General features: G+C 41.8%; 1 protein-coding gene, 1 non-coding gene and 2 pseudogenes across 2 annotated transcripts; 2 read left to right on the plus strand and 2 right to left on the minus strand.

Annotated features, from left to right (window-relative positions):
* Window positions 1-5,037: 5,037 nt before the first annotated feature.
* LOC112311798 (eukaryotic translation initiation factor 3 subunit E-like) lies at window positions 5,038-9,237 on the plus strand (annotated as a pseudogene).
* A 17,852-nt stretch (window positions 9,238-27,089) lies between these two features.
* On the minus strand, window positions 27,090-94,819 carry CATSPERB (cation channel sperm associated auxiliary subunit beta). The gene is made up of 27 exons (XM_053928231.1): window positions 94,738-94,819; window positions 90,101-90,189; window positions 88,044-88,184; window positions 84,377-84,437; window positions 81,625-81,720; window positions 77,321-77,470; window positions 73,745-73,840; window positions 73,529-73,647; window positions 72,014-72,046; window positions 69,525-69,591; window positions 69,205-69,251; window positions 68,624-68,809; window positions 66,916-67,068; window positions 63,936-64,080; window positions 55,686-55,840; window positions 52,709-52,863; window positions 48,291-48,478; window positions 46,006-46,338; window positions 42,135-42,274; window positions 39,853-40,050; window positions 38,951-39,061; window positions 35,698-35,808; window positions 34,307-34,442; window positions 32,795-32,895; window positions 31,323-31,397; window positions 27,464-27,678; window positions 27,090-27,170 (listed from the first exon to the last, which is right to left on the minus strand). Exons 1-26 carry the CDS (start codon window positions 94,817-94,819, stop codon window positions 27,475-27,477), a joined length of 3,372 nt encoding a protein of 1,123 aa, XP_053784206.1. The 3' UTR covers window positions 27,090-27,170; window positions 27,464-27,474.
* On the plus strand, window positions 82,161-83,493 carry LOC112311213 (pyruvate dehydrogenase (acetyl-transferring) kinase isozyme 3, mitochondrial pseudogene; annotated as a pseudogene).
* Window positions 94,820-109,942: 15,123 nt separating the features above from the next.
* LOC112312085 (Z30 small nucleolar RNA) lies at window positions 109,943-110,038 on the minus strand. The gene has a single exon (XR_002975532.2). It is a non-coding gene; the product is annotated as a Z30 small nucleolar RNA (small nucleolar RNA).
* Between the last annotated feature and the right edge of the window lie 9,937 nt (window positions 110,039-119,975).

The following is a 119,975-nucleotide window of genomic DNA, read 5'->3' on the forward strand; positions in this document are numbered from 1 at the left end:
CATAATCACTTAATCATATGGCAAGCAAAACTGCTGAGACAATTTAAGGAAATTCCTAATGGAGTTCTATAAGGGGGATTGCTAGTCACAAAAGATTGAGATACATCATCTTTTGGGTGTTGTATTTTGAGTCCAGGTCCTGCCTCTTAGTTGCTGTGTGACATTCGCAAGTTTCTTGACCTCTCTGTGCCTCAGTTTCCTCACCTATAAGATAGGAATAATAATATCTTCTAAGATTGTAAGAATTAAAAAAGATACAATGCTTTAAACACAAAGCTTTTCCCTAGAACTCTTGTACCTTCACCTCCATGTATAACATAGACTTGGAAAGTATGCAGTAGGGTCCATTCATCATGTAATATTCATACCTACTCTATGTTACTTACCTTTACCCATTTGCATTTATCCGTTTGTAGCATCGCCTGCTTTAGACTAAAAACCCCGGAAAGAACAGACGAGTCTGCTGGGTTGTGCACTTTCCAACTCCAGAATGCGCCAGCCAACACAGATGACCTCCATGTTTGACCGAGAAGACAATGAATGGTATCTGTGTGGTAGGAAGGGCATGGCACCAAAGATCTGAGCCCCACTGTGGTTCAGCCACTAAGTTGGTGGTCTAGAATGAGGCACTTAACCTCTTTGGGCCTTGGTTCTCTAATCCTAGAAAAATGGGCTGTTTCTAACAGCCATCAGATGGCCGTTAAGGACACTCCCAGCTTTTAAATTCCATAGGTGTGCAGCAATGTTGCTATCTCCATAAAGGCAGGTGCCAACATGACCATACATTAGCATTTTTATGATGTTTACAAGTGTTTTATTATCAAAGTTGAAAATCATTAAAAAAACAGAAAAATGTGCCAACAACCATCCATTTTTGTTTTAAACTATTTTTATAAGTTAATGTAAATAATTAATTTGGTGTGTCATACCTGGGGAAAAATTACATTTTCCACCCTTAATAATGTTATCATGAACAAATCAGAAAAATGAAGATAATTTTAGGTAAAAGCTGGAACAACAAACTTTTACCAGCTTAAAACTCACTACCATGCACAATTCATATTTTAAATATAAAAACATCCTCACGAAATGCTGACTAGCAACTCTTCGTGTGTTAACAATAAGCAAAAGAGGTGGCAAATACATTTACAAAGAACAAATTGAATTGAAAGGAAATTCCATAAGTATGCATTTCAGTTAGCATGCTTGGAAATTAAGATACTTCTAGGGAATGGAAATCACAATTGGAACTACAATGATTAGTTCTCTGTTCTGTTCATTGTGCAGATTGTTATCCAAAAAACTATTTTTAAAGAAAGAGAAAGGTAGTTCTTTTTCTCAAATAGCTTTTTACATGGATTCCATATGTGTTTGTCATTCCTTTTCATCAAAAATTTGATAAATACAAGCCATCCTAAAAGTACGGTGTTGTAGTAATGATAAGCATTCCTGCTGGAAACCCAATTGGTACCTCATTGATGTAGATCGCTAATAAAAGGAGCAAAAGTCTGTGATATTGATTAATTTGTATTAACTAACCAGGAGCTTCATTCATGTTGTGCTGTCATAATACATATGTAACCCTAGTCTCAGGAATAGTCATTTATGTGTGTGACCCAGTGAATAATAACATAGATGAGCAGGATAAATAGCAGTCACTATTTTACTAAATGTATATTAAAAAGAACAGGTGGGTAGCTTAAATATTAGGGTAATTACTTATTTAAATGCTTCTCCTTCACTCCAAACCATGGACTGCCCTGTTAGAATTATGTATTTTTAAAATATGTGTCCCTACGTACAGTGATATGCAGCACATCCTAGAAACTCTTCAACAATAGCACCCATTTATGATAAAAACACTCAGCAAAGTGGGAATAGAGGGAGCATACCTCAATGTAGTAATGGTCATATACGAGGAACCTACAGCCAATATCATACTCAATGGACAAAAACTAAAAGTTTTCCCACTAAGATCAGGAACAAGACAAGGATGACTGCTTTCACCACTTCTATTCAATATAGTATTGGGAGTCCTAGCCACAGCTATTAGATAAGAAAAAGAAATAAAAGGCATCCAAATTATAAAACTATCACTGTTTGCAGATGATATGATAGTGTACATAGAAAACCCTATAGACTCCACCCAAAAACTACTCGATCCAAAAGTGAATTTGGCAAAACTGCAGGATTCAAAGTTAATATTCAGAAATCGAAGGCATTTTTATAGATCAACAACAAAATACCAGAATCAGAAATCAGGAAAAAAGTGTCATTTGCTATAGCAACAAGAAAAATAAAAGTTCCTAGTAATAAACCTTACCAAGGAGGTAAAGACTTGTAATCAGAAAACTACACAAAACTAAAGAAAGAAATTAAGGAAGACACAAATAAATGGAAGCAGATACCATATTCATGGATTGGAAGAATTTACATCATCAAAATGTCCATACTACGCAAAGCAATTTATAGATTCAACCCAATCCTTATTAAAATACCAATGACATATTTCACAGTATAGAGCAAACATTTCAAAAATTTGTATGGAACCATAAACAACCCCGAAAGATGCAGCAATTTTGAGAAAGAAGAACAAAGTAGGAGGGATCACAATACCTGATATAAAACTATATTACAAGGCCACTGTAATCAAAACAGCCTGGTACTTGCATAAGAACAGACATAGAACAATGGAACAGAATAGAGAGTCCAGAAATAAACCCAAGTCTCTATGGTCAATTAATATTCGACAAAGGGGGCAGAAGCATAAAATGGAGCAAAAATAGCCTCTTCAGCAAATGGTGTTGGGAGATCTGGACAGCTACATGCAAAAAAAATGAAACTCGATCACCAACTTACACCAAACACAAAGATAAAGTCAAGGTGGATAAAAGACTTAAATATAAGTTACAACACCATAAAAGTCCTAGAGGAGAAAGAACATAGGCAGGAAAGTCTCAGATATTCCACGCAGCAATATTTTCAATGATATGTCCCCTAGAGCAAGGGACATAAAGGAAAGAATAAACAAATGGGACGTCATTTAAAAAAAAACAAACACAAAACTTGTGCATGGCTGAAGAAAACAGCAGTAAAATGAAAAGGGAACCAACTATACGGGAAAATATATTTGCAAATGATACCTTGGACAAAGGTTTGATCTCCAAAATATATAAAGAACTCACACAACTCCACTCCAGGAAGACAAACAACCCAATTAAAAAACGGGCAAAGGACCTGAACAGACACTTCTCCAAGGAGGACATGCAGAGGACCCAGAGACATGTAAAAGGATGTTCAGCATCACTAGCCATCAGAGAGATGCAAATTAAAACCACAATGAGATATCACCTCACCCTGGTCAGAATGGCCATCATAAACAAATCAACAAACAAGTGCTGGAGAGGTTGTGGAAAAAAGGGAACCCTAGTACACTGTTGGTGGGAATGCAGACTGGTGCAGCCACTGTGGAAAACAGTATGGAATTTCCTCAGAAAACTAAAAATGGAATTGTCTTTTGACCCAGCAATTCCACTGCTGGGATTATACCCTAAGAATCCTGAAACACTAATTCAAAAGAACTTATGCACCCCAATGTTCATAGCAGCACAATTTACAATAGCTAAGTGCTGGAAGCAACCGAAGGGCCCACCAGTAAATCAGTGGCTAAAAAAATCATGGTGCATTTACACAATGGAATACTACACAGCAGAGAGAAAGAAGGAGCTCCTACCCTTCACAACAGCATGGATGGAACTGGAGAGCATCTTGCTAAGTGAAATAAGCCAGATGGTGAAAGATAAATACTATATGATCTCACCTATAAGTGGAACCTAATCAACAAAACAAACAAGCAAGCAAATTATAACCAGAGACATTGAAATAAAGAACAAACTGACAGTAACCAGAGGGGAGGAGGGTGAGGGATAATGGGGGAAAAGAGGAAGGGCCAACAAGGAACATGTATAAAGGACATGTAGACAAAGCCACAGTGGGTAGGTTTGAGGGTGGGAGGCAGGGATGGGTGGGTTTGGGGGGGGTGAAAATGGAGACAACTGTACTTGAACAACAAAAATAAATAAATGAAAATTAAAAAAAAAGAAACTTCAACAAATTCCCATTTTACCCAAGGTCACAGTCAGCATTTGCTTTCAAGATTTATTACTTGCCCCTTGAATTTTACACTGCAGGCGTGTTGACTGCCTCTAGTTCCCCACACTTCAGTCTGTGCTTCATGCCTCCAAGCCTTGTGCCTCTGTCTAGACAGAACATCCTTTCCATCTTGTTTCCTTTAAAATCCTCCGAAGGCATCATCTACTCTGTTAAGACTTCTCAGATGGCTCCCAGCCCAGACATTGGAGTCATCCCCTCTTTTGTAACACTCCTGTGTCCTTTCACTACTTATATTATCACCTGTATACTCGGTTTATTTATATGCCTAATTCTTCTACTAGCTGTGAAGCTCCTTGAAGGCAGGACTTTCTCTTATTTTTCTGTATAGTCAAAATCAAGTACGCTGCCTGGAATTTGGTTAGTGTTTAGTAGATATTTGTTGAACTGAATGCTACACTGCCTAATAAAGAACTTGACTTAGGCCTAGCCATTGTGGCTCCGTTGGTTGGAGCATCGTCTCATACACCAAAAGGTTGGGGGTTCAACTCCCAGTCAGGGCACATAACCTAGGCTGCAGGTTCAATCCCTGGTCCAGGCGGAGACAACCAATCAATGTCTCTCTATCTCTCTGTCTCCCCCTTTCTTCCTCTCTCTGTCTCTAAAACCAATAAACACATTTTAAAATTTGTAAAAAAGAAGTTGGCCTACTAACCGATCACAGACTAGCTACAACAAAGCACGTGTTAAACAAAAGTCATGCACTGAATGAACACAGAAGTTGTGATAAAAGTGACGTTTGTAGGGATCGGAGAAGAGTTTTGTAGAAGAGGCAGCATTGGGTGAGACTTGAAGAGTTTGATGTTAAGGGAAATGGGGACAGAGCATCCGAGACTGCAGGATTATGAGAAAAAATAGCAAGCAGATATGGACATGTATGTCAATGTAGGAAACTAAGCAGATTAGCATAGCTAGAGAGTACAAGCTGGGAAAAGTAGTAAATTAGTCAGAAAAAAAGCATGCAGCACAGTTGTGAAACCCTGAATGTCATTCTGAAGTGTCTGGATATTATTCTGAAGATTAATGAGAGATGGTCAGGTGACCCCTAAAACCTGAATTGTATTCATCTTAATATCTTTGGTGTCCGGATGACAAGGGCCTCTTCTTTTCAGAGAGTGCTTTATGGTGGATAATTTTTTCAGATAAGTGACAAAGAGGAAATAATATAAGTATATTCTGCATGGGAAAATGCATCGAGGCATTCATTATTCTCAATTTCTTTTTCCACCTGTTAATAACTAAAGAACATAGGATGGGTGGTCAGGGATGGTGATGTCAACCTGAAAGTATCCAATTTATTTATTTAGCTATATTTAAACCAGAAATAAAATGTGTGGTGGTGACTTAGTTTTTGTCATTCCAAATATTCTAATTCTGTATTTGAGAATTATATGTGTATACTTGAATGATGCAGAAATTCTGTTCCTTACCCCCAACCACAGTGGTTATGTGGTACTTGACAGGAGTCAGGACAATCCAAACATTGCCTGGATTTCTCAGACTATCACTGGGCGAGAAATAGCCTTACTCCTAAACAACAACACAGTTAGAAGGGTGCGGTATAGGGCTCCCTATAGTGCAGGGGTGTCATGTGAACAGCCCTATGCCCATGAATGCATAACTCAGAAGTGCAGGGGAATTAACACTCCATGGGGTCAATTTTGAGTATAAGACATGGAAGCCAGTGGACAAATGCTTCCCTGTTATCCCTCAGACTAATGGCCCTGTAGGATCAACCTATGGCAGTAGCCATGTTTGCTAACACCTCCCTATATTGGCTTCTCTTCCTTGTCTGCCTAGTACCCCTCCTCCTTTCTTTTCCCCATAGAATTACACTCCCCAACAAAATACTCTTTCTCAAGTCTCTTTGCAAATGATCTCAAGTCTCAGGTTTTGCTTTCTTTGATACCTCAGCTAAGATGCCTCAACTTCAACGATGCTTCAGTTCTCTCCTGTCCCACACTCATCCTGCAAGCCCAGGCTCTCAGCTCCAATCGACCCTGCAGATAGTCTGAGGAGGGACGCTGACCTTTAATTCCCTCTCGGAGAAAACTGTTCCCATTCAGACACAGATACAAGCAAGGGCCTATGCTCATGCTTAATCATCATCTCTCCATTTTTTCTGTGATCCAACTTCAGTTCAAAATAATTTCATAAATAAAAGTCAAGTTTAACTATACAAAAATTTCAAGGCCACCTTTGTAAAACGTACACACACACACAGAAGTCTGATACTACAAAATATCCATACAGCCCCTGTAAGACTTGTGTAATAGATCTGACGTATAGTTCCCAAATCAGATCTTAGAGCCTGAGCCAGACATTTGAGGTCTAGGTTGTGCTTGCTCAAAAACTCATTTCATACACTCATTGCATCTACTTCAAAAAGGAGTTCTATCAAACGTAAGGAGCATATCAGAAGAAAAGTTTTCTCTTAATACAGAACTATTTAAATCCTATTTATTCCACTCTTAAAAATGTCATACATTCTACATTCTAAGAAACGGCTCTTGTAAATGGGATGAAAAGATGTTTTGGTCAGTAAGACAGTTGGGCATGTATTTAACCACCTGTATGAGAGCAGCGAGATTTTGAGTATGGGTGTAATTATCTCATTCCTTTTTGAGCTCTGAAGAGATTTGAAACCATAGAGAGCAAAATAATGGTACTATCCATCAAAAAATGGAATTTTGTATAGCACATTTAATATTATTTGGATTGAGACCTGGGATGCTGGAATTCACACACTGATGAGCTATGTCAGAAAAAAATTCATGATCTTGGGGGATAAGAATGGTGTTTGGCAAGAAAAGACTTTTGGTTCATAGCTGCTCTAGGACTTAGGTTGGCTTGAAGTTCAATGTGCTGGTTATTCCCCAGTTGGCTGCCTCTCCCTGGGCACATGCAGATTTTGCCCTCCCTGCCCTGCTTTTGGCCCGAGGACTGATCCCCAGGCAGTGCACTCAGGCTCTCTTGTCCTGTGGCTTCTGCTTCTGGTTGGGCTCAGTCAGTGGGAGGAATGGCATGAGATTGTTGAGGGGGAGGAAATGGAAGGGAAAAGTTATTGTGGTATTTTTCCCTTGTTTTCTTTTTGACTCAGGGCCTCAGATCTGTCAGGGTCTGCATTCTAGAATAAACAGTTTTCTGTGGCTGGAGTGAGGTGTCTAGAGTGGAGTGAGATGGTGCTGGAATTCTGTATGGACCAAATCCTGAGGCCTTTCATTGCTTTGGATTCCAGAGTGGACAGGGATTCATGAAAGGATTTTAAGTTGGAGAATGTAATAACTGGATTTGTTTTTAAAAAATAACTCTGGAAGCATTGTGAGGAAGGATTGGAGAGAGGTAGTATCAAAGTGGGTGAGTCCAGTTATAAAGTGTCCCAGACTATGCAAGATATGACAAATTCTTGAATTAAAGTAGTTCCAGTGAGTACAGAGGAGGAGGAATGGATTCTAAGTACCCCTACCCTCCCACCCTCCCAGACAGAAGCAGATCAGGGGATGCCTTCTGGGCTGCTGGAATGCTGATCTCCACCTGGCAGTAATGAGGGGCATCCCAGCTTGGATGCCAAAGGAGGAAGCTGAGTATGAACCCCAACTTTTCCTTCCACCTGGCAATAATGAGGCAGTGCTCCCTTCCCCTGGTGGAAAGGTATCAGAAAAAGTCAGACAAAAAGAAAGTTTAGTTAAGATCTAGAGTCTCTTGTCTCTTGACAAGAGGGTTGAGTACATCTTCACTACTCATATTGCACACTTTTTGGATCTGCATCTAGTTTTTCCGTGGCTTGAGTTTCACTCCATAAAGGAGCTATAAAATGGAAAAGAATTTTTGCAAGGAAAATTGGATCTTCTTAGTGATACCAACATGGTAGGCTTGGCTGTGGATATATACAAAAATCTTTATTTGGATGATATTCCTCAAGCTTTGAGAGCAAAAAAACACAGTTGTTCCAAAAATAAAACAGCTCTGGGCAGAAAAGGAACCAATTGTGAAGATGTTTGAAGATCCAGAAACTATAAGACAAATTCAGTCAATCAGAGGTGGTCAGATGCCATTTGACTACCTAGCAGGCAAGCACAGTTTTAGGCTAGAATATTCATTCATTCATTCATTCATTCATTCTAGAATATTTAGATACACTCTACAGGTATGCCATGTTCCAACACGAATACGGGAATTACTCTGGAGTGGCAGATTATTTTTATTTCTTTAGAGTGTTGGTTCCAGCAACAGATAGAAATGAGTTGAGTTCACTCTGGGGAAAACTGGCCTCTGAAACTTAAGGCAGAATTGGGATGCAGCCATGGAACACCTTACACGGTTAAAAGAGACCACAGAAAATAACTCTGTGAGTCCTCCACTCCAATCTCTTAAGCAGTGAACATGCTCATTCACTGGTTTTCTTCAACCACCCCAAAGGTGGTGACAACATTATTAATCTCTTCCTTTACCAGTCACAGTATTATTTTAATGTAATTTGAATGATGTGTCCACATATTCTTTGCTATTTAACTGAAGCAGTCACAACAAACAGGGATGTTCGAAAACACCAGCAGGCGCTAAAAGATCTAGTCAAAGTTGTTCATCAGGAGTCTTACATATAAAGAATCAGTTACAGAATTTGTTGAATGTTTATATGGTTAACTTTGACTTTGATGAGGCTCAGAATAAGCTGAGGGAATGTGAACCTGTGCTTGTGAATGACTTCTTCTTGGTGGCTTGTCTTGAAGACTTCATTAACAATGCCTGTCTCTTCATATTTGAGACTTTTTGTCGCATCCACCAGTGTATCAGCATTAACATGTGGGCAGATGAACTGAATGTGACTCTAGAAGAAGCCAAAAGGTGGATTGAAATTTGGTTGGAAATGCAAGACTGGGCGCCAAGATTGGTTCTAAATTAGGTCGTGTGGTTATGAGTACCAGTGCAGTCTCACCCTATCAACGAGTGCTTGAAAATACCAAAGCCTTTCATTTAGAAGCCAGATGTTGGTCGTGAATATTGAGAAGAAACTTAAATAGTAGATAAGAGGCTCCTAACTGGGCAACTCAGGACTCTGGCTTCTAATGAAAAACTGTAAACAAAAGATTTTTAAAAAACTATAAAGGAAAGACAAAATAATAAAACATTATATAAAGGATGACATACATTTTAAAAACAACACATTGAGTATAAATTTTGGGAATTTGAATAAAATTGGCTGTGTCCAAAAAAAAAAGATCCAGTCTCATAACATATTACCCAAAATGTCCCACATTCAATAGAAAAATCCTTGTCATTTCAAGAACTAGGAAGAGTTCAAATTTAAAGAAAAATACAGTAAGTAGATGCCAACACTGAGATGACAGAGATGTTAGAATTACCTGACAAACAGTGAAAACAATCATCATAAAAATGCTTCAACTGCCAATTACAAACACACTTGAAACCAGTGAAAAAATAGAACGCTCCAGCAAAGAAATAGAAGTTATAGAGAAGAAACAAATAGAAATGTTTAGAAATGAAAAAAAAAATACAGTAACTGAAATTTTAAAAAAACTTAATGGAGGAACTTGATAGTAAAATGTAGGAGACAGAGGAGAGCATCAGTGAACTTGAAAATAAAACAATAGGAATTACCCAATCTGAACGGCAGAGAAAAATAGGCTGAAAAATAATTCCCAGAGCCTCAGAGTCTCGTGGGTCTACAACCAAAGATCTGACACCTCACATTACTGGAGACCCAAAAGGAGGGTAGAAAGAAGGGAGGACTAACAATAGCCAGAGGGGAGTGGGGAGGGCATAGTGGGGAGAGGGGTTTTCAGGAATAAAGGACACATGGACAAAACCGAGGGGGAGGGTGGTGGCAGGGGAGGGAGGTGGGTTTGGCTGGGGTGGGGTGGAGGGGTGGGGAGAAAATGCAGACAACTGTAATTGAACAACAATAAAAAAATTTTTTTTCATTAAAAAATAAAAAAGGGAGGACACGGATAATAGGTTTCTCTTCACTATTGGCTTTATATTTTCTTACGGTATTATCATCTTTAATGCAACAATTAAAAAAAATTTCACCCACAATGTTAGTTGTTTTCACCATCCATATTAGTCTTCCAGGATGGAATGATGCATTGTGTTGTCTTTTATTAGTAGCTAGAAAGCGCTGCATAGTTAATGCCATATGAAGAAATAATACACAATAAAAACCTCATTTGATAATAACTGGAAATATTCTAACTTGTCATCACAGTTTAAGATATATTTTGAATCCAAAATATAATAGTCCTTTCTTACGTATTCTTTTAAGTTCCTTTTATTAGAAAAAAAAAATAAAAACAACTGTGGAAGACCAGAACACTTGAAGGCAGTTGCCGGTCTAGAAACTCATCAGACCGCAGAGTGACTAGGGTAAGGGATCAGCTTCCTCGAGCTGCAGTGGGTGCAACGGAGACCCATCTCCTGCAGTTCCGGAGGCCGGAAGTCCGAGACCGAGGGGTCAGAGGAGTCGCACTCCCTCCAGAGGCTCCAGGGAGAGGTTCTTTTGTCCTGGCCCCTTTCCACCTTCTAGCGGCTGCAGGCGTCTCTTGGTGGTGGCCACATCACTCCCATCTCTGCCGCTGTGGTCACATTGCTTCCTCCTCTTCTGTGCCTTCTCTTCTGTGTGTCTGTCTGTGATGGGGTTTAAGCCTCATTCAGATAACCCAGAACAATTTCCCCATCTCAAAATCCCTAACTTACTCGCACCTGCAAAGGCCACCCCCCTACCCCACCCCCAAATAAGGTAACATTCATAGGTTCCAGGGATTAGGACAGGGGTCTAAGTTTCTAAGGGCCACCACACCATTGCCCCCAGTACAGGTGACATGATGCACAATAAAATTAAATATAGCAATTCTTATGATGGTATCTTAAGATGAATAATGGTCATTAGAAAATCAATTTGAATATTATCAGTTTTCTGTCTAGTTAAATTAAAAGTTTTCAAAAGTTTAGATCCACTGGTATGGCTGAGCGGATTGAGCACTGGACTGTGAGCCCAAGAGTCACCAGTTCATCATTCTCTATTTTTTAGGAAAAAGAGTATTGAGTACTAAACATTGTCAGATTGTAAGGTCAAAGAGAATATTGAGTAGCTAGAAATTGCATGGGAAGCATTACTTAACTGCTAGGATTGAGTAGGTTCCTGTTTATAAACACCATTTTGCAAATGTTTTGCTGAGCAATATCAACATGCCACTTAGTCGAAATCACATAGCCATAGTAATATGCAGTCATTAATCCACTGATAGTCCTAAGTGAGAACCCCAATAAATACACAGTGAACAAATGTGCTCAGAAGTTGCCATTCTCTTCAGTAGCCTACGAATTATAAAAATGTATGTTCAGCAACTATTTGAATATTTGAAATGTGTCTTATTTAAAATTTTACAGTTCATTTACTTAAGGAAAAACATTCCCTGGAAAGACTCTGTAGCAATACTGTAACTTCTGAAGAGGAATTTAATTTACATGTAAAGTTCATGGGATTCTTTCTAAGATGATCACACTTCACATTCCCTGGGGATAGAATGCTTCAAAGGATAAAGCAGTTTTCACAATTTCATATCCTATAGGCCTTCAGCATAAAAATGATTGATGACAGTTTCCATCAACTAGCCTAACAATATCTAGGAAACACGCTTTTTTTTTTTTTTTTTTTTAAGATTTTATTTTAGACAGAGGGGAAGGGAGGGAGAAAGAGAAACATCAATATGTGGTTGCACTTGTGCGCCCCCTACTGGAGACACGGCCCGCAACTCAGGAATGTGCCCTGACTGGGAATGGAACCAGAGACCCCTTGGTTCTCAGTCTGGCCCTCAATCCACTGAGCCACACCAGCCAGGGCTCAAATCTTTATTTTAAAAGTAAAAGAAAAGATTGTATCATCCTACCATAGTTTAGCAACACATTTACATTTTAACAGAAAGCAGATCCAATATGATGAATTTGCTATCTACCAAGTGTTAAATGTTGGGATTTTACTCATAACTAGTAAATAAAAGCTAAAACCTCACAAATAGTCCAATATAATAATACAATATATTTTCCCCCCAAATCATAGGATTACAGGCATGGAATAGTACTTGGGCACCCTTCACTTTGTCTTCTCTCTCTATGAGAGATTTACAACTAATGGAACATATGCTAAAAGATTAAAGAGATGCTTTGCAGGACATGGTCAGGGCTGCTTTAGGACACATGTAAGGGAGCCAGGTTATTCTTTACACTTTTTCACTCTCCCACCTTCCCTCGTTGTCTCTGAAACCACGACTGTGACATCCTCCTTTCACACCATTATCAAAAAGAGTGACTTCGTGGGGACTATGTTTCCCATACAGTAATAAATAAGGCTGCATGGAAACTGGGCATGTGCTCTCTGAAATGTGAGCGATGCCTGCTCTCGGGAGAACTAGATACCCACTCAGAATACATTGAGGCCTGTCCTGTATTCTAGATCGTCGGGGATTCCACTGTCAGTGTCCATCCTCAGAATTTTTTATGTAAGTAGTTAGTCAAAATGTATACATACTGAAATTGCAATTTGAGTGCTTTGCACCAACCAAGTGGCCGCCTGTGGTGTGTTTTCTGTTGCATTTCCTGTCTGTGCCAGAAGGTGGCGATGTTCCTAACTAAAATGGTCATCCCTCAACATTCTGCCAGCTCCTGACCTAGGAAGTTCAATGTTTTGTTTTTGAATTCTGGAATCAGCTTTTTGAAAATTCATAAAACTTCTTGAGTTTCAAACCATTAGGTAATAGAAAAAACATTGGGGATGGGCACACAATGCAATATACAGATGCCGCATCATAGAATTGTACACTTGAAACCTACCTAATTTTATTAACCAATACCATCCCAGGGAACCTGATTAAAAAGATAAAGAAAAAAATGCTAAAAGAGTGTTGGCTCTTTTGATAAAATACATGTGAAAAGGCCTGGCGGAGAGCTGTATTTTAAAAAGACTGGAAGTTGAGAAAGTCTTTATGTTTCTAAATGAGGAGAAAGGGATTAAGAACGGAGTTTAAGGCCCAAGGAGCCATTGGGCCACTACTGTCACTTAAAATTTGATCATCAACATACTTCTGATTTCTGTGCACCGAGCCTCTTAAGTCCCTTACTAGGAGAATCTTTTCATCGTTGGATTAGAGGCTGCAAACCACTAACCTGAGGATCAAATTCAGCTCACTGACCTATTAAGTTTGCCTGTGTAGTGTACAAATTGGGAAATTTTACATAAAATTCTGGATTTCTGACTTCTCCTGAGGGATTGGGAACCCTGGCGCCCTGGCTCACATCCCCACAGGACAACAGTGGGCTGGTGACACACAGCAGAAACACTTTGGAGAGGGCATGCCATGCCTGTCGTGGTACGTATCACACACAGGTAAAGTGGATCGTTTGCTAGGTTTTGACAAGTGCACACACCAGGAAAACATCACCACAGTCAGGATAATGAGAACGTCCATCGCCTTTCTGCTTGGGTCCACTACCCAGGAAACCTTCTGGGAAGATGTGTACTTCTCGATTGGAATTTCAGTGTTCGTTGCTCTCCTGAGGGCCTCAACCTCAAGGTCCTTACTCTGTGCCTTGTACCTTTGCCTTTTAATGACTCTTGTTGGCCTTATTTGTGCTGAAACTTCCTTAGGTCCCTTAAGTACCGCTGGAGAACGAATGTTTCTGTTCCTTCAAAATTTGTATGTTGAGAATTAGCCCACAATGTGATGGTGTTAGAAGGTGGGGTCTTAGGGAGGTGATTATTGGCCATAAATGAAATTAGTGTCCTTATAAAAGGGACCCCAGAGGACTCCCTCATTCCTTCCACGATGTGAGGATACAGCTAAAAGATGGCTGTCTGTGAATCAGGAAGCAGGCTCCTACTGACACTAAATCTGCCAGCACCTTGACCTTGGCCTTCTCAGCCTCTAGAACTGTGAGAAATAAGCCACCCATCTTTGGTCTTCTGTTACAGCAGCCAAAATAGACTAAGACAGGTACCAATTACACTGACTAAGATACTTGACTCCCTTTGGACTTGGTCACCCCATATACAGGCCAAATCCAGGAGACTGGGTCCCTCTCGAGAGAAAATAAAGCCTTCCAAGTTTACCACAACACCCTCTAAAAGTAGAAATAAGCCCTCCAAGGTTTTCAAGCCTCCGTGACAAGGGGCTGTTAGTCCCCATATCCAGTCCTGTAACACCCCACACTCCCAGTAAAGAGGCCACTGCCAAGGGGTATTGGCCAGTGCGAGGCTTGTGTGCAGGAAACAGAACAGGTTTCCTCTGGCCCCTAACCCCATGCCCTTCTGGCCTCTGTCCCACACACCACTCGTGTTATAGTCATTGACTTACATTGTGCTTTTATCAGCCTCAACTCACAATAGCTTTCTGCCTTCCACGTACAAATCAACAACATGCACGGACTGTCGTGCCTCAGGGGTTAACTGCGGCCCTGGCTTATTTCTCTAGGGCCCAAATGAAAACTCATTATCCTTTCCCTTTATAAACACGAAAGGGAAGGACATGCTTTAGGCACCCTTAACAACATGACAAGCCATCGGCCTTTTGGTACTTCATCCTCATTTTCTACCCAGTGGGTCAGGCACTTCCTATTCACAGGGAGAAGTTACCAAATTGGTCCACAGCCTCCATAAGATCACACATCATGATAGAGCAAATCTTATAAGTCTGACCTTCACAAATGTTGGTCAGGATGCTCAGGCAGTCACATTTAACAGGTAACCTCAATATGTCCCATCGGCCAGAAACATTATCCTGGTAAAAATGTAAAAGTGGAGCAAGGATGACAGCCAGCTCCTTCAGGTCCCTTTCTCTGCTAGCAAATGGATTTGATTAAACTCCCAAAGTGTCATGGGCACAAATATGTTCTCACCATAATCTGCATTCTAAAAAGAAGGCTTGGAAGCTCTTCCCTGCACATAGGCAGCCGCCACAACTCTAGCTAAGTTGCTGCTGGAAGGAATGTTTCCCACTCGGGGAATCTGCTTCGTTCCTCTCTGGTGATGGAGGAGCTCAGTTTCTTGCTAAGGTTATTCAGGACAGTCAGTGCACACTTCCACTCTCACAAAAACTGTGTCGTCCTCACCATCTCCGGTTCTCAAAGAGTAGAATGGGTCAATGGTGCTCTTAGAAGCCACACTCTGCGGAACTCAACCTGACTTGGCGCGAAGTCTTGCCCTTGGCCCTGATGGTCCCTCGACCCTCACTCTCCTCTTAACATTGATTATCTCTTTATAAAAATATTGCTGTCAGGCCAATGAGGATGTCTCACACCTGCTGGAGTACGGGAGATTCAAATCTGATCCAGTCTGTATTTCAAAGGCCTGCCAAGGTCTTACTCAATACATTCTTATTACCAAGAGTTAGCAAAGCTGCCTCTCCCCCAGACATCCCCTCAGCCCTTATCTTCAGGTGGAAGAGCTAGTCTTCTGGAAAAGATACCACCAGAAGACCGATCTTGATTCCAACTGGGAGGAACCTTGTACTGTCTTCCTAAACATTCACACTGTTACACAACATCAGGCCTCAACCTTGATTCATGTTTCTCAATTTTAAAAATACAAGTGTTATTTTGAATTTGGGGGAGTTCTCCCCAACAGGAGACTTTAAATGGAGGCTTTTTGGAGAGCTCTCCGAAGCAGATAATGATGTGAGACAGACTGCTTTCTCACAGATTTGGGAAGAGGTAGGGAACATCACAAGGGAGTCAGCTTCCTCCTGTGATGCCGGAACGTGATTCCCTAGGATTCTCCTCTCCAGTCCCCTCCTTAGTTCTCCTTCACATCCGTCTCATCATTATTTTATTTTCTGCTGTTCATTCATTTCAGGACTTTCTTGAGCCATGCCTTCTCTTTACCTTTTTATTTCTGCCCCTCCTTATCATGTTCTTCCCTGTTCTTCATTTCTATACAAACATTCAGGGCCCCCTGAATGCCCTGTTTTTGCATATTTGTTCCCCTGAACCTCTCTGGCTCTACATCATAAGCAAGGGCATTTGAGATGCTAACTGAGAAGTTCACTGTATTGCCACCGCAGCCCTACCCCACCACTGAAGGACCTCTCCACACCAGTTTCCTGGGACCCACTAGACCTGTTCCCGCTGGTCTGGAGTCTTGCTTTTTACTCCTGAATACATCCTCTAATTACCAGTTTTCTGCTGTCTCTTATAACTGTCCTCCTAATGAAACGCCCTGGCTCCAGCGCCCTTTCTCAGCTTCAGACCCCCACCAGAGAGCAACAGATGGCTCAGCTGTTGCTCCAGGGACAATGTCAACAAGCAGCTGCTGACCCTATGGACCGTTTCACTGACTCTTGACCAAAGCCCCACAGAAATCACTCTAATTCCTAAGAATGCTCCAAGACAGATGATATTTGTCCTAAACACGAGGGGCACTGACAAGGCCAATCACAGACCTTTGCCCTTTTGCCGGAACCGGCTGACAAGGCCAGACACTGACCCTCCACGGTCCCAGTCTTTGTCTCATGATTGATTTGCTAAGATTAAAACTGTTTGTCCCCTGACACTAACCACAGAGAAAAACATTTCCTGTTCACATAACTGATGGAGACTTCTCCTGCTTGAAAAACAAGCCCAACTACAAATCATCCCCCCTGCAACTTGTTTACTCCTCCCCAAAAGTCTAAGGCAAAAGCACCCCCCCAAAAAAACCACTCTGATCTTTGGATCTTGGATGCTGCCCAGATTGCATGAAATAAAATCAATCTCTTTACTTGTCCGATTTTTATCTTTGACATATAGCACATGAAAAAGTGATCGAACAATAGAGTACTAAGGCAAAACCAACAATTGGACCAAGAAAGAGAAATAAACCCGTGTTTTGTGGTAATTTGATATAAGATACTACAAAGAAATGGTTAAGAAGATCAATTGATGGTACTGGGCAACAAAGTTGAATTGCCACCTTATATTAAATTAAGAAGGTGGGTCTCAGACTGAATTTACCTAAATTTAAAAGGTAAAATTTAAAACTGAATCAAAGAAAATGCAGGAGAATATATACGGGAACTAGAAGTGGAGGGAAATTTCCTAACCAAGTCTCAAATAATAGAGATTTCAGTACATGAAAATTAAAGATTTCTGATAAACTATGTACCCATTGGGAAAATTAACCAACACAACAGACTGGGAGATGTTTGCGAACCTCTAACTGATCAGGGATTACACCAAGGACAATTAATTTTTAGACTATCATTTCTAGACCATTGTTGGGTAATAAATTCAACTTAGTGGATCACAATAAGCATTTAAATCATCATTTAAAGCAATAAAGTAGAATAGAATTATGCATAAAAAGTATTAGAGAAATATACTTATCAAACTTTTGTTCGTATTAGATAAATACAAATGTAAATTTAAAAATATACATCTAGTGTATGTTGGTTGGGAATATATATTTACATATGCATACATAGTATATTAACACATAGTAATATATAATTATTCACATACTTAATATATAACTATATATTGATATAATAAATACATACTATAATAATATAGTCATGTATAGTCTGTGCATATTAATATATTATATAAAGTGTATGTGTTGGTTGTGACATAAAATATACTTTCTGTTGTCAATTATGATCAAAACCACCCAATATTTAAGGGGCTCAAGCAAATTACTGAGGAAAGAAGTAATGATATTCAGCAGAAAATTTGGCAGCAGACAATAAACAGCGAAGGAAGTCTCAATAGCTACCAAGTAGGTGAAGAAGGCTCAAACTTACCAGCAATCATTTTGAAACAACAGATACCATGTCAGCCCCCTGAGAAGACAAAAACAAAAAGAACGCATGCTACCGCGGGTTGGATGAGCTGGGTTACATGGGAACTCCGGCAGTTCCGATGCAAGTATAAACGAGGAGGGCATTCTGGAAACAGTCATTCGGAGAACACTAAGAATGTGAGTTCTCTCTGACCCAACAACCTCACTCCTAGGTGTACATGTCAGGGAAATTTCCACTCACGCCCTTCAGGTGATGCGTGCCGGGGTGCTTGTTGAGGTGGCAACATTCACGGTCAGGGACATTGGAGCCAATCTAGGTTTCATCACTAGGGAAGTGGATAAATGTGGTAAGCGTGCATTTCGAATATAAATTCCTATGCACTAGTCAAAAGCAATGGACTAGATGTACACAAAGCAAAATATTGAGTGTTAAAGGAAACGACAAAATTTATGATATAATACCATGTAAGTTAAATATATATATACACATACTGTATATTCGAATAGTTAAAAGTAGTTGTCTTTACAGAGTAGCAATATGAATTTTTTCCTCTTCTTTATTCTTTTCTATATTTTTTAAGTTATCCAAATGTTTACATTGTTCTTTTTATAATGGAGACATATATAATAAATTTTACTATTAAAAATCAACTGTAAAAGAATAGTCTTTTCAACAAATAGAATTCTTCCCATAGAAGATTGTATAAGTGGCTAAACAGCACACGAGGACTCTCAACATCATTGCCATTAGGCAGGTGCCAGCGAAAACCACACTGAGACTCCACTTCACCCCCGTTAGGGCGTCTGTAACACAAAAGACGAGAGAAAGTGTTGGCGAGGATGTGGGCACACTGGAGCCCTTTGCCTTGTGGTTGAGGATGTAAAACCAGAGCAACCACTTTGAAAAGCAATTTGGCAGGTCCTCAAAATGTTGAACCTAGAGTTACTATATGACTCAGCGATTCCACTTCTCGATATCTACTCAAGAGAATTGAAAGCGTATGTTGACACAAAGGCCTGGGCGTAAATGTTTTTAGAAGTATTATTCAGAACAGCCTAAAGGTTGAAACAACCCAAATACCATGAACTGATGAAGGATAAACAAAATGTGATACGTCCATAAGAACACAATGCGATTGGACAACAAAAAGAAATGAAGCACTGATTCATGATCCAGCACAGACGAACTTGAAAGCGATATGCTAAGAGAAAGCAGCACGTCTCAACAGGTCACATCTCGTGTGATTCAGTGTATATGAAAAGTCCGGAAGGAGCGACTGTGTAGAGACAGAAAGTAGATTAGGGCGCGCAGGACAGAGTGGAGACCAACTAATGGGTGCCAGAGGTTTCTTTTGGAGGCGATGACATATTCTAAACTTAGATCATGGGGATGGTTGCCTATGTCTCTAAATATGCTAAAAATAATCAAACCATAGTCTTTAAAAAGGTAAAGTTTATGGTATATAAATTATATTTCAATAAGCTGTTTTAAAAAAGTCACCTATGCATGAAAATAATACTAGCACTTTAATAAGAAAGGTTTTTGAAAATTCAAGAGCATAAGAAAATTGTCCTCTCAGAAGGAATTTTAACTGCTAGAACCAACCGGATTTCATTGTATATCTAGTAAACATAGTAAATGTAATTTTTGAATAAAGTTGGGGGAGGTATGAAAGACAGAGTACAGGTATCAAACTGACCTTTGCCAGCAGGGATGGCTCTAAAGATAACATCCTGGAATGGTCCCAGATCAATGGACTTAGGGCCACTTCATTCTGTAGAACAGCCTTTTGAATCCAATGCTGACATTTGCTGGGATGAACGAACCATTTAATGCCATTTTGACCTCTAAAGTCACATAAGAATCAAGTCTTTGGTGCAAAGATCTTTGCAGTTGGCACTCTTTAGGCATTGGGGCAAGTACCAGAGCCTTCTGCCTCTCCCTAATTTCAGCAACAAAGAAACTCTAGAATCAGGAGTTACTGCACCCAGGAATCACAATTTTTTTGTTATCAGTGTCTCCAAATAAAGCCTGGTTCCCCAGAGGAAACACAAAATATGAAAAATATCTCTTCTCATAATATTGTTAAACACATTTGTCTTTTCTAAAATCAGTACAAGTTTGTTGTAAAAATTTACAAAACTTAAAATATTAGCAACAGCTGTTATTTTGTTACCCACTACGTAACCGCTGGTAATTTTGTGGTCTATTATCTCAGTTTGTATCTTTTAAATAAAACTTGGGTTGTATTGTATATTTGGATCATACGGTATATAGTATTTTACAATTATTTTTTTCTTTAACTCTGCTTTAAGTTGTTTATTGCCATTTTTCCTTAAAAACCTGACTTCATTGCATTCTACCATATAGATGTATCAAAACTAATTCAACCAATTTCCTATTGTTCTACCTTTAAGTGGTTTCTAAGTAATTACAATTACAAGCAATCCCAAGGGAACACCCTCAAGTACAGGCTGGCATTTGGCTCATACGTATGTGTCAGTATAAGAAACACAGTTGTTTATAAACAGCGAGACTTCTGATTAGCTTGGTCTCCATGCTGGTCAGTTCATCCTAGGCCACAGTGGTGGTTTACAGTTTTTAATATCAACCCTGCGTCTCCCCAATGTTCAGTGTTTAGCTAAGGTTGTTCCGTTTGGTTAAATTCATTAAAGTGGAACTGCTAAGGTAAATGGTATGAATACATCCAAAGCTTATAAAATATATCTCCAAATTACCTTCCCATCAGATTCTACCAACATACATTCCAACAGCTGTTCGCATTAATACTAGACATTATGATGTCTTCAATCTTTGCCACTTCTCATGCGATTTTAATGTCAACATCCTATGCATCTTAGAACTTCAATAGCTGCAAATGATTATACTCTCAAATGACAGATTCCATATTACTCTTCTTTGCCACATTCTGAATAAAATTCTGACAAGTTAAATACCTTACATCCAAAGTTGTCTGTTCCCTGTTGCTCCTTTATAACTAAATCAACTTCTAAAACTATCATCATTTCCTTTATCATTTGAAAGATTATTTAATTTTACTTCTCTTGTAAACATTGCAATGTGATAAAAACCAATTATCAACCTTTTTATCAACTTCAAAATTTGGTTCAAAATAGCTTAATCAAAAATAAATTTCAATACACATATTATTAACATTTCACCTATGACCTACTCATAAGAGAAGGAACACAAATCATTTTTACCTGTATCATTATTGACTTTTTTCCTCTTGGAATACCAGTCAATCAGGTAACATCATCAGTTTTCTCTAAGAGAGAACACATCATGGGAAAAAGGGTTCCCAATCTTAGTGAAGAAAATGTTAAAAAATAAATAAATCAGCCCTGGCTGGTGTGGCTCAGTGGATTGAGTGCTGGCCTGTGAACCAAAGGGTCACTGGTTCCATTCCCAGTCAGAGCACATACCTGGGTTGTGGGCCAGGTCCCCAGTAGGGGGCATGTGAGAGGCAGCCACACATTGATGTTTCTCTCCCTCTCTTTCTCCCTCCCTTCTTTTCTCTCTAGAAAATAAATAAATAAAATCTTAAACAAAAGAGAGAAAAGTGTTGTTTTAAAAAAAAAACAGGGGCTCAACTAAGAAATAAAATGTTACCTCCGTCACTGAGGGAAAAAGAGCTATTGGAGGGAAAAAAATCTGCTCTTTATCCCTTGTAAAGGTCTGTACAGATTAGTGGGTGCCCAGAACAGCATCTGACACTTAATAAATATTTGTCAAATAAATGAGTAATATCAAGTCAGGAAACTTAATCTATGGGAATAAATGATCAAATTGATAATGGAAGAAGAAAGCAGTGAGCTAGAAGACCAAGAGAAGAACTGTTTTTAGAAGGAACTGGGGTAGAAAACGAGAATGAAAAATACATTCCTTGGTAAAATTATAAAATCCAGGAGGGTGGATGAACTAGAGAGAAGAGTGAAGCCCGGTGAGGCCTACTATCGATTCTTTTACCAGTGAGTTCATAAAATCGTTCTGGATCAGACAATCCATGCCCTAAGTGAACACTTCCATAAAAGAGGAGAAGGAGAGCTGCCAAACTCATTGTGCGACTGAACTATGCCAAAGCCAGAGACAGACAGTACCAGAAAAGAAAATTATAGGCTCATTTCAGTGACATTCACAGCGTCAAAGTCCAGAATAAACAGTTAATTCGCCAGACTCAACAGAGTATTAGAAAAACAAAACACCATGTCAAGTTGGGTTTATCCTAGGGATGCAAGAATGCCCAAGGAAGGTCACATTGAAAGTCTAGAAGGCAGAAAGACTGTGGTTATTATAGCTTTTCTCTGCCAGAAAAGTACTTTTCCATCAGAAAAGGAAACCTAGCCCCGGCTGGTGTGGCTCAATGGATTGAGTGCTGGCCTGTGAACCAAGGTCACTAGTTTGATTCCCAGGCAGGGCACGTGCCTGGGTTGTGGGCCAGGTTACCAGTTGGGGGGTGTACTAGAGGCAACCTACAGTATCTCTTGCACACTGATGTTTTTCTTCCTCTCTTTCTCCCTCCGTTCCCCTCTCTTTAAAAATCAATAAATAAAATCTTAAAAAAAAAGGAAATGTTTACTTCAACATGTCCAAAAGCCTACAGTCAGCACAACTAATTAATAACCCCTCCAGGGTCAGAGAAGGCCTCCCTCATCATAGACCCTCTAGTAGTATGCAGCACAAAGAGTCCCCGGAGGACCACTAGCTGCTGCTCTGATCCTCGTTAATACGTGAGTGTGTTCGCTGGGTCAGTGTTGAAGAGGGAAAATGTTCGCCATTCCAGAAAGGAGGGTCCTGGTTGCCACAAACAGAATAAAGTTAGCCACCATCAAAATGAAGGGCCTTTCCAGCATTACTGTTATTACAGCAATTCCAGTTATTACCCTAAAGTTTCATCGAAATGCTAAACATGTGTGGCTCTAAATACCAGATAATTTGTATTTCTCATGGTGTTTAAGGTATTTTTATGATGCTAATTATCCTTTTAAATAGAATGATGGTGTGTAACAATGAGAAATTATGCATGAGAATTAGCCCTATTTTGAATATGGAGCTAACCAAAATTTATTCACAAAACTTAACTAAGGAACTCTTCACAAGTAACGACTGTGGTCTGAATTCTTTGGTTTTCCCTACCGATACCAAGTGCTGATAAGCACTTGTCAAAACTGATTTGAGGTTGAGGGCAAATTTGAATGTTTCTTCTAGGACAGCAGCCACTTTATTAGAAGGTTTAAATGCATAGATCCTCCTAAAAATGCTGAAGTCAGAGTCTCTGACCCCAAGTGAACAGAGGAAGAGTTAGGGTCCAGCGAACAGATGTTATAGCATTTCTTTTATTCACATGGAAAAAGTACCTGATCATTGAGAATAGAGCCCGTAACTGTTCATTCCCTCGCTTCCAGAATCAGTCTTTCCATGGCCATTCAGCTGAATTATAATGGCTGGCAGGGCGGACTCTGTATGAACTGAAAGAAAGGTGTAGAAGGATCTTCACAAGGTTGTTTGCTTTTGTATTAGGGGCAGAGAAAGAAAAGAGGCAGGGGAGAGGGAGGCTGGCAGGGAAGAGCTGCTGACTGAACTGTGGGCTGTGGGACCTGCTCCCAACTCCAAGGCAGGCAGAGGTTCTAATGATGCTGGCCAGCATCTACCACCAGCCCAGCTCAGCGCTCATGACATCACACGTCAGTCATTCAACATTTGCTCTTCATCTGAGTGGGGGAGGGGGAGAGGCAGGCATGCCAAAGTGCTGAGCTGAGGTGACTGGGAGGCTCAGCATCCCCCCTCCCAATCCCTCCCGGGCCACAGCTGCCCACCTGGGAGCTACAGGTGAAAAGGCCTGTCGCACTGACAGGCTGCTGCATGAGCACAGTACCTTGTCCAGAGGTGGAAGGAGGGAGGTCCGCCTCCCTTGCAGCCTTGTCCACCAATCCCAACCCTCCCCCTCCTTTCCCTCTGCGGAGCCCTGCAGTGGGCCCAGCGCCTCCACCTTCACAGTCACTCTCAGTCACCCACCTGCTCTCCGCAGGCTGCCTCCAGCTTTGCCCATTCCTCACCAACTGGAGGCCAAGCTGCAAAGAGATTTTTTTCTTCTCTGAGAATGGTCCCAATGAACAGAAGAGCTAGGTGTGAGTTACATGACCCTGTCCCCTGACCATAGCTGATGGGCCAACACATAACCCTCTGATTTAGACTCCTTCAGCCTGTTCTCGCTGAGGATTTTTAACTTGAGTCAGAATTCTAGAGATGGATATTGTGGTGGGTGGAGCTTAGTCACACAGTGGCAGCACGTGAAAATGCCTGGTCAGGAATGCCTGCTGCTGCAGCCCGGAGCTGCCTGGGGTAGTGCAGGGTCATGGGCCCACTGAGTGTGACATGAGATGGGAATGAGCTGGGAGGAGGGGGCTGGAGATTACAGTCATACCTCGGTACTTGTTGGCTTCGCAACTCGTCAAACCCTGTACTCTGTCTTATTTTGACAAGAAAAATATGTTTCAGCACTCAGCGTTTGCTCGGGACTCGTTGCGCTTGCTAGAACTTGTGAGTCACGATGCTTCCCCGCAAGAGAAAGTGTTTCATCGCTTGTCACATTCGGTACTCGCCGGTTTCAGCACTCGTCATGAGTTCCCGAACACACTGACGACAAATACTAAGGTACCACCATAGCTGACAGTTGAAAGAGGAACGTTGATTCCTCAGGTTTGGATGGTTGCTTTGGAGGGTGCTGAGAAACTCAAATTTCAAAATTATTGTTCCAGACAAAACAGTCTTGGTCAGAATCGTTCTGTGACCCTTCTGAATGAAGCTTTCACTACCTGTGGCCGAGAGCTGAGATGATGAAAAGCTGATGCACAGCTGGTATTGTGGGTTCCCGAAGCAGACTGAGACCTGAGTTCCCAGCCCAAGCAGATTTCTTCGATGAACATCAAAGTGACAGATGACATTTCCAAAGATGACCAAAACAAGTCCTCCTGACCCATAGGCTTTTCTGCAGTGTCACCTTGCCACTCAAAAGAGATGGAGTGTGTTTGTCCTCCCTTTGAATCTGGGCTGGCCCTGGGACCACCTTGACCAACAGAATGGAGCAGAAGTGACATTCTGAGGCTTCAGAGTCCAAATATTAAAGAAAACCTGGCAGCTTCCATTTTTGTGTTTTAGAGAAAGCCAACCTCCCTGTAAGAAGTCCAGTTACTATGATATCACAAGTCTGTGAGTTCAGCCTAAGCTACCTTCATGGACAGGCCATGTGGGGAGAGAGATGCCTGGCCAGCCCCCAGCTGTTCCAGCCAAACCAGCTGAGGAGCCAGATACGGGAGTTAGGAAGTCATCTTGGAAATTCCAGCCCCAGCATACAAAGGAGCCTGGGCTTGCTTGCTGAGGAGGGAGCTTTCTGGCAGTCTCTTGCATTGGGCCTTCAATGAACCTTACTTCTCAATATTCGTGACCATGCATGGTCCTCGTCCCTTGAATCCGGGGTAGGCATCCTTTAGCCGAAAGGATGCAGATGACATTGTGCCAGTGCTGGGCCTAATTCACGGCAGCTTCCCCTTTTGCAAGGTTTAGGAGCCCTGAGCTGCCACAGAAGGGGTCCAGCTACCCTGCTAGAGAAGTCATAGACAGAGGCCACGCGGAGAGATCTTTTGAAAAGGGAGAGGCCCTGAGACCACATAAGGAAAGAAGCTCATACAGCGGGTGTTCAGCTGAGTCCAGCCCCCAGCCAACCTGCCCGCTGAAGGCTGTGCACAAATGACCATGAGCAAGACCAGTGGGACCACCCAGCTAAGCTCAGCCAGACTACACCATCTTGAGCAAATAAAGTTGTTGTTGTTTTAAGGCACTAAATTGTGGAGTTGGTCACACAGCAATTGGTAACAAAGCATCCAGGTAAGAGAGGGATACTAAGACTTCGTGGTCAGAATGAGAGTAATGTACATCCCCATCCCACTGGTCTGGGGCCTGGCCATGTGATTTGACTTGGCCAATGGAATATGAGCAGGCGTGACGCGCACGCCCTGCTTTAGACAGTTCAGGTGGTTTGGCTGGGCCTCTGGTGTCTGGTCCTGTGCCACGAGAAGAGTTGCCACGTGACTCCTGCTCTCCAGCCTGTGTCCCAGAGGACACACACACACAGGGCACACCTGCCAGGAGCAGAACCACCACGGCCAATCCACAGACCAGTGAGCAAGAAACACGTGCCTATTGTCACAAGCCGCTGAGAGCTGAGATCTGAGGGTGGCTGCTGCTGCTGTAAAAGCTGACTAAATACTCCGCCAACCAAATGTCATCTCAGCTCTTCCATCAGTGAAAACCTCACTGCTTCCTGATGTGCCGTCCTCGCAGGCTAAACCTCAAAACCCTCCGATGCCCCACTCTTAGTCGAATGGTGGATTCTGATTGAAAATAAATGGGAGGGTATTAAGCATAATCAAAATAGAAGAGAGTGACATCCTAGAATTGCAAGTTATAGAAATGTGTTCATTTTGCCGTCCAATCTCTGGGGAAATGTTTATGGGCCGGCAGTTTTGAGGTGTTTGATCAGGGACTGAGCATGTGCTGCTCAGTTCGCTGTCTTAGTGATGCTGCATGCGGTATGCTGGGGAAGGCTGCCCCTGCGGTTCTAAGGGATGGGGCTGACCGATGTAAATCCTGCCCAATTCCTGGACCGTGCTAGGCGGCAATGGAGTGGCAAACTGGAGATATCCAGCTTGTGAGTCTGATTCTCGCACCCACTTTGCTCCCAGGCCTCTCTAAAGAACTTCCATGATATATGACACAGCCATGGTTCTCAGCTCCCAAAACTGGGCTCTTCGCCCAGGAGAGGGAGGATCTGTGAAGGGACTGGCCATCTTGGGATGACGTGGGGCGGGTGGTCTGACAGCGTGCACAGGTGCGCATCTCTGGGTTCCATGCTCTTTCTGGAGCAACGCCTGGCCTGGATGCCGTGCTCTTCCAACACCCCGTGATGGGGGTCGCATTTCCCTCTCTTTGGGACCACAATTTGCTTGTGAAGTTGCTCTGAGAAACCCAGCTAGCTCCACCTTTAATTCTCATGAAGCTCTGAAAGCATGCCTGTGGGTTAGCCTCCTTCACAGCCGATCTCGCCCTGCGGGACCACAATCTACTCGTACTCCTACTGAAAAGAGCAAGGCCCCGGTGTTCAGATCCCAAAGAGTGGGCTCCAGTCAATAAAAGCTGAAAAACACAGAAAACCCAATTCACACTGAGGCAGTTATTATTTTTATATTATTCTAAGAACCCAATGGAAAAATCCTTTATAGAAGGGTTGACATAAAATTTTAAAACAAAAGAATGGAATAGTAAACATACTATTAGCAAATAGCAATTTGACAAATAGCAATTTGAGTTTTAATGGTAATTCCGTTGTATTTTATATAGATTTTATATAAACATTTAAATACATTGTTCGAGGAATTGTCTAATAAAACTAGGAAATAAAGAGAAAATTGGGATAATCCAGTGTTCACCATTCAGATTTTCACTGATGAGCCTGCTGGCTGACACTGGTATTTGACAGGTTCATTTTGTTTCTTCTGAGGAATTGTTTGAACTTGTCTAATGGGTGGATGTTACGTATTTGAAGCATAAATACTATAAAAATCAATCCCCCCATCACCACGGCGGTCGCGATGGCAATAAGTGTGTGTCCTGGAAATGGCAGTGGTACTTCGTCAACGTAAATCTGCAACAGAAAAAGCAAAGTCTTTAAGCTTTCTGGATCTAATAATTCACGACAGTGAACTTGACCCAATTCCCACACGATGGGGACCCTGCTAATCATTCAGCAAAACTCTGCCCAGACTTACTCAGCATGCACAAAACTGGGAAACAGTCTCTCGATGATTTGGTAAATAACAATTGCCACACAACAGACAGGGAATAAGAATCCTCCTTGTCACCCTCTGCCTTTATCGTGTCTCCTTCCTGGCAGACGTAGGCAGATAGGACAGTTAGGAAGCCATCCTGCACTCATTTACGGAGGGCCAGGCCCAGTGTGGTGGGAACGGGCCAGAGAATGCCTCACTGCCTTGGCGGGAGTTAGGGGAGGCGCTTCCTAGGCAGGAGGTTGAAAAATAAGTGGGTTCACAGAAGAGAAGGAGAAGAAGGGACACCAGGCAGAGGGAGTCAGTGTGTGCTTTCTCAAGCTACCATCTCTTTAGAAAATCCTCTCATTAAGTGCTGATGTAGGAAAATTTTTCTATATTCGAAATGGTCTCTCTGCCTGAATGGGTGCCATGTTTTGCCGTGTATAATGTGCCCTTTTTTGCCCAAAATTTTGAAGCAAAAATAAGGTTGTGCATTATACATGGGTGGTACTAATTTTGTATCTATATAAATGTTTTTAATTCTTTTATTTATGCTTATGCATTAAAAGTATAACTCTAGAAAGTGGTAATGGTATCTGTATGCAAAATAAAACCCTGGAATACAATCATCAGTTTTGTTTCTAAGTAGAAATAAAAAATTGAATTAAAAAGTTAAAATGAAAGACTTTCCTGAAAGTTGGGGCCAAAAATGTGGGTGCACATTGTACACAGCAAAATTTGGTGGATTAGGAAAACAGGTTTCCATAGCAGAGATAGGGTTATTGGCCAAGAGGCACAGAGGTGTCTTTTTCCCTGAGAGTTTGGTTTGGGATGGGTGCCATTCATGTGAAATGTACAAGTAGGGGCATAAGGAGATGAAGGTGGTTCAAGCCCAGTGGCTCGTGTTTCCTCAGTGAAGTAGGAAGCAAGATCATCTTTTGAGGTAGAAGAAAGTGGAGTTGAATGGAAATAGAACAGTGGGGAACGTGGGCAAATGCGAACTGGTAAGGAAAAGGATCGATAAGGGTATAACTCAAGTTAAATGTACCACCATCCTTCCAGTGACCCAAGGAGCTGCTTTCTTAGAAACAGTCCCTATATGCTACCCATTCTTTCACGATTCCTTTCAGATTCAGTATTTCTCTTCCACTCTCAATACGGCTACTGGGAGCTTTATTAGCTCACTTGGTACCTCACTTGGTATAAGCTACTTTACACTCTTTTAAAAAATTATTTAATGATTCTTTTCCTGTATTAACTGTGCAATTACTTCCTTTTTACTTTTATTCATTTTTGTAGTTTTTCCTTCATGCCTGAAAATTCATTTTCTTCTGTTGATACTTGTTTTTAGCCTGAAGAACTTCCTTAAGCATTTTTTTAAAGAGGAATTTTGTCAACAGTGGATTTTCTTAGTTTCCTTTACCTGAAAAAGCCTTTATTTTTCTTTCCTTCCTGAAGGATATTTTCACTGGATATAGAATCCTGGATTGACAGTCTTTTCTCTTCCCTCCCCAGCCCCATCCCAGCACTTTAAAGATGTCACACAACGTTCTTCTAGCTTCTTTGGTTTCTGATGAGAAATCGTTCAAATTGGTGTTCCCTTATAGGCAGTGTTATTTTTCTCTGGATGATTTTGGGACATTTTTCTTTATCTTTGATTTTTAGTAGTTTGACTATGATGTGTTTAAACATGATTTCTTTGAGTTTACCTTGTTTGGGATTCATTAAGCTTCTTGAATATGTAAATATATATCTTTATCAAATGTTCAGCCTTTATTTCTTCAAATATATATTTTTTCTGCACCCATCTCCTCTTCCTCTCCCTCATGGACTCTAGAGACATAAATATTAGAGCTTGTGATATTGTCACAGAGGCCCCTGAGGCTATTCTTCTAAAAATCTTTTTCTTTAGGTTAGATTTCTACTGATTTACCTTCAAGCACAATTATTATTATTTTTGCTATATCCAGTCTGCTATTGAGTCCATCCAGTGACTTAAAAATTCTTCAACATTGTATTTTCAGTTCTAAATTTTCCATTTGAATATTTTTATAGCGCTCCCATTTCTCTGCTTAAACCCCCTCCCTTTCCATTTCTTTGAAAATGGCGCATGGTTAAAGTATCTGTCTGAGAAATCCATGTGTTGTCCTTTGCTCGCTGTCTTTTCAGAATTGAGTCTATTTTCTTAGATCTGGGTGTGTTGAGTCATTTTGGATTGCAATCCGGACATTGAAGAATCATGTTATGAGACTCAGGTTTCTGTTAAGAATTCTCTGGCAAATGCTGATTATCTGTTTGTTTCAGCAGCCAGTGACGCTGGCTGAGCTGTGAGCGCAAGGTAGGCTTTGCCATCCCAGGGGCGGCTCCAATGTCAGTTCCAGGTTCAAAGCCTCTGCTATGCTATTGCGTCTTCTGCGTTCCTGCGCCACTCAGGGCTTATGCTGGAACTTAGGTGGTGTTTACATTATAGTTTTATTTTGAAGCCTTTGCTATGCTTCCTTAGGTATATTCCGATTGTGTGCTGCTTGGTACCCGTGCTAGTTCATATACAGAATTGGTAATCTCCTTCTCTAGCTCTCTTCTCTTAGAGATTCCCCCTCCTCCCGCTTTCTACCCCCAGAAGCCCTTTCCCAAGTCCTCTGGGAAGAATGCTGAGAGTCTATAAGAACTTTGGCTCCCTGCACCATTGTGGTGTTCCCTGAAACTGGGCTGTTTGGGGAACAAGATGGTGAGGAACGAGAGAGGAAAACAATGGGGATTTCCTGTGATGCTCTTCGTAGGTTGGGTGCCCCTTTTCCTAATTCCTCCACCTAGTGGGATGGGTGTTCTCGCAGGTCTTAGGTGTCTGCTCTGCTGCCATGGCTTCGCAGCCCTGCAGTTATGAGATCCATTCTGGGGTTGGCCTTGGGGCCAGGCCAGGATAGCAAAAGGAATGGAGGCCGGGGGAGACTGATTTTACTATTGATAAGGTGGTATCGGTATTTGACAATGAACGAGTCCTCAATCAATTTAAGGAAATCCGCTTTCCTTCCCATTTCCCGTAGGCGGCAGATATCACTATATAAACTCGTAAAAACGAGTCACTGCACATCATTGGGTGGTTTGGGGAGGCTTATTTTGGTTCTGAATTCTTTAGATCTTGTTAGCTTTTGTCGTGTTTAAGGCTCTACTGTTCTCATGCACCTAACCCAAGGTAGGGTAACACCAGAAACGACAGTGTTACAGATGTATGTGTCTGTGGCAAGGTGAGAGGGAGAGGAAGGGCAAGGAAAGTCAGAAAACTGAGCTAACACGGAAGGTGGAGGGTGAACAAAAATAAATACAGGTCCTGCCACCTGTCATACACCCTAACTGCATCATTACTGACAACACCACCACCATTCTTCAGGATCCCCTGTCTCCAAGCCTTGTCCATCACACAAGTTTGGCCGTTTTGAAAACCTCAGTATCTTTTGGACTCATGCCTCCCATGTTATCTCCCCAGCCCTCCCCACAGATGATAGCTGGGCACTCACCGTACCTGAAATTCTTCCACTAGTTTACAAAAAGAGACTCCTGGAATAACGGACACTCTGAAGTGAAAGAGCTCAGAGCCCTGTGGAAAGAACACACCTGGTCCTTAGCAGCACAGACATATATGTGTGCAAACATACATGTCTGTGCTGCTTTAAGTAAAAATGCACACTGGGGCCACCTTCCCACAGATGTTGCATTGAAATCCCAAACACCAGGAGGCTCTGGGCATACACTATATTCTTCAGAATGAAAATGGAAGAAGACAAGAGTTTGAAATGGAGGGATTCGGAAGCTGGTACTGCACTTGGTATTCGGAATGCAGAGACAGAAATATGAAACATGGCCTTGATGCTCATGTTGGGCTAGTCCTCATATGAATGGTTTCGATATGGTCTCTAACTTTCACTGGCTCTCTCTACAAGTACCTAGGCGATATCAACTCCACGTGTTCTTATGGGTGGCTGGGACCAGAAGGCATGTCTGTGTACATACAGGTGAAGACCCCATAGCCCCAAGATTTTGGAAACACCTTTCTGCTCCACCTTGATGGATAATGTATTAGTCTTGCCTATCAGCTCAAAAAATCATTAAGTTAATGCTTAATTCAACTTTCGGATACCTTTAGAAATAATAACATTGAAGGAAATGGAAAAATAAACACTCTCTGTACACAAGGTCTGTCTGGAAATAGTCCAGCCATTATAACGAGAATGGTTTGCACATCATGGATGGAACCTGGCAGCCACGGAGAATGGACTGGAATGTGCATGCGTGAACAATGACAACCTCACTGTACTAGTTAGTAGGGGCGATAGACACCGCTGAGTGAGCATGTGTACTGTGTGGCCATTGTATTCAAAATGCCTGAGTGAGTAGAGCAATGAATCTGCATCAGAATTTGCATTAAGCTTCACCATTCCTCTGTGGAAATTATTCAGATGATTCAGAAGGCTGCAACTATGGGCAACGTGATTGGCAGCTTCATCACAACAATGTGCCTGCTCATGCATCACATCTCATGCAGAGTTTCTTGGCAAAACATCAAATCATCCAGGTGACTCAGCCCTCTTATAGCCCAGATTTGGTGCCCTGCAACTTCCAGCTTTTCCCAAAACTAAAATCATCTTTGAAAGGAAAGAGATTTCATACCATCAATGAGATTCAGGAAAATACGAGAGGGCAGATGATGGCAACTGGGAGAACTGTGTGAGGTCCCAAGGTGTCTACTTTGAAGGGGACTGAGGTGTCATTGTCCTACATATAAATGTTTCTTGTATCTTGCATCTCCTTTAATAAATGTCTCTATTTTTCACATACACGGCTAGATGCCTTCTGGATAGACTTTGTACTTTAAGGGTACTATTTCCACCACTCATGGATACCTACAGTCAGTTTAACACTAAAGCCAATCTTAGTTTAGACATATACATTTTATCTCAACTTAAAACAGGAATAACAAAAATGCTGCCAACTTACCTTTATGCTTAAGTTGAGGCCTGAAGGATTATACACTGGAACATTAAGAATAGATTCTAAGTAAATTTTCAGTTTTCTAACATTTTCTGGTACGGTGTGTCCTAAAAGTACATGAAATATAGTTTAAGTACATGCATGCTTTCTCTCTCATTTTGTATAAAACTTAGTACATACATTAAGGTACAATGAAAGATTCTACTCCATGGCGTGACTAAGCAAGCTATCCTATGTGTTTAGTTCTGCTTGACTTTGTGGAGGATAAGTTTAGGGGAGATTAGGCCTCATATCTCACATGGCTTCTTTTCACAGGCACTGTCAAGACGGACAAGAAGGACAAGGACTCTGACCACCTTAATTCCTTCCAGCTCGATGCTCATGACCAGTCCTGACCTGTACACGCTTTGTGTCTTTGGCAATGAGATATGAATGGACCCCTTTAGTGGTTGTTAAGTGATGTTAAATAAGGTGGCAGAAAAATTTCACAATAGAATCACTAAAACTCTTTCCCAGAAAAGTGCTCAGTGACCCCTGCTTTTCTTATAATTCTTTCTAAAACCACATGTGTAATGTGGGGGTTAGAAATTGCAGTGGTGTAATGATATAAAGGGGGGAAAAAGCTCTGATTGGAGCATTTGCCAATTCCCATGGTGTCAATACTCTCACGATGGATAATTTCAAGCTACCAGTGGCTTAACAACCAGTATGAAAAATGCTTAAAGGTTTAATAGTCAGTGCTCCAAGCTGGTAACAGCAGGCTCCAGCACACCACAGAAAATGGGATGCTAGTTAAAGCAAAATATTTAGCAGTGTTTTTTGATTTTTTTGTTTTTTTTTAACTGATTTTTCATTCCAAAAGTGCACTTTGGGCAGCGTAAGACCCACTGCACATCAAATGTCTAGATATTTGGTGACAAATGACTGATCAAAACTGTATTCAATTCAATCTATCTGTCTGCCTGTCTGTCTGCCTGTGCTTTAAAGTATTCATACAAAAAACCCCTTCAAAACATGCAATAAAAGACTACATAATTGAGGTAAAATGGAATTGTGAAAAATTTCATTTTTCTTATTTAAAAGGATTTGTGCTTTTCATTTATCATAAAATCTTAAAAAAAATTCTTATATGAGTAACAGATAAAATTCGACAGATTGGCGACACCTTGCGTAGCCTCCTGTGCAACGCTGCGGACGCAGTGAGAGGAGACACTTAGGCTGACATGTAGCACAAATCCAATCAATCATTTTTGCTACTAATCTACAAAATAGCTTTCAGGTATTTAACAGTTTAAATTCTTCACAAATGCTTTTATGCCATAGAACCCAGGCCACAGGAAGGGATGAGGAAGTAAGAGGGAGATCATAGAAGTAGAATGAGCAGCAGAGTGCCACCTGATTCAAATCCTTTCCCAAAGCACTCTGGCTGTCTCTTGGGCAGTTGTGGTAAGTGACTTATCTAGGTAATAACGACAGCACTTAGGAGGTAAGATAATTATAGAAAAAAGCAAACCCTACTGAGTTCCCAGTTTTCCCTCTCATTCACTTCCATCACAGTGACCAGATACGGAGTTTCCACTGGGACATGTCCGTCCTCGCTGTGAATTTCCAAAGAAATCGGGTATTGTGTAACTGGAAACTTAAAACGAGGAACCTAAAAGGCAAATTCCAAGAATGGATGTACATTTGGGAAATTCAATTCTAATTTGATTTCCTAGTAAAGAATAGGTAAATAGCTACATTCCCTAGAGTTTGGCTACTCTAAATGAAATGGGCCACTTAAGGTTTCTGACAATAAAAATCTGTCTTACAGCAGAATCAATGCAAACTCCAAAAGGGATAGACAAATTTTGTGGTAACAAAACTTATAACTTTATATGGGCCTCTTTCACAGGACTTTACTACGAGGATTTGCAAACTCCTTTAGCTACCCCATATCCCATAAGTCACTGCGTGACCTGGATCCTGCCCGGTCCCCGCACACCTCTTTCCTTGCTGGTCGTGATTTTTCAGCCACGCTTTTTAAGCTCAGGCTCTGGGGTCAGAGTTCCAGTTTAACTCCATCACATGGGACTGATGTGATCATTGGCAAATTACCTGGCTTTGCTGGGCCTCACATGGAATCATGGAGAAGGCTTAGAGCGGGTTTTAATGTACAGTCAGTACTCAAGAAATATTACTGTGATTCAGCAACTGGGGAGTTTTAGAGGTACGTAATAGCAACCCTCATAACTTATCGATGGTGACTATCCCAATATTGTATTAAGTGATCAAATCTTTACATGTAAAGGTAAAATTACTTAATTTAATGCTATGTATAGTCTTATAAGCATTTGAATTAGTTCTACTTGAAAGTCATACCAAGTACATACCTAACTTGGCTAATGCAAACACGAGCATGATACACCAAAGAATGCTTTGATTTCCTTCGAACAGAAGGAAATATTTGACACAACCTGTTCTCTTCACCAACCTGTTATACTTACTGTCTTGTATTTTGTCACTACCGCCAGACTAAACTTCCTGATTACAAAGACTTCAACTTCTCTTATCCCAGAACCTGATATACATTAGATACTACAATGTTTTTGAATGAATCAATATTCACCATAATGTAGTGGAGTGTTTGACAAGTTACAAATTGTTTTCATGAGGACATGAGCGGGTATCTTTATAAGAAACTGTGGAATGGACAGGCAGAGCAGGTATTATTCTATTTTACAGATGATGTTAATTAACTTCTCTGGGGACATTTAACTCCAGGTCCTTTTAGCTCTGTATCATCTTCAGTTCTATGTCATAATAAGACATCATTTCCATCTTAGTTTTTGTACTTAACCGAAATGTGCATTTCAAAACCTATTTCATATGAAAGCACTCTGTCGTCAGGTCATTAAAAGTTATCTCACCTTTTCTCTGCAATCTGAGAAAGCAACAGCATGCGAAAACTTCTGGTCGTGTGTGCAATTGCACTCCTCCCGAGTGGACACATTAGCACACTGTTTGAATTTACCAGATTTCTGCAAATAGAATGAATATAGGGTGACTTTTCTTCCCTGTGGCAGGATCTCTACAAGCTGAGTAAATCCTCAAAAGAAAATTTGTTCCCTGAGTAAATAAAATCCCCGAGAAAGGGGAACAAATCCATTAACAATAAAGTGAAAGTAAAGTATTTCTGAATTCTGTCTCCTTGCTTGGTGATTTGAACCCAAGTATCTCTGGGCTGCTTGCCAGTTTATTAGTTGTCATAGCTGTCTTAATGCATGTGAAGTGGTATCTCATGGTGATTTTGAGTTGTGTTTCCCTAATAATAAATAACGTGGTTCAGTGTCGCTGAGCCCTTCCCTGTCTCTGCCCTCTGTGTGGGGTGTGCCTTGTCCCAGAGGAATGTCGTTCGTCTCCCCTTCACCCTAGCCTGCGCTTCTCCTTCATCGTCCCCTACTGTTTGGTTAGCCCCTACTCATCTCTCGGTCTGACCCCCTTGGACCCAGCTGGGCATCCCTGATCCATCGTCACCTTGCGTGCTTTGCGTCTGTCTCTACTACGTCCATCTGAAACTTCAGGGCAAGTGGGGGCCCACCGGGAGATTTTTTTAAAACTCGGATTTCAGGACTACACCCCATAGTTTCCGATTCGGCAGCTATGAGGTGAGAATGGGAATGCTGTGTTGTGGAAATATTCCCAGGTAGCTCTGCTTCAGGTTGTGCAGGGCCTTGCTGGTCACAGACACTGCACTGGATAACACTGTTTAGTTTATACGGCTGTCTAGTTTGATGCCTGTTCTCCCCCATTAGAGCGAAGATCCCCGAAGGTGTCGTGTTCACCATGCTCATCGCTGTGTCCTCAGAGAATATCTGTATAGTGCCCGGTGACACTGCTGATGCTGAAGTTAACATTTGTCGAATTTCAAAAGATGCATTAAAAAAACTTTCATCTACTTAGGTGTATATTAGATATATTTCCTATTCAACTCTCCCCCCAAAACCCTGAACTGCCCCCTCTAAAGATTTCCATGTAATGCCCTGGCTGGAGTGGCTCAGTGGGTTGAGTGCTGGCCTGCGAACCAAAGGGTCGCTGGTTTGATTCCCAGTCAGGGCACATGCCTGTGTTGTGGGCCAGGCCCTCAGTAGGGGGCATATGAGAGGCAGCCACACATTGATGTTTCCTTCTCTCTCCCTCCCTTCCCCTCTCTCTAAAAATAAATAAACAAAATATTAAAAAAAGATTTCCATGTAAATACAGTAAAACTGTATTTTAATATAGGAGGCTTAGTTGTGGTGACACACCAGGTTTATCTTTGTGAGAAAATGCAATTGAATAACTTAGTATTATAATTGCTCATTGCCTGGAGCAGAGCTTCTTACCTTGGAATCCAAGTTAAGTCAACCTCCTCATGTTGTGTGTGTAACAATATGTGTAAATGTGTATTATTGCTTTGTTCAATAATTTTTAAGCACTCCCCATGCCTGGCACTGTTGTTGGTACTGAAGATACAGTAGAGAACAAAATAGATTTTTTTTTTAAAAAAAAACAACTCTGCCTTCTGTAGCTTACCTTTTTATGAAATACAATAAATAAAATAAATGAGTAAAATATGTAAACTGTAGGAAGTGCAACGAGGAAAAATAAGGCAGGGAAGGTGGATGGCGGTGGGTTATAATGGAGATGGGAATTACAGTTCTAAACAGAGGGGTTAAGGAAGGCCTCACCATGAACGGAACATTTAAGCAAAAACCTAAGGGCAGTGATGAAGTGTGCTGCATTGTATTGGGCAGAAGAACATTCCAGACAGAGGAATTTTTTGAAATTGCATAGGCCCTGAGGTGGTAACATGTCTGGCGTATTTGAAGAACAGTAAGGAGGCCAGCGTGGCTAGAGCAGGCTGACCTGGGCAACAGCGGGGCAGATGCGGTGTGCCGAGGCCAACCCACGGAGGACCTTGTAAACCACTGGGAGAACCTGGCTTTTACTCTGACTGGGACGGGAAGACAGTGGAGACTTTTGAGCAGGAGAAACAATTTCATGTCGTTGTGTGTGTGCATATGTTCATGGATGGATACGAATGTCCGTTTGCACACACATACATAGGCAGCTAAGTGTGTTTTTCTGGAGAGAGATTCCATAGGCATCTCTGGTTCCATCCCACAATGCACTCTCCCTCTGTTCTCTGCCTAGGTCGCTGCACACTCCAGAGAGGCAGAGTGCTGCTGGGTTATTTTCTAGGAAGAACCTTGGCGGGAGTTTAAATGTACCTGTGTTGAAGCAAACACTCTTCTTTCCTTTTGGGCTGCATTATTTTTTCAGGGCTGGAGGTGTGAGATGGGTCTGGGGGCTCTTTTTATTTGAGAAAAGATGCTTTCAGCCCATTCATCACCCTCAAAATCTAAATGGGACCCAGGGAGAGGCCAGGGGTAAAGGGTCCACTGGACTTCTTGATTCTAAAACAATATCCAGGAATAGTGGTAAATTGAGAGGGACTAAAGTAGTAGTAGGAGGAATTGGTAGCAATAGTAGTAGTAATCATCATCATCATTGCCACCACCATTAGCACCACTGTCTTCACCAACATCATCACCATCACCACCAGCATCATTACCAACATCACCCTCAACCCATCACCACCACCACTAGCATCATCATCACCAACATCACCCTCAACACCATTGCCATCACCACCAGCAGCATCATCACCAACATCACTCTCAACACCATTGCCACCACCACCAGCAGTATCATCACCAACATCACCCTCAACACCATCACCACTACCACCAGCATCATCATCACCAACATCACCCTCAACACCATTGCCATCACCACCAGCAGCATCATCACCAACATCACTCTCAACACCATTGCCACCACCACCAGCAGTATCATCACCAACATCACCCTCAACACCATCACCACTACCACCAGCATCATCATCACCAACATCACCCTCAACACCATCACCACCACCACCAGCAGCAGCATCATCACCAACGTCACCCTCAACACCATCATCACCACCACCAGCAGCATCATCACCAAAAAGGGCAGGTGGAGCATTTTACTAAATGCAGCTTCTCATTTGATCCCTGTAGCTACTTCCAACTGTAATTTTCCTCAGTTATCTTGAATTCAAATAAACGGTAGTTTATTTGTAGAAAAATGACTCACCTTTGACTTGTGAAACAGATTTCTGGGGATGGGCTTGCTAGGATCTGCGTGGTAAAAGTTATCTGTAAGTGGAATGGCAATTCCCATGTTAGATGGAGGCCTGTAGTTTATCTGCAGGTGATTAAACAGAATACGTCATTCATTATTTACTATGGCTTCGAGTTAAATATCTTGACTTTCCAGAAAAGCATTCAAAGCAAATATTTTCTTTTTAGTTCCGGGTATTAAAGTAAATTTCTATTCACCCTATGCTCCCAAACCCATATTTTCTGGAATTTTAACAACTTCAATCCATGGTAATATAAGTTGGACCTTGTAAATAAGTGAAAACCCTTTTATTACCTAAAATAGTGGCCATAAAATCAATGCAAATAAAGGTTAAACACCTTATAAAAAGTTCTAGTAATGTGTTTAGTAAATAACTCTTCAAGTTTTGTTATTTGCTTTTTGCTACAAGGAAATTGATAAGTAATAAGTTAGCAGAGTACTAATTCATATTTTAAAAATAGTCAGATTCTGACAAGGCAAAAATTAAAATAGCGTCTACATTGAAATGGGGCCGGTAATTTTAGCTCAGGACAGATCAACATAAGGACAAGTAACTTTATATATTACAAAAGCCCAAGATTATGCCGCCATTTATATACATCAATGACATTAATAACAATGAAACTAAGTTACCAAAAAAACATTATTCCAGAAACATTTTACATTTCAGAAATAAGTCATTGTCACATCCTTGAAATAACATGAGGACTGAAAAATAACTGGAGTGTTTTGAGCATCTTAGGAAAGGAACGCTAAGACCGAATGGCTAGCCAATCACACAACAGTAGTATACCACTGGTACCCTTAAAACAATCTGCTTAGGTTGTTTTTGTGTGTGTGGTTTTGTTTCTTACCGGCAGAGTTTTGATCATGTTGAACCCCTGGCTGTCTTTGTGAACCCCACTGAGCCAGCCTTCCAGCGGGATCACTTCACTGGGAATGTGGCGCATAGACTTGAGGTAACTGCAGCTGCTCTTCAGTATCGGCACGAACGTTGTAACAAAGCAGTTAGTCGATGCTTCCCAGACAATAAACGACAGGGAAGTGGTTCCCTGGAAATATCCAAATAAACGAAGGTGATTTCAAGTCACTGTGACAGGATGCGCTGTGTCCACACAAAATTCACATGCTGATACCTTAGCCTCCAGCATCTGGGAATGTGGCTGCGTTTGGAGAGAGGACCTTTAAAGAGGTACCTGAGTTAAAATGAGGTCAATAGGGTAGGCCCTAATTTCACATGATGGGTGTCCTTAGAGCAAGAGAAGATCTGAACACGGACACGCACGGCGGGAAGGTGATGTGAAGACACAGGAAAGAGGTGAGGAAAGCGGCCCAGAAACCAAGCCTGCTGACGCCTCGATCTTGAACTTCTAGCCTCCCGAACTGTGAGAGAATAAATTTCTCTTGTTTAAGCCTCCCAGTCTGTCGTATTTTGTGATGGCAGCCTGAGCAAAATAACACAGTAACCAACTAAAGAATATAGAAAAAGAACAGAAATAGAAAAAGAACATTAATAGAAAACAGAAATAGAGTGATAAGTGTGACATAAAGAGCTGTTGGAGAGTAAATCGTAATAGAAAGCACATTCTTCTCCAGGAAGAAATACATTCCTATCTAGTTGGATAAGGGCAACACGTGCAAACGAGCAAGAGTCAGGAAGGACTTATTAAATAAACACCATAGTCACATCCGGCTCACATAGATGGGGCTTCCCCCACTCACGGATGAGCACCCAGACATTTGCTTTGATGATATGAATAGAACAACCTCTACTGGCGCACATTTTGAAAATAAGTTACTCACTTAGCAATCACTGTGTGTCCCAAAGATCTGTCTTTAGTAGGAATTTGTGCACAATAAATGTATTGCAACCTGGAACAGTATTAACCATTCAACAAAACTTGATAAATTGTTTGAAATTTTTAAGTATTTTGGGAATTTTAAGAATGCAGAAATACTAATAACTTTAGTGGTATAGCAAACTCTGGTAGTGGGAGTTTTACTCCTATTCCCATATTCTATAGCCATAAAAAATGAGGTATTTTTAATGAATTTTTGCCCAAACACATTGAACCAGAATCCAAGCAGGGTTATACTTGTAAAGGAAATTTGGGGGCGGAGGGGAAGCACAAGTTCAATAAGACAGAAGGAAGCAGAGAGGAAAAGCTGGAATGTTGGACATTCTAGAACACAACTGACCCCATTTCTACAATTCAACGGCAGGAGAATAAAATGGAATAGTACCTTTCAACTAAAAGAGACTTAAGAGATAAAAATAATCACATACTGTATGAATCTTGTTTGTAGCCCAATTCAAACAAACCAACTATAAAACATTTTGAGAAAACTGGGGAAATTTGATTATAGGCTGAGTTTTACAGGTCTTATATAGGTGTTAAACTAAAAATGTAGTTTAACAAGTTTTAGGGATGACAGTGGCGTTGTGAGTGTGTGAGGGAAAACACACACTTTTAGAGACGTAGATTGAAGCACGCAGGCGTGAAATGACCAGGTGTTTGCTATTCGCTTTAAAATGTCAGAATTAGCAAATTAAACAGGATGATTTAAACAAAATTAGACAAATTAAACAAAAATGACAAAATCTTGACTATTACACACTCTGAGTATAATAGAGGTATGCAAATTCTACTTTTGTCTATATGTTAAAGTCTTCACGATAAAATAAACCTTTAGAATATGTAGAAAAGACTTTATTGACTTGAAAGGATTGAAACAAATGGTTTAAGTGGAAAGAACAAATATTTTTAAGTGTATATACAATGTTCTCCCTGTTTGGGGGGAAAAATAGGAAAATACCGTTAAGTTCTCAGTGACTAAGCATTTTCTATGTTTTAGATGCCCTACTTGAATAATCACATTTAATTCTTAAAACAACCCTATGAGGTAGGTTTTATTATTATCAACTCCATTTTATAGATAAGGAAACTAACCACAGTAAAGTGACTTTCCCAAGTTCACATTGAAAGTACCAGACATGAGATTTAACTCAGTCTTTCTTTAACAGAGCTCACTCTTTTAACCCCTAGCCCTAACCTAACCCTAAAGGCTTTTCCTTAGCTTATATTCTAGCTTTTCCATAATTAGTAGATTTTTTTGTAATTAAAGAAAATCTTACTTGCAGTAAAGCTTTGCTAGCTACAGAAATTTCCATTAGGTAATTATCAGCATCATCAAAAGAGCCTTCAGCTTTAACTTCCAACACAGTTGGGTTTCCAACAATGATTTTCAGTAGTGGTAGATCAAGTTTTCGAGCACCTATAGAAACAAGGCTAACGGTTAATACCGAATCATAAAAATTTTAAACCATTTAATAATGATTGGCTAATCAGGATTCTAGAACATCTACAGATTCTATTATGAAGACTGTGTAATGCCTGTGAATACATAGAAATTTATAGCGTTAACTTTAATAGTTATTAGAAAAATTTAACTTTTCAAATATTTTCTCCAAAATTCTCACAAAAATATTGCTCCACTCCACCCCTTATTTCCCCAGCCACGTTCTCAAGTGCATATAAATGTCATTTGGTTGGTACTGATCACACTGAGTTGGGTAACTCTGTAGAGAAACTGTAGCATAGGCTCTGTTTAAAGGGCTGTCAGTCAATTGTTTCCAAGAGAATACTTGTAGGCAATTAACACAGTATGTCGCCAGGGCAATTCCTGCCTGCAGGTCACCTGTGTGCAATCTTTCCATGCTGAGAAATTTAAAGGAAAAGGAGTTTTGAAACACTGTGTGGTCTAATGGCCATCTTTACTCATGGGAAATCAGGAGTGGAAGTAAGAACTGATTTGCCTGAAGTCACATCTGAAGCTTCCCTTAAATCAAAATCATCTGTCCAGTACTCCCTAAACTATAACTGGGGATTTTGTTAAAATGCACATTCTGATTTAGCAGGTCTGAAGAGGGAGCTGATACTTCACATTCCACCCCCTAGCTTGACTGGGGTAAATTGACCATCAAATTGTATGTTTTGAAAGTGTGTAATGCGATGATTTGTGATATGTGTACATTGCGAAATGATTACCACAATTAAGTTAACACATGTACCACCTGACATGTAGTTTATCTTGTGTATGTGTGTGTGGTGAGAATGCTTAAAATCTACTTTCTTAGCAAATTTCAAATACATAATATGGTATTATTAATTACAATCACCACACCATGCACGACATCCCCAGAACTTACTCGTTTTATAACTAGAAGTTTGTACCCTTTGACCAACAATCTGCCTATTTCCCCCTGCCCCGCAGCCCCTAGCAACCAGCATCTATTCTCTATTTCCATGGATTAGACTTTTGTTTTTTTAAGATTCCACATATGAGTGATAACCGTACAGTGTTTGTCTTTCCCTGTCAGCCTTATTTCACTTAGCATAGTGTCTTCCTGGTTTATCCATGTAGTTGCGAGTGGCAGGACTGCCTTGTTTTCTATGGCTGGACAATATTCCATTGTGCCCATGTGCCACATCTTCTTTATCCGTTCATCTGTCAGTGTTCACATGTTACTTCCACATCTTGGCTACTGTAACACTGCAACGAACATGGGAGTGCAGATAGCTCATCGAGATACTGATTTCACTTCCTTCAGATATGTACCCAGAAGTGAGATTACTGGATCCTATGGCAGTTCTATTGCTAAGTTTTCGAGGATCTTCCATACTGTTTTCCATAGTGGCTGAACCAATTCACATCCCTACTAACAGGGCACGAGGGTTCCCTTTTCTCCACATCCTCCCCGACTTTTGTTATCTCTTGTCTTTTTGATAACAGCCACCCTGACAGATGTGAGGTGATATCTCATCTTGGTTTTCATTTGCATTTCTCTGATGGTAATGAATGTTGAACACCTTTTCAGGTACCTGTTGGCCATTTGTGACTTCTTTGGGAAAATGTCTATTCAGGTCCTTTGCTCAGTTTTTAATTGAATTTTGGGGGCTTTTTTTTTTCTTGCTATTCAGTTGTATGAATTCCTTATATCTTTTAGCTATTAACTCCTTATCAGATACATGGTTTGCAAATATTTTCTCCTATTGCCATTTCATTGTGTTGATTGGTATTTATTTATATATTTTATTTTATTTATTTTTGTTGTTGTTGTGCAGAAGCCTGTCAGGCTGATGTAGTCCCATTTGTTTACTTTTGCTTTTGTTGCCTGTGCTTTGGGTGCCATTTCCAAAAACCAAAAAAAAAATCATTGCCAAGACCAATGTCAAGGAACTTTTCCCTTATGTTTTCTACTAAGAATGTTATAAGTTCCAGAAAAAATACAACTAAGCGAGGAAGAGATAGCCAACCCATCAGATGCACAGTTCAAAACACTGGTAATCAGGATGTTCACAGAATTGGTTGAATTTGCTCACAAATTAGATGAAAAAATGAAGGCTATGCTAAGTGAAATAGAGGAAAATGTACAGGGAACCAACAGTGATGGGAAGGAAACCAGGACTCAAGTCAAAGGTGTGAACTAGAAGTAAGAAAGAAACATTCAAACAGAACAGAATAAAGAAACAGGAATTCAAAAAAAATGAGGAGAGGCTTAGGAACCTCCAGGACATCTTTAAATGCTCCAACATCTGAATCATAGGGGTACCAGAAGGAGAAGAGGAAGAGCAGGAAACTGAAAACTTATTTGAACAAATAATGAAGGAGAACTTCCCCAATCTGGCAAAGGAAATAGACTTTCAGGAAGTCCAGGAGACTCAGAGAGTCCCAAAGAAGTTGGACCCAAGGAGGAACACACCCAGGCACATCATAATTACATTAGCCAAGATTAAAGATAAGGAGAGAATCTTAAAGGCAGCAAGAGGAAAGGAGACAGGTTACCCACAAAGGAGTTCCCCTAAGACTGTCAGATGATTTCTCAAAAGAAACCTTGCAGGCAAGAAGGGGCTGGAAAGAAGTATTCCAAGTCATGAAAGGCAAGGACCTACATCCAAGATTACTCTCTCCAGCAAAGCTTTCATTTAGAATGGAAGGACAGATAAAGTGCTTCCCAGATAAGGTCAAGTTAAAGGAGTTCATCATCACCAAGCTCTTATTATATGAAATGTTAAAGGGACTTATCTAAGAAAAAGAAGATCAAAAATATGAACAGTAAAATGACAACAAACTCACAGCTATTAACAACCAAACCTAAAAAAAAAAAAACCAACCTAAGAAAACAAGTAGAACAGGAATAGAATCACAGAAATGGAGATCACATGGAGGGTTATCAGTAGGGGAATGGAGGGGAGGGAAGAGAGGGAGAAACGGTACAGAGAATAAGTAACATAAATGGTAGGTAGAAAATAGACAGGGCGAGATTAAGCATAGTATAAGAAATGTAGAAGCCAAAGAACTTATAATGTACGACCCATGGACATGAAATGGAAGGGGGGGGAATGTAGGGGGGAATGTTGGTGGGAGGGGGTGTGCAGGGTGGAGAAGAATAAAGGGGGGAAAATGGGACAACTGTAATAGCATAATCAATAAAATATATTTTAAAAAAAAGAAGTACAACTGGTTGGTACAGAATAAACAGGGGATATTAAGAACAGTATAGAAAATGGAGTAGCCAAAGAATTTATCTGCATAATCCATGGACGTGAACTAAGAAGGGGGATTGCTGGAGGGAATGGTGGTACTGGGTGGAGGGGGACAAAAGGGGAACATTTGGACAACTGTAATAGCATAATTAATAAAATATATTAAAAAGCAAAAAAAACCCCAACACTCGAAATAACTATAATAATCCAAACCTTATTTTCCTCACTTGCAAAATGAGGATTATAGTCTAGCCCTTTAGGGTTGTTATAAACATTAAGTCAAAAAATGTATGAAAAATCATTGAATACAGAGCCTCGCACATAGTGAGTGCTCAATAATTAGAAGCTAATACTGTTATAAGTAGAACGCCAGCCGCTGTGGAAATCAAAGAGTGTATTTCACATTCAAGGTAAACAAAAACACCTCCTTTTGATGATTCCCAATAAAAATGAACTTACCTTCTGCATGAGGTATGACCTTCACTTGTAAAGCCTGGGATTTCCCCAGGTCCACGTATTTCAGGACATTGAGGGACAGTGAGTCATCGTGTTGCTGAAACCAGTAATTGCACGGCTTTGCATATATTTCCCATGCCCGTCCGTTCCTTTGCCCGAAGTCATACAGGAACCAGGAGTCTTTTGCGAAAGTCATACCATTGGGTGCCATTCTAGGCATGGTCGCCTTAGCTAAGGCGTTCTGATCGTCCTCAATGCTTATGATAAGGAAGCTGCTGTAACCGGGAATCACCACTGTCTTCTCTATGTCCGAATCTTGAAATGAGGAAACCACACCTGGAGCTAGAATGGGAACGACTCAATATAAAATAAAGCAGCCGACGTTCTCCAAGCAGACTGGTGCACGTCATCCATGAACAGGCTATGGGAGTTTTTAAGCTGTGGTCTTAACCATAAAACACATTGGCCAGACTTCAGGTTATACATCAAATTAACTTATGGAAAGTGTGTCATGAATATGTCAAGCGAAGACCTGTACTTTCCCCTTGACTATGAAATGGATTCTATAAAATTATTAGCAGGAAAAAACCATGTAGGGCTAACTTATTATAAGAAAGCTAGTTTCTTTGCTATAAAACTGCCAAGAGCCTTAATAGCCTAGAATCTTTATCACGATTCTTCAAGAGAAGGGTAATGTAGCAAGTGTTTTCCCAGGGCCTAAAGTCTGCCTGCACCATAGAAGGTGCTCAATAAATATTTGTTGAAGGCATGAATAATGGATTCTTTAAGGCGAGCACGAAGATTTAGGAGAAAAGAGGCCCTAGGGCAGGACCATAAGGAACCCCGTTGTAGAAGGAATGGAAAAACTCCACAAAGCAGACAGAGAGGAAATGAATGGAGAGAAGTCATCAGAGAACATGAGGAAGTCAAAAGAAGCCTGCTTCAAGGGGAGGGCTGCTATCATTAGCAAACGTTTCTTTTCTTTTCTTTTTTATTACCGAATGTTTTTGTTGGGCCATAGAACACAACAATACTTAACTCATTCTGAAAAAAATAAATAGAAGTAGCCAGAAGAGAACCTCATAACTCCCTTTATTATGTACACATGCTTTAATTTCTCCCATTTTAGATCCATCAACAAAATCCTTTCCTACCTACTCCCGAGGGCCACGTAAGTTCTCTCCTTCCCTTTCTAGTGACATTCCCAGAGTTGCCTTATTCCTGGTCTTCACCTCCTCTCCTAAATTTTTGAATTTAATCTGATTCGACTTTGGGCTATACTACTCCACCCAACAGCAGCTTTTGTCCAAGTTACGGAGACTTTCACACAGATCCACTGGCCAGTTTTCTTTCCTCATCTTACCTGACCTACTGGTAGCATCTAAACATCTTCCCTCAGTTCTCCTCTGAGCAGAACTTCCAACCTCCGTTCCAATTCTTCCCCATCTCCTGGACCACTAATTGTTACACCACCAGGGATTGGACCTCAGACCTTTCCCTTTCTATACCTACAGCCAGTTGCCACATGATCTCAGCTGGTCTCATAGTACCAACTGTCCGATATGTGCTGACTGCACAAATTTATCTCTCCAGTCCAGATGCTTTTTACTGAACATCAGACTCCTCTTTCCCAATATGCACCTTATCTCTCCACTTGGATGAGTCACGGCATCTTAAATTGAATGGGATCCCTCACCTGAGCACTATAGTAACCTCCCGACTTCTCTGCTTTCCTTCTTGCCCTTTCTCCATCACTGGCCCCATCCATTCTCAACACAGCAGCCAACATGCTCTTGTTAAGCATAAGTCCAGTGATGTTACTTTCTGCTCAAAACCCTCCAATGGCTTCCTATTTACTCAGAATAAAACCCAAATTCCTACAATACATTATACTAAGGTTTGATACATACATCTATCATATAATCCTTTGAAATAGAAATACCCTACATAATAGTGATTCAAAGTTATTTCATTATGCAGGGCAAAGAGTTCGTGGAATTTCTATTTTCTGTGATTTCTCCTGAATATTGTTTAATACAAAAATAACATCACAGGAATAAATAATAGGTACTACTATTGATGTAATATCAATGAAGTTATAGTTAGCTTTTATTATATTAGAAATATAAAACTCCTCCAGAAACCTAAATGGATGAATACTTCTGTAGATTGCCAATTGGACTAAATTTTAAAACCTACTGTTGTATAAATGAGCATGAACAACCTTCTCAAAAGATAATTCTTCATTTTTATTAGCCGTGAGAGCTATGATGTTTCATCACACTTACTTGGTAGTTGAAGAGTAAGTTTAAAGAGCCCTTGGTCTTGATTGATGGAAAGGGAACTAGACAAACAAGGACTGTCATTCACATCTTCTATTCCAAAAGGTTCTATTACTTCTGCAGTAACCGCAGACAGAAATCCTTCAGAAGGGCTATGTTGCAGTATCTTTCTTATGTAAGCCTTTCCACTATTCCTAAACAAACCAACACACATTAAGGAATTTGGATAAAACTGTGGCTTAAATGAGCAAGTTTATGAACATGCAATTTGCAAACAAAATGTACCACACAAATGGCCAACAAATGAACATTTGATTAGTATTTCTTCAACCTCATTAGTAATTAATAAAATGCCAGTTATAGCAACAGGATACAATTTTTCACCTATCAAATTAGCAAAGATTTTTTTAAATGACAGGGCCTTTTAAACATCAGGAATGGTTAAGAACTGAGTGGAGAAAGGCATTCATCCACTATTGATGGGGATTATTAACTGGAGCAAACTTCCCGGAAAGCAATTCGACAATCCGCAGTAAAAGCTATAGCATTATTTGTTTCCCTTTTGATTCTGTAAGTCTACTGACAAGGCTCTGTCTGAAGGAAGTAACTTGAAACATGGGGGTGCGGGGTGGAGGGATCTCTACAGATAGGTGTCCATCACAGCATTATGCTACAAGTTAGAAATAAGAATTGCCGACAATAGGAAATTTAAGTAGATATTAATACATGATCTCTCAGCCAGAAATGCAACTATTAAAATGGCATTGACAGAGAGTTTTTAATTACATAGAGAAAATGGTCATATTACAACGTCTAAATGAAAGAAGCCAAGTGGGGAAGCAAAGCCAACTCAACCCCGGGACGGAGGCAAAGAAACACTCCAGGTGAGGGAAGGATAAAATACTAACCCTGTAGCCCTGAAGGGGGTCAGGAAGCTGTTGGGAGCTTAAAGTTCTAAGAGGATGAAGTAGCACCATCGTACTACTAGGAGAAGAGCAAGAAATGCCCACCGAAGACCTAACTGCAGATGTAAGGCAGAATTTGGCTACGAGGGGTTATTTCTTTTTTAAAATTTTTTTATTCAAACCTCTTTATCAGTTTTTATTGAGTAGTACATATGCATCAAATTACATTTTAGAAGTTTCCATATTATTTTCATAGAAAACAAAGTTTGAAAACAGCATTTAAATACAGCATGGTATTCCACCTCAACTGAAACTTTTTCTTCTCCTTTACAGGACTCAACGAAATCTAAAAGTGAGCCATGTTGTAGATTTACTTCATGTGAAGACTTTTATGTTATCTCTGAAAATGAAAAGGATGGCTTTTTAAAGCCCATTTTACTGCTTTATACTATTATGGCAACTTGAGGACTGCAACACAGTCTCTTTTGAGGGAAATTTATGATTTTTTCCATGTAAAAATCTGCACCAATTAGTCATTTCTATTAACAGTGGTCATTTTTTTCTTTCATTAATGAACCTGACACACTGAATCTCTCATTTAAATGCAAGAACAAAGGCCAAGAAAAACCAGGAGGGGGCGTTACTAACGTGTTACATAGTTAGAGAAATGCAGTGTGACGTAAGGCAGACAAATACCAGCAATGAAATAGAAGAGAGACCAGAGACAGACCACTTCGCATACGGAACTATGATACATCACATGATAACCATGCAGATCAGTGGGGACCCACAGGGCGATTGATTACCTACCAATATAGAGAGAAATAAATCATATTCTCACTTCACACCACATACATCAATTCCAGATGAATGAAAAACTTAAAAATGAATAGCAGAAGTTTGAAACTACTACCAGATGCCATGGGAGACTAGTTAAATAAGTTGTGGTGTGTTCACGGGAGTGAATCATAGATGCACATATCAGTACTGAGTAATTTGTGAAACGTATGGAAAATTTAAAAGCGTAACACGTGAAAATCGTGGGAGAAGGTCCACGAAGCTAAATAATTCATTTAGCAAAGCTAAATACATTTTAATACATATGCGTGTGTTGAAGCTACAAAGAAAAAATGTTTTCAATGTTCACACAAAACTCAAGACAGTACTTGTTTCTGGGGGCCTGGCGTAGCCATGGGGGCTGGGGAGAGGTGGGAAGGAGAAGGAAATCTGCCCAGAATGATGCTGAAGGGAGAAAGGACCCAGGAGAGCTGCAGACACCCAGAGGTGTGGCGGTGATGGGGCAGTTTGGTCGTCACCAGTTCCAAGAGTGACATTGTCCTCTTCAAAGGATTCTGGAGGTCTCCATCAGGAGGAGTTCTCGCCCCCTCTTTTCACCTCCCTGCTTTCGTCCAAACTAGAAGGGCTAGAAACCTAAGCTATGATGGAGGAGGGTATGCATCGGAAAACGTTAAGAATGAGAGACACTCTACCTCCCCACACTCTGGGCTTCCCAGTTTGGGTCAGGTTCCAAATAGAGTTTGGGAAATAAATTTAAATTGGGTAAGAGTGTAACGTTTTTTAAAATACTAGACCGGGATGGAGTCATGTGATTATTACTTTTTTTAAGTCAAGGAAATACTTATTAACTTTCTGAGAGAAAAGTTATGGTTCTCGCCTGATACCTTGTCTAGAGGTAGAAAGGAAAAAGTCCCCAGAGGGGATTTTAGAAGACACGGGATGAAGAAAAACAAAGTTGGTTTCTCCAGCTTATTCAGCAGACAAGTTACACATCAATCAGCCCAGTTATTCACTCATTCAAAGCCTTCAGGGCTTCCTCCTCTCTTAGACTAACATCCAAACTCCTCACTGGGACTGCAAAGGCCCTGCCTGACCTTGCTCCGCTCTCCTGAATGACTTTCCCGCTTGCTGGTGACACAGGTCTCCCTGGCTGGTTTCCGTTGTTTGATCTCCCAAACACACACCAGGCTCCTTTTGGCTGGGGCCCTTTACACGCTGTGCTCTCAAGTCCGGAAGCTTCCCCCAGCCCCTCTCCTCGTTCTTCCATCTTATTATGGGCATCCCTGTCCTGAGAACCTTCCCAGCGCCTCCAACAGGGCTCAGCCCCCAGGAGAATGCTCTCTCTGTGCTCCATGCTTTTCTGTTGTAGACTAATGTCAACTGAATTAGCTTCTTGCCTACTTCCTGTGCTAGAATACAAGTTCAAGGGACATCTTCCTCGTGGCTCTATCACAGCACCAACCATAGTGCCTTCATGGATGAGTGCTCAGTAATTATTCATGGAAGAGATGAATGAATGTGCTTTACCCCCGACTATCTAGCTATCTGCCTTTGGCCTATTGCTGACCTCACAACCTCGGGCTCCCAGATCCTTGACGTACCTGCTGGTGTTCCGCTCCCACCCACCCACCCCCCCCTTCTTTGATCTTGGCTCTTTTCTCTTATTTCTTGCCTTGGAATCGCCCGTCCCCTAGGTTCTCTGCAAGCAAAGTGACTGTATCTGGTCATGGAATGTGCTAGTCTGGTTTTCGAATATTCTGATCCTTAAGAGAATTTTTATAGATTAAGTTATAAGAAACGCATATTAACATTGAGATCATATGAGCACGTTCATTTTTTAAAAAGTGATTCTATGTTCTCTGCAAGGACATACCTACAGTATAAACATGAATGAACGGACCTGGAATGTCACACAGGCAAAAAGCCACTGAAAACAAAAGAGTTCTAGAGATCGTGGGTGCTTTTCTCAGAGACAAAAAGTTCTACAAGCCTCGTGGGAAAAAACTACCAGCAGCATTTGTTCCATTATGCGCGACTCCAATCTTCATCCCCTCCTCCGAGGCGGCAGCTGCACGGGGCGTGGGGTGCTGGCTACGGGGCAGGGGGTGTGCTGACAAACCAGTTCGTATGGAATAAACAGATTTCCACCTGGTGGAAGGGGGCCCACCACATTTGGGATAGGGTGAGTTTCTGGTAATCTGAAATTGTTCCTTTTCTGGTTGTTAGTTTTGGGGGGTTGTAGAATTCATAATGTTCTTCAAAGACAGAATTTAGGCCTTAAAGACAGCTTTAAAGGTCACTGGCTCTTGCCAGTATCTTAGCAGTAAGCACCTCTGAGAATCCTGAGTGCCTGGTCACGCAATACTTCATGCAAGACGGCCTTCACCATGCTAGCTGTGTTCATTTTTAGGACGTACGAGAACATTGTGGGTAAGCAGTATCCAGCGTGGCCTTGAACATTTTACACTCAAGGTGGCAAATGCACATTTCTATAGCTTGGCCTCATGGTGCTGATATAACTGGCTCCCAGTTTCTGAAATTGGGGCGTCATGCAAGGTACCTTGGAGTCTACAAATATATTTGGCCTTGTGAAGTGTCAAAAAAACAAACAAACCCAAAACCTCTAATTGACCAAGAAAATTACTCAAAAAAGTAGGCTCGAAATTGAGAATCCAGAAACCAGTGTGCAATCTAAATAAATGTGAGGGACGTGGTAGCTACCTGGAGTGTATCACTTTTCCGGAGTGGATGTTGCTGAATTTCTTGGTATATACGTTCTCCTGTGGCTCATTCGCGGGCACGTAGGCAAAGAAGATCATTTCGTTCATGGTGATGTACTGTGGGGCCAGCGCAGTCTCGAAGCCCATATCCGGAGCCTGGAGTGGGGGGGAAAATATTGCATTTAAACTATTTTATACTTCAATTATGACAAAGTGTAGATTACAGATTTGCTTCCAGTCCTTACCCATAGGAATACTGTCTCAGCACGTGCTTTTTTAATATGCATGTGTGTGCAAGGAAAACGTCTGAGGAGTAAGGTTGCCTTTCCGATTCCTGTGCCCTGCCCCGACCCGTGTGGCTCGGTTGGTTTGGCGGCATTGTTCTGCCGGGGCACATGCCGGGGCTGCTGGTTTGGTCCCTGGTCAGGGCACATACCAGAGACAACCGATCGATGTTTCTCTCTCACATCGACATTTCTCTTCCTCTCTTTCTCCTTCCCTTCCCCTCTCTCTAAAAATAAACTTAAAATCTAAAAAACAAAAAGATAAAAAGAGAAAAATAGAAGGGTTCCTGTGCTGTTTGTAGAAGGCTGGAGCAGGAGGGCTTATGGAGCCTCGAGTGTTCCCTGCTGTATGTGCAGGACGAATCTGGAGGTGCAGGTTTTAAACTCGGTTCTTAGAGCTTTATTTCGGACAGGTGCTGGAAGTGCCTCTCTCCCCTCGCAAGCTGCTGCTCCTGGTCCCATGCTGGTGACTCTGCAAAGCTACTGTCTGAGTCCCCGACTCCGGTGGCAGGTGCCGTTCTCACTTCCACCGGTTCACGAGGCTTTCCCTCGCAGTCAGCACAGCCACCCTCAGCCCAGCTCTCTGACCCAGGGGGCATTCTATTTGACACACCCCTCTCTGATCCAATCCTGTCGCTTTGGGAACGCTTAGCGGGTGAGAGGAGAGGTGGACACTGGCCCCCAGGAAGCTTCTGGAGCTGACCTTGTTGCTGGACGTGAGGAGTGGTACACAGCACAGGCTGGTTGGGGGCCCAGCCATCAGAGAAGACCTCCACGGACCGCTTTCTGTTATGCCTTTTGCGACTTAAATTTGGGAACCCGCTGGCAAGGGGAGAGAGTGGGAAACACATGCCAGAGGAATCAGTGTGGACCTGAACAGACGGCTTATGGACTCTGAAAAGGCTGAACAGGCCTTAGACTCCTGTATGACATTCTAGCCTGGGCGTGCCAAAAATGTCCCATGAAAAGTGTGTGCAAGCCAGTGAAAGGTGGCATGGTGACGACTAAAAGCATGGACCCCGGCAAAGGTGGCATTGCCTGGATGGACGCCTGGTTCCAATTGCTAACCAGTGGGAGATATGACAGTGGGGTGGGGGGATAACTGATTTAGTCTGGCTGTGCCTTACTTCCTCATCAGTAAAATGAGGGTCCCTGGTGTCATTACATTAAGCGCTCACAGCAGTGCCCGGCATGCAACAAGGCCGAATAAAGATTGTTTTTTCCCCAGATGGGTTGCCTGCCAAGTTTGTTTGCAGGGAGGGAGGTGACGACATTGGGTGTGGGTTCCTTGAACTCATCCTGAGTATAAAACCTCTCTTGGCATTGGGATTTTATGGTTTAAACTTTCACAGAAGAGAAGTAGGACATTTCTGACACACTGTGAAGGTAGTGGAAAGTGGAGGAAGCTGCTGTTTTGGGTAATTCCCCCTCGTTCCCCCATCATTGGATTGGTGCCTACGCACAGCCCGCCCGCAGACTGGCAGATCCTGGAGGGGTGGGGCATAGCAGCGTCTTATTGTCACTCTCTCCCAGCACCTCCGACAGGAAACTGTCAAACACCACCCTTTTTTTTCTTACCATAATTTTTGATTTTTCAGTCACAGTTGACATACAATATTATATTAGTTTCAGGTGTACAGCCCAGCGATTAGACATTTATATAACATGTGAGTGGTCATCCTGATAAATCTCAGACCCACCTGACACCATACAGAGTTATTACAATATTACTGACTGTGCTCCCTGGGCTGTGCTTCACATCCCCGTGGCCACTGTGTAACTACCAGTCTATACTTCTTAACCCCTTTACCTTTTCACCCAGCCCCCACCCCTCTCCCTTCTCTGTATCTCTGAGTCTGTTTCTGTTCCGCTTGTTTGTTTTGTTTTGAGATTCTACCTAACCGTGAAATCGCATAGCATTTGTCTTTCTCCAGTCTGACTTATTTTACTCAGCACAGCACCCTCTGGGCTCATCCCTGTTGCAGATTGAAACACCCTCTTTTCAGCAGCCCTCTTGGCCTGGAGATGTGAAATGCTCTACAACGGGCAGAGTCATCCTCTCTTCTCTTTCCTTTGGGCAGGTTTTATTAACCCACAGTCAGAAAATCTGTGTGCTTCTCCACCCTTGTGCTGATGAGAGCTCATTTTCACGGCTGTGTGCCCTGTGCTGAGGTCTTAGGCATATGGCCCTCCACAAGTGGCACGTCAAACAGGAAAATTATTAGAACAATCTGTATATGGTATCATCCGTGAACAAGACAACAAATCCTCCCTATGTTAGCATTAGAAAAGGAAGAAATGAGGGGGCAGGGTTAATGTGAAGAAGGGCAAACCTGCAGGAAAAACAGAACTGGTGTTTGCTCAAGGTCAGTCTTGAGAGGTAGAGAGTCCAACCCGCCGTGAACCTGGGCAGTAACGGATCTAGCTCAGACTATCTGGTGGCGTTCTGCGGCGAAGATACTTGTGTGCAGCTACCCAGGGCGGAGTTAAATCTGTGTGGCCCTGACTGGGACCCGCACGGTTTGGGAGATGTTCTCTGGAACATGGAGCTTTTCCCTTCAGTTATATAGAGCAAACTGCATTACTAAGAGTTTGTCCCAAAGAATATACTTTCCCATTTTCCTGTACTGTGTATAGAATGTGGCATTTCTTTTTAACACACAGCAAACTGCTGAAATGCATTCCATCACTGACCTGCCCAAAAATAACTTCAGAATTTCCAAAGGCGGCATGTGGCCCACTGGCTACAAAGTGATCCGGAGTCAGTTTATGTATGAATCCCATGTGGTCATAGTACAACGTGAAAATTTTATCAGTGATAGATCCAATTTTACTGTATCTTTCTAATCCTGTTAGGAAAGAAACAGAAGGCTCTTGGTATTGATCTCATGCAGCCAGAGAACTTTCAATAGCACACTTTGTAAAAACTCCTCATTTAAACTAAGGGGTGGGCGTAGAGACCCTGGAATTAGTAAAGTACACGCCAGTCTTTGCTAAGGCCCTAGGAAGTCTTCCAGGCTCCGTGTCGATACAGAACCTGTTGGCTAAAGTAGGTGAAGGACAGACAGTGAGCAGGTGTTAAAGATGGCTAGAAGAAAAGAGATTAGCTCCGCCAGTCATGGTGTCTCTTCCTAATGCAGGTGCCAGATTCCTAAATAGGCAGAAGGCAATGAGAAAATTACCCTCTAATCAGCGGGGGAGCGGGGAGAGAGAAGGGGAAAAGGGACAGAGAATAAGTAGCATAAATGGTAGGTGGAAACTAGACAGGGGAAGGTTAAGAATATTGTAGGAAATGTAGAAGCCAAAGAACTTATATGTATGACCCATGGACATGAACTAAAGGGGGGAAATGTGGGAGGTAGTGGGTGTGCAGGGCGGAGGGGAATAAAGGGGAGAAAAAGGGACAACTGTAATCAATAAAATATATTTTTTAAAAAAGAAAATAACCCTCTATAAGGCAAAGGGAATTATTGTCGAGACCCCTGGAGCATAAACCATATTAGACGTCGTTCCAAATCTGGTATGCTGGGTTTCTCTCCTGCCCTGGGGTGACCCATTAAGAGGTCCAGGGAGGAGTCTGGTAGGACCTCAGCATCCGCTCAACCAGACACAGATCCAGAGAAGGCGAGAGATGCCTGCGTGGACGATGGAGACGGAGCGACAGCTCAGGTCTCAGGATGGACCAGGCTGATTTCCACAGCCTGCCCCCAACCCTCCTGAACTGGGTCAGGCTCTCCTGAGAGGTCCACCCTCGGGTCCTGGACCCCTGGATGCTGGAGGGCCCCAGTTTTCAGAGCTTATATCTCTTCTTGCGCTGTTTCTGTGGGGCTCATCCAGCTTTAGGATTTAAAATCCACTTTAAGGCAGGTGGCTCCCAATTTTAAACCTCCCATCTGGTTCTCTTCCATGAATTCCAAATTTGCATCTAACTGCCCACTGACAGCTCCAGATCCCCGTTAGGCAGGCATCTCCAGTTGGATTCCCCCCAAACCGAACTCCCAATCCTCGTGCAAACCTCCCGCCTCCTGAGGCCCCTCATTTCCATGATCAGCATTACTCCTGTTGCTCAGTCTGGAAACCCTGGGGTCGTTTTTGATCCCTCTCACACCCTATGTCTAATCCATCAGCAAATCCTGTCGACTTTAGCCTCAAAATACCCATGGAACCCAGCCCCTGGTCACCACTCTCACCACTGTCTCCCGTACAAGCCAGCACAACACAAAGAAGGAAGCGGTGAGGAATTAGCCCATGCGACTGTGGAGGCTGAGAAGTCCCCTGACCTGCCATCGCACGCTGAAGAGCCACAGGCAGGAGCATCAGGGGAGCCTGAGAAGTGGGGGTTGGGGGTGGGGGCGGGGCACTAAGGCAAGTTTCCCTCCAAGGGCAGGAGACCAACTCCCCAGGTCAAGCCGACAGGCAGAAAGCAAAGGGGGTGAATTCCTCCTTCCTCCACCTTTTGGTTCCACTCAGGCTCCCAAAGGCCTAGAAGATGCCCACCCGCATCCAGAAGGCTCTCTGTTCTACTGAGCCCACCCATTCAAATGCTTGTATCTTCCGGAAATCCCCTCTCAGACATACCCAGAGGTCATGTTTGATCTGGAAACTTCTTGGCCCTGTCAAATTGACACATAAAATTAACCATAAAAATTGCTAAGGTTCAATATGCCACATGTCATCTATAAACATAAGCTATATTTTTTCCCCACAGGCTAATGTCTCGTAAATGTTTTATAATTGATGTCTTACAGTTACTGTCCAGAAGGTGGCGCTCACGCCATAGTAGTCAAGTGCCTACTTGTGCCTTAGCTCTATCTTTTACATTGTGGTCACTTTGTTTCCAGAATCACTGGCGCAATGCACACTGAGTTTTTATCGCCGATTAAAACGCCTTAAAAAATTACATTATAATTTGACATCGAGTTATATTGTTATTGTAGGTGCAGCACAAGGGGAAAACAAAGCAAGGCCTACATTCACCAATAAAGCAAAATTTGACCGGAAAGAAATACCACAATTCCACATTTTCTTGTAGAACCACCACCAAGTCCTTTACGGGGCCTAAGAAAGGTGGAAACTCACAAGCAGATGGAAGTGTATTATGTTTTACTGCGGAGATGACCTGCAAAATCGCCCGATCCCGCACCCAGCCACGCAACTCCAGGCGGGGGAAATACTGTACAGCAATCTATGTGTCTCCCAGCATCACTGTTAAAACTGCGGTGAGGCTAAGTCGGAAGAATTTGTCATTCCCTGTGTTAACAAGGTGAATCTCACAGTGGATGGACCTCAGGTTTGATGAACTGTAATGTTTACATTTATAACACTTTTGTGTTGACTTTGCACATGAATAACTAGTCGAGGTGGCTCCAGATTCTTAGGTAGTACTATTTCTCTCTGAAGGTTCTTTACATAAATATGTGCTAGTCATTGTTGCAGCAGAAAACTCCAAGGCTGGCTTGATTTTCTTGTGCCTTTAAAACTGATTTACATTTTCAATTTTAAATCACTCAGAAGTGTTTTTGCTTTTAGTTTTAAAAAAGTAATTTTTATTATCAGTTTTGGTTTTCTTTACTTTTATTTTCAGTATTTATTCATTTATTCGTGTAGATAAAACAGAGAAACACAGAGTCGCCTCCTCTGTGCATCACTGGAAATTCCTAAAACTTGCAGTTTCTCAATCTTTAGTTTCTATGTCCGTCATTTTAGAGTCTTTCTACTTACTGGTTTTTCATTCTGCACACAGACATGTTTCCATAATGTATATCTATAATGTTTTAAAGTTTAGACTTTATATTGCCCATTTAATTTAGTTTTCTTAGGTGTCCATTATTTCTACTGTTTCCAAAGTCATCTTGCTTAGTCTATTTCGATTTTTGTTTCACAAGATGTGCCGGTCCTTTCTCAGGCTTTCTCTCTCTCGTCCAGTGCACTGGACGGCTGACCCCGGGGATCACAATGCTGGCGCTCTGTGTCTAGCCCGCTTCTGATTGGGGTTGACCAATGACAGGCACTAACGGGAGATATGAACAAGGGGAGGAGAGAGAAGTCTGTCTGTCTATGTACCTACCTGCCTATTACCCATTTATTCATAGTACACCTTTAATCAAAGGGACTGTAATGACTTTCTCCTATTGCTAGTCTTGGGATATTTTACTATTATTGTTGGTTCTTCTAACCCTGTGCACCGCTCTTCAGGGAATACACTGGAGTGGCATTATGTTTCCAGCCAGGACCATAACTGATATAGTGCTTTCATCAGAAATGGCTCTGGAAAGCAGAAGAATATCAAGGCAGGATTCTGGGACTGGGTAGCTCACACATTTAAGGAACGCACAGGTGACCTCTGCCTGGTGGGTTTTGTGACACCCGCAATCCCTGCGAGCCTCAGATTATTACTGGGAGTACCGTGCGGTGGACTGCCTGTGGGAGGCAAGACTTCAGGGGAAATGGGGCGGTGTGCCTGAGTACAACGACAATTACGATTTTTACAAAGATTGTGGGGTGGTATGACTTTTATGCATATATTAGAGAGCTTACAAAAATAAATTTAGAAAATCTCATGACCTTGAATGTCTAACTCAAGGGCAGAGTAGAGAACCTGACAGCTTTATTGGGGGAAAAAATAAACCTTACCTCAAACCACACATACAAAGTTAGAAATTTTACATAGGCCTATATAAGAAATCTGAAACAGTGAAAGAATGTCTAGAAGAAAGTGAGAGAATGTCTTCCTAACTTTGGAACAGGCAGACATTTCTTAACAAGGTAGAGAAGCGAGAAGCACTGATCATCAAAGATTAATAAATTCAACTTTTACAAATCAATAATTTGGTTCATCAAAAAATACCATGAAGAGAATAAAAAAGACAAGCAAGTTGTTGGGACAAGATGTTTGCAAGTTATATTTCTACAAAGGACTCATATCCAGAATACGTCAAAAAGCTCATAGAAATCAATAAGAAGAGGTCAATTCAATCAAAACTTGATTTAAAAAGACCTGAGGATATAATTTACAAAAAAAGATGTAAAAGTTGGCCAATGAGCATAAGAAAACGTGCTCAACTTTATTACTCATGCGAAGGAAATGAGATGCTGCTACATACTTAGCTCAGTGTTGAAAACGCTGACGATACTGGTGCTGGTGAGGAGGGGGGAGCTGGAATTCCTTCCCATTGCTGGCAGGGAAGTAAACTGATGACACTCACTTTGGAAAAGTGTTGGCAGCACTTGATTTTTTTTCCACCAAAAGCTAAACAAACATATTCTGGATGATGCAGCAATTCTATTCCTAACTATATACCAAAAACTGAAAGTTCTGCCCAGCAAAAAAACAAAACAAAACAAAACAACAACAACAAAAAAACCCAGACCAAACATACTTATGCCAAACCTTTTGGATGAATACTTTGTAGAATATTCAAACGATGGAAGACTACACCAAAGTACTAACATACGCAACAATCTGAAGGACTCTCAGAGTCGTAAGGTTGACTGAGAAAAGTCAGACACAGAAGAAAATATGCTGCCCACTTCTCTTTCCGTGAAGTCCAACTCCAGGCAGAGCTACGGGGTTAGGAGCCCGCATACTGGCTTGCGTCAGAGGCTCACTGACAGCAAAGTGGCTGGGGGGAGCCTTCCGGAGCACTGAGCATGGCCCATGCCTCGCTCGGCCTCCCAGTGAAACTCAGAGTCATTTTTGTTTATTTCATGCCCATGTGTTGGCTGGTCACCAAATTCTTAAATGCCACCGCCCTGATGCTGTCTCAGCAAATGATCCAGACAAACCGACCGCACAGGTAACCTTGACGCCAGCATGAACTGAGCAGAAGCTGCATCGACAGAACCGGGAGAAAGTAAACACAGTGCTGAAGACGTGGGGAAACAGGGTCAGAACTGTGTGGTCTCTCCTCACCCTTGAATCAGGAAGGACAAAGAGACGTTACGGTGACAAAAGCTGATTGTGCCACCGAGCACCAAGGGCACAATCCTGGGGTCCAAGAAACCAGGCTTTCTGAAGTCATGTCGGACACCTGCAGAAAGCTTGTTTAAAGTTGTATCGGAGCCCTGGCTGGTGTGGCTCAGTGGGTTGAGTGCTGGACTGCAAACCAAAGGATAGCCAGTTCGGTTCCCAGTCAGGGCACATGCCTGGGTTGCAGGCCATGTCCCCGGTGGGGGGCACACAGGAGGGAACCACATATTGATGTTTCTCTCCCTCTCTTTCTCCCTCCCTTCCCCTCTCTAAAAATAAATGAATAAATAAATCTTTAAAAAAAATAAAAATAAAGTTGTATCGGAGACTTACGAGACCAGGAAAAAACTGAATTTAAGCTAGACTGTCAAGAATGCTGACGATGTTAGAAACGAACCAAAAGAAAACCGCTCTCGCGCTTGTTTGGAGACGACCTGTTCCTCCCACTCTGGCTGGACCTTACCAGATGTCCCCAAGTTTAGCCCGATCTCCCCACTCACTCGGTAGTCTGTGGAAGTGCTACCTGAGTGTGGTGGGGGGACTATATTCCTGCAGGTGTCTCTCACGTTAGTAAAGTTCAGCATTACTTTTACACAGCTGGTGGTGTCCTCACTGTATGAACGCTAACGGAATGAACCAAATGTATATATTATATATATTTACATATCTACACCTATATATTGTATATAAATTATATGTAATTTTTTATATGTTACATATAGACTTTCTGAAGTTTTGTGTATGAATCTTTCCTTTTATGATTAGTGCTTCTCGCTTCTCACATCCTGTGCAGCGTGTTTGCCTATTCCACAGTTAAGAAGACATCCCCTGCCTTCTTCTAGCAGGTGGTTCTTGATTTCTTACACGGGCCTATGCAAAACTTGTGCACGAAGGTTCATAACGGCATTATTCATAAGACCCCGAAGGGGGAAAAACATCCAATGTCTATCAGCTCAAATATCCTGATAAACAGGCTGACAAAACGTGCGCTATCCGTACGATGAACTGTGACTCGGCCACGGACGGGAAAGAAGCACCTACGGACGCCGCAGCGCAGATGACCCTGGAAGACGATGTGTTCAGGGGGACAAGCCGGTCGCAAACGGGCAAACACTGCGCGCATCCCCTGACCTGGGGGACACAGAGTAGTCGAGTTAACGCGGATGGGAAGTAGTTGCCAGGGGCTGGGGGGAGGGAGGATGAGGAAGCTGCTGTTTCGTGGGTATGGAACTTCAGTTTGGGAAGATGAGAAAGGTCTGCAGGGAGGCGGAGGATGACGATGGTTGGAGGGCAATTTGAATGTGCTTCCTGTCAGTGAACTGTACGCTTCAAAATGGTTAACATGCTAAATTTTGTCGTATATTTTACCATAAAAACCAAATACATACATAAGTAAATGGAGAGCAAAACCAAAGCCATCGGTAGAAATCAAAAAAGGAAGAGGAACAACATGTCACAATAGGGAAAAAAAAACCAAAGTAAGAGCTAAGGAAAGAAAGAGAAAATTCTGGGGTACCAGGTCATGCCACTCCACACCCCGCCCTCTGGGGCAATGTTGAGAGGAGGAAAGTCAATTAAACATTCCTGAGGACCCTCCGTAACACCCTTCTAACAAGCGAGAAGTGGACGGTGGATGAGAGGGCGTCCGGGGAGAAAGGAGAGGGAGAAGTCAAGTCCTCCGGACTGAAGCCACATCGCAGCCGCCCCAGGCGATGCCCTGAGCCGAGAAAGCGAATCCACGTCCTACCTGACGAGCAGAAGCAAGCAGGTCTCGGATATAATTCACCTGTGTTCTCTTGGGGCAAATAGCATCAAAGCCAAGAAAATACCCAGAAATTATCTGAACCAGGAGATTAAAGGTAGCCCCCAAAATGGGAGGAAATATTTGCAAATCATATAATCATATATCCGAGAAGGGATTAATACCCAGAATATGTAGAGAACTCCTAAAACTCAACAGTACGAAAAATACAAGCAACTGAGTTAACAAATGGGCAAAGGGCTTGAGCAGACATTCCTCCGAAGAAGATTTACAAACGGGTGGTCAGCACAAGATGCTCGTCATCACTCATCACCGGGGAAAATGGAAGGAAAAACTATAATGGGACAGCGGCTCACACCTGCTAGGAGGACTGCTATGGAGAAACCAGAAAACAGCAAGGGCTGAGAGGATGTGGAGAAGTCGGAACTTCTGCACTGGTGCGGGGAATGTAAAATGCAGCCACTGTGGAAAAGGTATGGAGGTTCCTCAAAAAAAAAAAAAATTAAAAATAGCACTACTGTACAATCCAGCAACTCCACTTCTGGGTACCCTCCCCGAAGGGCTGAAAGAAGGGTGTCAAGGGATATGTGTGCATCTGTGTCTCTAACAGTGCTATTCACATCCGCTCAAACATGGAGGAGACCCAGGCGTCCATCAGTGGGATGGCCAAATAAGCAAAATGCGGTGTAGACATAAAGGGAACATGATTCAGCCTTAAAAATGAGGAAAAGCCTGCAGTGTGAAGTGGCATGAACGGACCCTGAGAACATGATACTGAGGGAGATAACCCAGTCACAGAGGAACACACACCCCACGATTCCACTGATGGAGAGACCAGGCGTAGTCAGAATCACGGAGGTAAAAAGGAGCACGGTGGTTGCCAGGGACCATGGGGAGAGGGGCAGGGGGAAGTATGTGTTTAAAGGGCAGAGTTTCAGTTTTACAAGATAGAGAGAGCGCAGGGGACGGATGGCAGTGATGGCCACTGGACACTCTGAACGTATGTAACATGACCGAGCTCCACCCCTAAAGTTGCGAAGATGGTAAGTTGTATGTTATGTGTATTTTACCACAATTGAAACCATATTTAAACCTACCAATCACTCCTAATAGGTTGTAGACTTTAAGGTTAGTGGATGGACAGGGCCGAGTTTTCATGCCTTGGAAGCCCTGGCTCACCTGGTGCCCACACCGATAAACGTGCGTGCCTCACCTGCCTTCGTCAGGTAAGCCTTCCCACTTCGGGAAACGAAAATGACATCGGATGTGTAGGAGCTATGGTAAGTGCTCTTTATGACCTCGTCGTGCAAGTCGGCCAGTAATTCAAAAGTGTTGCCGCCGTCCATTGACAGCCACACCTAAGGGAACAAAAAGGAAGCCCCCATGAGAGAGCTGCCACGCCCCGTCGGCCTTTCCCCATCAGCCTTATCTTCCTGCGCGAGAAAATCCACGCAGCAGCATCTCTTCCACATTCCCACATCCGTCCATTCCCCTCTCCCCCACCTCCCGTGCACATGCGTGTGCACACGTGTACAGACTCCTCACTCAGCCCACCCTGCACTTCCTCCCCAGAGTGTGCGTGACAGGGTGTGTGGCGGGCTCAGGTCCACACAGCATGCGTGGTGAATGTGAGAGAGAATGAAGTGATGCCCAGCATCTCCCGCATGGGGTCCCCTTGTTCACACAAGGGTGCAGTGCTGGGTGTACCTGAGTCAGGGCGAGAGAGTTGACCCCATTCTGACGTGGGACTCCCCGTTCTAGGCATGGGCAGATGCGTCTGTGAACGTGTTTGGTGGGAAAGAGCCCCGGGCCTTTGCAAGAGTGTGTCCCGGGACCGTAGTGAGTCCTCGATGTGCTCCAGCCCACACAGCATGTCAGTTTCCCCGCTTCCTCATCTTTGGGTAACAACTGTTGGGAGCCTTGTTGGAAGATGAGTCCTGCTTGCTACTTCTTCGAATAGCCTAAGGCTTACTCAAATGAAGATCCCTGGTTTTTAAATGTTCTTGAATTTTGCTGACCCAGTTTATATTCTTATAAGTAATGATGAGAGCACCCATTTCTCCAAACCTCACCAACACTTTATATCATCAAAAATTTGTTTTTAAGTTTTACTGATTACTGGAATGAAAACTATGGCATCTCATTGCATTTTTCTAAATACTTTAAATTATTGATCTATTTATGGCTGAGTTTTATTTTCTTGTGTTATTTATTTAATAATATAATGAATACATGTGAACTGAAGCCCAACCCAAGAATCAGCATATTGCTACTTTACATTTTCTTATCAATCTCCCCCCCAACCCTACCACTCTGCCGCTTTCCTCAGAGATATCCAGTGTCCTGAAATTTGTGTATTTCATTCCCTTGCTACTGTGTTTTAGTTTTAGCACATATAAATATGTTTAATACATTGCTTCATTTTATTTTTTCTTTAAACTCTTTTTTTGATACAAGGGTACCACACTATCTATTGTCTTCTAGAACTTACTCCCCCCACCCAGTACCATTTACTTTATATTCATACACTTTGCATAGGGTTCAGTTAATTTGCTTTTCTATTGCTGTATAACAAATAGTTCATTATGTGAATAAAATGTAATTTATTCATCCTCCTTGTCGTGGGCATCTGAGTTATTTTCGGTTACCCAGTGCCATCATTAACAGTGCTGTGATGAAAATTTTTAAGTTTTTCCTCATAAATATGTTTCCCTCAGCAAAAAAGTGACATTGGTGGTCACAGAGTGCGCAAACATGAAAATCTACAGGATAACAATAAGGCCAAGCTGCTATCTTAAAAAGCTGCAGTACGCGCCCCTCCCATCAGCACCACGAAGGGCTTCGTGTCCTCTTCAACACGTGCAGGTCGGGGCTGATTCTGCCAGTTCAATAGCTGAGAATACTGTGGGCATTTTTGAGTTGTAGGTCCCTGACGACTTGTGAATTATATCATCTTCTCCCATGTTTATTCCATTTGTATTTCCTTCTCTGTGAAATGTCCATTTGTATTTTTTTAAATCAACTCAGCTTCTTCTGTATTGCTTTGTAGAAGTTCTTATTTATTCTTACATATAATTCTTTCTCAGTTAAGTATGTTGCAAATATTACTTCCAGTTTGTACTTTCACTTTCCATGTCTTTAAGGAACAGACTCCTGCTCTTCCTCCTTCTCCTTTTTGCTTGTTTTAGTAATTTGCATGTATCTTTTTTTTTATTCAGTTACAATTGTCTGCATTTTCTTCCATCCAATTTGCATGTATCTTTTAGATTTTCTACATAGACAATCATTTCTTTTGGTCATATCTTTTAGAGTTTGCTATTTTAAAAATATTCATACCTTTAATTTCTTAATTTTGTTCTTTGTCTTATTGCATTCCCTTCTGTACACTGTTTTATTTATCAGCAATTTCTTGGTAGAACTCCAGCAGCGGTTAAATATAACGGTCTCCTATGTGATGTGTGGACTCCCACATCGGAGCAGGGAGAAGAACATGCAGTAATGCTGAACTGCTCACACTCTGAATCACGGACACAAAGCTCAAGCTGATCACACTGCATTTCCTTATTCATCCCTCCATCCTCCTAGGCCACTATTTTACTCTGTTCTCTCTTCCCTCACACCTCCAACACTTGCTCCATCCTCACTGTCAAATAATGACTTTGATTTTTTATTGCAAAAATAGGAGATAAGTTCCCACACAGTTCCATTACCACATCTATCCATCTACCAGCTTTGAACCCATCAACTCTCTCTTCCCTCCTGTTACTGTAGAATAATCTTCCTCCTGGGGCCACCTGCTCCCCTGGAGCAGAGATCTCACCTCCTCTCATCTATTTAGAAATATGCATTGCTCCAGAAATCGCTCTTTCCCGCAGCACCAATTTCCCCTCCTACTGAATAATTCCCATCAGCACACAGCATGATTTCTCCAATCTTAAGGAAAAAAAAACACACCTCTTGAACACCCTTCCTCCTGCAAATGTTGCCTCATTTCACAGCTCCACATTTCAGCAAAACTTTGCAAAAAGTTTGTATTCATTGTCTCTAATTGCTCTCCTCTCATCCCCTCTTCATTGGGCTTTCCACCTTGCTGATCATCAGCGACAGTTCTTTACTTGGTGTATAACCACTCATCACAGATGAAGCGAATGACTCACGCCTACACTGGAGAGTGAAATTTCATGGGTACCCACCTGATTCCCATAGGCGTAGAGAAAATGGCTTCGTGGATGGAATACCATTCCAACAGGAGACGAGAAGGATGACGGAAACGTGAAAAGTGGAAATTTGTGTTTCAATACTGGTTTGTTACCCTTTAGGGTGTGTACGGAGACAGTGGTTGCTTTCTAGAAACAGATAAAGCATTGGGCAATCATAAGAGTTGTTCCATGAATAATACTAGTCCATGTTACAATTTTCAGAGTTTCCTGTTACGCAGATTGGGATTAAGATAGGGACCCATTAACACAGCATAGAACTGGAACGATTAGCAACATCGGTATCTCTTTACTCTGTGCCCCCATCCATTGAGTAGCTATGAAACATGAAGTTTAGAAGATGGAATGCTTTGTCCAAGGTTCTATAATAAGTGGAAGAGTGACTGAACTCAGCAGAAATCAGCAGAAAGACTCCAATGCCCAAGCTCATTATTATCACTTCAAACTGCTTTTTAAGAGTGGGGGCCCCTGAGCCACACTCCAATTCCATTGGGTCATGATCTTGAAGGGGATCAGAATATGCACCCCAAGAGGTGCCGCTTTGATATAAAGATTATTTTCAGCTGAAGACATTTGAGATTCAACAGATGCAGAAAAGAAAGCCTTCCCTTATCTGACTAAAAGCAGCAACTTCTGATAAATAAGACTGCCAAAAATTCCCTCCTCAAGGTGGATGGACTCACACAAGGGGGAATGTGAATACAACTGACCTGATCCCTCCTTCGTGGGAGATGTCTTGCCCCAAAGGAGGCAGAAAGACCACTCACACCTGTGTAAACAGACGTGACCCCGAACTATCTCACCCCCTGTAAGTCCATGTTCTTTCACTTGTTTCTTCCTCAAGTGCCATTCTCACCCCCTTCACCCATTAAGAAGGCACATGACCCCCAAATTTGAGCCCCCTTTTTGAGTTACTCATCACTGAGTTGCACCTGCCTGTACAGGCACTGCACATATAAGTAAGTTGTTTCCTTTCCGACGGCCATTCTCTCTTTTGTCAGTTTAAGGAGCAGGACCCTGGTCACTGAACCCAAGAGGGAAGAGAAAAATTATTCTTTTCTCCCCTAAAATCATAAGGGTAGGGCTGAAGTACACATAGTGGCTCTAAGAAAAATTCTAATTCACAGTTGGGGTTAAGACCCTTTGGAATAGAATGTATAGATCTGTGGCAATTTCCATTATTTGTTCATGTAGAGCAGGGGTGGCGAACACAAGGCCCGTGGGCCGAATCCGGCCTCCACCTTATTTTATCCGGCCCGGCACCTCGTTTCTGCCAGTCAGCAGCGCCGAGCTCCTTGCCCCTAGTTAAGGAGTAGTTACGTTTCTACAGTCCTGAAATTACATTCGGCCCTTCGAAGGCAACCGTGAGGCTGATATGGCCCCCGGTGAAAATGAGGTTGACAGTCCTCATCTAAACTAACCACTTTTATGAAACATGATATTTATTGAGTCCTAACTCAGCGTATATTCTCAGGGAGAATAAGCAAAGGAGAATCACTATGCAAAAGGCATCCTCTTTTCCATTTTCATCAAACGGAACGACAATCAGAGGCAAGAAATCCCTCAAGTATCTTAATCTCTGTTAGTAGCCATAAATAATCTTGCTGTCGCTAGTGTGATCGAACTCTACCTCCAAAGCCGACAAGAATGTGGCAATGGTTCTACTCAGTTAAGCTTTCCTTACTGCAGTGTCAGGGGGAATGGCCGTGAGCGTTACCTGGTTATGTAAGAGGTAGACTCCGGAATTATGCTCTTGGTCCACAAGAAACGCTATTACAGTTGAAGGAATAGATTTCATTTGTTTCGAAAGGGGAGGTAAGCAAGGTAACCATTCAAGAAACGGCTCTCTACTATAAAAACAAGAGCTTTCCTACAAAAAGAGAAAGGCGAAGGTGAAGCTGTTTTTGACATATGAGCTCTAATTAGTTTTCTTAAGCAAATAAACTAATGACTGACTACAAATAAAAGTGTTAAATTTTTTTTTTAAGTGTTAAATCTTTAATGCCTGTGCTCTCTTCCAGGGGATGTGAGTTCAGAAAGCATCCTTTCGGGCACAGGTTGTTTTTCTGGAACCCCTGCATAGGTCTAGAAGTGACATAATTAGTTAATCATCATTAAACCCCAGGACAGGCACCCAATTACAGGGAGCAAGGGTAATTGTTAAGCCTCTAAGTCTGTAGAATCGCTATTTTTGTTTAGATTAAAAACAATCATAAAATTGTGCACAATAAAATTTCTTACCTTTTAAACTATTCAATGCCATACCTCACTTAAGGTCCTGTTTCTCTCAAAGGTGACAGTAACGTAGTCAACTATAAAATAGGAAGGTACAGAAATCACAAACAGCACCTAAACTTCTAAGTGTATTATTAAATATACACTTAGAATCAATTTCTTGTGCTTCTATCAGGGCATGCCTGTTGTCTCGGATTTAAATGAATTTCCCCCCTTAGTTTTAAGCCATTAACTTATACAGAACAAACCTAAGTTTACATTTTATTCTATTTCTATGTTGTCACTTTATTTGATCCATATATGCTATGTTAAAAAAAAAGCCTGCCAACACCACTTCAACTAAAATTTACCTTCAAATGGTTCTTTGTTAGCAAAACATCTTTCATTATACCACAGTTTTCCTTTGACATAGTCCACCTACATAAACAAATAAAAATATCAAGATATGAAATAGGAAAAACATTTTAAAAATGTAAAAGTTCAATAGTTCAGGACTGTGAGGCAAATAAGAAGAGGAAAATTATATGCAAATAAAAGGTTGTAGAGTGAGGACAAGAAATAAGAATAATGCTTTTTGAACCACACACACACACACAGAAAAGGAATAAAAAGAAATTTCACATGAATCAGCATGTGTGAATGGCAGGCGCCCTGCCTCATGACCTAGTCTTTTTGAAGCCACCAGAAACTGTTAGCCTTCTGTCACCGCCACTGTGGGTTGCATGCCTATATTTTATCCGCACTGGGTGCAGCTAAGCGTAAGCACTCTTCACGGAAGCCTGACAGCAGCGAGAAGCGATAAGAAAAGAGCCACAAAAACATAGGTTTTGAAAAATTGATCATTAAGAGAGAAGCTTTCAAGAAAGTGAGATTGTGTATGTTTTGTTGGGTGTGAATTATATGCAAGAGTGTGAGATGTTTCTTTGTTACAGGAAGATTCTGACGTCCAAATTATTGTTGAAACCAAAGGGAGAGCTTCTCGCAGTTTTATAGGTCAGTAATAAAGTCTGTATAATCTGTGCATTATCCTTTTAAATGCTCTAAAATTGATGGTGGTAGTGGTTGCACAACTCTGCGAATACACTAAAGCCCACTGAATTGTAAATGGGTGAATTTTATGTGCATTATACCTCAATAAAACTGCTAAACAAACAAACAAAACAGACTTTTAACACAATGCACAACAGTTTACTTGAATGGTGTGGCACCTTCAGACTAAGGTGTTATATCGAATGAACTTTTTGAGTTCTCATATAAATCTTCAGGTTTGCAGGACACCACAATTATCACTATAATATCTGAGCAATTAATATAGAATCTTTATCGGGACCTGACATTCCTTTTTCTTCCTCTTTAGATTCCTTCTTGCTTATTTCCTACCTGAAATCAGACTGACAACAGCCCAGTCAACATCTTGGGAGATAAGCTCACCTGAGCAGGTGGACCTCATTCCAAGGGATGAGCACATGACCCAGGTCTGACTTAGAGCCACAAAGACTGGTCAAGAAGGGACATGGGATCCCATCAGGTGAATGAGTCGGCCCTGCGACTGGTGGGAACTCTGGGGAAAGAGATACTGTCCTTCTGTTGGGATGGCTAAACCGATTGCTTATGAACCTGGTAGCTATTCTTACTAACGACTGGAGAAAACGTTTGGAGACTGAAGCTAATGGCTGGCAAGGATGGCCTGAGGGGTAGACATGACAGGAGTGAAGGATCTTGTGTCTCGTATACAACACAGAATTTTACCCTTGAAGAAGCAGCCCCAAATCCCTGCTATTTCTACTAAACAGACTTTGGTGGCTAACAGGTTTTTCCCCATGCTTGCTTCCCAATTTAGGATCCCTGTACTCACTATTACCTCTGTCTGAATGTGTTTCTGCACGTCACTCAAGTCTCTGCTTGAATTTCACCTCCTCGGAGAGATCGGCTATAGTCACCCTATTTAAAGTAGAATCTTATCTTCCCTTCGCCTTCTATTTCCGTTACCTGCTTTACTTTCAATAAGCCCCGATTCCTGTCTACAATGGCAGTAGGGACAGTGTCTTGTTCATTATGGAATTCTGTCTAAACAAGCATGGGCTAGAGAAAGTACTCAAATGTTTGTACAGTGAATAAAGAAGTAAATGAATGTCATCAAGTATTAACTCCTTCAAACCTTCTCAAATAGCCACATACATCCCATTCTTCCCACCCTTCCTTCGGCCATTATAATAAAGGTCTAATCCAAAGGGAAATCCCTAAACTGTTCAGAACAATTTCACTTTTGGCTGTGCGTGTGTGTGAGGTGGGGATGCGGAGGGGACATGGCAAAAGGCCAGGGATACTCAAAATTTTTGTCGTGGTTTCCAAACAGAAACTTGTGTGTTGGTGGAAATGACCTATTGAATCATGAAACTTGACCTTGTAACAGAGAGGGGAGATAACCGATGGAATAAAATCTCCCCAAAAGGCAGACGCAGAGGTGTGGCTAGCTTATGTGCAAACTAGAAAGTGACTTTCTCCTGCACAGGGGTGGAGGGATCGGGGAGTAAAGTCCTAGCCAGGTTTCAGCCCAGACTCTCTCTTCGCCTGGGCGCCCTTGTGCAGAAAACACCCGACGCCCACAATGATCCGGGGCGGAACAGAAAGCAGGGGTGGCATGGCCTCCAAAACAAGGCAGGGCACTGTGTCCTATTGCTTCATAAGTGGTAGAAATACAATTTTTTAAGCTTAAGTGGTAAATAACATTATAGTAACAGGAATAATCTATATCGTGAATTCTCGTCTTGCACCTCATCTCTTAAGGCACCAAAGAAACATATCTTTTAACAACCCTTGGACATTGAAAGCATCTTACCCTTTCGAAACCACAAAAGTCTGCCCTTGAAAACTAGAAGGAAAAAAAAAGAACTTTAATTTTTGCTTGCCTCTGAGAAGGCTTAACAAAACATAACATTTAAATTATACTGAAGGCAATGTCTCTCATTAGCCCCTCAGTTGGGAGCACTGCACTGAAACCAGCCCCTTAAGTCATCCACACGACATCCTGGAGATCTCCCCATCCGTCTTTGCCTTGTTTCACCATGGGGTCAACCTGCTCACACCTTAACTTAATGCCAGCCGGGATTTGGGATCAACACCCCATCTGCTAAAGACTGCAGTGGAGGAGGGAGGAAGTGTGCTGCCCTCGCGCACTAAATCCGCCACCCTCTTGGGACTGGGAAGGCACACCCTTAACCTACCATTTCCCCAGGGCCTCCTGCTGCTCAGCCCAGTGCAGACCCTAGATTGGGCCCTCTGGACTCTGAACTTGAGTCACTGTTCCTGGCATCTACAACTCAGCTTCAGCAACTATATGATAAGCACATGGAAGGCCAGATGGATTAGCTGTCCGAGCAACAAATGGTACTTTCTCAGAGACAGTGAGGAAGGAGGGGAGCCTGTGAATATTGGTACACCCAAAGGAAGGTCATAATTCCTGTGCATAAGACATACCTGCTTCTCCTCCAGGACAACTGCCCCTTCCATACTCGTCCTTATCTTTTCTTCCACTGTTCCTAAGTCTTTCTGACTACTCTGATTGCTCTTGTAATTTTTAAGAGCTGTTTATTAACATGCTTAAGAATTTCATTCTATGCAAGCCTGTGTATCTCCACCAAAACGCACCGTATTTGTCACGTATAATGCACAGTTTTCTGCCCCAACGGCTCAGGGAAAAATAAGGATGCACATTATACATGGGTAGCACTAATTCCGTATCTATATAAATGTCTTAAATCTTTTATTTATGCTTATGTGTTAAAAGCATAAGTCGAGAAAGCAATAACGATACCCATATGTTCAAAAATAAATGCTAAAATTCCTTTACAGTACGAAAAACAAGTATCTAAATATAAATCATGGAATGAATTAAAAAATTAAAATGAAAGATTTTTTTCCTGAAAGTTTGGGCCCAAAACGTGGGTGTGCATTATACACAGCAAAGTATGGTATATTCCCCTTCTCTCAACACCAAAAGTCCCTTTAATTTAGGTTACCTTGCAGTACTATATTTAGCTTTATCAATTACCCTGAAGTATTTTGGGAACATATACAACTGTAGCTATATAGGCAGGTAGAGTGTCCTCTACTTGTATGTATGTACAACTTACTGTAAATCTGTATAGCAATAAAACTAGCGCCATTTCCAAACGATGTTGTCAACCCTCTGAGGCAAAGGAAGAAGTCACTGCATTATGCTTTTACAGGTTTTTAAAAGGAAGAAGCATTTCAACTCTAAGAGAGACTGCGCATAACTCAAGTATTGATGCTTCTACTTTATGTCATGAAAGGTATTTCAGGTTAACTATCCATTACAAAGCAGTTCACATACCATTTGGACAGGGTTTGATGGATAACGAAGATCTTCACTTATAAAAAGTCCCAAAGATGTGAGGATAACAAAGAAATGATTTGCTAAAACCATATCCACCACCGAGAGCTCCATGTGTCCTAAAGGAAGAAATCGTCCGTAAGGAAAAGGTGAAATACTGATCAAGTGTTGATATAAATGAAATGCTGAAGATGAAGGCACTCTTAAAGGAATTACCTTCTCCAACTTGGGAATAGATCATATCAGTCAGGTCATACCATGTGGTGTCATCATACTCCCAAAATCCAGAAAAGCTGAGGCCTAAATAAACACCTGTCACAAGAGGAAAGGACAATTAAGACTAGACGACTTTGCAAAGTGAGTAACTGGCTTCTGCAGTGCTAGGTCCCCCCGCCCGAGCCCACATCTGCTCCGCCTTCCGCCCCACTCTCCACCTACGCCTCCACTCCACTCCCTCAGCTCGAATCTCACCTCCCCTAGCACGGGAAAGGTGAAGTGACTTCAGGTTACACCGCAGGATTTTAGCTGGCCATCCGACTTAATTACTAAGGATTTTGCTTTATTGAAGGGGGTCAGAATATGCCACCCCAAAATATGCCACTTTGCCATAAGGATTATTTTGAGCTGAAGGCAACTGAGAATCAACAGATGCAAGGCGAGTTCTCTGTCTTCCCCTCATCTGCCTAAAAGCAGGGCATACATCTTTCCTTGATAAAGGTGCCCCATTGTACCAGCAAGAGGAGGACACTCTTATCACCAGAGATGGGAATTGACACTGAGACAAGTGTAAACAGACCTTAGTCCCCCCACCTGTTCCCCTGTCACTTCCCATAATGTGTCACCCTCTGAAGCCCAGGTCCCTTCCCTTTGTTAAAATGGTATGTAAACTCCCTAGTGTAACTACTTCTTTGAACTCCCATGAATGTAAGTATTAGTAAAAACTGCATGCCTTTTCTCCTGGTAATCTTTGACAGTTTAATTCACAGACCCCTGGCACTAAACTTAAGAGGGGAGATGAAGAGTTTTTCCTCCCTCATATCCTTCTGAGCACAAATATGGTCCTACATCATTAGTACAATTTTAGTAAACAATAAAAAACCTCCAGAGGAAACATGAAAATGTAAACTCCAAGAGGGAAGAAACTTTAATATTTGTGATTTTAAAAATAGAAAAAAATATTTGCTAATGCCTCATGAGAACCTGTTGAAACAATGACCAAACATATTGCAAAAACCAAAAGTACTTTGCTCCCTGATCCTACCTTTCCTTGGCCACAGCTAGGAATGTCGGGAGTCTTGTGTTTTAAATGCGGGATGTCACTCTGAAGGCTAGTCACGATGCCTGGGGTTCAGGGGTGTGGGGTGTGGGGGCCCCAAGGACAGTTGATAATCTAATACATACACTTTGTTTCCAAAGGATGAATGCAGGGTCAGTCATATTGTAAAGAATGTATTTTAATTCCTGGCTCTTTTCTGTGTAGGGAAAAATGTAGAAAGCGTTACCATCATCTGCTTTTTCCGGGAAGAGGAAAAGCTAAACCTAAGCTTTGCCTTTCTGAGCACGAAGTCTAGTTCTACAGGTAACAGTATGGTATATTCTAAGTGGGCATGACGGTAAGTGTCTAGCATGATGCTACGTGACCAGACTCCAGCCAAGTTCAGAAATAGTTAATGCTTCATTCTGGCTAATATTTTAGACCAGAATTCAGGCCACTCTCCATGGCACACTGGCCACCAATGGATCCCAGGGTTACAGAAGCTGAGACAAGCCAGTGAAGAGTCTGGATTTTACTGCAACAGGCAAAGGGAAGCCCTGGAGTACTTGAAGTTTGTAGGTGATGGGATTTGATTTACATGAGATCACGCTGGTAGCTGGATGGAGGGTGAGTTATACTGGGAGAACACTAGACCCAGGGAGACCACATAAGAGGCTCTCCATTGGTCTGTGGAGAAACAGTGCTGACTTCAGATTTGAGCAGTGGTGAGAATGGTCGCCATGGGGATGGACGCTGGGTAAAGCACCAGCCTGTAGAGTCACCAGAGTAAGGGCAGTCGAGAACGCCTGGAATTGAGTTTCCAGTAACTGGATGTTGATTAGGAAGAGGAACACTGGGGAGGCACAGATTTCAGAGGGAGACAAGTCAAGAGTTCTGGATTACACTTGTGACACTTGAGATGCTCATTGGGCATCGAGAGGAAATGTCAAATCTGGTGTGAGGCTGGGGCACAGACAAGGGCCTCGCCTGGGAACTGCTGGTTCAGCCTGTGGCTGCTTGACGCTGTGCAAACCTTGGTTCTGCTTGAGTACAGGGGCGGCCAGCTGGGGAAAGGGTGGCTGAAGTAATTTCTTCTCGCGACATGTTGAAGTGGTCTGGTGAGTGAGACCCCAACAAGCAGAGACTGTCCCTTCTCCCTGGGACTCTCATGTGTGTGGCAAGATTGAACACAAGGGATAAAGAATGGCTGCTCCCCCGTGGCTCTCAGAGGTAGGGCCTGTTCATGCCGGTGTTTGGATACAGAGAAGGCGGAGGGGCCCTATCTAGCCTGGCATCTGTGGGACAAACCAGCTCCTGTGAGCTGACGTAGAGAGGAAAGAGGCGCATTTCTAGCTAAACTAATTTAGCACAAGCGGGCACTCAGAGCTAGAGGTAACTAAAAGATTGGAAGCCATTAGGAATGCAAAGAAACTGGGGTCCTCTATTTGTCTTCCTTATACCAACGCATGGTCTGACTCTTACTTTATAGTAAGTCATGGTAGGACAAGTTTTTGTTCTTTTTATTCTTTTTTAAAATGATGTTTGCTATTTATTATTCATACTGTTTCACTCTCCCATATGAACTCAGGGGTTGGCCTGTCAATTCCCGCACACACACAAACACTGTTACAACTTTACCTGGAACTGTGTTGCACTGACGCACAGAATTAACATCTTTACAACATTAGAAGCTCCTGTTCGTGGACATAAATGTTTACCTTAGTCTTTTTTATCATTTCTGTACAACAGGCCTCGCCACTCTTCTCATCTGTTTGTTTTGTTTCTTTCTGGGTACCACTAGAGGTTTGTTATTTTCTGAATAAAAACTTTAAAATTAGAGTCTTTGGTGGTCTCTGGTGGGGTGGTTTTCATAAATTGTTATTACACCCCTCAATGCTGTAGCACTCTCGTATTTGCTCTGATAGTTTTTCTGCTGATTCTTTTGGATTTTTATGTGGATACACATTGTCTGTGAGTAATAGAACTTTGTTTCTTATTTTTTAAGTTCTTCTATCTATGTATTTATTCCTCTATGTTCACTGGTTTGGGGGGACCGGCAGTGATCAATGACCTAGGAAAAACAACTAGAATAACACAGTCAGTAGCTGAACTGTGGAAGGACCCTAGGAAGTATGATGGTAGTAACATTAAAACACACCCATAACAAATGACAAAATACGATACCTTGGAACCGCGGTACCTATTTACACGTGGCAAGGATAGCCACGCACCAATAGATGGGTCAGAATCACAGTGAAGGGTCTCTGGGAGGAAGTAACGAATTAGTGGAGAGCAGAGGATAAAGGAAATGAGGAAAGACACTGAAGTCACTGTTAACATGGCAAAAGGCCAGAGGAAAAAATAGTAAATCACACTCTCAAATAGACAAGGTACAGCGGCAAAAGTAAACTCTTAGGTATTTTTAGGAAACGTTTTTACTCCATTGTGTCTATGCATTTGGCACGCACTGCCAGGTAAACCTCGCTGTTGTAAAGTACAAAACACCATTTCCAACATTCACGAGGCCATTCACTTACCGTTACCAGCCGGATTCAGAATGAAGCCCAGCAACGCTACGTCGTTGGCGCAAGGGCATTTTGTCACTTTCAGGTCTGCCACATGTGGGTATAATTTAGTGACTTTATCTTTGGTTATCCTAGTCCCAAGTTTCCACTGAAGAATAGGTTCTGTGAAAATCAAGTGCAGGTGTTTAAATTGAGGCAGAACTCTGGAAAATGGAACGTTGGTGCTTTCCTTTAAGGGTTTTAGAGGAACTGTGTAAAGGGGCTGTTCCATTGTCCCAAAAATGGGGGTACTGCCTGACTCTCCTTATTCATTGGAAATAGGGCAATTCTTATTTTCCAGAATGGGAAGAATGAGGTCTCGTGGCCCTCGCCCTTACACTGCAGAGGAGCACGTGGGATGGAACAAATCTGCTTTGGCCATCTTTGGAAAAATAATTGGCCACAGATCTATGCCCAGAAACTAAATTTCTAGATCACAGGATATGCACAGTTGTAACTCAGAGCGCAACTTCTGCCCCCAGAGCCCATACGTTTACTTTTTGTTCTCTCCCCCCAGCTCCATTTCAACCGCAGCGGAGATTCAGAAAATGAGAATGGATCTGAAGAGCAGTGGCACACAGGGAAAGTTATCATTAGTGGCCAGGACACTTACAGGGACTTCTGGAAGATATAAAGAAGTTGGGGTAGAACTAACAGGAAAAAAAACCCACAACCAATCAGAGGTGGGACATCTTCAACTCAGCAGTCTACTCTTAGATATGCAGATGGTTGGAGCTGGATAAAGTCTAATGTTAATGCGTAAGAAAATGGGACGATTTCCTTTCTTCTGAAAAAATGAGAAAAGTGCCTACAAAAAGTAAGCCAGGGAAACGTGACAGAATACTGCTGTCCCCATGTAAGTCCTCTGCAGCTCCCCAAACTTTTAATAAAATCTGCTACAAAACTGAAGACTGTGATATATTTTTCACATACGGTCTTTTTTTTCACTGTGCAAAGCCAGGGAAGGAGCTAGATTTCCATTTGGGTTGACATAGTGTAGGGATGGCCAAGAAGGGAAAGAGAGACGATTTATAACCAACCTAATCCACTCCAAAAGTCAAAGAGATCTGGGGCAAGGCAGCTCACTTTCCAGGGCGTCACATGCGTGTGCAGGCAATTAACGACCAGATCCTGGAGGACGGGAGATGCGGGCTCGCAGTTGGACACGGCTGCACTGACTTGGAAACATCCCTTATGTATGATCTCCTTCAAGTCAGCTGTTGTATTTTAAAGACTTTAAGAATGAGGGAGTGATTAAAAGCCTTGACTGCTACTGAGAATTTGACCAGAGACAGAAAGGTGACCAATATGAAGGTGGCTAATGATGGTGATTAAGAACTACTTTAGTGGGTTGGGCTGGGGTGTGGAAGGGAGAGTAGGAAGTGAGGACAACATTTTCAAACATCTCTTTCAGTTAGTAGTGAATAAGTATTTCCAACTGTTCGCCTGACCTTAACCTTCATTGCCATTTTCCAGTGTTCTCTCCCCATGTCCTCAGCATGTCAGTGAGCAAGATCATCACACACTCGATTGCTGCGGTAAGAAATCTAGAATCTGTCCTCCATACTGCCGTTTCCCTCACCCCCATTCACCAGGAAGTCCTATCATCTCTACTTTCAACATGTACTCTGAAGACTCCTCCTTCTCACCCTCTCCACTGCTCATCCCACAGCCCGAGGACTCCCAGACCATCTCTTGAGTGGACCACGGCCACAGCCGCCATCAATTTCCTGTGTTCTATTCTTGCCATCCTTCCCCCAAGAGTCAGTTCTCTACGTAGCAGCCAAAGTGATCTTTTTATGAGGCATAAACCAGAACTTACCACTCTCCTGCTTAAACCATTCCAACAGCTTTTCCCTGTGACTAGAATACAATGCACACTTTTTACCACGATAGCTGCCAGCCTCTCCAAAGTCACTCTACTCGATTCTGTCTGACATTCACTGCGTTTCCACGACACAGGGCACCTTTCGGCCCCTCTAACAGGAGGCTCTCATTTCTGCATCTGGAACTTTTAAGAACTACTAATTTGTGGTCCTCCGTAAATTCTAAATAATGTACATTAAAATTGTAATGCAGTATGTAATGCTTTTGGTACATTTCAATGTGTGAGTGATTCAGATTACAGATTATTTTTAAAATTCAAATAATTTTATATTGTTATTTTAGTATTTACAAGTATTCAATTTCAGTTTACTTTGTTCATTAGATTCCACATATGAGTGTAATCAGCGAAAGAGAGAAAGACTCATAGATAAGAGAGCAGGCTGGCAGCTCTGGGTGGAGACTAGGGGGTGAATGGATGGAGCAGAAAAGAGAAAGAACTCATGGGTACAGACAACAGTGTGGTGATTGCCGGGTGGGGGATGGGGTGGGTGGAGGTGGAAGAGGGTGTAAGGGGGACAATGGTAATGGACAAAAAGTACCACAAAATAAACTATTTTAGAAAAACATGGACTAAACTAAAAAAATATTCAAAATATCAGAGTCTCAAAAAGTGCAATGATTGAATAACTGACACTATTTTTAAAAATTTCGGACACTATGAAAACAGGCGAGCACAACATTTGGTCATTTTGTTTCAGATATGCTACTTTGGGTTGGAGAAATAAAACAATACCGAATTGATGGAAGTCCCATTCCCAAACGCCACCCCTGTCACGAAACTGCTGTGTGTATTTCTCGCTCACGCTTTTTCACTTTTACTACAATGTAGATATACCCCTGAACAACATACAGCATTGCTTTATGTGTTTTCTGAATTTTATTTTATTTATTTATTTTTAAGGATTTTGTTTATTTAGTTTTAGAGAAGGGAAGGGAGGGAGAAAGGGAGGAAGAGAAACATCCATGTGTGGTTGCCTCTCACACGCCCCTCACTGGGAACCTGGCCCTCAACCCAGGCATGTGCCCTGACTGGGAATTGAACCGGTGACCCTTTCGTTTGTAGGCCGGCGCTCAATCCATTGAGCCACACCAGCCAGGGCAGTTTTCTGAATTTTAGATAAATGTTTTCCTACCCTCTTCTGAAACTTGATTTTTCACTCAATGTTTTTGAGTTCTGTTCTCAATATATGGATCTATTTACTTCATTTTAACAAAATGCACCACATTATTTGTCTTCCCCCATTGCTATACATTTATGTTATTTTCCACTTTTCTTACTACAAATAGCACCACATTACATAGATTTGTACATGTCTCTCAGTACATATGCAGACATTCTCTAGAGCAGTTCTACATATCGGAATCACCCGGGAAATTCGTTTTTGACTACAGACGTCTGGCCTCACTTAAAGAGATCAGCTTGTGATTGGTGTGTGGTGGGGTCCAGACATCATTGCTTTTCTTAAAGCTACCCCGGTGATCCTTTACATAAAAGGTAATATTTATTTTTACTCTGTAATCTACATAATGGTACCATATTAAAGTAGGAGTAAAAGAATAAAGTAAAGCCCTGGCTGGGAGACTCAGTTGGTTGGAGCATCGTCCTATACACCAAAAGGTTGCGGGTTTAATCCCCAGTCAGGGCACACACCTAGGTTGCAGGTTTGATCCTCCATTGGGGTGTGTCTGGGAGGCAACCAATGGATGTTTCTCTCTTACATCAAAGTTTCTCTCCCTCCCCCCTTACTCTCTCTCTAAAATCCATAAGTACATATCCTTAGGTGAGGAATTAAAAAAAAAGAATAAGAGTCAAAAGGAAGGTGAAAAAAGTGAGGATGAACACAAGATCCAGGACTGAATATATTTTTTTAAATGCTGTACAGTGCTACAGATGATCCAGAAATGGGGCTATAAGTCAGACAACTGGAAAGAAGAAACCTAGTCAGTCATATCACTCAATGTTCACAGCCTTAAAACAAAACAGCCAGTGTTTCATGAAAAAATAGAAATGCTCTTACTGAGACTGAACAAGAAATGTTGCTGATGGTCCTCATACAGAAGACCACCATGCAATGAACATAATCTTCCGTAACATCTTATAAAATATGCAGAAACTACTCGAGAAAGCCATTGTGCGTGATGACCTGCCGTGTGGCTACCGAGAAGACAGATTTCCGTATTTCTATAGCACACGCTGCGGACCCCACTGAACCATCACCCACGCGTATTTAATTCTTTGTGCATCTCATTCGGGCTGTGAGTGCCTCCGGGGGCACGAGCATCTCTTGTTTATCTCTAGTACTTAGCACAGAGCTGGGCATATAGTAGGTTACAAGATGTGTCGAAAGAATATCACAAATTCCATTTTACTCTCATCTGCTGCCATTTACCTCGGACAGTATCCAATAGTGTTCCTTCGGTAGTATAAATATCTAATCCATGTTGTAAATTAATTCTCACTAACCATTCTTCTGTAGCTGCAATATCTGTTTGAAAACAAAAGGCAAATAATTAACTATTCTTTACTATGTCATGTTGGTAAAATTTAAGATGGTATAAACATCAACTAACAATGATTACTTTTAATTTCCCAATCATTTTGATTACATTTATGTATATTTTCCGATGTTCTTCCTACAAACATTCCAATGACACAGGGAGGAAAAGGAGTTGTGAATCGATCTATTGGCATAGCAATGAATCCAGGTAATATTTCAGATCATAATTTTTCTCTGAGGACAGTTGTGGATTGGTAAAAAGCAAATTATGCACTTCAGGTGAAATGGTATAGTGGTTTTTGAAAATAGACTGTGATTAATTAAAATATAGAGTGTAAACCCTAGGGCCGACAATAAGAACATTTAAAAGCATAAATGATATGCCAACAGTGCAGATAAAATGGAATCACAAAAAACACGTAATATGAATGAAGACAGAAAAGGCAGAGAAAAGTGAGACAGAAGAGCTGGAACAAGTAGAGAACACCTGATGGTAGGTTTTACTACAACCATACCAACAATTAGATTACATGTAAATGGTCGAAGAACACCAATCAAGAGTCAGATTTCCAGATTAGATGTAAAAATCAAGGCTGAACCATATGCTAACTCTAAGAAACCCACTTCAAGTAAAAAATGTCGATGAGCTAAAAGTGTGAGTGGGATCTGGGGAAGCCACGGATGCGGAATGCAGCCTGGGCGTTGCTGCAGTGGTGGTGCCCACGGGCCAGGACTGGGGCTGAAGTTGAAAGCAGGGTGCACCCATGCAGAAGATGCCTGACCCACACAGCCTGACTGCTCAAGCTCTTGTGTCCGCCCAGGCCTCTCGGTGGAGCTACACCCCACCCCAGCTAGAATATGGTGCTTCCAGTGACTGCTGGAGCACCTGGTGCCCAAGCAGATCAACTGCTATTGGTGCTCTTGCTGTCAGCTGCTCTCTATCAAGCAGTTCCTGGCCTTTGTGGAAGATGATGGTGTGAGAAACATCATCTGTTCTTCTACAAAAGGAACTTCCGGCACAACTGGCTAACACAATGGGAAAAGTTGACCTTCTGATGGAGAACCTAACTGGCCTGCTCTGGGACTGGATCAAAATTGGCATATACGTAGTTTCCATGCACTTTTAAAACAGAAAAAATACGAGCCCTGCAGATCCACAGGTATGGGATAACTTTTACAAGTCTTAATTAAAATTAGAAATAATGATGTGGTTCTTATAATGGTATATGAAATGATCGAACATAAGGAAAGGATGGGGTTGATATTTTCATTGGGAGTAACATTCAATATTTTCTGGACTGGTTTTATACCAACAACATCTCTTTCCACATGCTTGTTAACCAGCACACACTTCTGTTTGGTGGTGATACTCAGCCTGCTCATCCTAAATACAAAGGAAGTATTAATCCCACCTGTGAAATGGCTAAGGTAGTGAAAGATGCATATGAAACAGCCAAGAGGCTGTGTGAACAGTGTCAGCTGGTAGACCCAGGGCTGGAAGTTGAGTTCAATGCCAAACTCCAGACAAACACATTCAGGTAGTTTATGAGCCCTCCTCACATGCTATTCAAGAACTCAGAACAACGGTAGAACTACATGAAGAGTTATAGAAAAGGGGGCTCTCTGGCTGTTAAAACCCATGTTACTTCGGGTAAAGAAGACTTATCCATCAGAGAAGTGACCAAGGGGATGGTGCCCAATCTGAAAATTGGCACCATAGTTGTTCCAGTGCTTGAAGGTTTATTTTCTTTAACTAGTTGAACATTTTATGAAGCTACGGTAATCAAGACAGTGTGGTATTGGTAAAAGATAGCCCAGAAATAGTAATTTAATAGAGACAAAATATTTGTATAACAATAGTGCTGGAATAATTGCATATTCATAATTCCCCCAAATTAACCTCAGTCCATACAGTGTATGAAAATTAACTCAAACTGAGTCATCAACCTAAATGCAAAATTGGAACCATCAGCTTGGGCTAGGCAAAGATTTTTTAGCTGTGACACCAAAAGTACAATCCATAAAATTAAAAACGGATACATTAGACTTCATCAAAATCAAAACCCCTGATATTCAAGAGGCATTCTTAAGAAATGAAAAATGCAAGCCATAGACTGGCAGAAGATATTTGTAAATCATATATCTGACAAGGACTTATATCTAGAATATATAACGAACTTGAACAAGATTTGAATAAGTAATTCACCAAGTGGCAAATAAGCACAAAAGCCAGGCTGCCACATACCACCTGATAGCAGATTCCGTGGTAAAATAACACATTACACATTATAGCCTATAACATTTTAAGATTAATGATTCGGTTTAAGTAAAATGAATTGGTACAGGAATTTCTCAGTACTCTAGTTTTTCAAGTTCTATAAAATAACTTTACTTTAAATAAAGAGTAATGTAAATGTATGTGTCGGAACAATCTATAAAAGAATTTTCAGATACAGAAATTAATTTTCAATTAAATTTGAATTTCAGATTAAGCACAAGTAATTGTTAGTATGACCCAAATACTATAGTATATGAGATATTTACATAGGATAGCAAATACTTTTGTAATATAATAAATATTTTTATTTGTTAAATTTGGGAATCCAGACCCATGACTAAAATAATCAATTTAGGTCACTCTTACCTGTGTTTTTTGTAATGTTTTCTCTGGGAATAGTAATCAGCCAGTTAGCTTGATGACTGTACTTAAGTAAAAAAGACATCAGAAAACAATGTTTTACAATGTTAATAACACTTATTTCTGCCTATTACACCCTATCTCTTAAAAACAAATGTAAGACAAAAGCATCCAATGCACAAACCCTTGACCCAGTACTTTATTCTTAGGAATTTATCCTACATTATACTCACATATGTGTGAAATGTATTCAAGAATATTCTTCATCATTATTTGTAATAGTAGTAGATTGGAAATAACTAAGATGTTCATCGGGTATGTATAAGTATAATATTACAGCCACAAAGTGGAATATCATCCAGCCAAGCTCAAGCAGACAAAGCTAAAGCAGTGCTGGCTTGATGTGTCAGGGGACAGAGCTTGGTGTTTACAGAGCATTTGGGAATCTGAGAGGGAAATCCCAGGAGCAAATGAGCTGCAAGTATGATCTAAGTGTTAAGTATAAACTCTTCCCAAATTCTTGGGCAACACAAGTGCAGAGAAGACCCATGGAAGGACATGTTAAAAAAACAAACAAGGGGGTTCGGCTGGGGTGGGGTGGAGGGATGGGGAGAAAAGGCACACAACTGTAATTGAATAACAATAAAAAATTTTTAAAAAGAAAAATTAATTTACAGTAGTCAACCTGGTGTCAGCATGCATTCACCCCAATTTCCAAAATCTACTGCCTCTACATATAATGTTCTGAATAATGAGAATGAATCTTCAATAAAGATGATAGCCTTGAAACTTTCCTTATTTATAAAATCAGACATTTTGCCTGTCACATTCCATGGGAGATGGAGAATGGGGGAGAGTGTGCTATTCACAAATTAAAATAAAATTGGTGGGGGAGGTGGTATGTATGTGGAATGAGGCTGTATATTGAAATCTCTATAGTTTCTTTTTAATTTTGTTCTGCATTTAAAACTGCTGTAAAAATAAAGTCTATTTAAAAATAAAAACAAACAAACAAACAACCCCCCCAAAAAAAACAGCAGAAAGAATTGAAAGCTAAAAGAATTGAGCAGATATATCAGCTGCTGATACCATAGATAAGACAATTTGCAGTTTGTGCCAAGGGAAATAATAGCCTTTTAAACCACCATCAACAAAAACAACAGCAAATTTTCACAGGAACATAACAGAATCCAGAGTTGCTACAGTTATTATCACCAATGACAAGACACAAAAAGAAGTAAGAGGCATAACTGGTATTCGGGGGGAAAGGTAGACTTGGAGTGAGTCCAGACAGCAGATGAAGGCCTCAAAGCAGCTATTATAAGTATGTACATAGATTTAAGGAAAATGTCCTAATGAAGGAATGGATAGGAAACCCCAGCACATAAATTTTAAAAAATACAGAAGTAAAACCAAATGGAAAATATGAGGCTGGAAAGTAAAATAACTGGAAAAAAATATTTACTGGATGAGTTCAAAAGCAGATTAGAGATAGCAAGAGAAAGAATAGGTGAACTTAGAAATATAGCAATTGAAATTATCCAATCTGAAAAAGGGGAAAATGATTAAAGAAAAATGAACAGAGGCTTAGATATCTGTGGGGCAACACCGCAAGTTCCAAAATGAGCATAATTAGAATCCAAGGCAGGAAAAGAGGCACAGAAAGTGGCAGACCGTTTTGGGAGAGAAATAGTGGCTGAAGACTTTACAAATTTGGTAAATTTACAATCCAAGCAGCCCAGAGACTCAATTAAGATAAACACAGAGACAATTTTTAAAATTTATTTATTTTTAGAGAGAGAGGAAAGGAGGGAGAAAGAGAGGGAAAAAACATCGATGTGAGAGAGAAACATTGATCAGTTGCTTCTCTTACACACCCTGAGCCAGGACAGAACCTGCAACCCAGGCATGTGCCCTATCTGGGAATTGAACTGGTGACCTTTTGCTGTGTGGCCAATGCCCAATCAATGAGCCACACTGGTCAGGGCCACAATGAAACAATCTTAGAAGTATTCAGAGAAAAATGACATATATAGGGGGAAATGATAAAATTAACAGCTGACTTCTCATTCAGAAACAATAGTGTCAGATGACATACTTAAAATTCAGAGTGACGCATTCAAAATGCTGAAAGGAAAGGAAGTAAACCAGAAATTCTATATCTGACAATATTATTATTCAAAAATGGTGACCATTAAAAACTATTACAATTCGTGAGTCCAGCAAGTTTTCAGTATACAAGATCAATATATAAGAATTGTATTTCTACACATTTGCAAAGAGCAATCTGAAAATGACATTAAGTAAGCAATTTCCTTTACAATAGCATCAAAACAAAATATTATATTATGAATACACTTAACAAAAGAAGTATACCACTTAGACTCTGAAGAATACAAAACATTGTTGTAACAAATTAAGAAAATCTAAGTAAATAGAAAAATACCCCATATTCATGTTTGGAAGGCTTAATATTAAAATAGCAATACTCCCCAATTTGATCTATTGGTTCAATACAATCTCTATCAGAATTTCAGCTGGCTTCTTTGCAAAAACTGACAAACTTACCTTAAAATTCATATAAAAACTAGCAAAATTCACACAGAGACTAGCGAAAACAATCTTGAAAAAGAACAAAGTTGTAGGACTCATCCTTCTGATTTCAAAACTCACCACAAGGCAACAGTATCGAGGCAACATGGTGCTGGCTTAAAAGAGATGTACAGAGCAATGAAGTAAGACTCCAGAAGTAAGTCCCCATATTTGTGGTCAATTGATTTTCAACAAAGTTGCCCAAACAATTCAGTAGAAAAAATAATAGTGCTGTATTTTCAACACATGGTGCTGGGCCGTTGGATATCCGCACGCAAAGGGATGGTGTGGACCCCAGCAGGCTCACGCCACACACAGAAACGAACTAAAATGGACCAATAACCTGAATGTAAAAGGTAAAACTAGGAACATTTTAGAAGAAAACATGGAGGCCTCACTGTCTACGAATACACCAAAATCACTTAATTGTACACTTGAAGTAGGTGAATTGTATGTATGTAAATTATGCCTTAATGAAGTTGTTACCTAAAAAATGAAGGTGAAATAAGATATTTTCCAGGGGGAAAAAATCCCAGAGAATTGTTGCCAGTAGACGTGCACTGTAAGAAATGATACAGGAAGTTCTTCAAGCTAGAAGGATAAGGGAACTTATATCTACAGAAAAGAATGAAGAGCAGTGGAAATAGTAAATATGTAAGTAAGTAGTAAGCTATTACATGTACTTTTTTCTGTCCTTCTCTTAATTTCTTTAAAAAACATATGACTGATTTTATTTATTTATTTTTAGAGAGAGGGGAAGGGAAGGAGAGAGAGGGAGAGACATATCAATGCGTAGTTGCCTCTCACATGCCCCCCTACTGGGGACCTGGCCCACAACCCAGGCATGTGCTCTGACTGGGAATCGAACCAGCGATTCTTTGGTTTGCAGCCTGTGCTCAGTCCACTGAGCTACACCAGCCAGGGCTAAAAAACATATGACTGTTTAAAGCAAAATGTATAACCTGCATTATACACATGGATGTAATATTACTGGACTAGCTATTTTTTAAAAACACATTCTACAAAAAAGAGTATGCTTCTTATTAATAACATATTGCAGAATAAAATAAAATGTAATTACCAGAGTTAAACTGAAGTGGAAGATGCCAGTATAGGTACTATTTATGATTTCCAAACTGGGAGCAAGTCCTCCTGATGTGAACACGCTTAGAAATTCCTCTGAAGAACGCTTAGTTTTAGAATGGAAAAAACACTGGACTTTCTTTAGGAAACAGAGCGGAAAAACAACCAGGTGATGACGATTCGATGGAGAGAAGCATATTACATCAATTTAAACGTGAGAAGGACTCTATGAAAAGTAGATGCTGCTAAAGACGGACATCTTTAGTAACTCCAGTTTCTGGGGAAAGAGTCTATTTTGAAAAACACACTTTCCGAACCCAGTAACCTATCACACTAGTGTCACAATAGGTTTTGTTATCCTTATAATAACCTTCATGTCACAGCAGCAGTCATGAAATTATGATGCTTAATAAACATAGAGTCAAAGCCATATGCTACCCCATGTAGAAATCCTTATTTCATGTCTAAATAAAAAGAAGCAACATATAAAGCAAAACTCATTTTACTGCATTTTGCTGGATAGTTCCCAGTTTTAAGAAAGTATATGAAAATGTAGTAATCACAAATGGTGATAGATACTAAGAGTTTTAACTCATTTATTTCTCCAGGTAGTTTGGATAAGTTACCTAAGTTTCAGAGTCCCTCGCTTTAAAGTGGTGAAACATACTCATTCCAAAAATATTCACTGAACCCTTTCTACAAATTAGGCGGTGATGTAATGCTGGGGAAACAGAAGTGAAAGAAACAAACAAAAATCCCTGCCCTCATGGAACTTCCATTTTAATGGGGATTGAAAGGAAGATAAACCTAAAACCCTTTTCTTTTGTCTTGTGACTCTCCACAATTTATTGCTCTTTGTTAGGATGGTATGTAAGCCTTAAATTCTAACCATCCCTTTGAGCTCCTTATCATGTATAAATACTTTTTTTTTTCTCCTGTCAATCTGTCTTTTCTCAGTTTTCTTTATAGGCCCCAAGTCAGTGAACCTAAGAGGGTGGGGTTAGTACTTCTCTACAGTTCTTATTTTAACGATTAAATGTCACAATGAACACACTTTCCAAAACACTTTGAAAAATGTCTGACACACATAAGCTGTGTATACATTTAGTTATTATTTTTACTAATACCACTTCTAGGCTACTACAACACAACTATCCAAAAAGTAGGTTGTAATTCCCTTTAAAAAGGACAAAACTGAGGATCAGAGAGGTTAAGTAACCTGCACCGGGCTCACAGACCATACGTGGAAGGACCCAGATTTGACCCCAGCTCTGCAAGCATCTCTTTCTCTAAAGCCTTTCCTTTCCCATAATATAAAAACACAAATAGGAAAGCCATTTTTTGACTCAAAGGGCATGCACTTCACGATAGTTGTAAATTAAAAAAAAGTATGTATATGTTTGGCATATCATGAGGGAACTGGAAGTAAGTCAAAGCAGAGTGTGGGCTAAATGTATTTGTCCTTGTGTGGTTTTTGTTTTTTATTATATTTATGATAGACTTTTAAACAATCTGTTCGTTTCTTATTAATTTATGTGTTTGTTAGCCTTTGCCGCATGGCGATATTAACAGTGTGTTTTATTTTATTTTGTTGTGTGTATGTTTTGCATCTGCCATTATTTGAATCAACGGAATTCGGCCATCCCTTACCCAAATGACAATTGCAATGTGGTACTTGTCATGAAAGGGAAAGATTATTTCTAAAGGTCAGTGAGATGCCTTCCTTTGTCTCCTAGGCTACATCTGTCAACCTTCCAAAGTACAAATCACATCCATAACCGAGGAAAAGCGTTACAACCAATCTTTTAAAAAGGGGAAGGATGAGGCATGTAAAAATAAAAAAGCAAAACCACCTAGGGCATTCAATGACTAAATGAAATATTTCACCTAATCCAAGTGGAATGGAACAGAAAGGATTATTATTTATATAGAATTTTACCTCCCCAGGTCTGAACACAGTAAGAGCTATTTGAAGAGAGTACATTGCTGTTGATTTTACATATTAGGAGTTAAAAGGAAAGTAAAAGATTGCAACATGCTGTTAGTGGACCTTACCAAGTCATCTGAGGACAGATACAACTTGATTATTTCTTTCTTTTGGTGAAACCCTTGGCTACCACAAGAAAAGTGTTCCTCTCTATCACCTAAATAATACAAATCTTAAGTTACTGATAGAATTTCCATTCAAATCATATTTTTTAAACTGACAAAATATTTTAAAAGAATAATTATTATAATTGTATGCTTTAAGTTCATATGCCTCTACATAAAATTCAAATCTTCGACCAGTTTTAATATTAAGGATGCAGAATCAGGACGCTAAAAAGGAAGGTTTGACCGAACACTAAAATAAAATATACCACATACGAGGCTACGGTGCAAAATTTTCAGAGATGGTCTAAAAATAGTCCTTGACTCTGAGATCCTCAACCTTGGTGAGCCTGTAAAAGGGACAGGAGTTGGAGACTGGAAAGAAAATTTGTTTTAATAGACAGCTAGGAATACGAAGGTGACTCCTCCCACACAAAGGAGGGTGGGTGGGAGGGAGAGCCCTTCTATCTGGATCTAAAGCAAATCTCTTGTACAGAGCCTAGAGTTGGATGGTGTGTGTTTTTATCCACCCTGCCAATCTCTGTCTTTTGATTGAAGAGTTTAATCCGCCTACATTGGAAGGAAATACTGATAAAATGAGACTTCTGTCATTTTGCTATTAGTTTTCTATATGTCTTATATCTTTTCTCCCGTCATTTCCTGCATTACTGTCTTCTTTTGTAGTGAGGGGATTTTTTTTGCAGTGAAATTTACAGCTATTTTCTTTGCGGTTTCCATGAGGATTACACTTCACATCCTAAAGGTAAACACTCCAATTTGAATGTATAGCAGCTGAGTTTCAGTGACGCACAAAAACTACTCCTTTCCAGTTCCATCCCTACCCCTTTCAGTTGTTGATGTCACAAAACCACTTCTTTATACATTGTGTGCCCCCCAAACATACACTAATATTTTTAAATGCATTAATCTCTTAAATTATGTAGAAAATAGGGTCCAGAGTCACAACCAAAATTAACCAAAGTTACGATAATACTACTAACTTGTAGACGAGTATACTTTTTACAAATATTCATTTCTTAAATCATGTCAAAAAGTACAGCTACACTCCATTGTTACAATAACACTAGCGTTTGTAATTGCCCAAGTATTTACCTTTATTGACACCTGTACTGCTCTGCATGGCTTCAAGTTACTGTCTAGAGTCCCGGCATTTCAGCCTGCAGGACGCCCTTGAGAATGTCTCGCCAGGCAAACGTAGTGGTAACAGACTCCCTCGGCTTGTTTATCAGAACGTGTCTTAATTTCTCCCTCCTTGTCGAAGGGAAGTTTTTCCAGATATAAAGCTCTTGGTTGACAGGTCTTCTCTTTTAGAATTTTGAATATATTGGCCAACTGCCCTCTGGCCTTCAAAGTTTCTCATGAGAAATCTGCTATTATCTTACTGAGATTCCTTTGAACTTAATGATTTGCTCTCTCTTGCTGTTTTCAAGATTCTTTATCTTTGGTTTCTGAACGTGTGATTATGTGTCTCTTCGTGGGTCTGTGTGAGTTTACTTGGAGTTTGTTGAGCTTCCTGAATGTTTATGTTGATGCCTTTCATCAAATTTGGGGAGTTTTCAGCCATTATTTCTTTACGTATTCTCTCTGCCCCTTTCTCTCTCTCTCTCCCCCCGCTTTTCTTCAGTTATTCCCAAATGTGTATGTTGGTCCATTTGACAATGTTGCACAGGCCGCTTACTCTGTTTGCTTTTCTTCCATCTTTTTTTCTTTGTCTCTTAGCCTCAATAATTTTCTTGGTCCTATCTTCAAATTCACTGACTCCTTACTCTACATGCTCAAATCTGCCTCTGAATCTTTAGTGATTTTTAAAAAATTTTAGTTATTATACTTTTTAGCTCCTGCATTTCTTTTTGGTTTCTTCTTACATTTTCTATCTCTTTATCGATATTTCTATTTCGTTCATACATTGTTTTGTTGACCTTCTTCACATGTTTCATTTGTTCTTTGAACATCTTTAAGATGGTTGTTTTAAAGTAATTGTCTAGTAGATCTGCCGTCAGATCTTTTTCAAGAAAAGTTTCAGTTGATTTCTTTTTTTCCCTTTGAATGGGGCACGCTTTCCTGTTCGTTTGTATATCTTGTGATTTTTTTGTTGTTGCCGTTGAAGACTAAACATTGGAATCTAATAACGTGGTAACTCTAGAAATCAGATTCTCCCCATTCCCCGGGACTCGATTTTTGGTTACTGTGTTTATTGTCAGCTTTTATGTTGTTGTTGTTGTTGTAGTCTGTCTCTGTGAGCAGGCTCAGCCCGAGGGTACACTTTAGGTTCTCTCGGGTCTCTTCTGAGGCTCTGTGTTTCCCTGGGCATGTGCAGTCACTTTCTCATTTGCCCCATATATGCTGTTTTTTGAATGTCCTAGTCCTAGTCCTTAATGTCTGATTCCCAGAAGGGGAAATAAGTGAAAAATGAAGGAAGGGGAAAAGACACTGGCCCTTTAAATCCCCTGAAAATCATTTCAGCCAGAGGGAGAGGTTCTGGCAACAACAGAGGTGGGGGGGGGGCAGGAGTTGGTAACAGTAATGGCTGCTTGCCTCTTTGTCTGCACCTCTGTGATCAGAAGCAGCAATCAGCAATCAGAGCACATAGCCCCAAATATTCAAAAGTTAGGGTCCTTTTTGCCCACCCTGGCTTCTACAGCTTGTGTACAACTACTGCAGAAACATGAGCACAGCTGTCTGCCATGGAGGTGAGGATGGGGTAGCTTCTACTGTGATGAGTTGATAATGACTAAAATGAACTACGACGTACTGTCCAAGCCTTCCCCTGGAAGTAACAAGTCTTCATAGATTTTTAGGGTTACAAAGGAGTTACATCGGATTCCTCCAGTGCAATTATTGTCTCGGTAGAGACACATTCCTGGTGCTTCCAACTCTGCTGTCTTTCCAGAATCCCCCATTCCTTCTCCTTATCTTGAGTCTGAGAAAAGAGGCTTTGATGGCACCACTCAACAATGTAACATATATCGCTTTAATTTGGGTATAAACTCAGACTCCTGCTTGGAAAAAGACAAGAGATGACTTGGCGGAGAGGATAGGACAAAGTTTTATGGGAAGGAGGTGGCTTTGTTGAGAGTCCTGCACTACCCAGATTTTCTGGGGCAAAAGATGCACGAATGCTTCCCATTGGCCACTTGTGAGAAGTACGTAGCACTGGGTCATCTAGGGTCCTGTCCTCAAACGTCTCTGTGAGTGGCAAGTGGGTCTTAGCAGAAAGAATGTGAAGGTACATATCAAAGATGAAAATCACAAGGTGAAAATCACAAGGTGAATCACCTCATTATAACCAAAAAACGGGGCTTGCCCAAATGTTCGTCCAAGGACAGAGGAGAACTAGCCTCAAGGAGTGGGAGGCAAAAATAAGTTTCCTTTATGATTGATTGCAAGCTATTCATTGTGCATCCTAACAGTTGCTATTCTCAAAATCCTATACAAAAATATATTAATGCAAATATCTCAAATATGGCTTAAAGTATATTATGAGGTTATAACGTTAAACAGTTTTTAAAGTCACCCCATACATTTACTTCGCCCACACCTGACAAGGCTGTCAGACCTATTTTTTAAAGCTATAATTTGATTCTAAAGTCCAAATCACTTCTCTGCTTAAAAAGTCTTTACTGACACTCTGTCGCCTAATTAATAAACTCCGTAAAGGAAGAGAAGCTAAACAGAAGGAGATTAATCCCTCTGAGTTACATGCTTTGAGCCAGACTCTGGGTTTACATGTCACCTTGTGCTCTAGGTATGAATGTCTCCCCTTTAACGAAGACGGAACCACGGCTCAGGAAGATGGAGGCATTGCTGAAAGGTCACCCAACTCACAGCAGGAAGTCAGAGTGGCACCCAGATGTCCCTGTGTCTGAGGGCCATTCTCCCTTTGCCCTGCGAGACAATGTTAAATGACCAAGCCCCTCCTCCAAACTCCCCTGCACACCACCTACACTGCAGCACTCCTGGACTGCTTGTGGGGTTCTATTTCCATTCTCTGCCTCAAATTTTAACATTATTTTATGATCTGGTTAAACATTTTTGATCCACCATCAGAAGTCTGGAGATGCGGGATGGGGGGCCAGCCGTTTGCGTTCTTCCACACCATGTCACATCACTGATGTGGGCACCTGTGAATTTGGGTATCCATGGGGGGTTCTGGAACCAAGCCCCTGCAGATACCGAGGGGCAACTGTAGTTTAATTCTGCATTTCAGAATATCTTCTCAGTGTCACTCTACTAGCATTCTAATTCAGTTTATAATTCATACTGCAAGTAACTATTCATGGAGAAAAAAGAGATTCAAATAAAGTTTTGCAAATATAAAATGCTCCTTAAATTTTAAAGGTTCTATGACTTCTAAGTAATGAAATACCATAACAAAAAGAGAAGTCTCTATGTATACAACTTAAGAATAGATTCACATTACTAGAAACTTTTGAACCAGAGTATGATAAATAATACTTCAGAAAACTGGAAGATATGGTAATGAAGAGGTACTAAAAGAAAAATATTTTAACTGTTAGCGAGGAAGGGATATAAAAGAGAACTCATGAGAAGAAAATGGAGAGCTAGAGTCTGAAACTTACCTTTATTATTATACATTATTCCTGATGAAAGATCAAACATGTTCAAAAGTAAAATTATAACATATAAAAATAGCAATTCCATCTGTTGAGAGAAATAAGAATTATCTCTATTTGATAACTTTAAACACATTTTTGAGTTCCTTTGCTATAAGCAACTACAGAGTTAACATCACTTCCCTTAAGTTAAAAATATTTCTCATTATGTGATAAGAACAGATAACCTAATAGTTGACTAAGCTCTACATTTACTCCCTAACTGGTATGAAAGATCGTTATAAACGCAATTATTGCAAGCTAAAGAGGTGTGGCGCAGGCTTCTCTTCAGTGTAGATAACTTCTGGAGAGGGCTGCTCAGGTCCATAGCTGTGTGAAGACAGAACCTGCCGTCGTGAACACTGAGGACGGCACAGCTGCACCTTCACCTGAGGTTTTGACCATGGCATTGTGGGGAAAGACAGTCCCCATGGATCCGGGGCATCCCTGCATATTCCTGCCGCATGTCGTCTTTTGAGTTGTTTGCAGTGAGAAACCCTGAGGGATGAAGTGGTCTCCCTTGGGCAAGGGCAGGCTTGTTTCCACGGTCAATCTCCCAAGCTCAGGGCTCCTCTCCTGTAGGGCACCCCCCGTGAGTGCAAGTGAGCATCTAAGATGGGCTGAATCGTGTCCCTTAAAAAATTCGTATTGAAGTCCTAAACCCCAGGACCTGAAAAGGTGGTTGTGTTTGGAGAAAGGGTCTTTATAGACCTGGTTAAGTTAAAATGAGGTCATTGGGGTGGGCCCTAATCCAGTATGACTGGTGACCTTACAAGAAGGGTAAATATGGACACACTCAGACACTGTGTGTGATGATGATGTAAAGACACAGGGAGAAGGTGGCCATCTACAAGCCACGGAGAGAGGCCTGGACAGATCCCTGCCTCCTGTCCCTCGGAAGGAATCAACCCTGCCCACACTTTCATCTCAGACTTGGTGCCTCCAGAACCGCGAGACGGTACTTCTCTGTGTTTGAAGCCCACCTACTATGTGGTATCTTGCTTCGTGACCCTAGCAAATTGATGCAGCGTCCACAATACATATCTTGGGGGCGTGGACAGCTGGAGTGAGTGTCATGTTGCTTTGAAAATAGTGCCCTTTCCAGAAAAATCTTGTATCATTGTGGTAAACAGTCAAATTCAGAGATACAGCACCATCAGAACCCATTGGTGTTCCTGACCCCCCCCAAAATGACTGAGATGTATTATGCCCCAGGGCCCCAGTGTGGCAACCTATGTTAAGTTATCCTTAAAGTTGTTTCTACTCAGTTCTCTCAAACAAATACAAAAGGATCTCTAATTTTATTTGCATGGATTTGGTTATGCCTATCTTTGACCAAAGAACGAAGAGCTTACCGTATTTTTCAGACTATATGACGCACTGGACCATAAGACGCACCTAGGTTTTAGAGGAGGAAATTAGGAAAAAAATTTTGAAGCAAAAAATGTGGTCCTGCTCCTGCCTCCTGTGACCCCACTCCATCCGCCGCCTTCCCTGCAAACCAGGTAAGCTACGTTCAGACTATAAGATGCACCCCCATTTTCCTCCCAAATTTGGGGGGAAGTGCATCTTATAGTCGGAAAAATGCGGTATTTTGAAAGTTGGTTTGTTTTTGTTTTTATGTTTTCATTAGGGAAAGGAAACCTGAGAGGATATGATTCAAGGGACAGACAACTAAGGAGCAATGTTTGGGTCCTTTATGGCTTTGCTACTAGCTTCATATCCTCTTATTGTAGCAATTCAGCCTTATGTACATTCTAATTTAGACATGGAATGTACTTTAGAGTTGATACGTGAGGCATTAAGCAACATGTTCAAAGGCTGTTACTAGCTAGTGACAAAGTTGGCTTAGAACCAAGTCCCCCAGATTCAATAGATGTAGTCAGCATACAAAGATGCTACAAAATGAAAAATTTAAAGAGTGAAGATATAATTAGATGTGAATTCTCACCAAGACCACTGAGTCTGCCCACCATGATTCTGCTCCGTACCTACATTAGTCTCATTCTCCAACACGACAGTGTTTCTCCTTCTTTCACTCATCGCCCCATGGGAAAGGAGAGGGACAGACTTTGGCCTAACATCAGTTCTGCCCATGGAGATGTTTGATCTTTGGAAAGCTACTGAACTTCCACAAGCTCATTTTCTATTTGGTAAAACAGGGGTAACACTTCACATGGTTATTGTGAGAATTGAATGAGTAACATATTTAAAACATCTAATAGCTACTTTTCATGGAATAAGCACTTAATAAACAATAGCTTGGAATCCATATGTTTATACACTGAAGCAACTTCTTCATCCCCCTCACACCCTCTACTCGACCTCGTAGCTGTTAAATTAACCCCCGTTATCATTCCCATGTAATCATCATGAGTTTTACACAATTGTCAGATATGAGTCACCTATATGGGCATTTTTTCTCCTCTGGCACCAAGTAAATGCAGGGAATACCCCCAGAGAAGGAACCTACCTCCTCCACAGCTGGTTCATTTCAAGTTACTCCACCACCATGCGGTACTTAGTGGTGTAAATTCATACCACAGCAGGGTCCTTATTTCTTACTGTAATTCACTCTTAATGGGACGCTGGACTGGCTGTGCTTTTAGTTTCGTGTTTTCCCAACCTGTCTTCCACGTAGGCTGAGAAAGAAGACCCAAAGTCGGGAGCTGAGGGTTCAGTTTACTGGTTGAGGAGTCCTCTTAACTTTGGTAACAGCCAAGAAGCTGCCACCCGGTAGAGAAGCCTGCTTAGAAAATCTAAAGGACAGGCAGTTGGAATGTCCAACTAACTGCCTCTTGCAGAGGACCAAAGGTCATTTTCTTTAAAAATCTACAAGAGGTGGGGTTTCTCAAAACCGACCATCTTTAATACAACATCCAGGGAGGAAGGTTCAGAAACTGACCGGAGATGATCCTCAAGACACTTCAATCATCACGGGATTACTGAGCACCTGAGGAAAACATACATGTGACAAGATCATGACAACTGCACACAATGAGGTTTGAGAGAGGACAGTCTGTCAGAGAGAGCATCGTAGCTGTGTCTCATAGGAAGAGTGGGACTTAAGCAGAGAAGACCTACCTGACTGCAGAGGAAACTTCCTAAGTAAACACAGTCGGCACAAAGATGCGACTGAGCTGTGTACACGTGGGCATCAGGAAGACCGAACGAAAGGCCAACCTGTTCTCCAGATTCACGTGGGAACGTCCTTCGTGGGGCTGGTTATACCCACCCAGGCTGCCTTTGCCTAGTGGGACGAGACTAACCCTTTCTAACTCAGTACTGACTAGTCATGAGTGGTCACAGAGGCTAACAAATAATTCTTTAAATGATGACAATAAAACCTGTTTCACACTCACGTTCTTCAGAAGTCCCTTCACGTGGCTGCGCAGACCCTGCCTCACACTCATGTCATGAAAGATGGCTGGTGTCTGGGTTTAATCTCTTTCTTACCCAGGAAGGGCCTGGGTAAGAAATATCTTTCTCTGACCTTTTTTGGTGACCTTGGTCTAAAGAAGAAAGTTATTCCTCAATCTGAAATAATGTGCCGAACTCAACAAAATCTCTCTCCTAATTAGGGTTCATTTCCCAGAGCCCTGGGGCTCTCTTTTGTTGCCGGTTTCCCCCTAGAGAAGGTGAGCAAGCTTATTAATAATGGAAGCCAGTTGCAGTTTCCAGTCTCAGTAGCAACACTATGACAAGCTGTTTCCCGAAACGGCATCAGAACAGAAATGCCTGCACAATGCTGAGGTACACAGGAATGGCCCACACAGGAGCTGATACAACTAGTGACTGAACATTCAGATCCCATGCACCGTTCTTAGGAAGTTACTTGAAGATGTACTCATGCAAAAGGAAAGACGTGAGATCCAGAAAGAACTGGAGTCAGTCTGGGGGACCAGGGGAGGGCGAGTCCTGGGATGACAAGTGGAGAGCAAGCAGTCCAGACTGGACAGGTGACAGAGGGCTCCCGCTGGGAAACAAACAATAAGAAAGAAACGCATGCAGTGTGAAGTAAGAGTGAGAAGACAAAAGAACTCGAAGAGGAACGTTATTCTCTCGTCAACAAGAAAAAAATGGAAGGGGGCAGGAAAAACAAAATGCTTTATAAGGAAGTAATGTTCCAAATTGTAAGAAGACAGCACTTTTAAAGGAAAGTGTGCTTTACTTCTCTGGTTTACTTTTTTATCAAAGTTATGTGTGGACGTAGTTAAAAGAGCCTCGTTGCCCAAAACAGCAGCCTTGCACGCTTCACCCCATTCTCCCTTCTCAGAGACAATCCCTTTCGATCTTTGCTCTTCTGTTCTGTTTTCCGTGTCAGGCCTTATCTGTTGCCATTCCACGAGGCAGGAGGAGGCATTGGTGCCCTTTCCCTCCACGCTCCCAAAACACACACACTCCATCTGTTCCTCCACCATTCAACTGTCTTCTGGGCTGATTTTGGTCTAATTGTCTTTCCACGCCCATTTTCCAGCCCTTTGTCGTTTTGTTTAATTTTCTAAGGGTTTTCTGAATTTTGTCTCCCCAACCCCCATATTAATTTTTACAATTTCTATAATACTTTTCTTTTGTAATAATTGTTTTATTCTCAGAACTTTTGACATATTATTGTTTCATTTATGTAATATTCTTTTTTCTGAGACTAACGATAGGGGGGTGGTGTTTTTTTAAACCCCCCTGCATATTTTGGTTTATCCAAGTCATTTTTCCTCTTTATTTTTTCTGGTCTCAGTCTTTCGATTCTGAGACTTTCCCAACATTTTCCATGATTCTTGCTTGTTTTCTGATTTAGAAGCTTATTTGAAGCTCTGGACCCGAGAGAATGGCCTATCAGCTGTGGAAAGGGATAAGAAACAGTGGCATGCTCTGGAGAAGTAGTTTCATTGAGGAATAATCTCCATGTTTTTAGGTCTTTCCCTCTTCAGCTTCTCAAGTTTCCTGGGGTCTTCCCATCTCCTTCCAAAGGGTGCAGGCCTGCCCGCCAGCGTTCTGGGGTGCCTGTGCTTAGTGTACATGTACTCATCTGCCACTGCTTTCAGTACGGTTCCCGTTTCTCAAACTTTTCCACCAGCCCAGAGATCCTCAGCTCTACCCTTTCCCAAGAGTAAACCCGCAGCCTCGGCCTGGGTGGGGGGAGGGCTGGGGAGAGGGTCTGAAAACATCTATGGGTGTTAATCAGTCCCACTTTAGCCCCGTTTCTTTGTCCACATCACAAGCGCTGCCTGGCCCCGAGCCCTTGGGGGTTCTTCAGCAGGAACCCCATCGCTTCCTATCTTCCCCCAGGGCCAGGTGAGGATTCAGCTTTGCTAGGTCTGCCAGTTCGGATGCCACTTATCCGTCTGCTCTCCAGCTTCCTAAATTTCATTCCACTTCCTCAGGTTCCTCTGTCCTTAGGGGTTTACATCACTTTAGAAAGCCCTTTTGTGTTTAGTTCGGGAGGAGTGAGAGTAAACGTGTGCGTGCAAAACCAATACATAGAAATCCTAAGCGCACCATGAATTGAAACTCATGAAACTGACGGAGGGTAGTGAAAAAAAAATCCATGTGACATCAATGCCAGGAACATTCTCCTTAAAACTGAGATGTAACTGACAGGTAACATCATATTACTTTCAGGTATACAATGTGATGACTCAATGTTTGTTTATATTGTGAAATGATCACCACGGTACGGGTAGCTAACATCCCTCTAGGGACATTCCCTTTTTGATGGCCTGGTGGTTATGACACTAAAACCATAAAAGAGAAAACACAATGTAACCCTGGCACACTATTTGGCTTGGAAACAAACAGCATTTACACAATGGCGACATAACCTAAGGGGACCTGCAGTGATCCGTGTTCTATAAAGTCCACTCCCCTGGTGGGTAGGTGGGGCCTGTGACTGCTTCTAACCAACAGGATACGGCAAAGATGATGAGATGTCACTCCTTTGTTTAGGTTACGTTTTATGACAAAGCTGATGGGATGCCACGCCTGTGATTATGTTTCACCGCGTAAGAAGACTGAGCCATTAAATAAGAAGACAGATCCTTCTGTTGGCTTTGAAGGAGCAAACAGCTGTGCTGGGGACTGCCTGTGGAGAGGGCCGCTCGGCAGGGAAACCCAGGCAGCTGTTAGGACCCGAAGGTGGCCTCCAGCTAGTAAGCGGCAAGGGCCTTCCGTTACCTAGGGACGAGGAAGTAAAGCCTGCCAACCATCTGAGCTCTGAAGTAAATTCTCCCCCGCTGAGCCTCCAGATGAAAAATCAGCCCAGCCAGCACCTCAGTTGCAGCCCTGTGGGATTCTGAACAGGAGCCAGGATCTGGGCCCCTGTCCCACAGAAACAGCACGGGAGTCACTGTGTGATGTTGCAGGCCCCGAGGCTGGTGGTATTTGTTACGCAGCCATGGATACGAGTGCAGATCACACAGAGATTTCACCAAACTGCAAGCTGAGCCTGCTACCCGCCCACTCTGGCCTCTTGTGACTCTGAATCAACAGGCGAACGAGGGGGTTACTGTGATGGCTGGGGAGACTGAGCCTGACTCCCAAGAGAAGGCATGGTTGGTATTACACAAGATGGGCAAGCAAGGGTATGTATGGCTTATGGGAGATGCCCTAGGGCATCTTTTAGTGCGCGCATGCCCTGTGACTGAAGTATGGAAAACAACCTAATAGGTCAGACCTTCAGGGATGAAGGTAAGGTACACCACCCCCAATAAAAAAAGATGCAGTCAGCTGAAGTGCTTGCTGAGGGCAGAGAAAATAAAGAATGAGTAGAAGAAAGTGGCTATAAATAATGACATGTGACCAGCAGTAGAAATGAGGACTATTTAATACTCAGGGGTATTTCCTCCATATTTTGATATGAATATTCATGTGTGTGTGTGTGTGTGTGTATCTCAAATATTCTTGTGGCTCTCTGTCATCCTCTTATCTTCTAACATGAGTTAATCAGAAGACTACATGTCACTCAAGGACTTTGTGTCTTCTTTGGGGGAGGGTTAGCCTATTCTGTTGTACATGGGACAGTTGTATCATGTTAGGCAGAAGTGTGACTTGGTTCCTGCCCTTTCATGGACATTAAGGACAAGATGGGCAGATGTTTATGGCTGCCGAGTTGACAAGGGGTGGACCATGATAATTCCGTGATGCGTCAGCTTGGCTACCTTCCCCAGAATCCCTGTTCTAGCATGCTCCTCATGAAGCCGGGCTTCCTAGAGATAGCCTTTCTCGAGCTAGAGAGCCAGCGGGGCGGCAGGTGCCCTTTCGTGGAATCCACATCCCTTCTCCCAGTTATTCAACCACAAATCCAGCTGCTGCCATGAAGGGATTTTGCAGGTGCCATCAAAGACCTTAATAAGCAGGTGACCTTGAATTAATGAATGAGAGATTGTCCTGGATGGACATAACTTAGTCTAGAGGCTTCAAGCTTCAGCTCGTGCTCCTGGGTCTCAGCCTGCTGGGATCTTCCCTTTCTGATTACCCGCCCCACAGACTCCAGGCTCGCTCAGCCAGCCCAACTGCGTGAGCCATGTCCTCATGGCAAACAAGCAAACTAGCGAGTGCCTGCACACGCACACACATATGCTCGTGCGTCTATATACACCCACAGGTGCGTAGATGATTGATTGGCAGGTGACAGAGATGTAAGTATGACGTCCTACTGGTTCTGCTTGTCTTGAACTCTGATACACTCATCACATTCGGGCAGCTTTAAAATAGAGAAACATTCTTTTCCCCACTGGAGACAACATAGATTAGTAAGAGGTGGGGACTCTGTAGTTAGATTTCGTGGATTCTTATTCTTGTGGTCTTTGTTAACTTTGAAAAAGTTACTTAGCCTCTCTGATGCTGTTCCCTTATCTGAAAAGTTGGGATAATACTACTACCTATCCCACACAGTATTATGAGTGTGTGTATGACATTTATACACGTTTCAGTCATTTCCAATCTCTCTATCACAAAGAATATTCTCATCCATACGTCATTTCACACATGGGTAAGTGCAGCAAGATACATTCCTGGGAAGGACATTGCTAGGCTGAAGGGAAGGTGTTGTCGCAGGTTGGTGTTCTCAAACCGCTGGTCGCTGCGGTCATAGAAACGCATGCTCTCACTGGCGGCACAGGCGTGCCAGTTCCCCACACCCGCCCCAGCGAAGCCTTACACTCACTGCACTCGCACGCCTCCTATTACACACTTCCTTTTTCCCGACATGTTCATTCATAGCGTTTGCCCATTTCTTGTGGATTGTGTACATGTCCTGATTGATTTGTAAGCACTCTTTCCATGTACTGATTTTAGAGAGAGAAAGGGGGGAGAAAGGGAGGAAAAAAAAAGAGATTGATTTGTTAGTTTACTTATTTATGCATTCACTGGTTGATTCTTATATGTGCCCAGACCAGGGATCGAACCCTCAACCTCGGTGCACTAACTGAGCTACCCGGGTAGGGCAAGCATTTTTATATGTTAAGGAAAGTAGCCCTTTGTCTGTGACTTGAATTGCAAAAAAAAAAATTTCCTCCATCTGTCCTTTGTCATTTGACTTTTTTATGGTGATGTGATTTTTTTTATAGTTAAATAAATGGGATTTTCTCTTTTATCTTTGGTAATTTATGGTTTCACTTTTAATGTGACTTCTTTGATTCATCTGGAAATCATTTTGGTCTGATCTGTGAGTAGAGATCCAACTTTTTTTTTTCAGGTGGCTGCCCAGTTTTCCTGACACCATTTAGTAAGAAATCCTTTCTCTCTCCGCTGTCGTTTACTGAAATAAGACCTTTATTTAATTGCTGTGCATATTTGGGTCTGTTTCTGGGTTTTCTATTTTGTTCCTTTGAATTTTTGATCTATTCACGTGCCAGTATCTCACTATTTTCGTTACTGCAGAAAAAGATTTTATGTTTAGTGTAACGTCAGTACCCTTTCATTTAGCACATTTAATATAGGTAGTGCCTTCTTTTCAGACTTTTGTTGGTAACTATTTCTTTCTTTGTCCATGTGGTTTTTAGAAGCAGCGTGTCCAATTCCAAACAAAAACCGAAAATGCCCTGTTGCAGGTTGGGGTCAGTTAGATTAACTTAAGAAGAATTGATATTGTGATGTTGAATTTTCCAATCCAAATGTGGCAACGCCTTTACATTTCCTAAATCTTTCTCCATGGTGTTTTACAATTTTCTTCATATAGATTTGGCATGTTGCATACTAAGTCAATTCCTTTCTTTTTGTCTTTTCACCCCATGCAATGGGATTTCTCCCATCTCTACTTCTAACTAACTGCTTGTTGTTTGAATACACGAAGGTTTATTTCTGTGCTTTTTGTCTCAGTGACCTTACTCACTCATCCTACCACTTCGCCTTTCCATTGATTCCAGGGGTCTGCAAATATTGGTTTAACCTTCTTCCTCTTAAAATTGTGTTTACTGTTTATTTTTAACTTCAGTCTAATTGCAATGGCCAGTGCCTCCAGAACAAAGATGGTTATGATGAACTCACCCTGATCTCATGCCAGACTGTGATGGGAGTGCGTCTAGTGCTTCCTCATTAAACACGATGCGCCCGGGTCCTCTGCAGCTTGTGGTTTGATGCTACAGGGGCTGACCTGTTAGCATCACTCTATTTGAATGGGCTCAGTTCACCCCAGGATACTGATTGTGAGTCTAGACTCTCAGAGAGGGAAAGGCTTGGTGGAGAGTCGGCAGCTCAGTGGAATGGTGTGGTAGCACAAGAGATCGTAGAGGAGGCACAGATGCAGAAGACTGTAAACTTTCAAAAATGGGATACAAAAACGGTATCGGGGGAAGCAGTGACAGAATCATAGTAAGATGAAAACAAAGTTTTACACATGGGGCTGGATTCCCTGTTATTTAGACTAAAGCAAGATGACTATTAGGAAAATTACTGGCCAATCTATTTCTAGCAATTTCTAGAGCTTCTCAATCAGTTTAATTTCAGTTCTTACAAAGAACTTAGAAGTAACTGGAAAAAAAAAGATTACGTACAAAGAAATACTGAATTTTGCCATATATATAGTGCACACTATTTTGCCAACATTTTTGAGGGGAAAATAAGGATGTGCATTATACATGGGTAGTACTAATTCTGTACCTATATAAATGGTTTTTTAAAAATTATTTTATTTATATAAATGTTTTTAATTCTTTTATTTATGCTTATGCATTAAAAGTGTAACTCTAGAAAGCAACGATATCTGTATGCAAAATAATACCTGGAATATGATAATCAGTTTTGTCTATAAATATAAAATAAAATAATTGAATTAAAAAATTAAAATGAAAGATTCTTTTCCTGAAAGTTTGGGCCAAAAACATTGGTGCGCATTGTACATGGGAGTGTGTTATACACAGCAAAATATGGTAGCTAGAAAGACAATAGACTTTAGGGATAATTAAAGCTAGGAGACAAAGGGGAAGGACGTTCAAAGTGTTGAGAAGAATAACTGTCAACTTATAATTACGTACCAAGCAAAATTATCTTCCAAGAATGAGGGTGAAATAGCCTTTAGCAGACAGAAATAGAGTATGTTAACTATCAATAGTTCCACACTAATAGAACTTCTATGGCATGGACTTAAAGAAAGAAAAGGACCCCAAGAAGATTATTATAAGTCCAAGAAAGAATGGGGGTGTTAAGAGGAAACAGGGGAAAAGAAGTCCAGTGAAAGCATATTGTCTGACTCACAGAACTGCTGGCAGGGCTCAGAGGTGCCAAGGCCACAGCCAACTCTCATGCCACAGAAGACACCGGGAGCACGTGGTCACTGCTACAACGGAAACCGCCAAACACCTACTCCTGACCACACGCCCTCCCCTGGCACTGAACGCTGGCTGTGGCCTCTGGAAACTGGATGTTGCTGAGATGCTCTGCCCTTTGCACTTGTTGAATAAATGAATAATGGGTAGGAGGAAGGACAGAAAGAAAATCGGTCCAAGATGAGAAAAATACAGCTAACACAGCGATTTTATGGGATACAGCAAAACAAAAATCAGAAACTCTAGTCTTGCAGTCTCTGAGCCATTACAGGCTTTCTCAAACCAGATTCTGGATCACACCGCTCCTGCAGAGATGAAAACGGGCCCCAGTGAAGAAGTCGCTGGGCGTTGGGGGCAAGGGCAGGGGGGGGGGGGTGGGGGGGGGGTGGGATTCAAGTACACTGCAGTGGGGCTGGCTATAGGACAGGTCACACTCGGATGTCAACCCAGGACCCGCCCTTAAAGGGAAATTGGCCCTTCACATCAGATCTCTCTCCTGCTCACACAGCCGAAGGGTAGAAATGTAACACATTCACATACACGGAGCAGATGATGGTGGCGCCATGCGGGAATCCATTAGGATTCACTGACCTTTTCTACTCGCTGCTCCTGAGTGTTTCCTGTGTCTCTGCCGGTTGACTGTTCAGGCTGCCAAAGGCCACTGTGCCTGATGGCCTGAAGTTCCCGGGGATTCGTGCCTCCCCAGGGGCAACCCTGCAGCCTGGGGCCCTCAACTGGGGGCAATTCTGGCCTCCAGGGGTCAGAATGTCTGCAGGCATTTTTGGCTCTCCCCCCTGGGAGGGGTCTGGGATGCTGGCATCGTGCAAGTCAGAGCCAGGGATGCTGCCGAACACCCGACAGTGCCCAGGCAAGACCACATGGAACAAAGAACTATTCCCAAAATGGCAGTAGGGTCTGGGTTAAGAAACGCACCTTACTCAATAACCCATAGGCAGGGAAGCATAAGCACTCCAGTTCCCTGGTGCCTGATCTGGGTAATTCTGGGGCGTGCTCTCCAGATGCTCCCCTGGGTCGGAGCTAAACTGCCCTCCTCAGAAGTGTGCCTGCTCTGCTACCCCTGTTTAGTTCCCTTCTCTTCCCCATCCCCCTCTCTACTGCCCCACCAACTTGTCCTCAGAGCACTTCCTAATAAACCACTTCACACAAACCATCATCTCAGGGCTGCACTCTGGGCAACAACCCACAACAATACCTACCAGTGGATACTACGCACATGGCGTGGAGGAGGTTACTAAATGGTTGGCGGTGTTCTAGCAGAACCCACGTGGTTGGACAAGCCTCTAAGTAGGGGCTCAGAGTTGAGGAACCCCAAACCAAGAAAGCACGGCATGGTAGGAAAAGCAACTAGCTGAAAAGTTAGAGACCCCTGTCACCCCTGTGGCTAAGGAGTCAGGAAATCTTAACTAAATCACAGCACAGAAAAAAAAGAGAAAATAAAAATTAGATACTTGCTAAGGTCTTTTATCTAATATTCTCCTATGTCTTGGGTCGGCAGTTCTCAGCTAGAGACATTTGGTAATACATGGAGACATTTTTAGCTGTCTTCCTGGGGACAGTGTGCCACTGGCTTCTAGTGAGTAGAAGTCAAGGGCACTGCTACATCCTACAATGACCAGACAAGACCCTCAGTCCCACCACCCCCAACAAATAATTAGTCAGCCTGAATGTCAACAGTGCTGAGGCTGAGAAATGCTGTCTCCCAAGATAGATTGGATGGGAACTACAGGAATCCCCAGTGGTTTGAATTCGAGTGGCACGGGAGGGACTGGAGCACGCTCTCCCAGTGCACCTGGACAAGCAGCACAGACTACAAGTGCCCTCCTGTGTGAGATTTGGAAGGGCGTATTCTCAACAGATCGTGGAGTGCACTGTGGCAGAACTAAGCACTCATCCAAGCAGCCAGAGACGGAGGAGAGCAGGGGCCTGAATCTTAGCAAGTTGGACATTATTCTGAAGAATCAACTCTCAGCCCTGTATTGGGACTTAAACACACTATGAGTTCACATCCTGGAACCCGGCAATCACCAAAGAGACCCCCCTCACGTGTTCATTAACCTGTGGGCACAACTTTGGGGGTCAAGTTTTCTTATTGAAACACCTTCCTGAAGCAAAAAGGAAAAGGTTTCCCCAAATCTCATGCAAGTAAGAGAGAAAACTATTTATAGCTGGCTTATCTGAGTTGATAAAAATTTAAATGTACAACCTATTTGCTTACGAATCCGGGTTTGCTCATGTGATAGGCAGTAAGATGACACCACACTTTGGCTTCACTTTCCTGTTTGGCGCAAACCTCTCACACCCTCATTAAACAAAGGGCTGGCAGTGAAATCTCACGTGTTACGTAATTAGCCAATATCGCATCTTGCTCGGAAAGCTTTACACTCCCAACAAGAAATTCGAGGAATAAACGAATGCTCAGTTTTACTATTAGAAAGGTACACTGTTCCAGTAACCATAGTAAGTAGGCTAAAATGAAAACGTTCCTTCCTGGATTGTTGATTTCTTTCAAAGGGGTTTAAGAACCTGCAACTTTTGCAGAAGGTCTGACATCATCCTCTCTCCTCTTTCATAATGATATATTGAAATGTGCATCAGAAAATCTTCTAAGGTGCTTAACATTTTGAAAGACTAGCGGCAGTCAATAAAGGCAGGGTGACAGCTGGAATGGAGTCAGAAGTTTGCAGCTGGTTCCTGAGATGGGGGACCTCACCCTGCACTTCACCCAAGTCTTGCTCCCCAGGAATCAGGCCAGAAGAGGCATACTCGCCTCTCTCTGGTGTCTTCGGGAGACCCCGCAGTAGGAGGAGGGCCTAGACACCGTCTTCCACAACTGATCCCTCAAGGCACTGTGACCACCCGTTATCGACAGACAGACAAATACACGCTGAACACTTTTTCAGATCCAAGATCTCCAAGGTCAGTATTTGCTCTCAAGCATATGATTGCCCACATTTTAGTCAGCAGCACATCAATCACATTAAGCTGTGATTCACAATGCTTACTAAATGGAAAAATTTAAAACTAAATAGCAATGAGTGTTTTAACCCATAGATGATCATGCCTTGGGAACACTGTATACCATCGAAGAGGATGGAGTCAACATGGATTGAGATTCGACTCCAATTTTTCACTATGTTTAAGAAAAATGCACTTATTCTTAAAAGGGTGGGGCAACTGGGCATACTGATTCAAATGAAGGCTATTTTATGGCCACTTGCGGCATTTAAGAAATAATAATAAATGTAAAAACAAGGTTTCCTTTATTTCTTCACAGTTAGACATGTCAACCTTTACTAGGATTTAGAAATAACAAAAACTCGAAGCACATCCGCATAGTAAGATATTTTTCCTTCCAGTCACATCAAAGCAAATATAACTTAACCAGGTAGAACTCTAATTGGTTAAATAATGTTAAATAAACTATATCCAAAGAGTCTAAAGATTCATTTTACTCTAAGATTCTTTGATTCTAAGATCAATCGGATAGGCTAAGTAACTACTAATAATTTAAAATAGGAATTCTAATGTGAAAATCTACACTTATGTTATATGTCATCAGTTACTGAAAAACAGGATTGGAAGAGGACAAAGAAAATTGGCCTAATAACAGTTCATGTGGCGTCGAAGACTCAGTGGCCTAATTGCAAATTCACAGAGTGATGTGACGTGGTGAGATGATGAAATCCTGGGTCACATTAACAGAAGTACAGCAGCTAGATCACAGAAGAGAATAATCTTGTTGCAAGTGCTATGCAAACCATAAATGCTGTAATTTCTTAATTTTAAAAAATAAGTTATTTCTAATGCTTTTTTCAAAAGCAAAAGTGGCCTAGCACTGCCAATGTTAATTCACGTACCTGGGGCCCTAAACTCAAACTTGGGACAGGATGAGAAGAGGGATGGTGTGATTGTGAATTTATATGTTGACCAGGAAGATGTGTTTGGATAAGAGTAACATTTAAATCGGTGGACTTTGAGTCCAGGAGACTGCCCTCCATAATGTGGATGGATTTCACCCAATCCCTTAAAGGCCTAAATAGGGAGAAGAAAAAAAAAAAAAAAACCCGGAAGAGCAGCCTCCGGGAGCCAGAGGGAATTCCCCAGCAGACGGCCTTTGGACTTTACCTGCAGCGCCGGCTCCTCGCCCGCTGGCCTTGGGATGAGAACTGCACCACCTGCTCTCCTGGGTCTGGAGCCTGCCAGCCCGCCATGCAGGTGTGGGACTTCCCAGGCTCTGTAAGCGGGGAGCCAATGCCTCATAATGTACACATCTATAATTAATTACTTTGATTACAAATGAAAGTAATTCATTTTAATTAGTGTATTCGTAAAATATTTCAATTATATTAAATACATAATTATTATTTTTTCTTTTTTTCTTCCCCCCCCCCCAGCTCAGAGAGAAGATTAAGTGATCACACCCCAGTTGAAGACAACACTGAAGAATGGCAAAACCAGGTTAGACTACACTTCACTCATCATGGCACTAAAATATTTTAATATATGTTTTCTAAATAATGTTGGTTCTCTTTCTCTAGAGAACTGCAATGCAGAAGGCTTCCTGGAGAAAGTGATTCGAAGCTGAGACTGTCACGCTGCATGGAAATTAGGAAGGTAAGGCGGGGCACAAAAAGGAAGGCACCGACCGAAGTGTCTAGGCAACGGAAAAACCCCGTGAGCAGAGCCCAAAAGGGCGAGACTGTGTGTGAGCCACCCACGCAGGAAACCCCAGGCCTAAGCTCACGGTACCAGGTGCTGGGATTTCATCACAGTCTGTGTCTTACTCTGTATCCTGAGAAAAGCATTCCCAAGGGACATGGATTTACACATCATCAAATTACTTTTCTTTTTCTCAGGACAGACTAGTATTTCAAGAGACTTCTGGCGTGTAATTAATCTCTCTTAGTTAGCATTAACTGTGCTGTTTAACTGGAGTCTGATCAGATTGGGGGCTATCCGACTGTAATGGCCGTCCCGGTGCAGCACAAGCCAGCTGAGCACTTTCCCACCGCTTTCTCACGGACATGCGTGGGAGGCGGTCTATAAATATATGCCGAGTAAATTTAGGACATGAAAAGTTTTGAAGGACTGTATATAGATTTAATTATAAGACAGAGAAGAAGAAAACGGAAATGCGGCCTTCTCCAGGTCCCACATACATAGATACCCAGTACCCATCAGCTGACTTAAGAGCTCCCTTTACTTGGATCGATTTTAAGTCATTTACCTAAGAGAAACCATGTGTCAGGTGCTTATAATTTTCTGTGGGTAAGGACATTAATTAACCTCTTCAAATGGGCATGAGGACACTTATGACCAAATTGGCTTGGTGATGGTTAAGTGATGCGTTACTCCTGTTTTATCTCCATGCCTACAACTCTGTATTTTTTTCCTCGTTATTATTATGCCACGATGAAATTATTTGAAGTCCTAACAAACACAGCCTTCTCCATAAGCAAGCTTCCAGCTGTTTTTTTATAGGGACCCTGTAGGAACCCTTCCCCCCACCGAAGAAAGTCCTTAATGGTCTGTTATTGTGAGCGCATCCTACAGACAGGAGGCAGGAAAGCTGACCTCAGGTGAAGTAAATTCCTTAGTAGCTTTCGTGCTCGAACTTGCAACTCCCCAGCAAACACTGCTGGGATACGCTAAACTAATAATGGCCTCCCTGTCATGTTGGTTAAGAATGAGGATGACAAAGGACTTTCAAGTAACGTGGCACCACCTCCCCACCAAAGGGGTCAAGACGTCACTGCGTGAAGGAATCTCTCCTCTTATTATCTGGTAACACTATCAACTAACGTTCCCACAGTGAAGTACTCCTGACACTTGCAGAAAATATTGTGGCAGTACAGGGAATACGGGTAAATCTTTAAAACATATATCATAAGATAAGGCTACAGTTCTCTCAAAACAGCTGTACACCATACTTGGAAGGAAAAAGCTGTTTCTCATTATTTTCTTCCTAAGGCAGAAAAACGGAACACTGTCACTTTCGGAGAAGCAAACGGAGATGCTGGGTAGTGTCAGCATACGCTTCTAACCCTTTCGAGTGACCCCGTGGTAAAAATGGAAACCCTGCTAGAGAGGCGAGGCGCACAAACAGACAGAAGCAGGTGTTTTCCACCAGCCACGTCCCCATATCTTGGGAAAGCAGATCACCACTTGGAAACCCTGAGCTCCAGTCATCCAAATCCCAGACGGTTACAGATTCACATGCCCTGCGACGTTCTTCCGCGAGCCTGAGAAGAATGCTGTGCTGATAACCTTCTCTTACCTCCCTGGTGCTGGGAAGCCTCCCAACCCAGCACAGCACCCGCCCTGTCTGGCTCCCTAAGGCTTCGAACACCAGTGCCCTGCCTCCAGGCACGGCTCCTACAGAGTTAAAGCTGTCGCAGCTAATGCAGTGAAAAGGAGTCCCAAAGTTTCTCAAACATGAAGAAAAGTGCTTTGTAATCAACCATGTCAAATACTTCACATGCTACCGATAGAACCAAAACTACAAACCTAGAGACATTATTTATATATCATGAAACCCACATCTACATGTTACCAGCGTGGTGGGAACGCCTACACCTGTACTTCACAGGACCTGGGTATGTCTGGAAGACCCCATAACATGTGGTTAGAACTCAGCACGCTGAGACTTCATTGATTAAATGATAACCTGCCTGGCCAAAGAGTCTGTAAATAGGTGGAGGCGATTAAAATGACATAGAGCAAGAGCGAACCGCGAAGAGGCAGACTCAGCTGCGTGAGCCCTGTCCCCTCCAGGAGAAAGACACTAACTACGGGCGTCAGACAGTGAGACCTTCAGCAGCCTCCTGTTTGGGGCAGGATGTGAAGCCCTCCATCCCAGAGCCTGGATAACTGTCTCCAGTCCCCTTCCCTTTGCTCTGATTTAATGCTCCAGGCAACGATCTGGCTTCTAAAACCCAATTTTGCAGGTGCCCCGGCACCAGACAGAGGCCGGCTGTGAAGGCCGACATAAATATTTCTGCCGTTGGACGGGACTGCCCTCCCTTTGTAAACTAGGACTCCAGTACTGCAGTTTGTACATCACACTTTGGAAAGTCTCGCTAGCTGGGCCAGTTCCCCTAATTTATTAGTGTTCTGACCAAATGAAAATTCAGGCCTTGCAAAACTGTGGGCCCAGACGCTGAGCTCCCAGACTCCATCCAGGGGAAGCGGTCCTGAGCCGTCTCGGTCGCCCCGAGTTATTTCCATCTCCCTTCTCAAACAACATCCACATGTTTCTCGGGGCTCATGGCAAGCAGCACCAAGCACACAAGGTCCTGAAAAGAGTCACTTCTACGAAGGAATAATTTGACTGAATCAGTGTTTTACAAATGTGGCCCAAAGACCAAAAGGTTAACAGAACACCTTCCAGCATCCTATTTTAAAAACAAAATATATGTGTACCTAGTTTACTTTTCTCACTCCTAGCACATGAAAAATATCTAGGCAATACCATTAATAGGAAACAAGCACTCCAGGAACCCAAAGGGACGAATTACATTTTAACGTGTGAACTGCCTGAAGATAAAACTTCGAGGCCCACCCTTTACAACGTTCCTTGGATGTATCACCAAAGACACAGGCAGGAAAAGGAAAAGTAGTCAAATTGGACTTCATAAAAATTTAAAAATTCTGTGCATCAGAAGACAGTATCAACAGAGTAAAAAGGCAGCCCACAGAATGAGACTATATTTGCAAATGATAAATACGATAGGGGAAGAAGATCTGGAACATATAGAGAACCCCCAAAACTCAGAAACAACCACCAAAAAACTTCAATTCACAATAGAACAAAGAACTTGAGTAGACATTTCTGTAAAGAAATATAGAGATGGCCAATAAGCACATGAAAAGATGTTCAGCATCACTAATCACGAGGAAAATGTAAATCAGAACTACAAGGTGGTACCACCTCACACCAGTTAGGATGGTTGTTATTAAAAAAACCAGCCGGCCACAATGGAGGCAGAGGTAGACACACTGTGCCTCCTCGCACAACAAGAGGACAAGAACAATTTAAAAACAAAAAACAACCAGAACTGACAGAAAATTGAACCATATGGAAGTCCTACAACCAAGGAATTAAAGAAGAAACATTCATCCAGACCTGTAGGCATGGCGGCTAGTGGAGTGGGCAGCCGGGTGGAGAGGACTGGCAGCGAGGCAGTGGCTAGAGGGCTGGGCGGTCCCACATCCATGTGTGGATAAACCAGGAGGAGCAACTGGAGGGCGAGACAGACCACGCAACCCAGGGCTCCAGCACCAGGAAATAAAGCCTCAATCCTCTGATTGAAAACACCTGTGGGGGATGAGGCAGCAGCGGGAGAAACTCCCAGCCTCACAGGAGAGGTTGTTGGAGAGACCCACGGGGGCCTAGAGTGTGCACAAGCCCACTCACATGGGAATCAGCACCAGAAAGGCCCAGTTTGCCTGTGAGCAGCGGGGGAAGTGACTGAAAGTGGGGAGAGAGCAGAACAAGCCGCACTGTTCCCTCTTGGACCCTCCCCCACATACAGCGTCACAAGGCAGTGATGTGAGTTGCCCCGCCCTGGTGAACACCTAAGGCTCTGCCCCTTACTATGTAACAGGTGCACCAAGACAAAAAAAAAAAAAAAAGTGGCCCAAATGAAAGAACAGATCAAAGCTGATCTTTTCAAGAAAAAATACAACAAAGTGACAAAGAGACAGCCAACTTATCAGATGCAGAGTTCAAAACACTGGTAATCAGGACGCTCACAGAATTGGTTGAATATGGTCGCAAAATAGAGGAAAAAGCGAAGGCTATGAAAAGTGAAATAAAGGAAAATGTACAGGGAACCAACAGTGATGGGAAGGAAACGGGGACTCAAATCAACGGTTTGGACCAGAACAAGGAAATAAACCTTCACTCAGAACATAATGAAGAAACAAGAAATGAAAAAAATGAGGGGAGGCTTAGGAATCTCTGGGCCAACTTTAAACATTCAAACATCCAAATCATAGAGGTGCTAGAAGAAGAGGAAGAGCAGGAAATTGAAAACTTATTTGAAAACATAATGAAGGAGAACTTCCCCAATCTGGCAAAGGAAACAGACTTCCAGGAAGTCTAGGAAGCTCAGAGAGTCCCAAAGAAGTTGGACCCACGGAAGCACACACCAAGGCATATCATAATTACATTAGTCAAGATTAAAAATAAGGAGAGAATGTTAAAAGCAGCAAGAGAAAAGGAGACAGTTACCTACAAAGGAGTTCCCATAAGACTATCACCTGATTTTTCAAAAGAAACCTTGCAGGCAAGAAGGGGCTGGAAAGAAGTATTCCAAGTCATGAAAGGCAAGGACCTACATCCAAGATGACTCTATCCAGCAAAGCTATCATTTAGAATGGAAGGGCAGATAAAGTGCTTCCCAGATAAGGTCAAGTTAAAGGAATTCATCATCACCAAGCCCTTATTATATGAGATGTTAAAGGGACTTATCTAAGAAAAAGATAAAAAATATGAACAGTAAAATTACAACAAACTCACAACTATCAAAAACCAAACCTGAAAAAATGAAAACAAAAACAAACTAAGCAAACAACTAGAACAGGAACAGAACCACAGAAATGGAGATCACATGGAGGGTTATCACTGGGGAGGGGAGAGGGGGAGAGAGGGGGGAAAGGTACAGAGAATAAGAAGCATAAATGGTAGGTACAAAATAGACAGGGGGAGGTTAAGAATAGTATGGGAAATGGAAAAGCCAAAGAACTTATATGTACGACCCATGGACATGAACTAAGGTGGGGGAATGGGGGTGGGAGTGGGGTGCAGGTGGAGGGGAATAGAGGGGGGAAATGGGACAACTGTAATAGCATAGTCAGTAAAATATATTTAAAAAACAAGTGTTGGTGGTGATGTGAAGCAACTGGAACCTTTGTTGTTCCTACTTTGTTTTGGGGAATGTGAAATGGAATGGCAATTACATCAAAAAATTAAAATGGAGTTACCACAGGATCCAGAAATTCCACTTCTGTGTATACACACAGAAGAATTGAAAGCAGGATCCTGAGGAGATATGTGCACACCCAAGCTTGTAGCAGCATTATTCACAGTGGCTGAAACAGGGAAGCAACCTAAGTGTACGTTGTCGGAAGACTGGACAAGCAAAATGTGGCATCTATAATACATAGAATGGAACCCCATTCAGCTTTAAAAAGTAAGAACATTCTGGCACATGCTATAACATGGATGAACCTTTAGGACATCATGCTAAGTGAAATAAACCAGTCACGGAAGGACAAATACTGTAGGATCCCACTTACATGAGAGACCCAGAGTAGTCCAAATCACAGAGATGGCAAGTAGCGTGGCGGCTGCCGGGGGCTGGGGGAGGGAGGAATGAGTTATTTCTGATGGATACAGAGTTTGGGTTTTACAAGATGGAAAGAGTTATGGAGATGGATGGTGGTGTCTGCTGAACTTTATGAATATATTTAATACCACCAAACCATACACTTAAAAGGGGTTAAGATGGTAAATTTTATGTTATATATATTTTACCATAAAAATTGAGCCCCCCTCCCCCAGGAAACTACATAACCTAGGTATGTGTATGAAATTTCACTACGGTCTACATAGTTCATTAATTCTACAAGGAGTATTAACAAAATCACCTAGGGGGCTTTTTTCACGATTCACAACCTGGTTGCAAATTATTACCACTGCGACTCACTGTTGGTGATGAAAGTGTGTCAGAGCCCTCAGGTATGTTGGGGAAGAAAAAAAAAGTCAAAAGTTGTTATCTTGTTTTGTATATCCAGGTAATACCATTAGGGGAAAAATGAGAGTTTTTTTAGAAAAAACTCTCTCAGCTTCCAAGAAGGAACGAGGAAAAGGAACCCCTGGAGAACTAATTATTATCCACACGGCAAAGAGAGAAAGAATGCTAGACACAGGGAGCGACTCTTGCCCGTAGAGAACCGTATATTCTAGGCCAAAAGAACAAAGCTGTCATTCCTAACATTTTTCTGTTGCTTTGTTACTTTTTCTGAAACATACTTTCTTTTGGACTGGGAAAGGGAAACTTTTCCCCTTTGTTATTTCTCAAGGTTAGTTTTTTCTAGACTGGGAAAAGAAACAAACTTGACTTCGATCAAATCTGTCATAGTATTTCCATCACTCTGCCAACCTGTCGGAATCATTTATTGCCCTCACTTTCAAGAAAACAGATGTTATTCTTCTGCAAGTTACAGCACATGGGTTTGCATGCATGCACGGGCACATGTGCACGTGGGCACACGCAGGCACACGTACACACCATATGCCAAATCCTACCACTGAATGTCCCTGATGCCTTTTGTCATTTGTTTTCTTTCCTTTGAGCCCTAAAAGATAGAAAACACTTAACACACGTGACTGCACTGAGGAGTGGAACTATGAATACATACAGGAAGAGAGGAAATGCAGAAAACCGGACATATTTTCTCTTTGGCCTTCCCAAGTACTCTAAAAATAACTCACTACAATGCAAAGATGTCCACCATCTTTTTTGTCTAGAGTCAATAAAAATAAATCACATTTAGAAAATCAACTTTATCTCAACTATCTTTTAAAGCCAAATAAAAATTGATTTAAGTGGGTTGGCCTTAAAAATTGTTATAGCTTAGAGTAGCTCAAGGAAAATAATGTCTTTAAATATATATTTTTGGGGAAAAAAACCCTAAATAATAACTCATCAATATATTATGAACATGAGTATTTGAAATAAGCTAAGATAGGAGGAAATTAAATGATGACAATTAGTATACGAAACAGTCACACAAAAGACCACAGATTTTCTGATCTCCTTTTTGCTCACTCATGGCATAAAACCCAACATTCTGATATACTCACTATAATATAAGCTCTATGGGGTCAGACTTGTTGCTTATTAGGTGTATTCCCAGCACCTAAAACAAGAGGCACACCGTAGCTATGGAATAACTATTTCTTGATAAATATTCCTATTTCTAGGTAGATGGCATTTACACTAGATGACTCTTCTAGCCTTTTCCAGATACCACAAAGATTTTATTACAATGGACCAAACTAGTTCTCAGATTTTCTAGGAAGAAAGCAGAAATTGAGCATGCGTTTTGATAAACAGCAGGAGGGGGAGGGAGAGAGAAAGGAGGGGCAGGGAGGAGGATGCAGAAAAGGTGGGGAAAGGAATAGTATAAGAATGTTGTACACATTCCTCTGAAGGAAAGCTGAATTGTGACCAGGAAACTTACGTAAAAGGTGTACAGTATTAGGACACATGTAGGCAACTCACTGAGAGTTCACCATACAGCGGCACCCTTACCTTGCTACTTTGCCATCCTTCACTGTTCTCCATAAGCTTTTCTTTCTCTGATAGGCCTCTCTCCTTTCTGGCTGCCAATCTATTCTTCTTCCCAGGGTTCCTTTTCATTGTGAGTAAGAAAACATTACTCAGCAGTCCTCCCACCTTTCTTATCTCCAGACTCATTACCTGTGAGCACAGGTCCTCAGTACCGAGAAGTGTACGGAGTTGGACTGGCTTCTCTACACCCTCTTCCCCAAGTCCCTCTCTTCAATTCTATCAGGAAAGGACTCCAAAATTCTCCTTCTGTCCTTCCGGATAGAGCTGTCACCCAGATCATCTTCTACTTACTCATCTTCCTTTCTACTGAAGTCTTATGGATCCTGTTTAAGCTGCTAAATACAGTAACTTAAATATAAGGTTATTTATATCTGATGGGAACTTTTCAAAGCTGGACACAATTAAGTATCTCTCCAATTTTATAAAGGAATCAAACTTACCTGGCTCTCTGCAAAAAAACAAATGTTTAAAGTAAATTAATAAAATTTTTGTGCTTAGTTAGAAACATATTAAGTTGTTAGCATGCAACAATAAGGTAAAATCAGATGACTAGCTCAACAGCCATCTACAAAATGTAGCACTAATTATGTTATCAACACTGCCAAGAATTTCAGAAAAAATTTTCTCCTAGGTCTGTTTCCCTAGGCCATACTTCACAGTGTGAGGCTCCATCATATTTCTCTTTTCTATAATTAAGAAATACATCAATGAATTTTTAAAGTAAACGTACTAAATACGTATCATTCAGCATGCTCGAAGAAGATACTATACTGGCCTTTACCACTTTCCTGAGCAATGAACCGTGACTCACCGGGTCTCTTCACTTCTCTGTTTATTCACTGCTGTACCCCTAACGCCCCAAATACTGCCTATCAGGCAAGTGAATGAATGAACAAATATTTACTAGGTACCTCTGACGCGCCAGGTACTGTGCTACCCTCAGGGATGGAACAGTGTGACTTGGCTTGCAGGGAAACTGCAGTACAGGAGAGACATTAAACCAAAAAATTATGTAATGATTTAATCACAATTATGATAAAAGCTATAAAGGAAAATCATGTATGACAATAGAATTTAATACTGCCTAAGATGAAAAAAAAAAGACTCTTCTGAGAAACAGGTATTTAAGCTAACATCTAAAAAAGACCAGGATTTAGCAAAGGGCAGAATAAAGAGGACAAGTACTCCACACAGACAAAACCTGTGTAAAGATCCCGAGGACGCTGGGTGTGGGCTTCCTTCCGAGACCTGAAGACAGGTCAGTGGGAATAGTCCAAGATGAGGCTGGAATGGAAAGTGGAACTCGGACCATGCTGGGCCTGGGAGACCACGTTAAGGATTTGGGGTTTCCCACCAAGAGCAGTCGGAACTAAGGAATGGTAACCACAGCTGCATTTCAATAGTATCACTCTGGCTGCTGGGTGGAGAATGGATGAGAGAGAACAGGGAGGCGGGAAGACCAGTTATGGGGCGCGTGCAGCACTGTAGGTAGGAGATAATGGTGTCGCTGACCAGGGAAGTTACAGTCGAGCCACTTAGGATGTGCGTTTTGGAATGGGTAGAGTGACGAGAGATGAGAGGAAGAGGAGTTCCAAAGCGGCTCCTAGGTTGCTGGGATGGCCAAACAGGTGGGGGATTGTCCCTTTTACTTGTAGATGGGGACCAGTGAAGGCCAGGTTTGTGGAAGGAACGCGAAATCAAAAGTTTGGATTGGGATAGCTATTCAAACTTCACGTATTTGGATACGTGAAGTCAGGAGAATAGCTGAGATGGCCCAGAGAGACGACATAGTGAAAAGAAGGGTGTGTTTCTGAAATATCCATAATGGCTACAATATAAAAAGTTGAAATTTATTGCAAATTTCTGAAATCCTTCACAAATAAGCAATTACTTCATTAAACAAACAATGGAAACTGTTGCTGGGAAATACAGTGTCAGCATGTTAGCATCAGAGAAACTCATATCATTGAATTCAACCAAAAGCTCAGTTGAGGTTATTTTTGGACCGCAATTATATAACATATGTTTAAAATCCCACCGGTTCCTTCTTAACAGTTTGATA

Source organism: Desmodus rotundus, chromosome 7, assembly GCF_022682495.2.
Source record: "Desmodus rotundus isolate HL8 chromosome 7, HLdesRot8A.1, whole genome shotgun sequence".
Lineage (NCBI taxonomy): Eukaryota > Metazoa > Chordata > Mammalia > Chiroptera > Phyllostomidae > Desmodus > Desmodus rotundus.

Coding starts and splice junctions, on each gene's coding strand:
- CATSPERB (XM_053928231.1), bottom strand. CDS start 94,819: ATGGAATTGCTATTTTTATATGTTATAATTTTACTTTTGAACATGTTT. Junction 81,721..84,376: donor AAACATTACAAAAAACACAG/GTAAGAGTGACC, acceptor GTTTTCAAACAG/ATATTGCAGCTACAGAAGAA. Junction 64,081..66,915: donor TCTACGCCTATGGGAATCAG/GTGGGTACCCAT, acceptor TTGTTCCCTTAG/GTGTGGCTGTCAATGGACGG.